This window comes from Diprion similis, chromosome 11, assembly GCF_021155765.1.
Source record: "Diprion similis isolate iyDipSimi1 chromosome 11, iyDipSimi1.1, whole genome shotgun sequence".
Taxonomy (NCBI): Eukaryota; Metazoa; Arthropoda; class Insecta; order Hymenoptera; family Diprionidae; genus Diprion; species Diprion similis.
The window spans coordinates 12,017,184-12,161,362 of NC_060115.1; the positions used below are offsets into that span (position 1 = coordinate 12,017,184).

Sequence of the window (144,179 nt, forward strand, 5' to 3'; positions counted from 1 at the left end):
TATCTGTTGACTGGACCATCTTTTTCCTCGAAATAATAAGTACTTTGTACAACTTGACATACTACGAAATTAATTGAGAAAACTGAAAATTGTTGTGTGAAGAAATCGCAAATGCAAATACAGTTTAAATTGTATTTAAAGAAATAATTCACAAAAAAAAATTTTTTTCCCGCAACATAATGGTAATACGCCTATGATTTTTAGCCTGTTATATGTTGAATCAGACGAAATCAAAATTGTATTTTCAAAATGGTTAAGCTTAGGTAGCTAAACAAAATTACACTGGGTTTTCTCAATTAGTACTACAATCCAGGATATTATCGAAATCATCCAAAAGGATGATAAAACGGGTATCGCAGTAAAAATGTGACCTGTTTTCACAATTTATTTGTATATATTTACGAACAGGACAGTTGGAAAGATATACGTATTATCAATCCGTAGAAAGTCATTTTTATTCTCATGTAAAAAAACTTGAAATCCCAAAACGAAATTTCTTGGTGTCATATTAATTTTTAATCTCCATAGCACGCATTCTTTACTAATTCATTGCGCATAGTCGTGAGCAGATTTATTGGCGGAGAGAAATAATTCTCGACAACATGTTTGATAATTCCGAAATATTCTTCACCAAATGAAATCTTGTCCAAACATGCCCAATAATCTCTTGGAAATGTATCTGATTTGATTAAAAATATGTACCTTAATTAATTGATCATTCAAAAGTTTTGCTGTTTATATAAATATTTTTACAAATGCTGTGTTTATCGTCTACAAAAGGATAATTTGGGTCAGTAGGTAAATCTGCCACAGTTGAAAGGTTTTTAAAAAATTTCCCGACGATATCGATATAATAAATCTTTGTACACTGTTGCTATAAATAAGTATATACGCTATGACAATTATCCGAAAATAACGGTCTGTTCTTTCGATATCAAGTGCACGTAAAGTGAAGTAAAATGGGCTCTGCAAATCCTTAAAAAAAGGAAACAAAAGAAAACTCAAAACGGCCAGCTGCTTCACCTAGTACAGAACTGTGATTAAGTAGTCATAAAACTATGCTAATGGTGTCTAGTTTGAATTTTCTTTCGGGAACGAAAGAGCTGCAATTTTAGATTTCTGTGTTCTCTGTGATGTATAACATTTTTTGAGCTGACACTTAGTGGTCTCATGGTGGTTTAGATGCGTCTTTTGACGTATTTTCACGAAATGAAAAACTTTTTCATGGGATAAAACAAACGTCATAATTTTCTACGATTGGATTTTATTTTATGAAAAATAAAAACTAACAAATACTATGATAGATTGTATTCGTATACATTCTGAATAAAATACTACATAAAATGTCTCGCCTTTTACTGTTAAACGTCATCTTTAAGAATGTATATACTTTGGAGCCTTTTTTCAATTGATTCATCCTTACACACTGTGGAGGCTCTGTTTCTTCATGAAATTTCGAACTGACGATATTTAAAGAATTCCAATTGGCTTGCGAAATGTAACATTGAAAGTTTTGTACATGTAGACTTTCTAAACCGACATTCGAAATTTTTGGTAATTTTATGTAATGAATTTATCACGAAATAAAAATTGAAGCACATAATGCTTAATTAAAAAATTGACGATCTGTATATTTTCTTAATTCTCCATCGATTGATCGAAACTAAAATATGGAATATTGTCGTAATGTTAGTAACGCGTGAAGTTTACGTACAACGTATTCTCTAGATGAATTGTTAAAAACTGTAAGTGTAAAGAATATTTACAAAAATCATGCACTAATACTTCACTGCACCAGTATAGAACTTTGGTATTTTTCCAATCGATCTCGAAAGATGCTATAGTGCCCACCTTCTTGATTATAAATCTATTATAATATCAGCAAGACAAAAAAAATCACTATAATAATAAACGATCCAAAATATGTGTAGAAAAGCACCAAAGTGCTGCTAGATACATAATTTATATAAATTCTTCTTGCAAAGCGTAGCTGCACCACAAATTGTAGTACTTCGTCGTAACGAAAGGTGATCAGAAAACGCATTAGTCGATCCTCACATATTTGTCTGTCCAAACAAGAAAGAATGTCCGTTCAATCGCGACCATTTTTACTCACCCGCAGGGCAGGAAGAGCAAGAAATCATACAGACGTTGGCGGCTCGAGTTTTAAACTGACAAAAAAATTGTCTCTGTCCTCCTTGTATCGGGCCTTGAGCAAAAACTCCCAGGCTATAGAATGCCCAAGATATGAATAATTTTGCGCCGATCTCTGGCACTCGGTCAGCCAGGTGGTGACCTCGATCACACGCTTCTGGCGCTCGTCCATGTTTCTCAGCTTCAACTCGTTCTGCGCGATAAATCCGAGTTCAACAACATGGCTGCGCCATCGATCATAGGCCATTCTAGCCAGAATTCGTTGCCTGGTGTTCCAAACCCCGCCATCGCTGGACAAATTGCAATGGAGCGAACCTGCCTTGCCATTCTTCAGTTTCACAATAGCTGCAGAAATAATTCGTCGGGCGAACCCGACGCAAGGCTTGCGCTGCTCAAGATTGACGTCGTGGTGGTCATCTGGAGAAGACGAGGCACATGGTTCTTTCCCAACCAAGGACTTCACGGACGTGGTATTGGCAGGCCGACGATCAGAACTAATGCCCAGCAGCCGCGCCAAGAGATCGCCAACGTATGGCAAAGCTGGCGGATCGAGCTCAGCCCTTCCCCAAGCCCTACGGTACTTTCGGGTTCGAGGGCTCTTATAAATCTTCGATAGTTGTTCCATCGCTTGATACCTCGTGGCATGGTGAGCCCTGAGGTGATCCCAAGTGGCCTTGAGCCGATAAATAGGAGGGCTCTGAAGACCGGCCAGGATGGACCTGGATGACTGGAAGTTTCCGGTGGCGTGAGATTTTCCAGCAGCGTTTATGAGCCGGGCCACAAGACGGGCACGAAACTCAACCTTCTTTACAGCCAATATCTCGCTTGCAACAAGGCAAGAGATCCGATGGCTGAAAGCGATCCAGGCGCCGAGGTTCGGTGCGTTTCTAGACGACCTCTGGAATACGATTATCTCCATCTCCAGCGGTGGAATTCGTAGAAAAAGATCCCGGTCGACAAGGGTCAGCTGATGAGCGATCGTGGTACTGTCCAGGTCCCAAGCACTCACCCTGAAGTCCATTTTCAGTAGGCGTCGCAGTTGGCCAGTCGTAGCACCTCCCCGCGATGGGCCCTCTTGATTTTTCTTCCGCTTCCACGGCTGCGTCACAACGTGCGATGAGAATATCCGGCCGAGGATGTGACCGGCTCGCTCATCGCTTGTCGCCAAAACACTAGCGTCACTTTGAAGCGAGCTGCGCTTTCGTCGGCCAAAGAACGTTCTGCGATTACCAGAGTACTCTCTCTCGGACTGGGACCTAAACTCTCGGAGGAGCTCAAGGTGTTGTCGAAGCTCCCGATACGCCGCCGTCGCTGCCCGAGGCCTGTACCAGTACTCAGGAGTCCAAAAGAGCACGACGCGTCCTCGCGTCGTCGCCCCCATCGCTCCACACCGGCCGCGGTCAAGGGCCGTTGCAGATACGCTTGCAGCAAGCTGCCTTCTGGATACGGGCAGCCGGAGCTCAGGATCCATCGGCTGGCGCCGTACTCCGACGGCACTCATGGACCGTCGTCTTTGAACGGAATCGCGTTCTCCAGGCTGCACGGACCACGGGCCTAAAGCATGGAGGAAATGGGCTGCTGTCGCCAGTCCGTAGCGTCTTGGGTGTCGCCCGAACAACTTCCGGCGCTGCTCGTTCTCCTTCCGCCGATCGCCGCCCTCCCACACGACGACACTGCTTTCGACCAGTTTGTAGGGATCCAAAGGCATGTGCGGAGGCTGAACGGCGTCTCCTGCTTTACGCGAGTCGTAAGACTCCAAGTAAAGACCAGAGCGGCAGTTTTCGCGAATGCCGAACCCGAACCTTGAAATCTTAGGTGCGAGATTGATGATCTTCTGGGCGGTTGAATGGCGGCTCAGCTTTTTTGGCGCGGAACTTTCTAGGTCCGCAGAGTCTTCGGTGAACTCGGTCGTCCATAGGTCGTCCACTCGGATCCCTTGAGTGAAGTTGAAATTCTTGTCCCGAGTAAAAAGGACGTCGCATAAGCCCCCCGACTGGTGATTCGACTTCTCTGCCCGACAATTTTGACCAACGGGCCAGCTGTAGCAGCCTCGTTTCACCGGACGCCTATCAGGTGATCCGTCGGTTAACTCGTGCCTGAGGTCGTCTAGACTAGCACCCGCAAATCGCACCGGAACTGGGGCGTAGTAACCGTAACCCAACTCGCCATGGGATGGGCCTAGAAAAAGGTCCTTTTGGGGCCAGGAAGGAGCGAGCCCGTCGCCTGCGCCGCCATAATGAGCCCAGACCCTGCAGATCGAGTGATCACCGCGTTGCTGCAACCTCCCGGCGAGCTCAACTTCCGAAGAGACAAGGAAGAGGGTACTAGCGCTGGATGAACTCGCAGCAGTGGTCTCGGACAATGAACTTCCGTCTCCTTTCTGGGCTATTATATTCTGAATTCGCTCGCACCATATGTTCCAAAACATTTCACGTCGTTCCATTCCTCCGAGTTCGTAGTAATTCGCTCTCCCGTCGATCAGTCTGGTAAAGAATCAACGGAAATGAAATTCAATACCAATGCACTGGCAAGAATAATTCGCACGTATACCTTGCCTTCAAAGTTCGTCGATGTCGTCTTCGAAAAATACTTAGAGCTACGCACTCCAACGGATAAACCGAAACCAGCTCGAAGCTCTCAATACTTGGATCCAAGTCTGGTGGACACATGAAGTCCGAGTTCTCATTCAAGATGTCGGCGGCGACTACTAGCCTTGACGGTGTCAAGCCTAAAGCAACTTCTCGCAAACCCCGCCCGTCACGAGTCGTCTGAGCAAACGGAGACTCAACTAGAACTGTGTCAGAGAAGTCGCAGTACTCGGAAAGCAGGAGCTTCTGAATCCGATTATGCTCCATTGTGGAATTTACTTCATCTAAGATTCTAGGCTATTTGAGATGAAATCATTAACGGTGGAGAACGTGTAACACTTGGCACATTATTCACGAGAAAACGTCACATGAAACTTGACCTCGCGATACTTGTTTTGAAACTTAACTTTTCAATCATTGTCATTGAACAAAAAATTGTACCGATTGGGTGGAATTTTACATAAAAGAATATTGTGACACGTTGGTTTGGTTGGAAAATGCAAACGAAGACGAACCGTTGACATGATCGCAGCCAACACGACTGCTTAAACTCGATCCTCGAACTGTGCTATCACTTTTTTTTTTATCAAATATATCGCGGTGTCACAAAGTGCTATGTAACTTGTTACTAAACCACGATCCACTAAGGATAGCTATTCATGTGAAGCAACGGTAGAGTTCATAATACATAATACATATGACGTGACTTTTACGATTAATGTAGTTATGTCAAGTGAAAAATTAATTAATTGTCCTTTCTCGTATATAGTTTTCTCGATATAATATCTAAACCTCAGACATACTTCTGAGAATCGTCACTGTCACCTCAAATATTCCGAATCTTGAAGTTTTCGGAACCTGTATGATGTTATTTCATTCTCGAGAAATCTGATTGTAATAACTTGACCCTGTTGAATTCAGTGACAATTAGCTAAAAAAAGCGGAGGATATAATAAACAATACACGAAACAAAGAACCCCCAGAAGTCAAAATTGCCGCTGGACTGCGGACTGGATAAAAGAGTTCCTAAACCCTTCCGTCTTTCAACGTCCAAAGTTTTTTGAGTGTTTTACTAGCTGCATCTCTCTTTCTCTATTTTCAACATCCCAAATTCATCTCAAAAGAAAAGATCTCTCTCTAAAATAGGAAAGGATAGTTAAAACGCTGAGAGCAAAAATGCAAAAATAAAAAGTTAACTTCCCTATCTTCCCGTGTATAAGCAACCCATTACCTCCATTACCATTATCTCAGATAATACGTATAAATGCAGTGATACGTCGTCATCGCTTATTTGTTTCATTCAACTACATACGCAATGTCACCCTGGTTGTCTTTTATTTCATATGTTTTACAGTCACATGGACCATCCCTATTCGATTATCAATGCGTTGGAACAAACACACATGACACTTCACATGACAACGTGCGGACACAAAAGACGGTTAACACTCCACAGCTGCTCTAAAGTTGACGCTCTATGTATGTGTCTAATTGTCATGAACCAACTTCCACTGGCCTACCTACTAACCAGTAACTACATCTAATTATCCATCAGCACGACTATGGCTTACTACACAATGTCTTGTTGTAAACTGGTATGCACTAAGCGAAATACTATAACTAGATCATTCGTAATCATATGAAAGAGACTACAAACTTACAGGCAATGTGTTAGCGAGACAGTAACATTTTCAAACCGTTTGAAAAGAGAAAGAGAAAGGGAGATGTAGAAAGAAAACACAGCTGTCGACCATAAGTCTATGTGTCAACCGTTCGTTCTGCTAACATTAGTCTTGAACACTACAACGCATTGCCATGCACGACTCTAATATTCTCACGAAAATTTTGCTCGTCACTGAGGTAGCGAATAGACGAATCCACATCCATGCACTACTTTTATACGTGTTTGGATTTACTCTTCTCTTCTTATCAAGTCAATAATGTGGCCACAGTTGAGTGGGAAATGAAGTTCGTTGACAGAAAGTTCTATGTCTAAGAAAGGAATAAACGTCGATTATTCCCTTGTTACATAATGTAATTTACAGTGTTCCGCCAACTCCATGTAATAACCTGTACAAGTATAATTGTTATTATTTATCATTGCATGTATCAGTAGACCTTTATCATGTATACATCCTTTATTATAGCAATGCCTGTATTAATTGGTACGACATTACGACGCACCACATACATACATATATGCGATATATAGTGATAATATAATATAATTAAAAAGAACAATAAGCATAATCATAAATCGTAGTAGTAATAATAATAATAATAATAATCATAATAATGATAGTTGCCTATAAATAGGTTCCATTGGTCAATACATACAGTATATATGTGTGTATATATATATATATATGTATACATACCTAGCAATAAATAATACAAAAAAGTATATACCTATATAAAAAATTGTAAATGCGTATATAATTATGTATGTAATATTGATAACATTACCTATGTATGTATAGACTAATATGATGTATATTTATATATGTATAGCAAAATTTACAATTGAATACATCTAGAAATTTAATCTTGTCGTGAGACACTGTCAATTGTGTTAATCTTTATGGTAACCTTGTTACTCAGAACAGCAGCCAACCTTTCAACATTGCTTTGCGTCATAATCGTCGGATTTTCAGCACCGGATCTAATGGGGGATGTCGCGTTGTTCGATACCGGTCTTGCAGCAACGTTCTCCTGGAGATCAAATATAATAAGTCAGGTTTTACATTTTAGAATTTTTAGCTGTTGCATAACAATAAATACAATAATAATAAATATCAAATTTATTTTAAAATAGAGTCCAGCTTCAGGATATAGTATTATTAATTCTAACCCTCCGTGTGTACATGGGTATGCTGGGTCTTTTAGGAAACAGTCGGTTTTTCATAGTTTTTTAGGGTTTCAAAAAGTCTGAATAAAATGTTGATTACTTCTCGAAGTGTCTACTATATGGAGCAGAAGTTGCCAAAGTCAAAAGATTAAAACCTATGTTAATAAAAAATTAATTTTGAGAGGGTTAAAATTACAAAGTACTTTGAACTTATGACGCATACAATAAAATTCACCTAATCGTCAAGATTTTGAGTATCAAGTCAAATCATACCGAAGGTAAGGAAAAATTAAACTTTTTGAAAGGAGAATGTTGAAATAAAAAAATATTTCATAGTACAATTTCGTTTCTGGTACACATGGGAAGTTCTTAATATTGGTTTCTCAAAAGTAAATTTAAAACACCCAGAGATTCGAGACAAGTTGACTTTTCTCATTCTATTTTTACTAAAAACTTCCATAAGCATAAATTTCGAACAAAACTTATATCACAACTTGTAAACCTTGATTCATGCAACTAACCAATGAAGATAAAAAGAAGTGCGGATTGCTTCCTGGTTTCGAAAAATTTGACAAGTTTAATACATATACGTGTCCTTATACCGGTAAGTATGAATTTACGCGTGTACGACTTTCACGACATATTCCCATCTCATTGTTGAGATAAACATCAAAATTTCGTTAGCTTCGCGCCTGCAGCGGTAGAGGAGTATAATTTAAAAACGTGTACGTACTTTCTCGCTCACTATAATAAGTTGAAAATCTCTAACGAGTTTCGTACTAATGAATCAAAATGCTGTTATTCCCAAGGCTTGGGGCATAATTTCTATTTACTCCGCAAATTACTACATAGTTGTTTCATCGGCACGCAATTGAAAAACAAACTGTACCAAATTCTTCTTACAAACGTGCACAGACGTACTAGTGATTTCGCGGGTTAAATTCTCGGTTATTCGAACTTGGTTGAAGATGAACATTCGATATCCAACGAGCTCTGAAAAGCAATACAAAGCCAAACTAATATTACAAATATGTCTAATAACAGCCATTTCGAATTTGCGCCAGGGTTCGAATCCACCTGACGAATATTTAAAAAAAACATTTTTCTCGATAATGCGAACCTGTAACCGACGGACGTTATCTTACGCCAAACATTTTGACATAAGAAATAATTGTCAAAATTGTCAAAATTGTTTAATCTAAATGTGTCACAAATACTTTTATACTTCCATGAGTTTGGTTTCGGAAAATCACTTGACTAATATCCCGCATAGCACAAAACTTAAAGTCGTCAAAAAGTTTTATGCACCATTTTCTGATGTCAGTGAGGCACCAACGACATCTTTTAGGCATGAAGAGATCTTTTGGACATAAAGTTATCTTTTAGGCATCAGAAAATGGCGCATGAGACATCCTTTACACGTCTTTTCGACGTCTAGGATGGTCGTTATAATCACTATATAAACAACATGTCTCGCCAATTACCCCGTCAGTCTTTTTTCTTAAATTCGACCTCTGCAGTGTGGCCGCCAATTCGTTTTGAAGACGCGATGCTACCGGCGCCGAATCCTTCGTTTCAACCCCCTTGGCTACCGGCGTCGGCGTCGGAGACCCCGTCGTCGGCGGCTGGCTCCCCAAAAAGTCCAATTTCGAAGGTGCCTTCGCCTCGCCCGAATAGGCGCCTATCCTGATGGCGACTTTCCCCTTGCCGACGACGGTGTTGACGGGTGCAGCTGCCCCGTTCGGCATGCTTGGCGCCGTCGGTATTGTTGGCACCATCGGCTGCTGCTGCTTTTTCGCATCCATGCTGCCCGTCGGACTTCCGGTTCGTCGGGTGCCGTTGTCTGATTCATCTCGGGAGCCCGGGAAGTACGTCGACGGTGGTTTTGGCGTCGCGACGCTCTGCGGTTCCTTCAATTTGAACGACTCTATGCTCTGCATTTCCACAGCGTCGTCACTCGCGTTTGTTTTTGGTTTTTGAGCTGTTACTCCGCGAGGTGGTGGCGGCGGCGGGGTTGGAGCGCCGGGGTTTTGGCGTCGCACCACGCCGTTGACACGACGTTCCTGCATTATCGACAGAGAAATCAGACTCGGTTAATCAGCTGATAGCCTCGTTATAAATACCGGCATGCTTCGTTGAGGAATTTTTTTTTTTATCGTTTCAGGCGATTTCAGAGACGCTGTTTATCGGTATTACGATTACGCATATTATGGAATATCGATATGTGACTCTCTATATAGAATTCAATCATTCATCAACTATCGGTCAGCGTTAAGCCTGTTATTGACTTTGTATCAGAATTAGAAATATTTGATTTTGGAAACGATTAATAATCATGAAATTCCTCGCTCTTGTTATCATTTGAAAAATATCACGTATATTATAAAGAAAACAGTATGAATATTCTATGACTGAAAATCACAGAATTACATCGAATAAATTTACTTCATTTTCCTTTAAGCCATTAGACAAATTTTTATTGCAATTCGTAAACAAAGATCTATTATACATACTCCGACATAACGAAGTGGTATTTTGCACCGAACACTAATAGTTTAGTTCCAAAACATCGTTATTTTGAAGTGTTGTTAATCAAATTGTAGCTGTCACTAATCAACGATGTGATCAGTAGAATCGCTTTTACTTTACACCGCCGTTGGCTATGAGAAGTGACATCACTTATCAAAGGTCCGAACTTAAAGTTTGCTTTGTTTCAAAATACTAATAGCCGTAAGAAGACGGTAAGGTTTCGAAAAAGTTTTCCGTACAGATACGGTAAAATACTGAATAAGAATTCGAGTTGAAGTCAAGAATTCCCAGAAAAAATATCTATATAGAAAGAAATATATTATAATCATAGCCTATAAAAATTATTGCTTTGTCGTAAAATTTCGACAATACGTTGGAGATTGAGGATTGAGGTGCCTTAGTATCGATAAATAATCGATAAGATCGATAAATTGAACATATGACTCACATTATAAGGCGTAACTGTGACTAAAATCGACGATTTTCTCAAAGGTTCTCCGGTTTTGTTCATCCTCGTACCAACTAATGTTCCCAACTTTGCAGGCTTATCACTTAGGTAAGACCAGTCGTTTGTTCTCAGCACGGTATTCATTTGTTTTAACGTCTATTTGCACTACTTATCTGTATGTACACATTCACCTGTACGTTCTACGCTTCGCTCTACAAACCAGCAGTCGCTTATACATACATACACATACACACACACACAAATACGTTTATCACCCCAGGCTTATTATTCCTCTCAATAAATTAACAACGATCTCTATATAGCTTATTTCACGCTGCGAAACTTCGTTCGTTTCATAATCACATTATAGACCCAAAGTTTCGAATGACGCACGAGAATTGATATAATTTGATTAAAATATGTGGCTATAATTTTGTTTCACCCGAGTACCGGTATCGCATTATTTGTAGCTTGTTAAGTTTTCAGGAAATCATCAATTCCGTGGTTATTAAAGCGTGCGTATGCTTTCCAGTAATACATGAATGTACACACATACCTATATCTACTGTATATACGTTATATTGTGCACCGACAGTTAAGGTACAGATGTAATATCTAGGCTAGATACGGTCAATGCTTATTCCGGTCGATGAATGAAATTCTTTCCCTGGCTTGCGATGTTATAAGAAAAGAATCGGTATACTGTTATCCTAACTTGTCATATTTTCTTTATAAAATACCTAAGCCGGCTAGACGAGCTATTATTGTACGCGTATGTGTAAGTTAATCTTCGTATTTTAAACATAGACCACATAACACCGCACACTACGAAATATCATTATGCAATTTCACTTTACGTCATGTAATAATTGTTCATTATCTAACAAACTACAGACAATATAACGAAGTTTCACCGCGCATGACAAATGCAAGATGCGTGTTGAAGTTCGAATATATCACGAAGTTCTTCAGACTTATTACGTAGGTACGTGTATCCAAGTTCGATTAATTGATCGAAAAAATTTTCTCAAACATTAAAATAAATTCATAAACGTATCATTCAAGTTGTCTAATCACGATATGTATAATGCAATGCACATAAGTCTTAACACAGGTAATAAAAGTTCTTTATTCATACTAAAAATAAGACCGTTTGAATTTTATGCACCGTTGTAAATCACTTTCAATCCAATCCCGGAAACAAATTTTATCGTTAGTACTTGTAAGATCACTTGAAACTGTTTTTTTCTTTCAATCACAAAAATATAACCATCGTGTCGTTATATCGCTATTGCAATTTCTCTGCGTTACCAATTCACTTGAACCTTCATCTACGTCTAGGTATAATATCGTGTCTATATGACCAACTGTTGCCCGAATGAGTGAACACAGGCAACTGAGGTTACTCGCGTAACTGCGTGTCTTTAGCCGCGGAAATGATGCTACATTTCCTCAGAGCTCCTTGGCTCGGTTGGTTCCGCAATACAACTGACAATGTACTAGGAACACGAACACGAACACGAACGCAATCGATTGCACTCTTCAGTGTTCGCGGGTAAGAACCGCCATACCGTACCCTGCACCTTACCGAATGAAGCGGCTGAACATGAAACGCTTTGCCGGCCGCATTCGATGCGAATTCTGAACACATAATTCCTTCGGATGTTTATCGCAGGTGTAAATTTCTCAACGTGTGTGTGTGTGTCGTCTGAGCATACGAGGGAGCGATATTACACGCGCGTGCTTATCGCAAATCCGTGAACACGAGGTAAGCATACGTACGTACAAGTGTGTGCGCAATCTATATACAATTTCAAGATCGGTGTTACGCCTTGAAATTTACGGATTATATACGTGTGCACGTCCCGCTTTTATCTCAAAATGTCCATAATCTCGCTCGTCACGCTTGCCGCAAAAACGTTGGACTGATATATATATATATATATATATATATATATTAGGGTGGCGCAAAAAACCGACTTTTTTTTTTTTGAGCCTCGTGTGACAAGATGTTAGTTTTTGATGTTTTAAGAGCCCATTCCAAAGGACAGCTCAAAAAAAAAATTTAAGAGGTCGCTCCAAATTTTTTAAAATGTCCAATATCGTCAAAAAATTAAACTAAAAAAAATTATATTCTCACTATTTTGTTTGATTTTTAATTCATGTCGTGGTGTATTGTTATCGATTCTTTCTTACTAAATAGAGGGAAAAAAATTTATGAAATTTTAATATGAATATTAAAAGGTCGCTCGCAAAAATCTAAAGAAATGCACCAAAAAATTGAAAAAAAATTATGAGCGACCTTTCAAAATTCAAATTTTGAACTGAAACTTTCGGAAACCTATTTTTTTTTGTCTATTAAATTATACCGTAACGAGAAATAAAAATAAAAAAAAAACGGTTTTTGACGATTTCTGAGGTTTTTAAAAATGTGGAGCGACCTCTTGAAATTTTTTTTTCGAACTGTTCTTTGGAGTGGGCTCTTAAAACATCAAAAACTAACATTTTGTCACACGAGACTCAAAAAAAGAAAATGGTCGGTTTTTTTGCGCCACCCTAATATATATATTATATATATATAGGGCCCTGAGATATGCTATCGGAAATATTTACTATGACATTCGATCGCAGGTATAAAAAGAATATAGTAACAAGTTGAAAAATATAATAATTCCTGCACTTGAGATTTGGGATTCCCCGCGATGTTGTGTTAACACGTGTTTTCCGTGAAATCGCTCGTGCGTCGTAGATAAAATTTGTTGGCTTCATGTTTTCATATTCTCCAGTCCCAATATTATTCCTGCCATTTTTTACTGACTGGGGAAAATCTTTTAACGAATTATACAGTCGAAAAAGTGCATTGTTTTGTCGAACAGATTTCTTTCATTGAAAGAACAAGAGAAGAAATAAATTGTACAAAAATCGTTTTTTTATACCTGACAAAATACACAGATTTAAAGATGTAGCGCGTCTTTTTCGAAATTTGTACAACACTCAGACTGATTTATTACCGAAACTGTTTTGATGAACGAAGATAAAAATTCATATCACACTTTTGCTAAACCTTGTGAGTGGTTTCAGAAAATTTCAAAAGATTCAAAATTTTGTATTTGAATTAATGGTATCTTTTAGATTCCATAGCTTAAGAATTACTGTTAATTTAAAAAATATTAGGAAAAAATCGTGTTACAATTAACGAGTCCATTGATTAGAAAATGCAGGCTTATAAAGCTTCAACGTAAGAATGAGTGAAAGATTAATCTTCCCTCACAAAATCGTAAATTGATCAACTCCGAAAATAAAATACCTCAAAACTTAATAACAATAGTTGTAGCTACGCGTGAGTAACCTAATTTTAGGCGTTCGAGTGCGTATGTATACTACGCTTATCTTTTATCTATAATCACACTTAAGTAATATCACATGTCATACACTTGTGAATTCGGAAGAAGAAATTCTCCCAGATATCACAAGACACGACCAGAGAAACAGCGGCATCGCTCAGGCAATAACATTTATTGCTGAATTCATGTAAAGTGATAATAACGATCGCTAGATAGCAGACACAATTGGGCGGCTGAACACACGATCATGCATGCTAATCGAATGACGCATTTACTTGAAGCATCATACAAACAGTGACGAATAATCACGTCGATAACGACCGTAAGTTGGTACACTCAATTTCACGAAATACCTACATTTGTAAAGACATTGAACAGGTGCAACATCCGGAAATGCAGACGATCCTCTCTAGATAATTTAGAATGACATGTAACTTGCCTAATCAAAAAAGATGTTTCAATTTCTTGTATTTTACTACATTATTGATAACGATATTTGCAATTTAAAAATTACCTGTTCCGAAGTTTCGGCAGCCGGAGTCGAAACGTTGTTTGGCGCAGCTGCTTGTTCGTCAGCGCCGTTGGCTTCTCCGTTTCGTTTGCAGTTGAACATTCTTTGGTGAGCGCGTTTGAACTCCTCCATCAACTACGAAGTGTCGAATAAAGTGTAACTGAATTGATGTTTCATTGGGTTAGGCAAGCTTCGGAGTTACATGCTCCGTTACAGGTGTTTCGGAACTCGGAAAGGCATGCTTCGTTATCGCTTATTATTTACGGCTAACACACTACGACAAATCACCATTATTCATTCACAGTTGACTAACTTCAAGCATTGTGCTTATATCTGAACCACGTGAAACGCGACGAAGATCCGACTCGATGTCCGGGAAGTCATTTTTACCGGTTCAGAATTATACGTATTCACTATTTACACGTTGGGACGGTTCAAGCCAAAAATTAAACTTCCTTCGACAAGTTAACGAGATCTTCAAATTATATGAATTCACCTCTTTTTAAGATGTTCTTTCAATTTTAAATTAATACAGAATTATGTTTGGGGAAAAGTCAGGGTGTTTATCCGACTTGAGAGAACGATATGTTGTTAGTTTTGGTTGAAAAAAGAACTATTCCAGACGAAGATTTGGTTTCAGTCAACTTGGAAAACGACTTTGCTCTCCAACTTTTTCCCGTCAAAAGTGTATTTGATTCGGAGAATTTAACAGCTTCTCATATTATTGAGGTGTTATATCAACCCTTTCAGTCACAGAAGCCACTATAGTGACACTTTTTTTTCGGTCATTTTCTTTATATTCCATGCAAGATCCTGAATTTTTCTCCATTTTCATGTAAAAAAATACTTAAAATTTGGAATGGTTAGGATTTTTTGTGAATCCATAATTGCTTGCAATTGTTATAAATAAACATACGAAAAAAAACACTAAACGCGCTTGGAATTCAGTGGTTGACAAACGAAGATCTCAATGGCCTTTAGATTTCCGAAATTTAATGCATAGGGGTAGTTTTTACCCTCCTAAGGGGCACATATAGATAGTATCAGGGATTTCACATATTCTCGGCCTAAAATCGTACTGTCTCAAAATAAATATTCATATAAATCTTATTCAAGAACGCTACGTAAAACAATATTGATAATTCACCCAGTTTCCGCCCCATTTTCGGGGTTGTTTTTAGTTTTAATAATTTTTTTACATCGGATTCGCATTCAGTGACGAAAAACACATAGGAAACGTACAATTGAACTTTAGTGCCAAAAAAAAAAAAACTATTATTGCGTGACTGAAAGGGTAAAATTAAAATTTGGAGGTCAAGTCTTGGTGGATTCGTGACAATTTTTAACAGTGTGGTGTAAGTTCGAATACAAATTTTATACCGAGTTTTTTAGATTTCGTTATCATTCTTTTGCCATTATCTGATTCCAGTGAACGAAAAAGATTTCGAAGAAGAGCCGAAGATTGAAAGAAAGACGAAGAATAATTGAAATGTCATTATAAAAACTTGCGCGTGCATTTTTCTCAGGTAAATCGGAATAATCTCGTTTAGTTTTCTTAGGATGCTACAAATTATACCCAAAATTCCGGGATACCTAGAATATTGGCAAGATTTGGTATTTTCTCCCAAAATGATTGTGCGATTTCAAAAGTATGCATTACACGACGTTGAATCACGACGTTACTTTCATTTTAGGCGTCTCAAGAAAGCATCTTGCAAGACGTTTATATAATTTAGTTTAAAAAGTCTTCCATCGTTCTGTAAACTGGCCAAAGTAATTGACGAAGTATAAATCAACGGATTCGCGGGCAATAAAAAGAAGAAAAAAATTGACATCAGTTTTCATTAGCAAAATTCGGATGAAATCGTAGCTTAATTAGCTGGGAAAATTTATCAACCTGTACTGATCTGAATGTTCTTCGTTGCGAAAATGAAAAAAATAACGAAGTACTTACCTTATCATGAGTGATTTTCTGTTCGTGAGCCGGTGAAATTTTAGACGGTTCCACCAGCCGTGGATTTCGCACCTCTTGTGCTTTCGACTTATCTTGTGTGGCCCTCGCTTTCTGTAATACATAACAATATATTTTTTCTTACATCATTATAGCTAAGCACACGAAGTTGTCTAATTGTTTATAAGAGTTCTCTGGCGCAGCTGCTACGATTAAGAAAGCATCGTAAAATTTGCAAGGTGAATAAAAAAATATTATCTTAAAATAAGGCAGAATACAAAAACCTTAAATTGAAAGTAAAGACATACAGTTTTCGACAGCCCTAGAGGAACAAGCTGTCAAAATAGCACATCGTTCGTGTTATTTAAATAATTCGTAGACAATTTTGTTTGTGAACAACAATTTTCTACAAATTATCTGTGCCAGATGATTACTCATTAAGCTTCTCTGCATCAACAAAAAAAAAATATACATTCTGAGTGTGTACATTAGGGTGGCGCAAAAAAACCGATTATTTTTTTTTTAGAGTTACGTGTGACAAAATGTTAGTTTTTGATATTTTAAGAGCCCGCTCCAAAAGACAGCTCAAAAAAAAAAAATTCTTAAGAGGTTGCTTCAAATTTTTTAAAATGTCAAAAATCGTCAAAAAATTAATTTAAAAAAATTATATTTTCAGTATTTTGTTCGATTTTTAATTCATGTCGTGGTGTATTGTTATCGATTCCTTCTTACTAAATCAAAGAAAAAAAATTTACGAAATTTTAATATGAATATTAAAAGGTCGCTCGAAAAGATCTAAAGAAATGCACCAAAAAATTGAAACAAGATTATGAGCGACCTTTCAAAATTCAAATTTTGTATTGAAACTTTCGGAAACTTATTTTTTTGTCTATAAAATTATACCGTAACGAGAAAGAAAATCGATTTTTGACGATGTCTGACGTTTTAAAAAATGTGGAGTGACTTCTTAAAATTTTTTTTTTTTGAACTGTCCTTTCGAGTGGGCTCTTAAAACATCAAAAACTAACGTTTTGTCACACGAGACTCGAAAAAAAAAAAAAATAGTCGGTTCTTTTGCGCTACCCTAGTGTACATAAACCCACGATAGGTTGCAGAGACGGTAAGTGTTTTCGTCCATCAAAAAACGTTAACTTTGTCTAAAATCTATGTTTAATAATTTATAGAAAAGTGAAAGAGATTGACTTGAGTCGTAACCGTTTGAACCGTTACTTCGGATTTGTATTCTTTAGACGTACTTTACCAGATGATGGATATATATCACTATCTTGTGTGTAGAATAATTTTTTGACAATATGATGAGCTTAAAATTCGACAATACCGTCAGTGCGCAGTTACATAAGTAATTTCTATACCGTTATGGCTTTATCTCGTATACTTCGATTGCGTCACACATTGTGTACACACAATAGAGAATAATAAGTGATCTCATTGCCAGAGTTTTTCACTGGATAAATACTCGAATGAATGCATCCGTATGCAAAGATTGTCCAGGTCTCATCATTGCTATTATATACTAAACTTAACAAAAACTAGTCAGACTCGTTCCTATGTATAAATGTATGTATATATATATACATATAGACGAGACGTATGGGTATTTGGCCATTTTTATCATATGCTTTACCTAGAAGTACGATGTGGTTATATATTTACTCTTGTAAGTTTAGAGTAGGTACAGCATATATATTATGCCAATAAGCATCTACTAATATTTATTAACAGCATATGCATTGCGAAGGTCAGTCTCAGTCTGAGAATGTGTTATATATAGCAATTGCATTACGGTCAAAGAAGCTCATTGCCAACCAAAGGCTTGTATAAAACTGTACAAATGAGTAATACTGGTACCTATATTATTCGGACTCTGTGAATCAGATAAGTGAATTTAGAATTAGAAGCTCAATACTTTATTTTAATATGGTAAAGAAAATACTGATTATCAATGAACTGTTACTTCTTTGAAAGAAATGAAATTTTCTGGAAATATCGGGGATACTAAATATTTTATACCACGGTACATTCTTCAAACTTGATTGGAAAAAAAAAATTTCCAAAAAATGTCTAATTCCCTGTTCATAAATTTTTTTTTCTTTTTTTTACTAGAATTGGACTTTCTAAACTGTCGAGATTTTAGCAAATCATTGTTTGGATTACTAGCTGTGTGCTATTTCCGGTAACAAATCGTGACTATTGAAACATAGATGGCCTGTGAAACTATTTAACTATTTAGGGAACAATAAAGAGGTTCAGACCTATAATCAGTAGCATCGTTCAAACACATCTACATATACGAAGATTTTCATTCTAAAAGACAGCAACTTTTTATAGCTAGTTGACGGAATGTTCCTAATGAACAAACAGTTGTTAAAAAAAGAACAGAATAGTATGGACTGCCTATAGATCATGAAACTTGACGACTATTCATGATTTATAAGTGTACCTGTGCTCGCCTCTGGAGTTCTTGGGCAATGGCGGAGCTCAGATCGATGTTGGTGGCTGCGGCAGGGAAGGGAGGTGCAACAGGTGCTGCGGGGATGTTGTTCGACGGTTCTGGATCGTCAAGCATTTTTCTGGCCGACACGGATACGTAGGAGGACGACGAGGCCGGCTCACACGTCGACGAAGACGATGACGTCGAGGCGGAATCCTTGCCACAGGATGACTCTAAACTAGATTCAGTCTCGGTTGAGCCGGTGCTTCCCATGGACATGGTGCTACCCATCTGAACACCAACGGCACTCATCGGTGGTTTCGAATCTGTAGAGAGAAACGTTAAATAAAAGTCTTCCCTGATGGTTCTCTAACTTAAGAACGTAACTACGTACTCATTTTTTGTTATTGATATCATATCAATTGTCTCTCTTATTATATCTATTTGTAACTATTGTTCCTTGCTACATTAACCTTTAGAGGACAAATGTTATTCTGGACTTTAGATCACTTTTCTATAGAATAATTTTTTTTTTCCAAATTCCTCAGACTTCGATCCTCTAATTGTAAGGGTTAAAAACTAATACAATACTGATCAATATTCGTAGTCAGGTAACTTTCGATTGATTCCATTCGATTTCATCCCATATTGCATCACTTGGAATGGGTGTTATTATTTTAAACGTACCGGCGTACTGTCCAGCTGGCCATTTGCAGGAGCCAGATGGTGGCATACAAGGTGGTGGTGGGGGGCAAATGGCGTGGTGCACCTCGACAGTTGTTATGGTTTTGGTTTCCGTTTCTTTCTGCTTTTGAATGAACTGCAACTCAGCCAAGCGACTGCCTTCTCGAAGATCATCCTGCGGTTGAAAAACCAATGGTTAATGAAAATTGTCCAATGCACTCAAGTTTCCAATACTTGTGCGAAAACTTAGAGTTTTTGTAATAATACGTTTTTGTCAATTTATAAATAATGACTATATGAACCGTTTTGGGTAAAAATTTAGATTTGACCAAAATTTGAATATGTTAGTGTGCGCACTGAGATGTAAAATGCTCAAACTTGTTGGTCTCTAGGCTTTACAGTTCACGAGAAATGCGTTGAAAAAATATTACTTAATAGATTTATGTGTAAAAAAGTCTCAGATTTTGGAATACGGAACCTATTTTAAAGTAAATGCTCAGGAAATGCAAAGACAATATGTTTTTGATATTGTAAGTCCTGTATATGCAAACACCCAAAAAAAAAAAAAAATTCTGTCGTGCAGCAGACACGTTGTCAATTTCATAATGGTATCATGATTATGATAGTGTAAATATTACAAGAATGTCATCGTCAAAACGTCCTAATTTTGTTGAAAAACAAACAATTGGTTCATAGCAAAGAGGATAAATCATCAAAGAATACCGTCTCCAAATTTGAAGCAAATCAAATTACGACGTCTGTAAGGTAACATGGGTGCCGCAAAATATGTCGCCGAGCAAAATGGTCAACGTTATTGTCGGTAACAATACGTCCTATCAATCGACAGTAACGAAAAAAAAGTTCGATATCAAGCTGGGTCTACATACTTTTGAACTAAACAAACTTCAATCGAACTGGACAAAATCGTTGTTGAGACATGAATTCCCAAAATTTATAAGCCATCCACTAGAAGTTACCCACTTTTTCAACCTTCTATACTCATTCATACCTCCAAAATACATGACATCGCTTTCTACCACCCTCGTTAACAGTAAAACAGTTCAAACGACTTGCCTTTGGGTCATGGTAGCCGCCAGCTACCGGGTCATATAAGGGACTGCAGACCCCATTGGCATCCATGCCATCCGGTCTCCGCCCTTCGACCTCGCCATCTGCCTCGAAGTAATGCGACTCGTATCCACCTCGGGATACCGCGACTGGATCATAGAGTGGTTCCTCGTCCTCGTAGTCACCTGCTCGATACCCCGAATGAGGTCCTTTTCCTAAGTAAGGACTGGGGTCACCCTGGCGCTGATTGACGCGAATGACGGTCGTGTTGTTTGGCTTCCGAGTCCACTCCGCCATCTGTGTGTTATAAGACATTCTTAAAAGACATGTTCTCATTGTCAAATGCTTTGAAATGACGACTTTGAAGTCGTGATCTATGAGCTTGCAGACATAGTGGTAATTGGAAAAACTGCGGCTCTAGTTTTCAATGTGGCACAATAAAGAGTACGCAGACTGTCGACACAAGGAAGACTGGAAACCTTTGTGGCACATTTAGCGTTTTGTTATAATAATTTTTGGAGCAAAACACCAGCTTTTCGATGGATGGAGAGATTTACACGTATTAATTTTTTGAAAGAGGAAGGAGTCAGATCTCTTTTGTATGCCAAGATGTGCAATCCGTACGTTAAACTTAAACAAAAAAAACATGTCATCTAGGTATGGAACCGTGAACATTACCATTGCTCCCCCCGCCCCCCCCCCCCCCCCCCCCCCCCAAGCTGCGTAAATAACAAGTTGTGATCGAAGGTAGTGAGTTGCAGGTGAGGAGAGAGAAGGTACATCAAAACAGTAATTAAAAGCTGGTAAACAAATAATCTAGTGGCATGTATGAAATTACTTTCGAAGATAGTGACCGTCCAACTTGTGTTGGAAATGTTCAACTACTTCATTGCAACAATTACAAATAGACGAGTCACTGAAGAGTTCACTGCACTGAACACTGAAATTCCGGTTCTGTCAATGATGAAATCAAGGTTGGTTCTCTTACCTGATCTATATGTCTCCACGATCCCGAGGAGCTGCAGCTTTCGGTTGATGAAGCCAGAGGACAACATGCTCTGTCGCTATATTAAAATAACGCAAGAAGTTAAGTGCTACACTTGCAATTGGATACGTTAGACGATAATTGAATGATCGTCAAAAGGAAAAGGTGAAAAATATGCGTGTAGTGAAGAGTGGATTATCGTATAAAAATCATTGAAATTCTTAAGCCTTTTATTATTAGACTCGAACTTGACTGTACTCGATACGTTAAGGATAATTTCGACCACGAATGGCCTAAGGGCGCTTTCACATCGGCCAGTCCCACGTCTCCGGATAGGAGAGGCTAAGGAGGAGGACGTGGTTCTTGAACTCTGGGGATCGTAAGACTCGAGAAGGTAATTCCTATCGAAAAGTTCGCTGGCCTCGAGCCTCTCGTCTCGAAAATATAAATAAACGAATTTCCTGATCTCTCGATCTAAACGATGCGATATTCTTTGAGGCTAGACACTAGATCATCGTGTTATAACTAATACCGAATAATTATCGTTCAACATTCTGTAGGAAATTTGTTATTTTGCTTATGCTTATGCGTCTCAAAACTAAAATCGATTGCCTGCGAAGGTTTTTCTAAACGTTCTTGCATGTATTCGTCTACTATGCGCTGCAGTTATTCCGAGAAAAACAAAAAAAAACATGCGTCATAAGAAGAAGAGTCTTAAACTGAGATAAGTGCAGGAAACTGCACCGCGTGGCATTTTTCTACACGTTAATATTGTGAAAATTGGCGTCATTGAGTTGATTGCTACATGTGTTTGCGTGCCGCTTAACCGTAGAGAATTTCCAACGGTTTGATGCCTGTATTAATAAATTTGCCTAAGGTACCGTTCGAGAAATTTCATTCCATGGTCTTCACGTGTTTCTACACCAATTCCACACTTAAGAACGCTGTGGCTAACTTGGCGAGCATTATGATTAAAAAAAAAAAAAAAAAAAAAAAAAACATTTTCGTTTCAAACATTTTCGAATTCATCAAAATACCCAAAAATGTGGTAGTTTGAAAAAACGAATTCGGAACGACTTCTTCTTAATTTTTTAAATCTGTATGCCTACAATACGAAAATTTTTATCTGATCACGACTCAATGTCCGGCATTAATCTAAACCCGTGAAGCTGTGTTTCCCAATAAATACATTTTAGTTTTGGTTTCAATCAAGTTTATCGTTTTCGCTCGGTAAATTCACATGGACAGAGTATGTATCAATACTCTCTCCATGATTTATCAAACCAACTCATGAATTTGCGGTATTAGTAAGAAAAATCTACGCCATAACGAGCAGGAGGGAAGGTGTTCGCCAAAATCTCAAGGCCAATGACGAAGGGGGGGCTTGAAAATGGGCTAAAAATGGATCACGTGATTAATGAACGCCTCCTAAGTGGATGAAAGTGAGGTGAAAGTTGCATTGAAAAATAAAAACGATACGTGAGAACCGCATTAGAAAAAAAAATGATTTTGCAAGTGATGAAATATGCTTCTCAAATGAAGAGTTAAACTCGTTTTGAACCAAGGTTTTTCGAAACGACTGATCTCCGAGGCAGCGCTGCGTGCCTGAAAACGCCTCTGTATACCCGAGGGCACGACTAATCAAGGTACAGTTAATTCTTCCATAAATCCATACCCCTTGCCGTCGATATCCGCCCACTGAACTTCCCTGGAGCCGGTCCTGGGCCGCGTTGGATTCCTTGTGCAGGGTCCTTGGTTCTGTGGATAGACGTGGCGACCCGGGATAGGTGCCTGCAGCGGCGGCGGCGGCCCCTGTAAAGCCGGTGGCAAAGGACTGGATTCGAGGAGGCTGGAGTTGCCGGAATCGTATCCGTTGGATCCCCGGAAAATCGCTTCTCCGGGGTCCGGAGTAAAGTAGGTGGGACGATTGACGACGAGGTCCAGGACTCCGGAGCCCCGCATCACTTCGACGGCCTTCTCGAAGGGCACGTCGGTGAGACGGTGTCCGTTGCATTTTACTATCACATCGCCGGGCCTCAGGCCCGCTGCTCTTGCGGCGCCCCCTTCTCTCGTGCCCTGTGCAAAGGGGGAGGATATGAAAGATTTGCAATGGAAACGATGATATGAAATGTTGGTGGATAGTGGATAATCATCGAGTGAAACAAGCATAGCATCGATCAGCCTGGAAGGACCAGTCCTGGAAGTTATTTACGCCCCTTTTTGGAAAAGGTCTTGATAATTACTTGACGGAACTTTAAAATAAAAATCACCGTGTTGCAGCTTTAGAAGAACTTCGAAGGAATTGAATTTTTGAACTATGAACTTGTTGATGCTCTTTTACTGTTTAGGAATTTCTGACAATCTTAAAGTGGGAAAGTAACAATTATTTATAAAAATTCTTTTATACTTTGAGATTATTGCTTTCGCAAAGGAAAAAAGTGAGAATGATCTCTCAACTTTGCTTACTATCCGAACAATTCTACAAATCAAATATCACCGAAATCGGTCTATTTTTTTCAAAGTTGTTGCCAGATCTAGCTTCGTTCTTGATTGATCGCAGATAAAGTGCAAAAGATGTAGTTTTCAAAAAACAGCTTTAAGAAAAATATACGATTCATTTTACTAGGAACTGCATCACGTTTGCAATGAGGCTATATTTCTAAATTTATGCATTTTTATTGCGCAAAAAAGCAGGATGTAAATTCATTGAATAAAGTTGTATCAATTTATGATTTTTTTAAAGAAATTATTATCGCTATCAGGGATAAATCTATTTGAGGATGCACTAAACGAACGATTTTTTTTTTACAATCTGCTCATGTCTAAAATTTTCCGATAAATCTAACACGTCTCGCAAAGCTGTCGATTTTTATATGCAAAAATGTTAGCGTTTAAAATTTTCATAAATCTAATATGTGAAAATTGTAATTCTCCCGAAAACAATGAATAATTACATAGTAATTACTTTGTAATTATTAATTGTTTTGAACGTAACTACCATTTTTCTTTTGTAATTATTAATCATTTTTAGGATAATTACGATTTTCTTTATATAATTAGTAATTGAAAATGGATAATTAACCATTTTTGCAACCCTAACAGTATTAAATTTCCGACAAAATGGCCCAAGGAAATTTTTTTACAATACACAGTTTTAAATTAATTAACGGTTTTCTTTAAAAAATTTCAAATGAATGCGTTTTTCTCTATAAAATTCGACTACTTGTCGTGGCGTTTAGAGTAATCGGAAAATATTTTGGATTTAGCCTGTTTTTTTTTGTATACAATACGATTACTTTTTGGGGGTGAGTGCGAAGGAACTACCTTATCATACATGCAATAATTAATAAACTTTTATTCCGCTTAGCTGTGAACCGCGTCACGATGACTTTAATGCTTGTATAATCGGTACTTCTTATACTCACGATTAGCAATTTTACTACTTTGCACTTGACATTACCTGGACCGTTAGGCCGGGGTTGGGTCCTCTGCAAACACCACAGCCGAGGCGGCCCTTGGATCCCACTAGGACTCGTACTCGAATCTCTGTGCTCAGTGGAAGGATAGTTGAACCGTTTTCGCATTGCTGCTGTACCATGTGCCACGTGACTGGATCATTCGGATTGCTGCGTTCAAGAGTTTTTAAACTTGTTTTATGATCAAGAAGAAATATAATGGTGCGAAAATGGAATTTTATGACACGTGTGAAGTAATGTGAAAGATACCTAGCGTAACAAAATTTGTCAGAAGAGTTTGGCAAATTAATCGTTCTTTAAGAATATTTTTTTTTCAACAAGAAATTTTTAGAATCTGCAATATCTCGGATAATTTTTGGCTGTAATTCAGTTTCGAATTTCGAAAGACTTCTGTTTAACTTCCTGTAGAGTGATTGTAATTCTAATCTATAATCGTGTCGAGTAACAGACATCGAAAAAATTTACCTCGAATAAAAATTAGTCAACTAACGTTTTTTAAATTTTATCAAAGAATTGTGTTTCCTTAATTTGAGAGCAAACGAAATACAATTAATCACGATTAAAAGGAAAGGCAATATGCGAGACGAATTTTGAAAAAAATGTGTGTGTTTGAAGAAAAATTAACACAGATTAAGATTGTGAAAACTTTGGGAATGAATTTTGACTACGTAATCGCTTTCCTCTTCCGTTTGAATAAAAATATTGCATCTCCGGTATGACAAGACAATTTAAAAATTCATTGTCACAAAGTCATTGGTAGCTACATCGATGAAAAAATTCTCAACCGTTCTTCAGTCTTTCAAGATCTTTTTTTTCCTGAACTTTGCGTTTCACAGAAATTACACAAAACCATTTCACTCACTTGACATCAGTGAAAATGTTGAAATAATGATGTTTAAAAAATAAAAAATCCTTTATCAATTTCGATGAAACATTCTGTGGTCAAATTATCTCATTGTTACTCAAAAACAATCCAAAATGTTCGAATAACATCTGATAATCTCGTTATCTGAGAAAGTATTCACATCTTACAAATTTGAGAAAAGTATTTTATAAAGTTTGATGAAATAGTAAGTAAGTCTCAAATTTTTCGTAGTACGGTTCTAACGTTGAAAATTACTCACTCTTTAACTGGTATCATCCCAACGCCTGTAAAATATAGAAATAACAAAAATGAGGGTTAGAAAATGGAATAGAATTACGTACGATGTAATATCCATTGTCAAGATATAAGTATAGTAACTCTTTATTATATACGTATATACGTACACGACGCGAATGATTACATCTTTGATAACGATGATTTTCTGCCGCGAATAATAATAAACTTTCAGACGTGATAGATTATATACTCACTTCTAATTTTCAGTACGAGAACCTGCTGTGTTCGGGCCAGAAGCGCGACCTCCTGATGGACAGCATCTTCCACCGGGTATCCGTTCACTCTTATTATCTGGTCACCAACCTGAGAACAAACCCGGTTCCACTAAGCAATTATAAGTAGATAGATGCGCGTCATCCTTTAAAAGCAAACTCGTATACGTAACGCCGAAAGGCGACTTCCGGCTGGCTGAACTCTAGCCACTTATAGAGAACAGTAATCTTCCTCCGGAGCGCAACATTCTCACTAAAATCATAGCTCCTGTGCTCGTTTATTGCATTGGAGGGAAAAGGATAGAAGAAAAAGTCGTCATTAAGCTTACCTCAAGGCCAAGATTTAAAAATTGGTCATAACGTCGATTATGAAAATTCAAGCTTTCCGAAACTTTAAAAAAGTGATTACAACATGGCTGCTTCGGTATTTTAAACATTGTTCAAACTTTACTGCGCAGTACACATTACCTCTATGGGTAATCAGTGGAAAATTGCGACCTTCTTAGAAGTTTGACGTACCGAAGGTCTCTAGTTCCAAGCAATCTAAATTAGACCCAATATTTCGACAAGCGGTAAACCAAGAAGGCTTAAACTTACAGGGTATTTGGTTACCACCATCATTTTTACCGTGGATTGAAGATTTCAAGATTCGACATCCCGTTTTCGATGTGTACGTAAAAACTTGAAAATTTGGAACTCTTGTACGAAAATTTTTTCCCCGTTACGTCGATCTGACTTAAAGATTCGTATCTTCGCAAGTATAATTAGGGATGGACAGAAGTTTCCTTGGAGCACAGCTCAGACCACCAAGATTTATATAAATTACGATAAAAAATACAAAAAAGTTGAGTGTCAATTATACAAAAATTTCACTTCAATAGCCTAAGGAAAATTTTGTGATAATTCGTGATCAGCAATGTGCAAATCGATTTGTACTTCCAGTAATTAATATTTTACAATTTCAAACAGTATATATGTATCTTACTTGAATAATGAGTTTGAAAAATTGATTGTTTAAAAGAATTGAAATATTTTTATTAAATTATCAAGCAAAGAAAAATAAAAGCAACCTTGAAGAGGCTGGTTCACCAGGAATCAATCATTTTAAAAATAGCTGACCAACAGGAAGTACTGGAATTAGGTTCTACCGAAAGCTTGGTATCAAAGCGATTAAAATCGTTTCAAAATAACGAAAAATGTAGTGTATTCGTTCGATTTTCCTCAACAATGTGAAATCTGAGTGCTTTTATCACGTTTATCGTATTTAAAATCATAAATTGTTGACCATGATCAACAATTGGCAACATTGAATTGACTACGAAAAGAAATAAAATCTGTTTGAGTAGATTTGTAGAAAATTGTCTTTATCTGAATAAAATGGGCCATACTTGAAGTAAAATCTAACGAATCTGTCACATCGTCGAACATCTTGAAGCAATTCGAAATAAAGTATTATCAACTGAGGTCTTCTTCATAATTCCATTATTTTCTGTTTTTCAGTATTTTCAAAGACATTCTTCGTAGCTTACGAATATAATAGTTCAACAAGACTTGATGCAAAATTAATCCAAATTATTGATCTTCGGCCATCCAACCTCCTTAAAGAAATCTCTGAAGTCTAATCACGAGCTTCGCTTTAAGGGATTCGAATCATTTTCTTACCCTGAGGCCATTCCTGTGCGCTTCGCCGCCAGGCTGGACTTCGCTGACGTAAAATCCTGCGGCATGTTCCCGGCCACCACGTAGGGAAAATCCAAAACCTGAAGAACCGCGTTTTCTGAGACGAACGCTCCTCGTAACGCCAACCACTGCGACTCGCCCTCCGGAACCTGTTCCAGTTCCGGTTCCGCTGCTGGAAGTGCTAGCCGAGCCGCCGCTGCTGCCCCTGTGGTATGAATGATGGAAATTGATATTATCAGGTCAGATTTACATACACGTGCATGAGTTGTCTATACACGAAAAGGCGGCCGACGATATTTTCAATCTGCATTTTTTTTTTTTTTTTTTTCTCGGACACAAAGTAGTTTCGGATATACGCGGAGCCTCGTTATTTACACATTTATTATACCCTAAGACCGATGTATTGTCTGTTTCATACGTGAATCTATAGTCGTATTCCATTCATTACACGAAAACTAAGATCTCTCGTAAATCGGGCTCGCCTAATACGTAAATTTTGGCCTTAATTAGGTTTAGAAAATGATCAACGATCTCTCCGTCAAATTTAATAACGGATGTTTTTTGGCCAGGCATATTCTGTCAGCAGAGAAGCATAAAACACATACCATAAAGTGCGTCTGCATATATTATAATCTACATATGTGTGTGTGTGTGTGTGTGTGTGTGTGTAATACAGACTTGTAAAATGCAAATGCTGGAAATAAAGTTGAATTATTGATTCCGGAAACGTTCTATTCGCACAGGAGAAGCTTATCACATACAATCTCGATCTCGTGGGATCGAAGTTGAGTTATCAAGCACTTGAGAGAGAGATCATATATTTCGTTCAATCTATTGTTTACTGTTCTGTTTAACGTTCGAATAATACACAAAGAAAAATCAGCTTTATCGAATGATACGTGGTTAATAAAATTTGACCGCAATGGACATTTCCTAAAAAATGTTAATCCAGTTGACATTGGCTGCATGTTTTTCAAACGTGCATAATGTTTCATCACTTATCAACGTTTCAAAATTTCTTCGTGACAAACTCTACAATGACCAAAGACTTGATTGAATAGAACGAAACTACCAATTTGAATTTCAGTTGAATATATTCCATGTAAAAATTTCAATTTTATATTAAAACAGCACCGAGTTAATAATCACGACGAATACGTAGTCAATTGTACCGTTTATAACGTTATTTTTTCTGAAAGTGTGACGTAATGATCGTAACCATTAAAGAGACTGCTTCAGCGAAAATCGATACTTAATTATAATCTTATTACGAGATAGTCGAACATTGTACATCGTAAATATTTACGAATCTAGTAAATTGGTTTGATTCCCTCTAAGATTGCTTCGTTTATTCGTCAAGTTGACTTGAGGAAAAGTCTTCTGAATAAAATGTCCTATAACAGAATGAAATCGAACGAATATACTCGGTTTTTAACAATTTTCAAACGTTTTACATTTTCGTATCTTCCGAAAAAAGACAGTTTCCGTATGCCTTAAAAATATAATAATTTGATAAAAACTCAATGTACGGCTATATCGTAATGAACTGAACAAAAAGTGTCAGTGTTTTTGGCCTACCAGCCTTCCCAAGCCTTGCGAAGCCGCGATAAACGGACTGCTCAGCTGCACACGCAGCTTTAAGGCTACAGTTCGGTACGATGATAAAGCAGATTCTTGAATTACCGACGCCGGACGCTCGGGCAGTCGGCGGATCGTATCGTCGTACCGCGAACTCGAAACGAGAGAGTATCAAACCTACGCACACTTTCGCTTAATGTTAGCTTTTAAACACGCAGAAAGAGAGATAGGTATGTACATACATGCATTATACACGTCAGTCGGATACGCGCCCAACTTCACCCGGTTTCTGCCTGGCGGAAATTATGTGCCCTCCTCCTGCTGCACAGCTCGTGGCGACAAGGAATTTCCAACCGGTCAAATTGAAAGAGAATCTACATGAAGCCAATATATATATACACACGCGCGTACATAACTATTTACGAGATTCTCTCACGATGAAATTTACGACCGAATCGCTATCATCGTAATCGCGAAAAATCGGGGTGCTAATTAAAATAGTTTCTGCATCTCACCCGCGTCGCCTGCAATTTGGCCGAGTTTGTAATGGCGGGAAAACTGTCGAAGGCGAATGAAAAACCTTTGAAATGAATCAACCGCCTTGCGCAATAAACTATTTACGTTTAACGACGACGCGATTATTGTGCACTATGTTGTTCTTTGTAATATTTTTATTGTTGTACGCACTCAACACCGCGTTGTCTGATAGTTTCTCAGGAAATATATCCACCATTTCTTATCATCTGATTTATGTCAATGAGCTAATGAGTTGTTACAATAATTTTTGCTCCATCTTGTATTTTTAATCCTTCGGAAATTCAGGACTCAATGAGATTTATATTTCGTCCATCCTGCGACACAACTATTTGGTTATTCAGGTTTAACAAAAATTGGTAATTGAAATTGATTAATCTCCAACACTACATGTTTATAATTTGCCAATAAAAATTTTCTTTACCATTAACCGAACCGAAAAGAAAAAAAAACACCTCAGATACTGTTCCGCGTCAAGAATCGTGAGTATTTGAATTGAATTAGTTCCTCGATTAATTTGGGAAGGCAATTTGAATATATTCATATATCTAGATTTCTAAGGAAAAAATATATTCATTCAATAAATATACATCGAAATTAGTTAGATTTAAATAATTGAGATTACTGTATAAGTGCAAATATTCAAATATTGAAAAATGTCACAAATGCTTTTAAATTGTGTCTCTAAAATTCAGACTAATGGTCCAAAATCTGTTTTCCACTGATCTTCCAAACGAGTCAGTGCAGTCAACTCAGAATTTTTTAATATTAATCTTTCGATTATACACAAATGGTGATATGCAGCAAAGGTTTCTCATTCTGTCTGCAGCGTCTCTAGAAATGGTCACAGGCTCTCCTCAATAGAAATAAAACGTGAAATAGTCGACTAACAGATGGCGCATGACTCGTATTCAGTTTCACTTTGCACGTCGCAGTGTCAGGACGAAGAATCGATTTCTGTGCAAATTGTCACCAGTACGTAACTTCCAGCTATCTTTGCATCGTTTCCTTCACAAAAAATCACTGCAGAAAAAAATCAAGCTCCCATGTAATGGCTGTTAGAAAAAGTAAAAAAAAAAAAGGCATCATAGAAAATTGATGGGATTGAAGTTAGTAGTGTTACTTTAACGAATCCCATCGTATTTCCTTTTGAAAGGGGAGGTAGGTTCATAGAAATTTGGATCTCATGGCAATTAGACTTTAGTTTCTTACATGCCTGAAGGAAGTGAACTTATTGTGTTGTTCGATCTACTAGCTACCTTTTCAAAACAATAAATCCGCCAACCAATAAGACCAAAATCGTCATGAAATACAAAAAAATTGTACAGACAGTATTGAGACAGGTCAACCTAATTTTTGACCCACAAAAATCGTTGAACAGATATAACTTTTTATTTTTGAATGAAAAGTGTTCAAAAAATTTTCGAAATGTCCGTTTTTCCCATTATCACAGTACAGAATAGTCCGTTTATAAAGAAAATTTAAGTTTTATGATGTGATTTGCTGAGTCCTATTTCATTCGACACTTCAAACTATTATAAACATATATGTGAAATTATTTTAACCAAGTACTGCTTGACAGATGGACGGTAATTGGGAAGTAACATATATGGGCACGCATGAAACGTGTACACACCACGAGTGAATTTTGTATGCCTAAAATTCGGTTCTTACAGCTTTTAGTCTGAGGTGTAATGATGATTAAACAATTCTTGCTATCATTTAGATGGACGTGAAATAGTGCTTGATAATTAATATGTACTGAAAATGATCTTGCAGCTAAAACAGAATTTGAAGTGTATCAACGGCAGCCATATTTGTTTTCTAACTTTTGAAGTTGACAGTCAAGTGTCTCAGTGTCAGAAAAAAATAGTTCGTTCTATCGACTGGGTTTACGGATGATTTCATTCACGAGATTACGGATCAATTTCTAGATTATAATTAACAAAAAATGTACCTGTCAAATGATGAAAATTCTGCATACAAATTTTTTCTGCAAATACGAATAGTAAATTAATGGTAGAGGCTATTCGATGCGATCATAATTTATTTACACGCGTAAGCCATTAGCTTCAGATTCTCAGTTGATTATTGATCAATGCACTTTCCTTTGTTGTTATACCTATACTGTACATAAGATATAGAAGGTAGTATTTTACAGGTAGTTGAACTTAACAAAAAATAATCAGAGACGATGAGTCATACTTTGTGAAATTTATGAAGAATTCCATAAGGAATAATCACTCTTATTAAAAATATTCGATTTTATATGTATAAGCAGTATAAGTATCTTACTTATACACTGTACATGTATTTTGTTTATATAGTTTATAAGATCATCTGCAAGCCTATCAGTTCCGATTTGTAAGTATTCTCTCCCATTGCCATCTGCAACTAAAGGGTGCCAATGGAACCGAGGACTCGATTTTTCAAATCTATCTATACTGGTTGACTGATCGCACGTTCAGGAATTGATATAATATAATTTATATAATAACACGTGTGTGTACATAACGAAAGGCAGAATGACAAGGCGCTTAGTAATATAGCTTTCACCTGTTGTACAGTAGTTTAAAAATACCTATGTGGAACGTAATTTGACCGGAAGTTGAGGCAGATGAATCGAATGATACCCTTTTTATTTTCAATCCTGTAATAAACTTGCTCTTTCAACACGTCCGCACCGATTTAGCTGATGGACATATTTTCATTTTTAAAGGCAAAAAATAATTAATAAAGGATTTACGAGGGTTTTAAAACAGTCTGTGTCCTGCTGCATAATTAAAATTTACTGATTGAAGAGTTTACGGCATGTTTTCCAAGTTTGCGTAGAAGATAGAAGAGTTTTATCATTTCATTTAACCTTGCTGTGACGTCATAACGATGCAGCAAACCGAAGGCCGTTGGAAAGCATGACGGCGACGTATGGATAATTATAAATTTCACAGTAGAAAATGACAGAATTATACATGTATCAGTGTATTGTGAAACTTTTTATACACTACAAAATATTTTATGCTTTACAAATTATTCGAGACATTCAGTCCGACATTCACGATCAGATTTGTGCAACAACACAGTTTCAGAAATTTATTTTCTGTATCTACCCGAGAAATTTCAACGGCAACCACGTGCGAAAGATTGCGCACAGAGACAATTATTCCTTCAAAATCGTCACAATGCAACTTTCTCCTGCTACTAATCGATGATGACAGTGAACTCGCTTGGTAAAGCGGAAATCATTAGGTACATACATCGACAGATTTAATCATGCATAGATGAGTAGAGGCAATACGAGACGACGTACAAAACGTCGATGGGAAAAAGCGTTTGTTCAGTTTCAACGAATTGTTATACCTCGCGCGGTACAAGCGAATAACAAAGTAAAACATAAGTGCAGGTACTTTGCGAAATCATGTGCCGGCATAACATGCTTGTTATTTTGAATGATGACTTAGCATACAAGTACTCTGTAGTATTTGTGTTGAGTGTACGTTCGAGTGTGCACACGTAGAGTTTACAATAAATTTAAGCACTCGAGGTTCGGGCGCACAAATTGTCAGCGTGAAATGCGAGGTGATCGTTTTTGCTGTTTACAGTTTATTGCTACGAGTGAAATCTCATCGCACTTGCACGGACGCTAAGCATCTTGGGTTATGGTCGCGGAGCCTGCAGAATCATTCTCCAGTAGATCTTGATGCAGAGATGGAAAGTCGGAGGGAGTTGGCATTCCGCACTGTAGACTATGCACGAATTATTGCACCGGCCGCGATACTTCGCGCCTCGGTTTTATCTATTTCTACTTTTCCATGACTGCTGCCATGACTCGCGGGAATATGAAACGGTGTAGGAAATGAAAGCGAAGCTGCATCACACCATTCCACGTAGAATTAAACAAACACAAATATACTCTGGCTGTACGTATACAATTGACCGAATTTACGACGACGTTGGCTTCCTTGGTGCTTATTTTATACAACGCGAGCATGATTTACGCGTTTTTCCATGCGGGTTTTCCGTGCACAAAGTGAGTCTGCGAACGCGCATGCGCGGAGTATTGAAAAGACTACTTTTAAGTCTACTAGGAGTTAGTGGTGTTTTCTGTACTGCGCGCATGCGCTGACGCGAACAAATCTGACATTACGTGACCATAACCTCAATTTCGTGCGTCGTGAAAAAGCGCGTAATATATAATTTTCGTTATATAAAGAATCGTGCGCAGCAAGGAGGCGACGGTCTTTTCGTCTGGCGTAGTTGCAATATTCGTTTTCGGACTGACGCTCAGCCCGAAAAGACCGAATTTGCCTCCTCGTTACACAATATACTATTTTACGGCATGGGCATTGAAAAGTCCACTTTTTGTGGCAGTTTTCGTTCCATAAAGTGACGCTTTATACGGCAGCGAACAAACTTGCGGAATAAAGTCTTTATTCCGCAGTTTTGATGCGCAGTTCCAAGTGCGCATCCCAAACTGCCGAATAAAGTAGCTTCGTCGAACAGATCGCAACATAACCTCACTCTTCGTTTTACTTTTCAATGCCCATACCGTAAAAAAATTTGTATGTGGCATGCCCGTAAACCGTTTTTTGGCTCGGATAATTTCAGAACTCGCTTCCGGCTCGCTTCCGGCTCGCCTTCAGCTCGTCCTGAAATCTTTATCCTTGCCAAAAAAACAGGCGGTTTACGGGCCTGCCACATAAATAGCTATTCCTGCGGCCCGCACTACCGGTGAAAGAGAGATTCACTTTAATTTTCGCCAATTACAATGACTGCTGCGGAACTCATGCCGAGTCATTGACTTTGGATTTTTTTGGTCACCCGATTCGATACAGTCGAATCTCAGCCACTTTTTATACCTGTGTTACAAAAACTGAGCGGTGCATTAATCACTTTCCGAAAAATGATCGGGTCGTTGTCCCCGGACTATCATCGCTCTTTCCGACATGCCTAATTTGCAATGGGATACCGCATTGACGATTCAATTCACTCACTCTAAGATCCCAAATGCCTTCAATTAGTATACGTACTCGTTTCTTTCGCGTGAGAGAGAAAACAAATACCAACTTTGCCGACATGGTAAATTTCCCTTTTTTCTTAAAGGAACATCGACGATGTCACACTGACTCATATTACCCGTTTCCGAGTCCAATTAACGTTCGCGAGCTTGTTACATCTCCTTGCTTTTCCAGATTCTCGACTTTCAAAATCGTCAACGCGTGAACTTTTCACTCTTACAATATCGTTTCGAAGCACTGTCCATTGAAATTATGATTTGTCTTTATAAGACAAAACCAAGTGTGTATTTAATTTCAATTCGTGAGCATCTGAGCACTTTCGGATTATCAGGTCACAGATAATTTTCAAAAATTTAAATCACTTTCAAAATATTTGGCCCCTGTAATGAAAAGGCTCGAATTACACGTACGGTTGAAACGAAACTGAGAAAGGGTGAAACAAATAAGCATTAACAACCCAAGGAATAAAAGAACGAAAACTTTGCCCAACTCAAAACTTTTGCAAATAAATTCTATAAATTGGATGGAAACTCGCGGCCTCTAGAGCAAGATTTGATTCCGATACGCCTGGCTGACACCGGCTTTGAGATCAGACTCTTCAGATCTGTAGCCTTGCTCTATAGATCTTTTCGTCACGCGTGGTCGGTTCGATTCATGCTCGTGCGACGTTCTTCGCTTCAGTCTTTCCAGTAACCTGAAGCAACGATGCCGCGTGCGAATTGTCAAATAATAGATTCTATATTCTGGAATATTATAGAATGTGTTCTCGAGTTGAAATGTACTCGTCACTCTGCATTCGCGTTTACGATTTAGAGATGTAAAATGACTCAAAGTGCTGCAAGGCGAATGACTTGAAAGAAGTTGAACTTGATTTTTTTATTCATACTTTATGCGTTACACAGGTTTTATCATTTGTACGCAAATAATGCAACTTCGAACCTTTGCCTACTTCTTATCCAACGTATAATCGTTATTTCTCCACTAGTGATTTATTGCCTCATTTTCAACCAAAAAACCTGCAGCATAAATCGATTTTCAGCTCATCAGAAAACGTGGAATCGAGGGAGCAAATTACTTCGGAGAATTGCATTGTCACTGTCGTTGCAAATTAAACTCCGACTTTTTCTACATACATATAGCTATAATAACTAAACTTGTAATTATTTGCCGCGGAACGAACTTATGGCATGACGTGGGCGCTAGGAATTATAATACCGATGTAACGCTTTCCCACGAAAGCATTTCCGAGTGGATCGGGAATTACGTAAAACTCATTGACATTCATTCCTGCAAAATTGCTGTAGCATCTTTCAAAGAGCAAATCTTCATTGCGATCTTGACGATTTTTCTATGCTAATTCTCACCGTGAACTTCGGTTTAATGTGTCTTTGAACTTGAAATTCAACTCACAATTATAACAAGAAACGTATAATTGGCCTTATTTTCATCCTCGTGCAATGAGTTTTTTTTTTTTTTTTCATTGCAACTGATATAAAACTCACACGAGCCGACTTAAAGAGCTTTTTTTTCTACCAATTGAAACCAAATTCTCCATTTTTAGAAAGACTTTTTTTATCATATTTCGGGATAAATTTGAACCTGAAGGCTATGCGGCTCAAATCCTCAATTCAAAGACGTTAAATCCTGGACGTTAATCTTGTAACTTCCTTTTCCGGCGAAACTTGTTTGTGTTAAATACATTGCGCAGGTCTGTGGGATAACTGTGGCAAATGAAAAGGTCTTCAAACATTCTGATCATTGTTACAGCTTATATTGACTTGGATATTTAGCACAAGCCTTTGGCTCCCGCAATCCGATTAAATATTGTTGGTATGCCTCGATTTATAGAACTTTTCATCGGACTGAATTGCTTAGATTCATTTCTGTGCCTTTCTCGCCATTCCCTCAGCAACATAGGTATATTTTTATTCTTCGATTGAACGTGAAACTGAAAGAAGCTCGAACATATATTTCACGAAGTCGATTTTTTGGCAATATTCACATGAAAAATTGGATCAAATTACTTATTTTTGGGCCAGTCCACCAAATATCAATAAATTAACGAGAAAGTCAAAGAATCGATTAGTTTGTCTGAAATTTTTACCTCTTGTAGTTTGTACCTACTAAGAATGAAAAGTTCACCAAATTTGAATCTTCTCGGACTTAGCATTCGCGAGAAATGCCACATCAAATTTATCATTTCGACCTAATTCTGGCGTGAATTGTTTTTGTATCGTTATCGGCATAAAAAAATCATGAAAAAATACGTGTCTCATGTTGAAAATTCTCACCTTTCCAAATATGTTACTCATTTCTGGATAACTTTTTGAAATCAATCTAAAAAAAAACGTTTTTCGACAAAAAAAAAACCGCCTTTTCTTCTTACTTTTGAGTTTTTCATGTGAAAGTTGAGATTTTTCCAGCAAGAAACTCAAATTTTCAAAGTGGGATGGCCGTAGGACCTCACGTGAGTCACGTTCAATTGACAAAGGTCTGTTAATAATACTCTTTTTCAAATTAAACGGAATATTTTCGGTTCTTCGAATTGTGCACTATTGGAGTTAGTCTTAAAAACCAGAAATAAAAATACTCCGTTGAATTCCAAAAAGCAAGTACATATTATTAAAAGACCTTTATCAATTAAACGTAGCTCACGTGAGATCTTACATCCATCTCACTCTGAAAATATGCGTTTCATACTGCCCAAAAATCTCAGCTTTTCCCTGAAAAACTCAAAAGTAAGATAAATTGTGGTAGCGCGTAAAAAAGAGTGTTTTTTTTTTTACCGAAAAATAACATTTTTGTAAAAAGGTGAGAATTTTTCACATGAGATGTCTATTTTTCATAATTTTGTTATGCCGACAACAATACAAAAACAATCCGCGCTTAAACCTGAATTAGGTCAAAATAATGACTCTATGAATAAAGATAAACTTCGATATGGCATTTCTCGGGAAAGGTAATTCCGAGAAGGTTCAAACTTGGTGAACTTTTCAATCTTAATACACACTGCAAGAGGTAAAGATTTCAAACAAATCAATTTTTTAACGTCCCGTTCATTTGCATAAAATGTAAATTCAGATATTTAGCAATTTCGATTGCTTGTTATTGCACTTTTGACATTCAAAGAAAGAACACTGCCATGATCACAGCAAAAATGCCTCGTCAAGCCGCAGTGTACACCTGTAAGACAGCATCTGTAAACTGCGACTTGAGTATTCTTTATTGACTCCTCCATGGTGGCTTTCCTTCCAGTAAAAACTTCACGACCTGCTTCCCGTAGTGCCCGCGGCAAGATCGGCGTAAAACTCACGGCCCCAACTTTTCGCTCGTTCCATTTCATTTCAAATATTCTGCACTATATACTTATGAATACTAAAAAAAAATTGAAATTCCCTTCGCGAACTGACCTACGACTTAGTCACACGAGCAGAAGGAATTCCCGAAAAAATATTTATTCCACATTGTGTTTTTGTCTTATAGTTTTTTTTTTTCTATATTGAATCGGTTGATAGCCAATTTTCAAACACGATTACCTGTTGCAAAACCAAGACCACAGAAATATGAGTTCACTTTTTTCCTCGCGAATCTAGAAAGTTGAGTTAAATTTAGAAAATATATCTCAACTGATAATAATCATGAATTTCTCGTGTTCTAATTAATTACAAAGTTGTATGAGTAATCTAACTAATTATGTATTACAATACCAGTTTCATACTATAATATTTGAATTGCTGTTAGAGATTCGGTAAAAATCATTACCGAAGGATATACTTTTTGCTGTAATTAACGTAAATTATGCTGAGTTATTTAACGTTGTACTTAATATTTTTGACGACATTGTCACCAACTCTAATAAATATAAGACACAAACAAATATCTTTTGTCAATACTGTCGGATATTCAAAGTATGGCAAGATTAACACGAAACCATAGTCGAAATAGGTTATATATTCGATTCGATGCAAATGGTCCGGGAGTTAAAGATACATAATACAGTAAAAATGACCAATAAGTCTAGGATAATTTACATTTGACGCAGTTATGTTTGTTACTATAACAATAAATGTGGATTGTGGTGAAACTCGGCTCATGTTATGTAACTCTCCGAAATGTATTTGTTTTTAACTATTATTTAGTGCGCAATTACTTAAATTAATCATACCGGATTTAATTTAATTGATTAATTTATTACGGTGATTGCATTTAAAATATGTGTATGGATTGTAACTGTCGGTTTGGTGACCGAAAATACGTTAATTTTCCTCAATGAAAAGGACTATTTAGTAACGAGCATATAGACTATCATGATCGGAACTATTAAAAAACCATTTCAATCCCAATGGCTTAGAATAGTTGATAAAGATATTTTTACAACTGAAAAAAATGAATAACTATTCCATAAGCTCGGAAGTAAAAAATCTGCAGACGTCTCGCTTACACGAATCATGTAGTAATACTACTGCTTATCGTTACCGATCACATGACTCGCGACCTAAGAGGAATACTCGAACGCAACTCCATGAGTATTTCGACGAAGTGAAAACAATCGGAATCCCATGTAGCAGTATATAAAGAGGTCGTCAGAGCCATAACAACCGGAGGCACGTTTGCGTTAGTTTGCTGGACATGCAGTGATAGCTACCCACCAATAGTATAGTTCGAACTATGCCGACCACGTGATCGGTTCGAAACGGTCAACGGTTTGTATCGCTCATGCGATTAATCGTAAGTAATTCATTGGCAATTGCCTTCGCAACTCCCATCCATCTGCCTTGCCTTGGACTTGACACATGGTTGACAGTCTTCGATATACTCGTCGCAGTATCATCGACGCTTGAAATTGCACACGCAGTGTGATATACTTCGGCTGCTTCTGCCTCTGGGATGCGTGCAGGTACATACATACGTTTATAGAAAGAATGAAACACGCTAATGCGTGCCATGTGCCCGGTTGCTGGTAGTACCTTCAGGGGGCCAAGTGTGTCAGCAGGTCGGTGACTTCCTTAACGACTGACTGACAGGACGGACACACACCGAGTTAATCGTAAGCCGAAGACCGACTTACATGAGAGTTCTCTCCCGGTCCAGAACCACGGATATAGATTCCTTTCCTTTCCTCTCCTCTCGACGCACCGGTCTAGCCTCAGGAACCAAGCTTGGTGCTGATTATTGGAATTCTACAAACGCCGGCGATACAAAGTTTCGAAATGGGCTTATACTGATACGTGGAATCATGGTAATGGGTGAAGATTTTCAATTACTAATTGGGTCTCTTGACCTATTTTATTAACGAATCATTTTGTGATTCAAATTACGAATCGAGAACGGTAAAACTTCCTCATATTTAAATTAAATGGTAAACAACTCAGCAAACGATGTACTTGCAGAGAGTTTCAAGTATTGCGTTTCCTTAACATTCACTAAACTGCCAAAAGTTGACTTGGAAATGGACCTTACAGTTCGAAGTAAAATTAATCCCACCTAATTCCTGACGAAATAGAAACTGTTGTGAGATTAGGATAGTAGACCATCATGGAACAGCGGGTTCCATTCCATTCATATCCAAAACTATTTCTCAAAGCTTTCAAGGTTTCCGATTATGAACCTGCACTATTGTATGAATAGTTTTTTCTACCAACGAGATTATAATAATATAACTTTTTTGCAGCGAATTATGCCCGGGCGTTACGGTGCCTCAGTTTAATATGAACCGCGCGGTTTAATATGTTTGAATATTTCGCTACACTCTATTGCGTTTTTTGCGCTCAACAAATCCGAGGCATTTGCACACTACAGACTATCTCCGATAGATTAAAGGCACTTTTTATATTTTGCACAGGATCATCGGTTCAGATACCCTTATCATTTCTGCTTGACTGATTCCACTGACCTTGAAGATGATCCAGCCGGTAGATTCTTCACACTGATACTAACCGAATGTGATAGATTTCGAATTGGGTTTCGATTTAGTTCTGAATTACATGCCATATCAACTTTATTTTCAAGGTATCATTCCTTAACTCGAATTTCTTTTTCATTACAGTTTTAAGTGCACCGTGAAAACATGTTCCTATGTTTACACAGTAATTAAAATTGATCGTAAAGTAAGCATAAAGTCGTTATAAAGAACTTCACACTTGTGTATAGATATAATACGAAACGAAATCACAGGCCTACTTATTGTTTTGGGCCCACTTCCTACAGCGTGAAAAGAAATCTCTCTACATTGCTACGCACACAGCAGTAAGACGAGTGGAACGTTAGTTCCGAGTAGAAGCTAATATCTTGCGGCTGATTTGACTCCGTTTACAAGTTGCAGCTGAATCGTTGTAGAACCCGACTCGATTGTTCCAACGAGTCGGAAACTCTTCTCCCATCTTTTTGCTCTTTGCGCTCTCTTGCGAATCTTTTTGCAGCACGAAAATATTTCTATATTCACTGTATTACGTGCAGATTTTTTACTGACGATGCAGTGTTTGATACTTATAATGGGATGTATACCGCATTACATGGCCCCAAAATTAACATGGGAAAGAACGAACGGTTTTTTGCCCTCCAAAATCCCCCTGCGTAATAACATTCGAAACAGGTTTATTACACGGAGCGATCTTGGCCCGATGATACCTCGATTATCCGAAAAGCTCTAAAATCGTTGGCGTTTCACTTTCGCGACCCAATTTACATCTCTGTATTGAGACGCGGAATTCACATGTGGCTGAGCAATATTACGCTAGAAATCCCGTTCAGTTCAGCGTTATCAGACTTATTATTTCCTCACATGAATTTATACAGATTACCAAGAATAGCTATTTATGTGGCATGCACGTAAACCGCCTGTTTTTTTTGGCAAAGATAAAGATTTCAGGACGAGCTGAAGGCCAGCCGGAAGCGAGCCGGAAGCGAGTACTGAAATTATCCGAGCCAAAAAACGGTTTACGGGCATGCCACATACAATATTTTTTACGGTATGGGCATTGAAAAGTAAAACGAAGAGTGAGGTTATGTCGCGATCTGTTCGACGAAGCTACTTTATTCGGCAGTTTGTGATGCGCACTTGGAACTGCGCATCAAAACTGTGGAATAAAGACTTTATTCCGCAAGTTTGTTCGCTGCCGTATAAAGCGTCACTTTACAGAACGAAAACTGCCACAAAAACTGAACTTTTCAATGCCCATGCCGTAAAAATAATATGTTGGAAGCAACTTTTACGATTAAATACGACCCATCCGTAGTAGTATTTTTTCTCTTTCAACCATTAAATGAGATCTTTTTATACGCTGGATCGTTGGGATATGTTTAATCCAAATTGGACGACATAAATTTCAGATAGTAATTACACCGACGATGACTTTCGTATCAGGCCCCGCCTCAACCGTTTAATATTCTTTCGGTCTTTCACTAAATTTCTACAGTATATTTGAACGTTACAGAACATGTGCGTCTTGTGCGTGAAACGAGATACAGATCGACGTATGCATTACGTGTATTTCATGTATATGCACTGAGTAAAATGTAGAGACGCCGTCGTGACTGGGCCATTATAAGTCGGAGCACAAGTCGTACAAGTTGTCTGTAATATCTGCATGACACGTGTATAACTTGGGCGTTATTATAAGAGTTACCTGTTGAATATCAACTACGTTTCGTACGTGCGTGTGTGCACACATAACGTACGGACGTACGTACGTTAGGTCTTTTCCAAGGCGACACCGTTATTATACCCTACTTTAATTACACACATTGAATAATTTTCATGCCAAGTCCATGATTGCAGTCGCCATAAGGTGATGTTTGAAATTCCCGCTGAACAATGTTCCCGCTTGGATTACCGCGAAGGATCGACTCCGGGCGACCTTCACCCTGACCAGGACGGTCAAGCTTCGCCACGAAGGATGCTGCTCGGGATCTTTACCACGTGCAGCTTCCACTTTCGCGTTCCCAAGTTTGTGATGTGACGATGAGCTGAAAAGTTGAGCAAATATCCCGCGTAGCTGCTCGCTCGTCAAGGTCTTGGGCATTGTATCGATTGTTTAACTACGGAGTATTGTCAACAGAGGATATTTCAACCCGGATTTACCAAGAACTTAAGAAAGAAGCAAACTTGCACCGAACAATTCGGCGATGACGGAAAATGAGCTCAAAGTCAACGTCGTGTCAACTGGAATAATGCCTGCGTATGTCCTCTGAACTTCCAAATTCAAGCAGAGGTGACGGACGACAAATACACTTTGAAAGAACCAATGAAATGCTAATTTCAGGCAACGCATAGGCGACACAAAGACGTTTCATATTTGCACTCCACTGTTTTTTGATGAATGTAAATCAACGCAAATTTCGCTGTTATGCTGCTCCGATTATCACACGATGTTCTAAACATCATTAGCACACTTGTGGTTGGCGTACCTATATTTGACGGTTGGCTTGACACATATATCTTCTATTCGCTGAAAATAGTTGACTCAATTCGATGCTAGACATAATTATTCGAAAACTGATAAAATTCACAACTGCTGAATACGAATGGCATAAAACTTTGTTACTTTCTGCTGTTTTATCTACATATTTGCAAGTCAAGCTACTGCTTTCGTATCGCGTTTATCGTGAACTTGAACATTCAACACGTCGAAGTTCGTGACCACGTTTCATAGTCTTGAACGATTTGTAAAACCTTGTGAAATTTGATTTTTTTATTCTTTTTCTCGTGACTCACTTGTCGAATATCTAAACTATGAATAGATATTACATTCTGATATTTTCTAATTATCAAATTTCATTTTAGGCCACTGCGTTATAATCTTAAACTCTTGTTATATTCTTCATACCGACTAGAGTCTACACTTCATTGAAGTTCAGCAAGCATCAGTATTTTCTGCGAATGAATTTGACACTCTAAACGAATTCTTGTTCTCCGTTCAAATTCCATCTAGAGAATGAGGTAATACTTTTGATGCATACGAAACTGCAAGAATTCTGTTCAAGTTATCTCACGATAAATATTGCTAATTACTCACGCGATCAAGTCATTGCCATATAGCATTACTAGTGTGAAATGTTTCATTGCTAAATCTTCCATTTTTTATCAATCGTTAAAAAACAATAAGTCATCAAAGAGTTCGTTAGTTTCTATTTATACAAACGAATTGTGTTTCTGGCACAAGTGTGAACCTTATTACAAGTTTAATGAAATGAGTGACTCCGACCGATTCTATTTGCATATCTTCACCCGTTGGAAGAATATCCCATTCGTTTACAGCGTGACAAATGAAACTGGTGACAGCGGTTGGTTACGAAAATCGAAAACCCGGTACATATCGAGACTCTTCGTTATCCAGCAGGTGAAAGCGTTCCGAGGTAGAAATGCATCCGGAATTCTTTTCTCATGTATAAAATCTTAACTGAAAATACATCGAGAGAAGCTTTTGTGTAATGGTGCATTTAGGTAACTGTTGGAATTTCAACTCCTGGACCAACATTGAATATTTTTTGGGAGTATCGATGTTGAATCGCTGAATAAAATGAGCGCAGTGTTACGTAAAAGTAAACATTTCGTACGATACTCAAATAGTTAATACGATTGCGGTTAGCTAATCGGAAATCTCTGTGTTGGTGAATTGGCTTCACGACTGTAAACCATGGAAACAGGTGACGTTTACGTAATTTGATATCAACCTGTTGTTTCAATGAAAGTATTAGCCCGCCGGGGCGTGATGTCAATGAGAGAAAAAAAGTCGCAAAAATATCGAGTAGACATGCGTGACCCGATTCATTGCAGGTAACAAGTGTTCTCAGCTGGTCACTACCTTAAATACGTTTGGTTGACAGAGTTGTTTTGAAACTCAGGATTTTTCATTTTATTTATAACAGAATCCCCGGTTGGACCTTATTTGCATATGTGCCTATATACCGATACGTCTTATGTTCCACTTTCTTTTCACGTAATTTGATATCAGAAATACCTCGTATACTATGTGTCACGTCTATCTGCGGGTAGATAAGTTTTGTCGATACCTATGTGTCTTGCTTTCGACTACGTTTTTAATCGACATGCAGATACGCGCTTGTAGATGTCAGGAAGAAACATAAAGCAAGTAAAATCGTACGTCAACGATTGATCAATGAGAAGCGATATTAGTAATTGTAATACAATATTGCGTGTGTTTATTAAATCGGGAGTTTTAATCTCTACGATCATGTTAATTACTTATCGAAGGTATTATACTTCAAAATACGCACTTCCCTTACTGTAATTGTTAATTGGTTAATGGCAGGCCATCGACGTGAAGTGGCATCTTATACAAATCACGAACCGCATACCAAAAGTATGTCAAGTTTTTATTATTCACGTTATAGACTTTTACCAGATTCTGTATGAAAATCAATTAAACTCATTGACATAATAATAATTTCACGGATATTGATTAACTAATTTGGGTTCTCCAGTTTTCTAATTCCTCAGTATAACTTATATAATCAAATTATACCACTTTGAGCTCCAGGCTGCTAGTCAACGTCAATAAATAATTGAATCCCACCAGTGTTTGAACCACGATATTAAAATTTTTCCAAAATTATAACATTTTGCATGCAGACACACGGATCAAAATATTTTCTAATGTGTCCAAGGACGGGTCATTTTTGATATGCGACTCACAGTTATATCTAAATCAGTGCAAACGCGTCACCTTGAACCAATTGTAATTAACTTTGCTTTTTTATTACCCAAGATTATAAGAAGTCCGCACGTTTCTTATCTAAAGGTATAATGGCATGCATGATGCTAGCTGCTATGGCTAAGTTGTAAATATGTAACGTTGCGTTACTTAAAGAAATTGATTTCGAATTACTTCTCAACTATCATTTATAAGAATTTTTCAAAAATATACTGTATATTGATACCGATTTGAATTTACAAGATTTTTATTTACTCATCGCAACTGCATAATTCAACATAAATCCAAAATTGAAGATACAATAAAATGCTTAGTTCGATGACCGAATCTTATACAGTCGGAGTTATAAACTAAATATTTGAACAATTTTGAAAAATCATATCACTAGTCTGCGTGAACCTCGCAATTGTGTCCGTATGAAAAGAATGCAGGTACAATTCAACGATTCACAGCTTGAAAAGTGCCCCTTCTTTTTACGTACATACTAAACGATGAATGAAAAGTCACGGACCGTCTCGACTCGATAGCTTCGAAGTGGAAGCTGAACGCGAGCCTCGGAAGCGCCTGGAAAGTTGTGGAAAGAAACCAGCTACGAGCTAGGTCAACGTACAAGAAACTGTCACGAGCGTTCATTGACGTTTAAAAATAAAAATAAAACAGTCTACGTTATCCATAGGAGAGACGTAGTGATCGTGTGTTTTGGATATCGTTCCAGAGTACCTTTTCGACCTTTAATTATCTGCTGTTCAAACTTCGCGGTAGACGATTAAGCACCTGTACCTAGTTCTATTGGCCAAGTACCACAAAGCTGGCTTTCAGTGTCACCTGCAGATTTGAAATTTGTTAACCCTGGTTTCGAAGGATGGATTTTACGGCCGTCGTCCGGCGGAGGTGTCAATTAGTAACTGTTTGCGCAAGCAGACCATTTCTAAAGTCGACTCAGGTTGGTTCACTAACCTCCTGGGAGAGACAGGCTGCCCAAAACATACCGTAACCATCGCTAGCAGTCAGCGTATTTGTTGCTGCTGCTGATACTGCTACTACATACGAAACGTGGGCGAGTTTCTATCGACGTTCAGTGAAATACTAACACCGAACGTAATTCGGAATTATGTTCATTGGCAATAATTAATTAACATTTCTCCAATTTTTTAACTCAATATGTTTTGTACAATCCTGGTGTTTTCAGTATAAAATGAGACGTTAAAAATTTTCAAGTAAAATGTATTCACGTCTGTGATAAATCGAAGTTTATATAAAGAATTTGAATCACTTGTGGTCTGATCTACTGGTTGTTTCATTGTTCCCATTAAATTAGAATTCGAGTCACGAACGTTTCGCAACAAGTGTACTGGATTCGTTATTCAAAGAAATTCTTCTTTCTCGATCAGCAAATTGCATCCGCCATAATGTTCAGCTCTACTGCTGATAGATTGACTCCTTAGAAAGTATTATACAAATTACAAATGTGCCCAAGCCTCTAGATTTTGAGTATTTGTAAATTACGTTCGGTTCCTGAAGAACCACGCCCAAACGAGATCAAGGGTTCAATAATCTAATTAGAGAATCTCTTCTTTGAGAATCTAATTAGTTATTATATTTACAGGAAATGATGAAGCGATGATTTTTCATACAAATGATCTGGTCGTTGCGACTCTGATCATAAGTTGAATCGATCGTTAATTGTATAAAATTTTTATGCAGGTTTTTTACAGGGTAATTGATTTGGAAAAGTGATTATTTCGGCACTTTCAAATTATTCAACTCAGAATGGAAATTCAAATCAAAAAATATTCTAGTACCTAAAAGAATTAGGTGGAACAAATTATTGCAACACGCTTCGAACCGCATTTATACCGAATATGTATGCATATAATCGATAATCACATCTTGTGATTGAACTTTAATTTATACGACTTGACGTTATCAAATACTAACAATTTAATAGTCTACTAGGTAATGGAATACCACACAGCCATGGAGATTTTCTGAGTAGCTTCCGAGTGATTCAAATGATCCTATACATTGACAGAACCTGTTCGTCCATCTGAATTTTTTACTCTTACAGATATATCCGTTGGAAATGGAATTGCATCGATTTCTTGAATTCTCCATGCCTGTCCGACTACAGACTACCACGACATAAGTATTCGCCAGCAAGCTGAACTAACAATAAGCCGGATGTTTTGCGATCAGAAATTTCCGGTCCAATGAAGACAGCCCCGGTGCTGAAAGGAATTTGGGCTAGTTCAAAAATCACGGAATGTTCTTCTCGCGAACTATATTCGCGAGCTTCATAATTGGGCGTAGATTAATGCACTGCCAAGTTCGCTAATAGAACTTCCTCAGTGATTTCCTCCCCCAGCAATACTAACCAAATCGGATATTGATTTAATCCAGCTCGCGCCCGGCTCAATCGATACGGAACTGCGATTAAATCCCTCTGATTACGTAATCGTCTTTAGCTATCGCGCTGGGTCCATTACGAGCTTCTACTGCACCAGGAAATGAGTTAATACCGAATCCATAGCTTAGGAAAATCGAACTGTTAGCCTGGGGCGATGAAGAAGTGAAAATGCGAACGTATAAAGAGTGGAAATTTTGCTCTCAAAAAATCTAACCCTTGTGGGCGAGTTAAAATTTCAAGCCCATGAAACGTCCCCAAATGTCGAATATTAATCACAAACGAGGTACGTGAAATAGGAAGGATTGATGTAACTCTGGTCTGATACTGCAATCTTTAATTATGCAACCATCTTCTTCGCACGGTTAAACTACCCGAGGTTTCTCACGCACTCGAATCCCAGCACTCTCTAGCGTGTACTTGGCATTTCAAATTCTCCTTATTACATGCATACATATATTCACATATACTATTCACTTGTATAACTTGCGTACATTTGTGGTGTACGGACGATGTACCTACAATATACCCTGCTTTTACACTTTTCGCAAAAGCGATTACAGACATAATGTATCTAACTACGCACCTGATGAGAAAGTCACATCTTTCAAATGGCATCAAGGTGCACATGAGTCGTTTTATAAAAATCATATTTCTTGTCGGAGTAATAAAAATCTTCTTTTTCCTATAAACATTCCTTAAGATTATTCGAAAATCCAAATTTTACCGGACTGTCACTTGTGTAACACTAGCAATTGTCAAAACTTTTGAATATGATGAAAATCATGAAGATTTCATCAACGATTTCACCGCACAGTCACTGTTCAACACATCACAGACTCAATCAGGGCTCATTAAAATAAGGTGAACCATCGTACAACAGATTATCGACGAATGTAAGTGAATATATTTTCATGCAAATTTGATAAGTCTGACTTTGTTATACGACGGAATAAAATGACGAGAAACATCGCAAAATGAATTAACATCCATAACGTAAAATTTGATCCGCAAATTTGGACTGTCCCCCAAAGCCAAAGTCAGCTTTCTGTATAGATGATTATCGATATACTTGAGTTTTAACCGTGCAAACCGCAAAGCCAGTTTCTGCTGGCAAGGGTGACTAACGGCCTGCGCGACAATAAATTATCTGGGAATTGCGTGCACGTCTAACTGGGAAATGCTGCTACAAGTACCATCTACCATGTAATTTACGACGTCGCCTTTGGAACCGCGTGCGAAGAAGGCATGGACTACCAAAACTATCCGCGGCGCAAAGTTGGCGCGTAGCAAAATATCCGTACGTCATACATGCACGTTATACGTACGCCACGTACGTTTGCACGCCCGGTATTCTAAAGGAAAACTTTCTTTCACCTGCGAGTTGAGTTCACATCACGAGCCCAGTCTCAACGCCCAAGAAAGGAACGCCCGGGTCCTTATACAACAGCTATACGGCACTAGTCGTCTTAACATAAGTAATCCTCATCACACCTTATGCCTTTAGGAATGTGCTCGATTCTTGCATACGTCCTTTGTTAACCCCAATCGGTCTCTCCAGGCGAATTTCACCCCAAAAGTTTTTCAAACTCCTCATGGAATGCCTTAGTCGTGGATATGGATCTCGGAGCGCCATTTTTTATTCGAAACGAAGGCGTTTTTTTACATTTTGGGCACTTTCTTTAACTTTGCAGATGTTTTATAGTACGCAAACAATCAATTTGATATTTTTTTTTTAGATTTTTACAACTTAATTTTTTTTTTTTTAAGAAGAAGAAGAAGAAGAAGAAGAAGAAGAAAACATCAAAGCTGTACCTTGAATATTTATAAAATTGTTGTATTCGTAACCTTCGAAGACTCTTGAAGAATATAAAAATATAGAAATTATTGAAATCATGAACAAGAGCTTAGATATCGATGCTTCTTTTCAAATTGCTTCAAAATGGATCAAAATCTAGTGGGTTCGTTCGATTTTTCTCTACAATGGCGCATTTTATTCAGAACACTATTTTACAGCAACTCAGTGAGTTACATTTTTTCAATATTTCAGTTGTCAACTGAATAATGCCGTTTCCTGATCATAATCAATCTCGCTACAATATTGTAAAATTGATTATTTACCGATGTCTACATAAAACAAACAGTGTTTTATTGGATTTGTGAACTTGCGTAAGACTTTTTAATGAAATGAGCCATCGTAGATTGAAATATCAAACGAATTTACTACATTTTAATTTCAACTATTTCGAATGAATTTGAACTGAAGTATCAGTGAATCTAAACTTTGACTTGATAATTCCAGTATTTTCTATTTTTCGACTTTTAAACAAATCTTCATAGCTCGATAATACAACGATTCAATAAATACTCAAAGCAGGATCATCTCGTACTAAGATAAATAAAAAATTCTCAACCTGCAAGCAAAATCGATTTACACTTTACTGGTGCAGAATTGATGTTCAATTGACCGTCTATCCACCTGGAATTCTCTTCAGACAATTTTCAAATACAAGACATTAAACGGTTGTCTTAGAAAATACTCGACTCCGTTTATAACCAGCATCGCGGATGCTGGTATTATTTCCTTGAAGGAACACCTGGGTATACATGATACACGCGCGTGAATAGGACGTAAGTATACCCTCGTACCGATGCACACTTTCACGGTGTATCTATTAGGCCTTTGTTACTATCACACGGGGTCCGCACTTTGGCATGGCATCGGCATATTATCGGAAGACATGGATGAGCCGTAAGCGAGATGAATAATTGCTAGTACGCGAAAGTGTAATTTCATCTCTACATTTATATTAGGGTGGCGCAAAAAAACCAACTATTTTTTTTTTAAGTTTCGTGTGAAAAAAATGTTAGTTTTTGATGTTTTAAGAGCCCACTCCAAAGGACAGCTCAAAAAAAAAATTTTAAGAGGTCACTCCAATTTTTTTTAAATGTCAAGAATCGTTACCAAATTAAATTGAAAAAATTATATTGAAGAAAAAATATTTATGAAATTTTAATATGAATATTAAAAGGTCGCTTGAAACAATCTAAAGTAATGCACTAACAAATTAAAAAAAATTATGAGCGACCTTTCAAAATTCAAATTTTGAACTGAAACTTTCGGAAACTTATTTTCTTTTGGTCTATAAAATTATACCGTAAAGAGAAAAAAAATTTAAAAAAAAAAATTCGATTTTCGACGATTTCTGACGTTTCAAAAAATGTGGAGCGACCTCTTAAATATATTTAAAAAAAAATTGTCGGTTTTTTTGCGACACCCTAATATATATTGTATATATGTATAATTGTATATATATACCCGCACTTATGCCGCGTTTTACGCCGTAAGTACCACCTACGCGCAAAAACCTTTATCGCCCGGGGAATTTACGTGAGCATATACGGGCAGGTATATGAAACTCCGACGCAGTAGTGATAACGAATGTATTTTAGATGGACTGTGTTATGAAAAGGCAGAGGAGGAGGATGAGGGGGGGGGGGGAGCAGGCACGCAAAAGCGATAAACGAGTCGCTTACATTACGTACATGCCTGCAAAAGCACAAGGACCACTCATAGCAGTTTATGATTTGAAAAATTATTCAGTGGTTTGTGCGGTGCGAATAAAAAGTTTTGATGTTTTTGGATAAATTTCAAAACATCGAACCAAGGAACGTCGGTTACAAATCCCGAAATTACAAATTGAGCTATATGGGATTTGTGTCGTTTTTGAAGAAGGATTGAAAAATTTCGTGGCGCATCTCATCTACTTCTGTTCAATATTTTTTGCCAATTTCTATTTGAATCTAAGATCTGAATCGTCAATCCGAAATCTAGGATACAAAGTTGTTTTCACGAATGGCAAAACGTGATTCAAGTTGAACTTCACCCTCACAGTGACGTATTTTCCAATGACAAACCCACGAGGCATTCCAGTTTGAAGTTATGTGTGTCTTACCTCATTTCATTGTGATCCGAAATACGTGCGGGAAGTAGTTAATTCGCAGTTTGACTAAGCTACGGTATTTTGGATCAAATCAAGCATAAAATAGAATCGAGCTGCACAACCCATGTTAATTTTTTTTTTTCATTAACTTACACGCATTTTTTGTTTTGTAGAGAAAATGTAAATATGTGTGTACAGACATTTGTTGCACGTCTACAAACGAGGGAAAAGAATGACACACGACGGTCACAATGAGATGTGCGTCACACTGCTCGATGAACAGTTCAAAAAACATTCCAAGTCACCGGATGTCGTATTCTTGAAATTGGACGAATGGAAACAGTATAATACCAAGGCACCTTTGAATTGACTTATTCTTTTGTTTCACCGATGATATAAGACGATAAGAACGTCTCAGTAACGATTGCTGAAAAGCTTTAAGTCGTCGTTTTGCAATAAGGAAAGAATAACGAAATTAAAAACTGTAAATTGGCGATACGTGCGAGTATTTCAATAGGCTATCGTCTCATTTTCAAGGATAGAATGTCATGGCGTCTATCAGCGACGGTTCAATACGATCCTCGATCACGTGATTGAATTTTTAGTGATGTTAACTTTACTAAACGCTGGACGAAAAATCACTATTTTGGGGCAATATCGAAATAACTTTGATGGAATTCAATTCACAAAACCTCAGTTTCTAAATGCTGTATAATGATTCACTTCATTTCAGTTAACTCCAAAGTTACGAACTTAAGAGATTTCCTGAAAATATGTACATTGTTACGTTAACTTCATGAACTTTACCCGCATCCTCAGCCTGCTTAGGAATATTGTCAGCATATTTATCAACGCACCTAACTGAGAAAATGTTAGCAAAGTCTCCACCCTAAAAGTATGAAACCTAATGATCTCGAGAACATTGTATGATTTTGCATAATATTTGCATACTTTGCATTAACATACTGATATACTTAAACCTTTGAGGAGTTTTTTACTACTTTTATATACAGTAATATTTGAGATTTGATTAAGTTTTTTTTTTGTTAGTCTGAAGTGTGGTCGTGTCATTTCCGTTGGCAAAAATTAGTGGTAAGTTGCACAGAGTTTAGACTGACAATAAGAAGAGTCAGTGAACCGTTTATAGAAGGCTAATCTAGCCATTGTTGCACGAAGTATAGAAAAGCCACGCAACGTGCCCCAAGGATGCGTTGTCGGTTTAGAACTCTTCGCTCGGTTTGAAGAACACGACGACAAGAATCAGAGACGGTGAAAAAATGGGGGAAAAAATAGGGAATTTACTCCTGGCGTTGAGATGCCGTCGAGGGAAAGCGTTCTTGTTCGCTTCAACTCGGGAACTATCTGAACCCTGAAAAAACCGCAAGCCAACATTTCTAGTTTGTTGATTCGAGCGTAGTCAGCCGTGTCGTCATTTGGCGACTAATACCCGCAAGGAAAGTTTCTCGGATGAAATATTGTTGCTGATTAATATAACCAGTGCATATTCCTATTTTTTTGCAGAGGCACGTAGAGGTATTCAACCCTTTAAAAAATGCCATTCTTCTTTTTAATCAGTTTTGAAGTCCTACTTTCATTCCTGGATGGAAAGAGACTGCAATCGTAATTTCTCACAATTACCTTAACGCGCATCAAAAATATTCCCAGCATAGATAAACGCTTTGAATTATAAGGAAGTTTAAAACTTGATTAGCAAAATGAAGAACTGAACAAGTAGAAAGATTCAAGCTGCATGATCGGCAATATTCGCAACTATTGTTACGGTTCAACGGTAATACTGCGGCCGAATAGGTTCTAGAATACGTTGGTCGGACAGAGTATGATTACCGTGCATAAATAATATCCCACCTTGAAGATCGGCATGTAAGATATTTAGCCATACTCTACGTTATCTTTTTTGACTAGAAAGAGTGATTTGCGTTGGTAGTTTAAACTCTCTGAGTTACATTCCTACTCGAAACTAGTGGCAGTGTAAAGCAGCTTTAATGTGGGGAGGTTTATCTTTTCCGAAGCGTCTCAAAAATATGTAAAGTTTCGTACCAACAGTGCAATTATCCGTACCTCTCAGAGATCGCAACTCTTCAAATAATTGTTGGAACTCTCCATGTACTACAGCTACTTTGTTCTACCACTGGGAAATTATGTACTGATTGCATTATTATATGCTCTGCAGGAGAGAGGAAATTGTTTATAACCAATTCATTCGCCCAAACTTTACCTGAACAAGAAATCTTCTATTGCAAGATACGCGCAGTACAAACGTAAATTGTTGGGTGTAAAATGTACGAGTGTTGTGTTGGGAGAGTGGCGACCACATTTGTCCAAGACTCGCTATGTGAGGATAAATAATGGTTTTCTATTGTTTTGTAACGAGGAGTAGGTTATAGTGATACTTGAAGAGCTTGTAGGCCGATTGTGAGAAGTCAGCTCGAATTGTCCTAAGATCTGTTGCAACGTGAGGATTGCGGTGAACTTTTGATTATTTTCAATTAAGCAACCGCCCTTTTTCCACTCCTGTATCATCCTCGACACGTTGCCAATCCTCACGTTTCTCACCCCGTGGAAAAGATATCCTTTCCCTTGTTTAATAAAACTACATCGACATCCGCGTAGATAACTTGTAACGAGGCGTAGGACTGGATAAGGAAGAAAAAAAGCACACGTGACTCATGCGATCTGCCCCTTTATTGATTCGGAAACGCCACCAAAACGGCGAGCAGATGGCGCCACTGTCGACACCCGTAATGGTCAACCACCCCACTTTTAGACACTGGGTATGAATGTTTCGAATATAACACGCAGCAAGACCCCGCGCGAGGAAATAATTTCTCTTGCTATTCCTCGCTAAAGCTCATGTCGTAAAAATTAATTAATCCATAACGCGGTTCACGCGCATTACAGTTATGGTTACTAGGTTATGTATGTGCGTAGTAGGTAAGACAGCGGAATCCCTTTCTCCGGAGCACGTATCACAACATCAAGCTATATACATACTTGTGTATAGATGTACTTGAACAATTTTCATCGTCATAAAGTTGTAAAGTTTCTTTTCTCCCTGTCGTTGGCTGCTTAGTTGTTTTGATGTTTTTTTCTACCATGTATTATCTTACATTCCATTCCACAGTTATTACACAGAACTAAAAGTGCGAGTAATCAGAGCTGAAAGTAAGTACGGAAAACTGATGTGCGGAACTATCTCACCGGCATTTTACAGCAGCAAACATTCAGAGAGGTCTTATCGCGCTGCGACAATAAATCGATTGGAACCGGTCTCGGACCGCTAGGATACAGCCATTCGGAACTTGCCTATTAAGAGCGTATAATTCGTGTTCTGCTGATAAATAATCTCCGATCGTCTTTAGCCTCTCTGATTAACTATTACGTCTACCATCGCGGCATCTACGCCAGGAAAAGAAAACGATAACGATCATCCATCTCCACCCACCAAAGATACGCAACAGAGTTAAACGGTATCATCCTTTTCCAATTTTAGATCTATCTATTTACGCGCATTACATGGCGAGCGTGCAATTGAAAGTTCAGATGATAATCGCCGATATGCGTATGGTGATCAACGATAAGAAGGGAAGAAATTAGTCAGATTGTTCGTGATTTATCTTTTGCACTCAAGTTTCATAAGTGATATTGCCCTGGCTACATCTGACAGATAGCGGTAAATTAGTCAATCCTTTGATTAGAATTCGCGAGCCGGATTTTATTCTACTATATGGAACTATATACGTATAATATATCACAGTGTGGGTTTCCACATGGTGTATTGACCCTGCAAGAAAAATCTCGAGTTGAGATCGGTCGGAAGTATTCCACTTGTCAGAAATTACGTAGAATTAAAGCGGCATTTTATACAAACACACTTTCTTTTTGTGAACGCAGGATACGTTTCTCGGTTAATTTTACAAGAGGAACTTCAACGTGCATTTTGTATAATCAAAAGTAAATGACACGCGATTTGAAAAAAAATTATATACATGTTATCTGGTCATTCTTTGAAATTTATCTGCAATCATATTGGAAGCGAATTGTACGGAATACTTAATCATAATCCCAAGAAAAAGTTACAGCTGACTTTACACCGTATATTTTTTTTTTTTTTTTTTACAAGAATACGAAATTTCACAACCTCGAAAAATTTCCAAAAAAGAGTGTTTGTTCGTAACGTAATTGTTCAAACGCAATTATTACGGAAACGTGAAAATTCACTTATGTAATTGAACTCGAATACTCGTCTTCTAAATTCCCGGCAATGTCTTTCATATAGTTACTCGGAAATTTCTCAGCTCTTCCTAGTTGAACAATGTTCCAAAGAAAAAAGCACTTGGATTAAATGAATGAGCAACTAGACGACATATCTGAATAATTATGAGAAACTTTTGCGCAATAGCATGATATGACGATGCCCAGTGATTTCGTTGCCACACTTCATAATTTCTTTATAACTCTATAGGTATGCAATATTTTCTACGGAAGTCGCGAACTGTATATATGCCACATATAAAAGTATTATATAATATGTGAAACAACTCATACACCTATACAAGTGGATATAAGTTTTTCACAAATTTTCAGCCAAGTTATTACACCCGCGATGCCAAACAGGAAATGAGCTGGGTTTGTAAGGTCGAATTCTGCGGCAGATATCGACCATCGACACCCTGTGCATGCAATGATGATAATGCTCCCACCCATCGTGATGCAGAGCCATGGGAGGCACCCTCGCATTTTCATGCCAGCGAAATGCGTCATGCGGAAAATTCGGGTTCGCAAGCCTGTTACATGCACGTCCGTACACACTGTGTCATTATCATGTGTATCGACTGCTCCAAACACCATACGCTTCCATGACATCCTCCTTCCAACGAGTAAGTCCGTCTTCCACCGTCATGTGTACAACACGTAAAAAATTTTTGTACATAACGTGTCTATGTGTACCACTAATAAACGGGGCATTGTCGATACGGGCCGTTGCTCCAACCATATTGTGAACGAACGAATAAGAAATTACACAATGTTGGTCGTCACCTGCGCCTTTCGACCGGACCACCTGTTTCGCCCAAAACTATAATTCTGGCAATGGCAATGAGGGAGTCTGAAACGAAGCCGTATTTACTCTTTCGATTAAAACCATTTGATTGTTGGTGAGAGTTGTTAATTCGATAAATTGGCCCCAACTGGTGCCATTCCAATCCTTTTGCAGTAAAGATCGTTATGCATATATTCTCTCAAATTCAGTTTTTCAGACAATAAATAACAGAGTAACAACAATCAGCAAAGTTTCTCAGTTTTTGGAAGACATATCGTCCGCAGATTCAACGTGTTTGAATCATTTAGCTGCGATATGATTGCGTATAATTGGTACAAGGTTGATGTGAATCCGAATGTTATGGTATAATGTGTGTTTACAAAAATTTTGTAACAGGCTTTTAAAAAGGCAAAAATTTCATTTTTGATAGTATGCAATTACTGTAACTAAAATTGCAAAATCCTAATTGCCAGCGAATTGTTTTTCAAAATCTACGTTTCTTTTCTGCAGTAACAGGCTCTAGAAACAAGGATAGACCAAGAATGGATTCGTAAACTTACGATAGTTTGTACCGATTTATTTTCTTCGAAAACGCTGATTCTTATAATTTTCTGTAGAACTATCGTTCGTTAGCCGCTGGTGTATAAGATAAGCTAAAACAAATTTCCTCTTTGTGAATAATTCACTCGTTCTGTTTATATTCTAATAAATCTATTTCTTCGTAAAATTACTGCAACGCAAATGCGTATGTAATTTCCTCATTCCACAAAGTGAATTCATGTACTAGTTACCTCAACGATGGTAATTGCTGACCGATTATATCGTTCGGCACGTGTATTTAGACACCGTTGTGCATGCGGTATATTATAGGTTCACAAGCCAAAGTACGGAAACTAAACATGCTTTTATTAACCATCGAGACAAGCTTCAACACCAGCGGTAAAGCTCAGTCTATGAAACAAAAACGAAAGAAGCTAGCAAAGGTCGACTTGTAGAAAATTTTAACGATCAAATTTTTGCCGCATGGTTATAATATGAGACTAGCAAGACGTGCATAGTACTTCAGAGTAAAGAAATAAACGAGCGATTGTTTCAGGTGCGGATGATAAGCTAGCCGAGTACATCGTCTGATATTTTATCCATCTTTGCTGCAGTGCACGGGTCTGCAAATTTCATATTCAACATTTGTTTTTTCTTACTCGCTATACGTTTACACAATAAGAGTTATAATTGCTGGAACGAGAGCAACAGCAACAACAGCAGCAGCAGCAGCAGCTGCAGCCACGAAATAACTTGCTTTTGCAGTCTCGAAGCTGAATTATAATCTTGGGATTATAATGACTAATTGGGTGTAAGTATTATTAGCAATATTACAACTTTGCCGACATTGCCTGCGGTAGTGGTGCACATCGACATCCAGACAAATGCACTTCTGCTTTGTGTTTGGTATGCATATACGATTTATACGTATGCAGGTAAATGTTCGCCAACCTCTATAGATTAAATTAGCACGCGTAATATATCCACCCAAGGTAAGACAGTGCGCAGGATCGTTGGCACCGGCACATTGCCTCTGGAAGATCAACGCACCTCAGATATATGTATACATGTCATAGACACACCGGGTATCCCGAACGGCTGCGAAAAATTTTGCCCAAGTTTCACTGATTCGACCCTAAATCCATGCATACATTCACCGATACGTACGATTTTTGTACGGAGCGAATAGATCTATAAAATTAAGAAAAAAAAAATATATATATATATATATATGTTTGCGCGTGTGTGTGTATATATATATAATTTTTTTTTTACCCTTACTTCAATAATATGAAATTTTTATACCGTGAAGAGAAAATTTCTAAGCGCTTCAAGTAGCGATGAACTCAGTATAATTACCAAACGGAGTTCAAATTTCAAATGAAAAATTCGAAAATGATGATTTTCTAGAGTAGAATTAAAAGCGTTGTAAACAATTCGGACGAATGAAAATGCTATCGACGTATAATCATACCGATGTGCGAAGGCTGTAGACATGTTACTATCCATGGGGTGGTTCCATATATCGTGATCTTCCTGCTTCACGGGGTGCACACTTTTTCCCTCTCTCCTTATGTTCCAGTTTTGTTAAAAACACCGGTCTTAAGTTAAAAATTAAGAAAAAACTGTATTCCCAACTTGGATATAATACAATTGTAATCACTCGACAAAGTCCGATACGAAATAAAATTCGCGCGCTGCACCGCGCCTCGTTTGAAAAGTAGTTTTTGATTTGGAAGGCGTGGAACCGCCGGGTCAAGAGTCGAGTATTTGCAGAGGCGGCGGACCGTCGGCGGCTATCGTCCACCTGAAATCGTCAACCTGAACAGACTGAAGTCCCGAAACAACCCGTCGCTCGTCAGTGTGGCTGCGGCGCCGCGGCGCAGTGGTGGACGACGATGATCCGGAGGGGAGTCGAAGCGACTTGCTTGACTGCCGAGCCAACCAAGCCCAGCCGCCTCCTGACTACCTGGACTCCGCCGCCTCTTCCTTACCGACGGAGCGACCGGAACCCGAGGTCTACACTCGACGAGATATCCTCCCCCCCCCCCCGCTGCCGCCCGGGCATTTCGCGATCATATTCCTCTCCGTTTCTAACTAATACGAAGTACCGATTGCCCATTAATCAACCCAAGTTCAGGTGCTGTCTGCGTTTCTGTAGAATGATGTTCGTCGAGTTGTAATATAGCTGAGATAGAAGACTTGAAGATATGCGCATGTAGGACGATTGTTTGGCATAATACATTCCAGATTCGCTTTTTTATCGCATTTTTTTTATTTTTTTTATTTTGCAATTACTAGACAATCTCTTTAAATGCATCGTATAAGCAAACGAGAACCAGTTAGATGTCGTTTTTCATATTGAAACAACGGGTTATATATCGATGTTGTGTACAGTTCACCCGTCGAAACGTGTCGTTATATAAAAGAAATTTGAAAGAGAAATAGAAATGTGATCCAAAATTTTACCAAACTCTACTTTTTTCTGTATTCGTTTATCCAAGTACATATAACTATGGTATATGTACGTAGTGTAACAGATATTCTATCCAGTTTCTGATTTTCAATGTTCACTAAACTGGTGACCTCTGCAGACGAACAATTATGTTCAAATTTAATACCATTGAAATGGTTATACTGATCGTTCTATAGCAGTTTCATCAAATTTCAAGCGACTAGAGTATCGGGAATCGTCGGTTCTTCGGCGAGACTTCCGGTTCGTTGACCTCGTTAAAATTTCTGTCTGGGAGGCCTGGAGCTCCATGAAACATGAATGAACTGGAATTTGGATTTGATGTTGCCAAAATTATTCTTAATTGTAACTCGAACAAAACGAACGTACAGCACAAATGTACACTCGGTCTTCTTAAATTATCCGTCCTTGCAATATTGCTTGTATCGCGAAACACAAAGCTTAACGACGAGTGCAACGTATGGGCTACGAACCTATACCTATATGCACATTATGCACCTTGGCAACTATGCGCGGACAAACTTATTTTTTAGGCTGTACAGTGAACGCCCGCCTGCAATATCGACCCCGACCACAGCACCTACCTGCATCGACTCCCACTGTCTGTACTGTAGAGTGCACTCACACATGCATACGTACACTTGGCTATAGGCGATGGAGTGCAGGGCTCGAGGTATGTGCGATGGCACGATGGCCTCGCCGCTGCAGCCCGCGGAGGTCTGAACAGCTCTAAATAGGGTAAATGAAAATTATATAGTGGATTTACGCTGTGCATGCATAGTGCATAGGTATACGTTTGCCGGTGTGTATGCAGCCAGATTATACCTACGTCTGTCACGATCATTCAAACCATTTCACAGCGCATGCATGGGCGTCTCACACTTTGCGATATATGCAATTCCATCCGCAATTGCCACATACTTGTACGGTGGCGAAGTAAGTGGTTCAGGGGGTGCCCTGGTCGATTGTGACGCTGATGCATGTATCTCCAAATATCGAAGTCCGCATATCTCAAACGCAAAAATGGTTTTGACAGCCCCATACTGCACACGCAATTCTGAAAGAAAACATTCCAATGCATTTTCGTTTGACACAGAAATAAAGAAGTGGCATTAATTCTACGAATTTACTATTACGATTTTGTAGAATCCATTTCTTTATACCTGGACTTCGGTATTTGGAGATACTTACGTCAATATCGATACGTCATCCACCAGAGCACCCCCTTAATAGCTACACTTGAGTGCAGTTTCGCTTGTATAATGTAATCTTGGGACGGCAGTGCGTGGGCTTGTTTGACCCTGAAGTGAAAAGCAAATTCACGATTTCACAACGCAGATTTCGGGTCAAAACGCATTTGGATTTTTTCGAGAATTATCATATGTATAAAGCTGAAATAGTTGAAAATTTAAGGCGTGGATGAAGAAGAGAAGAAAATTGAATCTTGCCCTTTTTCCAGATTATGTTGATATTTAACAAATTTTTTGATTTTTCCGATCTCTTAAGAGAGAAACCAAGTCGACAAGTTAACTGGGTACAAAAACGCATTGCAACATTCTGATCCCTACCGCAATGAATTCGCCGTTGAAATTCCCCTGCCTTTGATCATTTCGATTATTGAAAACATTTGCATAAAAAAATTGTTCAACAGTTCTCGTCCTTCTGCAAGTGAAATTTCAATTTTACTACCAGAGCACTCGCCTGCAACGTAATTATCGATTAACTGCAAACCATTATTCTCGAGAAATACGGTACGCTGCATATACTTTTGGGCTAGCGTTGCACCGCGGGGTGATTTACACCCCCTTGCGACAGGGTGGTACCTGGTACAGTCATCGACGAATGGGGCGTGCACTCGTATATATCCGTATGCGGGAGTCACCCGAGACAAGGGTAAAATATCATATTGTGCTTGTAACATAGCATCGTCGAAACAAGAAGTATCTTCTGCGCAATACGTTCTTGCTGCCCAGCCCTTGCGCAATACTGCAGTTTCCGTGTGCGCGATAGCTTCAGATGAACTTTGACCCAACAACAGCCTCGAAAATTTTCTTATTTGAAAAGAACCGGGTCAACTGGGAGATGGGCAAGATTAAATTGCCATGAAAATATCTTACCAGCCAGATCTTAGGGGCTTTTACTGTTGAAAATCGATGCTTTTTGGTATACTATTACGACATGGTTGGAGCGCGTTGAGTGTTTATCAATTTACTTCATTCGGAAGCTACGGTGATTTGCCTAAGTAATAAGAATGCAAAGAATGTACTGATATTGCGAAGGAGAACCTTGATATCGTTTTTTCAATCCAAACCGCTTCAATACGATGAAAAATTAAGAAAACCAGATAGAAAGGATTTCGGAAAAATTAGCTCAAGCGATGCAAAAGCAATTATTTTCAATATTCGCTACAATTTGAAGTGTCTGAATGATAGAATTGATAAATTTATTTTTGTTTACCGGGTATAAAGATAACTCTAACCCATTTCTGATCACTTGCATAACTTGAATGAAAACACATTTATGATTCATTCTATATAATACAAGTATACCTATAGATTTGTATAGCTTATTCTTTGAAATGCAAAGAATATATCTACTTGTCTTATCAATTCTGGTATATACAAGAAGAAGAATTCTTTTTTGAATTTATATCTTCTAGGATACACGTGTATGCGAAATAACGTTTAATAAACAGAGAATAATTCTTATTCAAATTGATGTACATACTTATTATTCCTCATTAAAAGTTATAAATGGTGGTGAAATAACCAATGCAATACTCAGTATATGTTCCATAATAATATTCTTGACAATATGATGTGCGAGAATGATATTCGACGAGATATTAAAGTGTAGGAACATTTGGTACGCCAACAGGAACTGTCCAACTGTTATCTTGCGAATTTTTGAAAACTTACCTACATTTCTGCACATATTCTTCTGATATTCTGCACTTCATTCCATGTTGCAATAATAATACATTAGTGGAGAAAAATATTTTTATTTTGGTACACAAGGATCAAGAAATTGAATATTTGTTTGCTCGGAGAAAAGAACATAGTTTAAACTGATTTGCAGCATAAACAAAAAAAAAACTGAAAAAGGAGAAAAAATTTAATTTTGCTCGATGAATTAATTTCTTTTAATACAGAATTTAGAAACTGGTGATTTTATTGGTGCGTTAGTTTTCATTTATTTCAAATCTCTGTACGATCGTACACTCGAAAATGTTCATCTTGAAATACAATAAACAATAGTTACACACAGTTCTTTCTAGTACAAAGCATTTTTTTCATAGGATACACGACAAAATTATCCCTACCGGATCGTTGCCATAATTTTGTTTCGTGTGCATTAGCGTTCGATAATTGGTTAGTACTGCAATTGATCGTAGAGTCAAAATGGAATTGAAAATGCAGCATTCACGGCCATTTTAATTGGGTACCATAGTTTCAAGTTGCCTGGCAACCACGGGGGTCGAAAAAATTTCTTTTGTATATTTTTCCCAGCAAGTATTTCCATGTAATAAATAATTGATTTAATAAATCTACGAAAGGTTTTGAAAATACACTTTGCTTTTAATTCACTTCTCATGAAATAGGTGTGACAAACAAATTACTTAAAATAGAAAAAAAAGAGAATGTACGTCTTGATGATATAATGTCAGAGGATCTAGGAATACTTTTTTAATTTTTTTATAAAATCTTTATATAAAAGGTCGTGTTCCATCGTTTCTCAAGATCTCGTGACAGAGTGTATCGTAAATCGCGATAGGGGAACAGCTCTTGAATACCATATATCCACTCCTACTTGAAAGAAGTGTAGGTATTTTAATCTCCTTGAGAACTTGTTAAGATGCAGGTTTAAGTGCCTATTCCCGACAACGACTAGGCTCGAATCTGTAAGATCGTCATCGACGTGGAAGCTAAACCCTTTCACCTGTAGTATGACTTCCTCTTGGTTTTCTCAGACTCGATCTTCAAAAAGAAGCTTTCGTGATAAGACTTGACTATCTCACATGCAAATTGCAGTGAATGTGGTAAAATAATGAATCCATCTGAGGAAATGAATTTTCTTATAAGCTTTTCGCTAAGTTTTGAAGTGAGAATTAATACTTTTCACTTTTATTTATACGAAAATACATGTATTTTATGTAAAATTTCATACGGTATGAAAGGCGATCATCCATTGGTTATTTTTCCAAAATTCCAATCATGAATGGATCTCTATGTGTTTACACAATGGTTATACCAGAAACATAATATATTTAATTTGAACCCATTTATTATTAGTACAAATGAAGAAACTTTATTGTGACGTTCTTCTCGACGTTGATATCTTTCGAGAAATGTATGAATTGAAACTCTTCAGATGCGATAAAAGCGTCTATACTTGTGACAGGGATATACCGGGTGTCCCATTTCAATCTTACACCTGATTTATCTCGGAAAATGTGAATCCGATTGAGTATTGAGTATAATGAAACTTTTAGGGTTCGAAGGGGACGCCCGAAAAAAAAAATTATTTTGGTTCAAAATAACAAAAGCTCGCTTTGAGATGTCCAACACGTTTTTTTTTAAATGGAAATATGACTTTTTTCACCAAAAAATTTGTCGAATTGTAACAAACAACTTTTGAAAAAAATTTCCATTCAAGTTCACAATTTTTAAGTGAGAACAATTTTTGGTGCGTGTGTGCATGCGGATACTCGCAAGGATTGCGACCTTGCGGCTCGTCAAGAAAATCCACAGCACAGCGGCTTGCGATGCTTCTCTGACGAGCTTTGTTATTCGAGCCGCAACGTGATGTGGGAAATGGTGCAATTTGGAAATGTTAAAAAATAGAGAAAATACGTTTTCAAGGCTTGAAAAAAATTCATCAACTGTCTTCTTCAAACTTCTCGGACTTTGAAAAATTTCCGAAAAGATTTTGCAAGTGGCGTAATTCATAAGGAATGCTCGGATAGAATTTTCGACGAAATGCTCACCTAGGTTTTTGGTTCTTTATAATAGGAGATGTTATTGTAGACATACGTAGCAATCCATGCTATTCCAACTTTAAACAGATTTTTTTATTGTGCTTACTATCGCGAGCGCTTTAATCGACTTAGAATCATAGACTTTATATCGTTGTGCTGTTTAATTTATTCATTTATAAATGAAACAATGTACTGTTAATCAAACTCGGCATTGATGATCAAAAGATTGGAATTTAACCGTCACTGTTTTATTTAATTTTTATTCGTCATTCGTATAAAATATGTGGTGTATATACTTAAACATATATATCACTTATAAAAAATCTCGGAGCAATGATTACCTCGCAATACACTCATCAATGTTTCGACATATGTTTATAATACTTATTCGCCTAATACGTTAAAGTTTAATATTGATGTGTAACATTTTGGAATGTCATTTACATATAACTAATTGGTCGAACACATATATTAGCACTGGTACAGTACTTGGTACTGCGCACAATACTCGATATTGATATTAGGATTAAATAAGTTTGCCTTGACATCTTGCTCTTAGTCAATATGTCTGACTACGGATAGATACATAATACAAAAATAGTAATAACAATCTTATGTTATCATTATAAACAATGGTGACTGATCTTTACCGTGTATACATACGCAAATACGTTAATATAGTATAATGAATATTTGATTAGACAAGACAAAACGTAATGAGATTTGTGTTTAACCACCAATGGTTAGTGCAATGTGCAGCATGCAATGCTACACCGCTTGAACAACCCATCGTCAGTCCTTTATAATAACCACATAAACTATAAGATACACCAATAATTAATCTGCTAAGATATGTTTTAAACCCTAAAAACTGCCGCAAGATTTAGCAACCCGCATTGTGAGTTTTCTCCACTTTTATAACATAGAAAACTAATAATATTAGATTACATTATATTTTCTTTACAAGAAATAATGGACGGCATAGTACCATTTTCCCGCGAGATCTGTGACCAGTGAATCGATGGGAGTGTCAGTGAGCAAGAACTGTTAATATTAATCGTAAACCTAAGCACAGGAAACAATGTTGAAGGCGCTCGGACGGACATGTTGAAGAAATGATGAAAGTTGTGAATTCGCACTTTAGACGCGAAGCTTATAACGGATGACTGGCATAGATCCCGCGGGCCGTATCCTAGTATCTATTTTTTGCATGAGCTGACCCAAGGGGTGGCTGCGGTGAATCTATGTCCGGATCTTGCAGGTATTGGAGCTCCTGCAATTCTTGGAATTTTTCGTGATCTCGGATGTGTGCGTAGTTCGCCGAAAGGCACATCAAATAATGAATCAAACTGAGAACAACGAGGAGAGAAGCGACTGTTGCCAGAATAAACATTACTTCCGCCTTTTCCACGTAATCCTTGCAAAATAGTTTTACTTCTTGTGAACCGCACACCTTCATATCTTCCACTCGTGTATTATTCGGGAATAGAAAATCTGCGGGAATAGAGTTGGTTATTATTTGAATTTAAATATCCGACGTAATTCGGAGTTTTGTTTAATGAAGAAAATATTTTTGAGCTGGTTATCTGATGAGCTACTCTAAGAACGAAATTGAAGACTTACCGAACTGTGTGAAATCTATACATTGATCAAGCGATTGAACTCTGGGGTGGCTGCACATCCCCCAAAATATACTGAAGATCAAAGTTGTTATCACGAGAAAGGCGAATATAAGCAGCCAGCCAAGTTGTAGAATGTAAGTGATCGTCATAAACTGAAAAGTAATCAACACGTGTTTTAGCCAAATGTACAGATATAATTTTAAAAGTAATGTACAGACGAGGCTTTCGGTTGTGCTGATAATGTGAAGAGGGAAATTGAGAAAATAGAAAAAAATTAATCATTCAACGTCGTATTCAAAGTTCTTCCACATTTTCAAACAGGCAGCTGGTAATTTGAGAATTTTTCGTATTATCGTGAGAAAGACACCCAAACAAGTTTATCTTTTGTTTAATTTTGCACTTAAATTGAACAACTGTTCATGAAAATTAGAGAAAAAACAGAATACTAAAAATTCGATCGAAGATCAGTCTTTCACATTCCAGTTTCCAGCTGGTAAATATTAGCTTTTGCAGGAAATAACTGGAATTATTTACAGAAATGATGTCATCAAACCGAAAATGAATTTAGTAACTCAAACTTACAACTGCACAAGAAATCCTTCCACCGACTCTAGATCTCCAAGCTCGATATACTCTGTGCCTTGTTGCACCGGTTGCTAGGCATCCGACGCATAGTATCATGAATCCAAGAGCTGCCATGCTCGCTCCTACTATGGCAAAAATGAGCTGCACTGCTTCAAGCCAAGTAAGTCGCTGGTGAAACACCTGCATAATTGAATGATGAGAATATTAGTTACACATGATTTATTCAAACTGTAAGTTGATAGTGAGGGAAAAAAAAAATTTACCTGGTCTAACATCAAGGAGGCAAGTGTGGCGCCGCGGTACATAGTACCACAAAATATTCCCACTCCAAGACAACACATGATCGTTGCTATCAGAGTGGCGTACGGCACTCTGGCCATTATGTCGTTGCACATGTTTCCTGTGAAAGAATACAAAGAAATTTACGTGCATTTTTAGTTTTTACTGAACCAATTTTTAAACAAATAGCCTCATGAGAATTTGGATTAGCTGCAAAGCAGTTAGATTTGAAAATTAGCTGCGTGATGAATGTATTGCTAATGGTCACGCAGAATTTAAAACGTCGAAAGGGTTGAGTCCTTATGCACTCAAGTGCAAACCCATGAATACATTGAACAACATATTTTGCTAATAGATTACTTTTACTCCGCCTTGAAATCCCCTAAATGTCATTATTTAGGCTGCCTTTTATTTTTGTATTTTGGTATTGGATAGATTTGGATCATCTATTATTTTGATTGAGCAATAATCAGAGACATTTTGTTGTACACATAATTCAAAATAATACCATCTTGACTCTAGGAATCGACACTATATGTACAAAACAAATAACTTACACAGGGCTTACGCGCACCCTAGCACTTCAAATCAACGTTGCTAACGGACTGTTTATCGTAGAAAGGTTTTTTTGTCATTCGAGTGGTGAAAGACTGAAGAATGGAATAGTATGTGCAAAAAAACCTAATATGAATTTTTCGCTGTGAAAAATTTGACTGAACAAAATAAGAAAAATGATTTTAGCATTTCTCTTAAATTATGTGGGATTAGGCGTACCCGTGTGTAGGGTTCTAGAATTGAAGAAAAAAGATACGACACGCAGAAGCATTTTGAATAGCGAAAAAACAATGACTACTTTATTGACAAGATACATACTCCCGTCACTATATCTGTTATATTTAATCTTGAACGCCGAACAAATTAGTTCTAGCAAAATGCATTTCGGACGAGTGAATCTTGCCATGGAAAGAATGAAATCTTCTTATCTATCCTAAACGTTGTTTGAAAATTTGACTACGAAAAATTATTTTCATCTGTCAAATGACTAAATAAAACGTGAACAGTATGATTTTATTGATTTTGGAAGGGTAGGTTGTAACTTACTCGTTTCATCGTTGATCTCATAGCGATCATGAATGTTATGGTCAGAATACCTGTCCAGACTAATTGCACTATTAAATCTTTTTTTATTCAGGGGCACCGCAACAGAGGCTTCTTCGGTTCCTCTATTGCGTCTCCACTGCTGAGCCATAGCTCAATATTCTTCAACACTTACGAACCAAATTTCACAAAGAGAGCAGACCAGCATTTACTTTAATCGACACAAGCGATTATCTGATGACTAATCAAACTACATAGCAACGTAGATTCTAGATTAGATTGTAGAGAAGAATTTATACGTCGATATAATATGGTAGGGGAATTGAACTAAGCGGCAAATGATGAATTAAATGGATCCTTTGCTGTGAAGAGTACTTCATACTCGAAATAATGGTTTTATGGTCATCCTTTGAAGCGTGAAGTGAGAACAAAATATGGCAGTAGCCACACCCCCCTTTCAAGACGCAACGTTATCAGAGCCAAGAGGATTGAGATTCGATTAGAAAATAAAACTTACCCATATTCGTGTCGAGAGATTCAAACTCTTTGTGCGAGAGGTTTCGCTTGGAAGGAGTAGACTGCCAATTAACCAAATTGAATGAACGAATAATGAACGTGGGTCGACATTCGATGTACAGGTATAATGACACGTCACAAGCTCCTCCTCTTAATCACGCTTTTCTTGGAACGTAAACGGCACGATTTGCTCTCAGTCGTTGATGAAGAAGTGATCCTACTCTAAGTACATTGAATTGAACCGTTGCGAACCATGAAATTTGAGGAAATATGGCAGAGAGGGTTAGCTACGAGCGTCGTTCGACGCCATTTTTAAATAACGCTTTGCTCAGAATTTGTTGAATTCCTCGACGATTCGCAAAGGAATGTTTATGTATTCCTTCTTGACCGACTGAAATTACGCCTGTCACACCTTTTTTAATTACTCATCAAGGATAGTGTGAAATGGGTTTTCCCACTAGAACCACGTCGTTTATTCAAATGAGAAATACAGAATGGAGAAATTTTCATTGTAATCCGTGGCCAAAGATTATGAAAGATTACCAACGACAGTCAGCTCGGGCGACCCACGCAGAGCTTCTTAACAGACGGGAACGTCGGTAAAAAAATTTCCTATCTGTACCGATACTTACGTCTCAGCCGATAACTAAAGTGGCGCACTCCCTGCATTGTAAGTTATCGATGTGCAGCTTACCATCAGAGTATTTTACACGCTCTTACCATAGTTCTTGGAGTCGTATAGATGCATACAGTTCCCATCACAGTGTGTATAACTTTTGCATCGTACATTATACTTAGTACCGATTTGATACCATTCGTTGACCGAAGATTGTTTATTTTTTTAATTCTTTGATCGATAATGAAGGTTGAGCGATATGAAAATGAGCCTCTAATAGCTCTTTAACACTTACTAATTGCCCAATGAAGTTTACGAGATAAGTGATAAAAACGAAATTGCCCTCTTTCAGAGTCCAATGACAGAAAATCAAAAATTTCATTTTGACTGAACGAAAAAGATATGAAAGGCTCCAAATTGCTTGACTCTTTTCATCGCTCATTGCTTTATATTTTTCAAAAAAATCTGCAGAATCAAAATTGACATTTGTCCTTAGGCTAAATGGCACGAAATTGAATTTTTGGTTCGTCTAAACAAAGTAAATCTCAATTACTCCACATTTCTCCTAATTTCTCCTAATTGCTGCATTATTTTTATCCACTACTTCCTAATTGTTTTCGAGAAAATTAGGAGAAACCAGACAGACCCGTTTCCAGAGTCAAGTGGTGCGAAATAGATGTGTCATTTTGACTATACGAATGGTAGTTTTAAAAATCGAATACTTGCTTCCAATTGCTCTCCAATCTCTCGTAATTGCTCTGATAATATTTTCATCCCCCCCCCCCCCCCCCCTGTCCGCCACCTTAGTTTTCTGGAAAACTCAAAAAAACATGAGAGGGATTTTTGAAGTTAGTTCGAGTGGTATCAGAAACGGGAGATGGTTGCAACAAACGGATAATTGCTCCTTTGTTGCCATTTAGTGCTCTCTCGTGTTTTTTTTAACAAACACAAGAGAAAACTCTTATCCGTGAAAATAGGAAATGAGTATTGATTCTTATACCGTTGTCTGGGTAAATTTAAATGCGTGGTTGCTTGTACCAGACGAATAGGTAAGAATGAGTTATGAATTTTCTACGTTTCACACAGTCTGTTTGTTTTCAAAATCAACAAAGCAGAAAGGCCTTTCACGATTTTTACAGGTTTTCTCAACACCCCACAACTGACATCGTATTCCTTTGGCAAACGCAACCATGGATTTCAATTGAGTAGGACAGACTAATAAGAAACAATACTTGTTTTCTACTTTTACAGATTAGAGTTGTTCTCAGAGATCCCATGTATGTATTGCATATTTCCTTTCACTTTTTTGTCTTCAAGAATTTCTCCCACATCTCGTCCCACATCTTGCATCTTTTTTTATTTTTCTAAAACTAACATTCGGGTCTACTTTTGAATTGTGAAATTTTATCTCCGAACTTCAAGTCGTAACTAATTTTATGTAGAATAATAACGTTCCAAAGTTGGTTGGGGTCCGAGTGACCCCGTATAAGTAATGTAAAAGTTTCCATAGTTGTAACTGACAGGGTCAGCGGAAGCTAAAGCGTAAGAGGGGGTCCATGGCTGCAGGCCCTGGGGGGGGGGGCGAATAATATTCTTAGGGATATTGTTTTTTCATCATCATTATCATTATGGTGATCGTCATCGTCATTGTTATCATCATCAAATGCCACATACCGAGAGTTAAGACGTTAAACATCAATTTGTAACATATTCTATCATATATTCCCATTATGCGGGAAAAATGAGATCTGCGGGAAAAAAGTTAAGCGGGAAAAATATATGCCACTTTTGTCCCGCTTTTCAGGTCAAAAAATTTAACTTTATGGTTGAGTCGGGAATAAAAGCAGTTTGCATGAGAAAAGATGCAGTTCAAAATCTGCAGAAGTCATGAACGACCAGTCCTACCTATTGATCAACGTTGGTGTTGTGGCCCGTGTGGCCGCACAGCTTGACTGGGCCGGCGTGCAGCAGCTGACTTGCGAAGCTCTTCGGCAGCATTTCTGCCAGCAATGGAGCGGTGTACGATGCGGTAAGGCGAGCGAAATTTCGGAGATCGGTAAGCCCGGATGCATTTGTCCGAGCTGCTTTGTTTTACAGTAATTTAAAACCAACATTGACTCCCAAAAACCAATACTTCGACATCGCAACCTTCTATCCTCTCACACCGTTATCATTATTTACATTTCTACTACCCAAGATTACCGTCATCAGGTTTCATCCTATGCTTCCCATGTGGATACGGATTCTTTTAAATGTCGGAGATGTGGGACGGTCCTCTTTATTTTCACTAAGTTTACAGAGGGCTCCGCCAGGTGCCATGAGGTGATGCAGTCCCTCAAACGCGTAGTGGAGAATATAAATTTTGTATTTTAATTATCAACAACAAAATATACATCATATTAACCTGCATGCCGCATAGTTTTATTTTACTCCCAAATATATAACAATTCCGTTATATTGTTTTAAGCCTTTGCAATACTTTTGCATTGCAATATTTTCATCCGTATACCAACCATCACATTTTATGCTCCAGCTGAGTCTAATCAAAATTCACGCATTCAACTTATTATACATTCCATCAAAGAGCTGTATTATCATAAGTCGGCGAAACCACGTCGAGGTCATTACACTCCATACTCAACATAATAGCTGCAGTTGCATTTCTCGGCACCTGGAAGGGGGGAGTACAACCGACCAAAGATCAGCCTGTACAGCATTTTCTCATTACTGTCACAGTATCCGCTTCGGAATAGGCTATTACAAAGTTGCTGCCGCGGTCTCTCATTGGTATTCTCAATTTGAGGCAAGTACAGGTTTATAATCGGTCGTCTACGTGCATTCAACCGTCACTAAGATATTCGCATGACCCCGTTGACCGCTTTACATGCAAAAGTACTATATTCTTTCCCAAACAATGTTCTGATAACCGCCTGTGCACCCCGCCACCATTTCCGAGGCGTATAATAACCTCGCCAGAAAACCATCCAATATCACAATCATTCCGCAAGCTGAACACCGAAGACCTACGCCACCTTTGGGAAAAAAATGGCTGAACTGCAAGATTTGGTAAATATATCACAACGAGGCATTGCTTACGAAAATCTATACATCTTTACCGATGCATTGGAGTTTTATCATTTACAGACGAACACACTCATCGATCAACCTTCCACGTCGATCACGCCCACCAACTCATTTTTCGGAGACTTCAGTCAGAGCCAACTGCTGCCTCAATGGGATGTCTTACAAGAAAGTGATCAGAAGACCGGCGTATACATCCCTGAATCAAACTACTGACCGACACGCACTCCTGCTCTCTCAACAATGATACCGGCAACGCAGAGGTAAGGGTCCAAATCAAAATTTACAACACCAAACATATTTTGCGGACTGATAAAACTGACTGGTGGCGAACTGCTCTATCCAACATGGAGTTCACAATGAACAGAACCTCGCCCGAATATCAGCTCTCAGGCGACCTGACCGCACAAGTCATATGGCGAATTCGGAGACTTCCCGGCACCAAACCTGAACGTAAACGTGTACGCATCAGCACACCCCGAACAAGTTGTCCATCGGCCTCGTAGCCGGCAGTTACCAAGCAAACTCTCTTCATCCGTTACGTCAGCACGCCAATCTCTACTGTACACGCAACCACATTTCGACCGAGTTGCTCGTTTTCAGGATTGTAATCGCTTGTGGGAATAGGACTGCATCAGAGGTAAAAATTTGTTGGACTGTCGGGGTGGCGGAGTCCGTTGCCGAGCGACATGCCATTCATCTAAATAGCGATGATAGGGAGAGATTAGTGTATAAATTACGATGGAATTAGACTGTACCGGGTAAGGGGGAGGTTGGTACGCGCCAGCGACGCTAGCAACATCGCACTGAATAAATAAATTGCTTTACTTACCACGAAATTGCCATTTTTACTATTGCGATGCCATTAAACTCTACTTTATACCATTGTGGGATGATAATTCGCGAATTTACCTTCACTTTTCGGGTTAGGTTGATAACGCGGTGATCCAGAAACCTCGGTCAAAAAAATTTACCCCCACCACGAAAAAATTATCGGGTTAGATTAGGTTAGGTTAGCACACACATACACACTTCACACTCACTTTGGTGGTCCAGAAGCAACATTGTATTCCTACTAACATTTTTGACTTCTTTTGACGGTTTTCGAATTTTCTACGCCCCATTTTACGAATAATTCAATCGGATTGTATATTATGTGTAGGAATCACTAGTTATGGATGAAAATATGAGTATAATCAATATGAAATTACACAGATGGCCAAGCTAGATTCTTATACCTTAAAGATTTCGTAATATGACGAGGATTTTCAAAACTTTTTGCAATCCTTCAATTCTATTTCCGATTTCACAATTGTACTCGTTTTTTTTAGGTATCCACTATTGTAGAGCACTGAAAGTAGTTTTTGCTTTAACCCTTCGCACGCACTACAATGGGAATTTGTGTCACCCGGATATGCAATTTAAATGAATTGAAAAACCGATGTAGATGCGAGGGGTTGAACATCGTGTCTCGTCGAACAAACCGCAAGATAAATTAAACATTCGACAAGTCTTGCATCGTCTGTGAAATCAGTTTCCAATTAGGATGTATTCAGTCTTGGAGACTTTTCTGGAAATAGGGAAAAAAATAATGAATTAAAAAAATTTCTCAATATGGTCATATGATTAACGAATTCTTGTAGCAATCAAACCTGCAGTTCGGTAAACAAATTTTTCCAAATTTCAGATGCGAACGAGTTAGATAAAATTGATTTAAACAGAAAATTAACTATTTTAAAAAATTGAAAACTCAGATTCTTTTGAAATGGGATCAGCCACTCTTTTTTTTATCGATTCCTACAATCCGGTTTTATTTTTTATTTGATGATCCTCAATAATTTAAATGTCAAAAGAAATATGTAATAATAATACCTTTTATATAATTATCCAGCAATTCTTGATCTCGCTGCAAATAATCTTTGACGTCTTGTACCATAACTGGTGTGATTTTATCAGCTTGCACAAGATATTCCATAAGACTAGTGAGGGTAAATAGGCTCCTCATTTGTATACCGTTTTCTTCAAGATTCTTCCGCCCTCCTTGTTCTCTGTCCAAAATTACAAACGCTTCCTGTACCTTCAATCCCTCGTTTATCAAATCCTTAGCAGTCCTCAAAACACTACTTCCGGTCGCCACCACATCTTCAATGATAGTGCAAGTATCACCTGTGTTGAACTGGCCTTCGATTAACTTCTTCGTTCCGTAGGTCTTGGCCTCTTTTCGTTTCATCAACATTGGGACGTCTGCTTCGACGGATATCAGTGTCGCGATTGGTAATGCTGTATACGGGACGCCACAGATTTTGGAAATACCCTTACTGTTTATTGCAGCAAATTTCCACAAAATACTAGACACAGACTTCTGTAAGGTTTACATATGGGTTAACAAAAATGTTTTTATACCTGCATTTGAATTTTATCCTAATTTCAAACGCTCAGGAAATGTTAATACCACTCACGTAATGATTGCTATAATTCATTTCATAATATTTTATGCGAAACCTGTTTGATATCATGCAACTTTGCCTAGCACAACACTTGAACTAAAAATATCACATTGCCTTTTTTCCACCAGAAACTTTATATATTTCACGTTAAAAAAGATTGATGACTTTTTTCAGACCTTTCTTTCAAACTGATTTTCAACTACGGTTTTCGTGTATAAAAAGTGATTAAAATCAGTAAAAAAAAATTTTTTTATGCAATTCGAGAGTATATTTCTTAAGCCTAACAAAGCCTATATCAATATTAACAGTTAAAACTTATTAAAAAAATTCTTGAAAACACCTTTTTTTACTCGTAGACTAGACCCCTTAAGTGTACACGTATACGTACCGTGTAAGTTAATTCTAACATAAGCCCGTGTACAAATTTCATGAGTGAACGGTAAAATTGAAGATAGTACAAGCAGAATCATATCGCAAACCTCGCATTACATCAAATTTTGGAGCTAATTGCCAAACAGGGGAGTCATGTACCTCACTTTTCACTCAAATAATACAAATATGAATTATAAATTTGGTATAAATAATATTTCACTAATTAACAATGAAATCAGAAAGAAATGATATGTTTGTTTGATACGTTACTGATATAATAATTGAATGAGAACTGCAGCAGCAATGTCGCTACTTTTTCGGTCTGACTAACATCGGATCATTTTTTCTCTACGCAGATACTTTTGTGTGTTCTCCGGACTGCTTCTCTTCCCGAAAGTGTATATTTAAATAGTTTTTCTTGTATTCTGTTTTTACATTGATATATACATATCTGCAATATGATAAAACATGAAATGTGAAGAACAAAGTAAATTTCAAATCTGGCGCGACGTTAAGCACAGGCCTTATATTAGACAAAGCGACGTTGCCAATGCCTACGCGTTTACGACTAGCCTGGCATTCTGTCTAAGTATTACTTTTGCCTCGATTTATCATTAAATAGTTCTCCAGAAGTTTCGGTTATTTTTTTGTAGCCTGCACATAGAAACCCAATACTTCAAAGTGCAGACTATAACCCGTTTATTGCGCAACTGCTAAGTCGTTGACGTCACAATCACTGGATTAAAATTTTGCGAGTGACTAATGTGTTATGAAGTCTGGTTTCCTTATTTTTCTAGAGCGATTATTTCTCTTACGTGTCCGATTAATGACTCTGAAATTTTGTATACATAACCTAGAATACTTTTTCATCGAGTTATCAAAGAATCAGACATTCTCTCAGTTAGTTGGCCAGCGGAAAAACCACCTTAAGTGTAGGGACGTTTCTAAAAGTTGAATAACGCGAAAACCTTTGCAATACTTACCAACAAATGCGGATGTGATATAATCACGCGCAGATCGAACCATATCGGTGTCAGAATACCAGCTGCGTGTGTTTCGAAGCTGCCAAATCTTAACGCGTCAATTTCAAATAATTGTACCGCGATTTTTCTGAGCTCTTCATCCATCCTGAATTATAAAATGAATAATTTGTATAGAAAGTACAATATTTAAGATGAGAAAAATATATGAAATATTTCTCTTTCGCGGACACTTCACAGATTCTTCACACGATATTATGGGGCCCTTTACAGTAACTGACACAGTTATTCACGTCAATCATGGGGTACAGTCATTCACAAAGCTACGTTCTCGTCCCACTGTTCGTATAATGCGTGAGAATTTACTATACTTTCTCTTTTATCTCAGGCGCGTGTGTATAGTTCCAATGTTTACACTTGGTGCGTTCAGATAAGATTTTCTAAAACTCAGATACAAAGTATTCGGATGGTAACAGTTATTTCTTTGTTACCATCAGTACATGCAAAACAATTGACGAAATGCAAGAAGCAGTTATACTCTTGTAGCCTGCATCCATGATTACCAAATTGTATTACGCCGATGATACTTTTGCACGTGATAAACTCACGTTACGCTTGTAATGCCGGAGTAAATGGGTCCAGTAACAAATTGTGGAGCCACATTAATAGTCGCGGCGTATCAAAAATGTACAAAGTCCAATATGGTTTGAACGCTTCACTGGCCATGCGGGCTTATAGATTATGCGGAAACGCCCGGATTTAATGTGTTAAGATTTTTGTATATTCAATCAAATCAATGCCGATTAAATAGTGATATGTTAGGCCTGAAATGATAATGATTTAAGACTGCATGATAGAATATGCATAACATTCAGGACGCCTTGAAAAATAAGGATGAAAGTTTGTGGGATGGTAACTCAGCACGTTTGTCAGAACAAAAATTAGATACATCGAAAAACTGCCATTTTTTTACTCCGCTGAGACTATAAAAAAGGTCGGTTTTCGCGAAACTTCCGAAAAACCAGATTCGACTGTTAAACTCATTTTGAGCACGTCGATGTTGAATACGGTGGTCCTTATTTTAGGTGGTTACAAATTTTTTCCAGACCCTCTCCCAAATACAATAAAATATATTGTTGCGATAAAAATCTGAAGAAATTAGGGATTTGTTTTCAAGTTTTTTAAAGTTGATTTAGGGAGTGGCCCCGAAAAAAAATCGTCAACATCCTGAGTAAAGACCACCATAATGTTGAATGAAGGAAATCGCAAAAATTTTTGTGCAATAGAACTAGAAAAATAGAATTTTTTTTCTTTCTCTTAGCTCTTAGTGTTTAGAAGTTTTCACTAATTGATTCCACGTCATTTTTTCACAACCATTTTTCTAGGTGTGTCACTCAAAAAATTACATTTCCATAAGAATTTTGTTTGAAATAAAATTTCACTATCGATATAATTTTTTTACATCCTCCATTTACAAGAAAATTTAATAGCTGAAATTCAAGTATTATAGAAAATTAAAATATCGTCGCATTAATACTTCGTTGAAAGTGAATTTGGACTCAAGATAACTCACAGCTGCAGAAAAGTTTATCCGTGATAATTCGATCAGCACCGAGTTCTAGTAATTAAAGAATGTGTGAAATTCTTCATATTCATATTCTGAAAAAATTTGATTATTTCAGTACCAGAATGTTATTGCTCTTGAAATTTAGCTGTGATATAAATTAGTTTCGGCAATGTAAAGTCCGTGTAGATGTACCGGTTGTAGTCCCCTTAGTACCAATTGTGACCAAAAATGGTACACGGGTACTTCGCCTTATGTAAAGACGGATTTTCAAAGAATAAAATGTATCAAGTATTAAAAATTTCGATCTGAAACTTGCTTAGTGTCTCATTGTATTCACAAATCGAGTAGTTAAAGTGATTACGAGTCAAATTAGACATAGAATTTGATCAAGATGGCCACAAATGGCACAGTTGCTACACAACGTTCATCTGTTCTAGTGGATTGAAACTGGACAAAACGGTCACTTAAATATTGATCCCCGCTTTTACATCATTGCCGAAACTGGACGTTTGTTTTTATGCGAATTTATAGTAAGTAAAATATTCAACGAGGGATGTGATGTATGCACAGCTGATTCACCTGAACTTACACTGAGTGTAGAAAGAATTTGTAATATTTATAGAATAATAACAGAACGATCAAATATGTGTATACGTACATGATGTATAGATATGTCGACCAGTATTATAGTCAAGCATGTCGAGGACAGGTTTGATGGCTCTCAGAACCAAACACAATTTGTTTGAACAAATGTGACCTGCTATTCTATCATTCTAAATCTTACGTTCAATTTCTAGAATCAGATCGCAGCTCGCGTTTCGCCTAGGCCTAAGGGTAACATTATTCTAATTTTATTGATACATAAATATTTCCTGTTTTTGTATTTTGACATTTGACACGATCGGTAAAAACTGATTAGGTATAGCAGCATTCTCTTAAGAAACGAGTAATTCCTATCCTTTGCTGCAACTGTCTTTTAATAAATTATGCGACAATTTGAATTTATAATGTTATGTCAATTTAGAAAGAAGATAATCGCAGTGCATCTAATTAACCTCAAGCTCACCTAGTGCTTCTGTGCTCTTAGTATTTAACGTTTTTCTAGTTTTGTAAATAGCCTAAAGAAGAACGGCTGCACGAAAAAATGCTTGTTTCTACAATGATTTCGATTTACTACATAGACTACTAGTAGAACACGAACCACCGAAATATCTAGTTGCGTTTGCAAGAAAATCTATTTACATTAGACTTGGTGAAAATTACCAGACGTCTAGTAAAACATACTAAACCAACAGTCAAAGTTCAGTTGCAAGGAGCATCGTTATGTGTTTCACTGGACACCCAGTAATATGAACGAAGACTTTTGCACTGCACCTTCAATTCAGTCTTTTTTTTTCACTTTTTGACGCCTATTTTCGATCCGTAAAGTCTTACTTTATATGGCGATTTTCGAAACTGCCTTGTAAAGTCTGTATACGGCAGTTTCGATACGCAGTTCGAAGTGCGCATTGAAACTGACGTATAATAGCTATTTATGTGGCATGCTCGTAAACCGCCTGCTTTTTTGGCAAGGATAAAGATTTCAGGACGAGCTGAAGGTGAGCCGGAAGCGAGCCGGAAGCGAGTACCGAAATTATCCGAGCCAAAAAACGGTTTACGGGCATGCCACATACAACATTTTTTACGGTATGGGCATTGAAAAGCAAAACGAAGAGTGAGGTTATGTCGCGATCTGTTCGACGAAGCTATTTTATTCGGCAGTTTGGGACGCGCACTTCGAACTGCGCATCGAAACTGCGGAATAAAGACTTTATTCCGCAAGTTTGTTCGCTGCCGTATAAAGCGTCACTTTACGGAACGAAAACTGCTACAAAAAGTGGACTTTTAAAAAAAAACGATACTTTATACGGCAGTTCTAACTTTTGCTAGGCGGGCCGACACTTGGATCTCAAGTGGCATCAAAGTGAATTTCCATCCTTTGCCGGAAAAATACATTATGGGGCTCGGCCGTAAACTGATCTTGGCTCGAATAATAATTTCTGTACTCGGTTCCATCAAGACCTTTGGTGATATTGTGCGACAACATCATGAGGTGCACTCAAGTTAGCGATTTTAGATGTTACAACGTAACCCATCATGGATTCCAATTCTTCGCCAAGTTCTCCACCGTCAACATCACTGTTTCCATCTTCCTTTTTTAGGAAATTTTCCAGAGACATTGATTTATTAAAAATTTGGGATCTGTATAATCCTATAAAGTTGTGTGAGTTTTGCATGATACTAAAAGGTTTGGCAAATGTCTGTGGTCATCGCGAAACGTTCTCGTAAAGTTTATACCGCTATGTCGGGTAATTTGTTGAAAAATTCAATTTCCAACCCTTCCATTGGATCGTTTGATCGTTCATCGCATTGAGATTCATAATCGAAAAGTCGTGTCTTGTCCGTGGGGTACGTGATTCGGGTAAAGTTTGCGGAATGTTCAACTGTTCGGTCTTTAGCAACGGCTAGGCATTTTTCAAAACCGGATTCTCGAAAGGCTTGTAATTGAAAGAGAGCAACATCGATCAAGTTCATCGCGATACGTAAATCAACTTTGCGATATTGTAGGGCCTTACTGATTTTGTTAATCACTTGAGGTATGTCATTCCATACTATCAATCAAATGAGAACGGACAGCTTTTTCATAAATGATTCTTCATTTTTGCTTTATGGCAATTTGCAACAAATATTGTGTATTCTGTAATTTTCAGACCCCCTCAGCCATATGGCCCTGTGCCATGGAGTGTCCGATATGTATGTTGCAGTGAGTGTACACGCATGCATATATCGGAGCATCAAGAACCGAAGACTGTCATACGTACAACAGCCAACGCTACGAATTGGCGATTTAAAAAATTAAAAAACGAGGACAAAACGCGTATTCGTTTTTCGTATAGAAATAAGTGCCAGTGTCATCCCCTGCCAATGTTTCGTACAGCGTTTCGTAGTATCAAGGGCCTCAGGAATTTCCTTCTAATCAGGTTATTGCCAAAATGGTCTGTACAGATTCGAATGTGATGATAATCATTGTTTTGTCCGACAAATCTCACCATTTATCACGATTGTAATCAAAAGTTGATATAGTGCGCACATATATATATGTATACCATAAGACGTAATTGGATGCGTGCGGCGAAAAATGAACCTTAACTTCGAGATTAAATATATAATTACGAACTAGGTACATGGTTGATTTTCATCCTTTTATAGTCTTCAACGGTGAATTAGAGGTTCAGATGGGTAAGGAATATTACTTTGTATTGTTTGTTAGTCTAATTTTTGGAAGTCTTAATTTCTAAATCAACTTCTATAAAATTCTTAAAAATTGCACGTGTATAATTCACCTCTTTTATCTGTCTTCGATGTCCAGCTACCATGTATACTCTTTTTCTATACACAATTGCTGTCATAGCGATTAACGCTATATTCACAGAATCAGTCACCCTGATAGAAGTCCTTCTGCAAATGCATCGTAACGTTAGCGACCACTTATAATTTCAAGATTTTTCAGTATACTTTGATCTATGAAGCATAGTTTCTCTACCAGATAAAATACTCAGCCAAAACTAGCTTGCATGGAAATTTTTGGACTCTTGGATTAATTACACTCAAGTCTAGGGAATAGGATATCGAATCTGTGAATGCAATTGAAACGCGTTATCAAGGTTAGTTTCAATACTAAAAAAATGCTTTTTTACTTAAGTGGAGGAATTCTACTACAAGTACTGTTACTTGTATCTCCCATAGAAATAAGTAAGTCTGCGTCGTGTTCGTTTCAGTCGTTCGTATGAGAACAATTGATTTATTAAGAGACAGGGAAGTGTTTCGAGCAAAGCAACATATAACTCCGAGCGAGCAAATTCAACAGTATTGATTCAAGTAGAAATTTATAAATTCCATAAAAAAACTTTTTTTATACAATATAAATCCATAGTCCAGTCACAGCGTCAACGAAAATTTTTGGACGTTGCTTCAATTCGTCTAATACAATGAGTGGAAATGATGTTCACGTGTAAATGTGTTTCATAGTCATGACTAAGTCAAAATACAAAAATTAGCCATAAATGATAAATTAGTTGAAATCAGTTTCATCAACTGCGGACCTTTCGATAAGGCTGGACGCATAGCCAGTAGTCTTGCGAAGCCCTAGTTTATACTTACGTGATCGATTACACTTGGTTTGACAATCTGTAACGCCTTCGAACAAACTGGGTGCCCATGAAATTATGTTAAATAACCATGATTTTGTTCGAGAATAATTCTCCGCATTTTGAAGTTATCAATGTCTACAAACAAGTAGTGAAATTCGCAAAAGAGCAGCGCTGGTGTAAAAATCTTGGGCCAAGTATATTGAAGTGGAAACTACAAATGAAAATTCACTTTAGAACTGAGAAGCCACCAAAATAACAATCTACGTTGAATTAGGTACCAGCAACAATACACTTCCTACGATAAAACAACGAAATTAAAATCCTTACTGCCAAGTTAGTGACTTCTTTGCAAAAATAAAAAATCAATACTCAAAATGTCGAATTGGGGACTAAGTAAAGAATTCCGGGTTAGTTGTACTTAGCGGCCGTTTTTGGAAGAAAAACTAAAAAATTTGAACATTATCATTTCTTGTACGCACAATGCCGTGACTATATTTAACGATACAGCATCTTTGTGCCACTATATGTAGACTACCTCTTAACAAGGCAATAAATTTACCGCATTACAGCTTATCAGTTCAACCGAGGCTACATCTGAGAAAGACATACGCAATTTTAGAGGTGATTTTTTAGCTGGATCTTAGTTATTATAATATAGCATTCTTAGAAATTGCGCTATAGAAAGGATTTGTGTGGATTGATTATGGTACATGAAAGAGATAATCCACGAACCAGGTGGAAAACTCGCAGAAATGGCAATATATAAGTCCCTGCATCAAATAGATTTTCTCATAGATCCGATGGTAGCAAACTTCTATATTTGCCAAAGGCGCTTTTATTCGTCTTGAGCATACCGATTGACTTGCACCGTGCTTCATTCTTTACTTTCTAAAAAGGTTCGCCAAGTACACATAAATGCGAATTCTTCGTTTCGTCCCTAATTCTGCATTTTTAGTGTTGATTTTTTATTTCTGCAAAGAAGTTATGTACTCGGCAGTGAGGAATTTGATTTCAATATTTTTTTTTTTGCAGGAAGTGTATTGTTGCTGGTACTTATTTGAATGTCCATTGTCATTTCGGCGGTTTTTAAGTTGCAAAGTAAAGTTTTGTCGGTAGTTTTCACTTTCGTATTTTTGACGCAAAATTTTTGCATTAGAGGTGCTGACGGCGGATTCAAAATACGCTGAGCATTCTCTCCATCCAATCCTCTTTTGAGGGAATGTTCACGTTTAGCTTTAACGCCAACTAGGCGTAAAGTTCAACTTTTCACCCGCGAAACATGAACGTTTTCTCGTACTTTACGCTTATTGTAACGAAAATAGCTATATCCAATGTACGGAATAGCCAATGTTGTCAAACCTTTAATGCGTGTTGTCACTTTGGAACGGCCATCAGCTGTTACCGTCGAGTATACTCTAGAATACCTTCTTATTGCCGTACAGAGTATTTCTCGTCCCACTCGTCCGGCAGGGCTTAGCTGAGCTAATTGCTTTTATCTCGTGCAAAATCACGTAGCACACACATTAATAGTGAATTCTTCGTCATCTTCCTTCGAGTCACGAGAAGCCTCAACACCTCTGAGTCCAGGTACATTTTGTTATAATTTATTATTTTATTTTTGTTGTTGGTTGTTCTGTTCATTACTTTTTTGTTTTTGTTTGTTTGTATTCTTTATTTATCAGGCGAGTGGGTTTTCAAGTTCACCTTCATTTGTACCGTCAATTAGCTGTTCAATCACTCAGCATAGAGTTTTGCAACAAACAACGAACTCTCATGTAGATTTCCTATCTTTTAATTGATTTTATTTATTTCCTCTCCTGCCTCGTCCATCTTTGGAAAATTGTAAACACTACACCAGAGTATGCTTGGGAACTTAGACTTTCGAAATGTGTGGAGCATGCGTAAAGTGCCCCGTTCCTGAACAGTGCCATAAGACGACGCTGGCGCGTGCGCTCAGTTGAAACCCTCAATTTTACACACTACGACTTTCTCTGGCGGATGATCACTATGGAAAAACTTGATTTCACGCACCGTGTCATTGAGCGTAAGTTGCCCAACCCCAATTTCATGCGGTGTCGGTGGCACCTTCGGTGATTCACAAACAAAACTTTCCTTCGAAGGTGTTGTAAAAAGTAGGGAGTTTCGTGCCTACGGATAGGCGATATATAATTCGAACAATTGCGGCACTCGCCCCCGACGGTTCGTATTAAAAACTGCACACTCAGTTCGTGTTAAGAACTTCACTCTCGTCGGAAATCGCCCCTTTTTCGTGCTTGTAACAACTGTATTACAAAAATTATCACATTTGACAAACGTATTTATTTATAAACACATTAAATAAAATTACATAATCGAATGCACTACAGCGTCGCATAATTAAATATAGTGCGAAAACAAATTTTCACAAAATTTGAACATGAGGTTGGATAAATATTATTTTCGGAGGAACATGTAAGTGATATCCATTCGTAAGAGCACCTAATCATTTTCATTCCAGTTCTGTGAATTCGTCGAGTTTACGCTTTGCGCCACATTAGCAGCGTTTGCACGTGATGCATCGGTATTTGATGCAGCGACGTTATTACCATGGGATTGGTTATCTTCAATCGCTATTCCAGATTCGAGAGTGTTGATATCGATTTCGACTGATTCATCCCGTACAGTAATCTTTATGGAATTCTTCCTCTGGACCCCGGCGGCCTCGGTTAAAGAATTATCCCCAGTTTCAGCTCTAGCTGCTCCTGTACTATAATCCGCCTGGTAACGACATTATTATTAGTTAATATCTAATTGTGCTTCAAGATCATTCACTTATAATACCTACGTAACCATCATCGACTGTGATGAAGGAGATATGAGATAATGAATCACCCCTTTGGGACGAGGGCTTGAAGTGTCGCGGTTATTAATAAGCCAATTGTTTTATTTCGGTTATCATGTTATTCTTCATGTATTGACACTACTCAACTACGTTGAAACATTTCAAAATTCATTACTTTCATACAAGAACATTGCCGGAGCATTAGTAAACGTTTCGTTGACGCCACGGTACAGAAGGCACCACTTCGAAATAAAAAAACGCGTTTGATAAGTTTCAAGTATCTTGAAATTAGACGAGCGATGATCAATCGGTCAGAAGTCGAATTGAGTGCAATGCTTACCGCTCCAACGGTTGATGCTGCTTGTTTCACATCCACAGAATTCTGTGCACGATAAGCCATAGAGACTTGCGCCAGGACGACGACCGCCACGGTCAAGAAGAGAAGTTGACTTGCCATGTCGACTGGATGTCTATGCTGTTTTTGAATACGCAGTCGACTTTTATGCTCATCGAAATTTGCCGCCGACATTGACATAGTTGTGAATTTTTAATAAAATTGGTACACGGGTGAGACGACCTCAATAGTTCACAGTTGTCCAAACGTTCGTACTAGCGTTGCAGAAATATCGTGCAGACGAAAACGGATCGGTATTCACCGAGACCTCGGTTTTTCCAATATTTCGCATAAGTGTTGACACACTTTGAAAAACAAGACCAATTATCCAAGGTCGAGATAATAGTACCTCAATAAAGTAGGCATCAAGTGTAAACCGAAGAAAAAGCCACCTTCGTTACAAGCGTTACACGCGGAAAAAAGTCCTGATTGAAAACACCATACAAATCTGGTACCGAGATTCTAGACGTGTCAACCTGAAAATACAGTTGTTCTGACTTGAATAGTTTAGTTACTTCAGCCAGTGCGTTTGGTTACTGCGTCTAGGACGAATTACTAGGCAACCGGTTACAACCGCCTCCTTTGCAAATTGCGCCCCCACCCACCCCTCCACCAATAGCCGGCGTCGTATCTTCCGGAAACCTTCTCCTTTTCTTTTCCGGTTCACTGTATCTCCGGGTATATTACGTTGATAAACTCGAAGTTTTTGGTTTTTTATTTTACCGGAATTGCATTTTGATATCGGTACATCCGACTCTATGTATATGCAGGTAATATCAGATTACATATACACGGCCGTATCAGGGAATGAAATCGAAACACTTATATATAGCCATAGACAGTTTGATCTGTCCATGTATTGTTTGATATATCCGTATATAATTGATCTACCTGGATAAGGTATCCAGTACATGGACAGATCACACCTGACAGGCCACATCAGACTCATTTTCATATCATGCCTAATATGGACGATTCATACATAGCCATATCGAGGCGTATCAGAAAGTTTTTTCAACAGATGTACGGTCATATTCACTCGTGTATGATTTGTTACGACCATATAACAGCATATAATGATAATCCTGAGATATAACTGTAAATGTTTCTAACTCTGAATTTCATTCCCTAATACGGCCGTGTATATGTAACCTGATATTACCTGCATATATAGTCCGATATACCGATATCAAAATGTAATTCCGGTAAAATAAGAAACCAAAAACTTCGAGTTTATCAACGTGATATACCCGGAGATACAGCGAACCGGAAAAGAAAAGGAGAACGTTTCCGGAAGATGCAACTACTGCTGGGGCGTAGGGGGAGGGGGGGGGGGGGGCGCAATTTGCAAAGGAGGCGGTTGTTAGCGGTTGCCTGGTAATTCGTCCTAGACGCAGTAACCAAACGCACTGGCTGAAGTAACTAAACTATTCAAGTCAGAACAACTGTATTTTCAGGTCAACACATCTAGAATCTCGGTACCAGATTTGTATGGTGTTTTCAATTAGGCCTTTTTTCCGCGTGTAACGCTTTTAACGAAGGTGGCTTTCTCTTCGGTTTACACTTGATGCCTACTTTATTGAGGTAATATTATCTCGACCTTGGATAATTGGTCTTGTTTTTCAAAGTGTGTCAACACTTATGCGAAATATTAGAGAAACCAAGGTCTCGGTGAATACCGATCCGTTTTCGTCTTCGGGATATTTCTGCAACGCTAGTACGAACGTTTGGACAACTGTGAACTATTGAGGTCGTCTCACCCGTGTAACAATTTTATTAAAAATTCACAACTATGTCAATATCGGCGGCAAATTTCGATGAGTATAAAAGTCGACTGCGTATTCAAAAACAGCATAGACATCCAGTCGACATGGCAAGTCAACTTCTCTTCTTGACCGTGGCGGTCGTCGTCCTGGCGCAAGTCTCTATGGCTTATCGTGCACAGAATTCTGTGGATGTGAAACAAGCAGCATCAACCGTTGGAGCGGTAAGCATTGCACTCAATTCGACTTCTGACCGATTGATCATCGCTCGTCTAATTTCAAGATACTTGAAACTATCAAACACGTTTTTTCATTTCGAAGTGGTGCCTTCTGTACCGTGGCGTCAACGAAACGTTTACTAATGCTCCGGCAATGTTCTTGTACGAAAGTAATGAATTTTGAAATGTTACAACGTAGTTGAGTAGTGTCAATACATGAAGAATAACATGATAACCGAAATAAAACAATTGGCTTATTAATAACCGCGACACTTCAAGCCCTCGTCCCAAAGGGGTGATTCATTATCTCATATCTCCTTCATCACAGTCGATGATGGTTACGTAGGTATTATAAGTGAATGATCTTGACAATTAGATATTAACTAATAATAATTTCGTTACCAGGTGGATTATAGTACAGAAGCAGTTAAAGCTGAAACCGGAAATAATTCTTTAACCGAGGCCGCCGGGGTCCAGAGGAAGAATTCCATAAAGATTACTGTACGGCATGAATCAGTCGAAATCGATATCAACACTCTCGAATCTGGAATAGCGATTGAAGATAACCAATCCCATGGTAATAACGTCGCTGCATCAGATGCCGGTGGATCAGGTATAAACGCCGCTCATGTGGCGCAAAGCGTAAACTCGACGAATTCACAGAACTGGAATGAAAATGATTAGGCGCTCTTATGAATGGATATCACTCATATATTCCTCCGAAAATAATATTTATGCAACCTCATGTTCAACTTTTGTGAAAATTCGTTTTTACACTATATTTAATTATGCGACGCTGTAGTGCATTCAAATATGTAATTTTATTTATTGTGTTTATAAATAAATACGTTTGTCAAATGTGGTAGTTTTTGTAATACAGTTGTTACAAGCACAAAAAATGGGTGATTTCTGACGAGTGTGAAGTTTTTAACACGAACCGTCGGGGGCGAGTGCCGCAATCGTTCGAATTATATATCGCCCATCCGTAGGCACGAAACTACCTACTTTTTACAACACCTTCGAAGGAAAGTTTTTTTTGAGAAGCACCGAAGGTGCCACCGACATCGCATGAAATTGGGGTTGGCCAACTTACGCTCAATGACACGGTGCTTGAAATTAAGTTTTTCCATAGTGATCATCCGCCAGAGAAAGTCGTAGTGTGTAAAATTGAGGATTTCAGCTGAGCGCACGCACCAGCGTCGTCTCATCGCACTGTTCAGGAATAAGGCACTTTACGCATGCTCCACATGTTTCAAAAATCTAAGTTCCCAAGCATATGTTGGATACAGCTATTCTCGTCACAATAAGCGTGAAGTACGAGAAAACGTTCATATTTTGCGGGTGGAAAGTTGAGTTTTCCGCCTAGTTGGCGTTAACGCTAAACATGAAGATTCTCTCAAAATAGGATTAGATAGAGAGAATGCTCGGCGTATTTTGAAACCACCGTCAACACCTCAAAATTTATATTTCATACATAAACTATTTTTTGAAATAAAGTTTTAATAGTTCATTTATAAAACTTTGATTTTCTAAATCAAAAAAAAAAATCATGTTTTCAAAACTATTTCGATAAATTTACTTCCATTAAATTTTTCTAAATTAATTATAATAAAATTTCTGAACCTTATTAATAATAATTAATACAATAATAATATATATACCAAACCACCATTTTTAATAGGACTAATTTTATTAATTCAAACACTGATAACTTCTATAACATCAGGAATAATAAGATTCAGATTTTGAAATTCTTATATACTTTTTTGAAATTTTCTTAGGGAGATTACTAATCATCTTTATTTATGCATCAAGATTAATTTTTAATGTAAAATTTTTATGTAATAAATGAATACTATAAAATATTTGAATTATTTTCTTAATTATCATTTTAATTAAATTCAATAAATTGAATTTTATTCTAGAAGATTCAATAAAAATATCAGAAATTGAAATAAATAAAAATTTTCCAATAAAATTATCTCTCAACAAATTATTTAACAAACCAACTTTTATTATTTCATTTATAATAATAAATTTACGTTTTGTCACATTAATTATCGTAGTCAAAATTTCTAATATCAACATAGGATCTTTCCGAAAAATATTTTAAGAAAACCTAATCGATTTAAATTCATATTATTAAAAATATTTAATAACATACTAATTGATTTACCTACTCCTTCAAATATTTCATCTATATGAAACTTTGGATCTTTATTAGGTTTACGCTCAATTACTCAACTGATTACAGGAATTTTTTTAGCTATACACTATACACCTAATATTAACCTAGCTTTTGATAGAATTATTCATATTTATCTTATTCTTAATAATGGATGAATAATTAAAAATTTGCATGCCAATGGGATATTAATATTCTTTATTTGTTTATACATCCATATCGGACGAGGGATTTGTTACGGATCATTCAATATAAAATAGACTTGAAGTGCAGGAGTTTTTGTTATTTTATTAACAATAGCTACTGCATTTTTGGGTTATTTTCTTCCTTGAGGACAAATATCATTTTGAGGGGCTACTGTAATCACAAAAAGGTCAAATTTTAACATTTATATTCTTTTGTAATTTTTTTTTGTTATATCCTTTATTTACTAAATTATGAAATAAAACTTTATATTAAATAAATAATTAAATCAATGAACTTGAATAAGTTCATGTCTTGAAAACATAATATAGAAGTTTAATCTTTTATTGATTTTAACTTAATAATCAATATTTCTTATAATAAAATACAACAAAAAATAAATTTCAAACTTACAAATAAAATTAAATAATTCAAACTAATAGGTAAAAATTTTTTTTCAAGCTGTTATTATTAACTTATCATACCGTAAACGAGGTAAAGTAAAGTACCTCGAATTAAAATAAATATAAAACAAATAAAAATTATTATTAAATAAAAAATAAAATCTCTTAAATCACACCCTAAAAATATTAAAACAAATAATATTCTTACAAACAAAATTCTTGAATGTTCAGATAAAAAAAATTATAGAAAAACCAACTCCTTTATATTCAATATTAAAACCAGATTCTAATTCAGATTCTCCCTCTAAAAAATCAAAAGGCTTACGATTAGTCTCTGCTAAACATAAAATAAACCAAATGAAATTTAAAGAAAAAGTCAAAAAAATAAATCTAATAAAATTTTAATATAAATAAAATAAAATTATTGAATAACCCTCAATTAAAAAGAAAAAGATATTAATAATAAAACTAATCTAACTTCGTAAGAAATAGTTTGAGCAGCTTTTCGTAGCATATCTCTCTTTAATCGAAGAATTTAATTTGTATTTAAAAACTTCTATTCTATGTTACCAAAAAACTAATGCTTTTTTCCTTTAAAATCGACGAACAAACTTTAAGAAGCCGCCATTTTGGTAATTTTCGAAAAAACAAAAAAAAGCTTCGATTCATGACTACATTAACCATTGAACTAATGATTTATTCTCATCTGATTGATTCCAGGTAAGCCAGGCGAGTGTAATCGCTGTCACCGCAAACGATATTTAAAAATTGATTTTTTTTTTTCAATATTTGTAGAAATATACTTGAAACATTAAAGGATAATTGTACATAATTGGTTTTATAATATTAATTCAATTACAATGAAAAAAAAAAGCATTGAAAACACTCAGTTTTTCGCGGCTCTGACTGCTCCTAATCCCTTATGGCAGCTTTCACTCTGTCTAATCTTCTTTGGGTTTCCCAAACATAAACCTACTATAACGAAACAGTATATTGTGTGTCAAGGGCGTAAAGCGGGCTTTTTTAAACCGAATGTGGAGATGGCAGTACGAGCCGAAGACGAGTACTGCAACCACACGAGATTAAAAAGCTTGCTTAGCCCTTAGTGCACATCATATTTTTTTGTAACGTATCTATGGATTTTTTTTTCTTTACAATTTCAAACACGTTGTAAGTACACAAATATATTTCATCTCTATTATTAACAATTTTCTTGAAAACAAAAAAATCCCAAATAAATTTAAAACGCTCGCCACTCGAGTAGCGGGTGGCACGTGGCTTAGCGGACGTTTTTGATTTTTTTTTCCCCCGTCGGTATGAAAACAGTTACTTTAGTCCCGCGGAATGGGTAAAAAAAAAACGCAAAAATCGTGCAGACTTGCAAAAAGAACGTTTCGTGATGACTACAGATATTTGCCAAACCTTTTAGTATCATGCAAAACTCTCACGACTTTGTAGGATTATATAGATCCCAAATTTTCAATAAATCAATGTCTCTGGATAATTTCCTAAAAAGACAAGATGGAAACGGTGATAACATCTAAAATGGCTAACTCGAGTGCACTCATGATGTTGTCGCACATTGTTGCCAAAGGTCTTGATGTAACATATCCAAACTTTATCGTGGCTTCACGGATTTATTCAACATTACCCGTAACTTCCACGTCAGGAGGAAGGACATCCTCAAAGCTGAAGTATATAAAATCTTATTTGTAATCCACTATGTCCCAAGATCAGCTGAATGGCTTGGCTGCAATGTCAATTGAACATGAAATTGGCAGCAAGTTAGATTTTTCAGGTATTATTTCAACTTTTGCAAACAAAAAATCTCGCAGAGTTGTAGTTTGAGATTTGAGTGGTCCGAAAATATCTGCTAGGGGCCCGATTTTCAGTTTCAGGGCCCATTGAATCAGTTTTTGGTTGCGAAACACAAAAACAGGGTAAAAAGGTTGAATGGTTTATGGTTCAAATTTGCATTCGATTTTACTTATACTATTTTGAAAATTCTCACTAACATCCGTTGTCTCGCAGGTTTAAAAAATTTACCGTCGATCGTAAGGTGTTTGGATACATAATTATGTTAATATACGTTTGTGCATGAATCACCGAACATTTGACTTTTATCAAAAGTACAGAAAAGTTGAAATATTTCAAAACAGTTTCAGACATGCGTTACGTAATAACAGAAAAAAATTTAAAGACATTTTTAAATATAATTGTTAAATTCATTTATTTGTCATTTGTATAATCATATATACATACGATTTCGACCTCATTTATCATATATTTCAAATAGACTATCTTACAATTATATATCGAATATCTCACGAAAATAAATAATAGTCGAAAAATAAAAATCACAGACGAAGTTACAGAATGTCGGAAATATCTATTCGTGTAAAAGAAGTTTGGCGCGAGAAGAAGTAAATTTGGACATATTGTTCTAGTTTTGTTTGCTTACTACTTTTGCTTTTCCCATCTTGACACCAGCTCTCTTTTTTTTTCCTTTTATCCTAAGTATGGACAGATTTTCGTATACCGATATTAATTAGAACTATATACGTAGCTTTCCTTGATAATTGAGACTCGACTTCGTTTTTATTTACCCATCCCCGCGCTTAACCTTTTTATTTACTCGATCATTCATTCTTTTCTCTTTCTCTTTTATTTCCTATTGTCAGATATTCGAATCTGACTCTTCTATTCCGACAGTTTCTAAACTCTTGACATATCGCAGTGTAGGCGAAGAGCTTAAATTATATTAAATTTCCCGTGTAATTTTTTCCACAGGTACATGTCCAGTATGAATGAAACACAGCCTGCATGTTCAAAATATCATGTTTTGATTTACTTTTCCTCAATTTTTGCCATGTTCTCTTTTTTTCTCTGACTTTCAAGTGGTTCTTTATACAACCCGGGAATAACACTATACATCAGTAATAATTGGGTCTTTGCATGATGAAAGATTCTAAATTTTTTGAATACGTATAAAGCAAAGAAACCTGAAATAAATAGAACATACATTTTCTCCATTGTTAAAAACGGCAATGACGAATATGCAATTGAATGGTACTGATCTTGTAGTTCATGTACACCTTAGCGCATGCATAACGTCGTACTGTCGCATTTTTTAATCTGCGGTGTGTTTGCTTCATTTTTGATTCAATTGAAAAACGAAAAAATCCGACCGACGTCATTTTTACTTTTCTGATTTATGTATGTTGTATATATATATATATATATATATAGTATATTATGCATCTAAATATTTCTCATGCAAAAACCAACTTGTCAATTTTCATTCTCATTCCAATAAAGGAAATCCTTTTCCGGACTACAATATTGAAATAACATAATTATACATATAGGTATATATAATGTATAATGTATACAATATATTACTTTGGCAATACGCATTTTGGTATAGCAGCGATTGTCGAACGTGACAAAATTCATTAAATATATATTTATACACACATAACAGTAATAATAATATTATTATCATCAACTGTGAACACTGTTGCTCATTTGTCGATTATTTATTTATTTATTTTTTTTTTCGTTTTTTTTTTCTTTCTTTCTTTTCTTCAAATATTTGTATACGATTTTTAACGATAATATTATTCCTTTCTATCTTTGTGCTCGGTAAATACTTTCTTATGGTCATCAATGGTCTGCTTCGAAGCGTCGATGGCACATACAACAGCTTCATAATTTTGAATATATGCATATATATAGGTATTCGAATATGTATAATAAACATATTCCATCCAATCAAAAATGATACTAGATTTGCAAGCATGAAACTATTAACCATATAGTGTATATAATGCGAAATCCACTATAAAACCTAAACTCAAAAATATGAAAATACGCTAATAATTATGTTTAAAAAAATAAAATAAAAACAATTATGTACATAGGTATTAGGTATATCAAAAGTCTCAAAAATTTGTAAAATGTTACTTATCATACGTAAAGCATTTCGGTTAGGCCGAGCAGAAAATGAGGTAAAATGAATCATAAAATAAATATTGTACAATAAACTGCGTTATTGCACGTATCGTGATACTGCACTCGTATGATGGCGGAATTATACGACATCAGAACAATATCGGCTTACATGCGAGATTATTATAAGACACCAGTTACCGGTTCCGTGGTGTTTAGAATGTCCGTCGAATTGTGACAGTAAGCAAGTGTTTTCCCGTGGAAACAGGAATCGGTCGAACCCGAGGTGAAGATGAGCAGCAGGAGTCCGGAAACGGCTGCGAATACTCCAGAAAGCATCAATCCCAAGGCGGGAAGCTTCTTCGCCGAAAACAGCGAGCCCTCTTCGAGTCTGAGGTAGCAAAGTGCGGGCAAAATGTAGGCCAGTGGTACTGCGGCCAGAATCCCATTGAGTTCGAGGACGACCCCGAGGCAGTCGGTTGACATTGAAATTAGGTATGTCACCCCTACGATGCTCAGAGTTATTATCAAGTACTTCCGGTCGGAGCCGGAAATGTAGGCATCGTGATTCTCCGTTTCGTCCGTACCCTTTATCGCGGTCATTAGAACCTGTTGAAACGAAATACACGTGACGAATTAGCGTCTGTCTCTGCTTAAAGTTTATGCATAGAAGAGTGAAATCATTTTCTATGTAATACAAATGTTGTTGAATGTTTTTAATGCAAACTCGATTAATTTTTATCGAATTTCTTCATATATTTGTTAACGAGAATTATACGCTCCAAGGAAAGTTTCATGTGATGAAGTTTCTGAAATGTTTGGAAAGTATAATATTTCAGCATTGTTATAACACCTGGTGGTTCTACTGAGAAAATCACATCATGGTGCCATGGTTTCGTTGAAAAAAATCAATATCAGGAAGGAAATTTGGACGTATAACAAATATCTTAACTCTGTCGCATGATTTAACGTGATCAGTTCATAATACAATTCAATTTTAACCTTATTTCGTTACGAATATTTTGTAAATAAGGCTATACTATGTACTTGAGTAAATTACCATGATCGCAGATTTCGGATTGTTCTTTAAACAGAACAATAAGATGGAATTTCCTTTTACCAATCAACAATTGAGATATTGTAGAATGGCACTTGTTATACGTGTTAATTAGAATCTGCAGGCAGTGACCTTTTTCACCACTTTACCGACCGTGCGAGCTAGTTTTAATTTTCTCTAGGAACTGTCATTCTATCAAGTGTAAATTACTGAATGCTGTATAGGACTCGTATTCAACCACCCGAATATGGCGTGATGGGAATTTTATATTTTCGTTCCAGCATTCCATGATTTACACCCGATAGAATGACAGTTGCTAGAGAAACCAATCGTAATTTGAAATGAAAACTAGCTACCACAGTCGGTAAAGTAGCGAAAAGGGTAGATTCTAATTAACACATATATTTGAGAATGACCAAAAATAATCGATTATTTTTTCTCCATAATCAAGTATAATCGATTAGTTTTCAAAGTCGATTAACCAACCGAATCGATTATTTTTCCTCGCAATAGGTTTTTGTTTTTTACTCCCATATACGAGTACAGTATTCGCAAGTGTATAGAAAATGCTGCTAATTTTCTATTCACCACAAAGAATTGTTCAGTAAACTGAAGTTTGATAGCAATCGCAACGGTTTGATATTTTCATACTTGAAATAAATGCACATTCGGTAGAACAGATTGTAAAATCGGTCCAACTACCTGAACAAATGTTAATGAAATAAATAATACTTATAATTTATTTTTTACGGCATGGGCATTGAAAAGTCCACTTTTTGTGGCGATTTTCGTTCCGTAAAGTGACGCTTTATACGGCCACGAACAAACTTGCGGAATAAAGTCTTTATTCCGCAGTTTTGATGCGCAGTTCGAAGTGCGCATCCCAAACTGCCGAATAAAGTAGCTTCGTTGAACAGATCGCGACACAACCTCACTCTTCGTTTTGCTTTTCAATGCCCATACCGTAAAAAATATTGTATGTGGCATGCCCGTAAACCGTTTTTGGCTCGGATAATTTCAGTACTCGGTTCCGGCTCGCTTCCGGCTCGCCTTCAGCTCGTCGTGAAATCTTTATCCTTGCCAAAAAAACAGGCGGTTTACGGGCATGCCACATAAATAGCTATATGCGCATATTCTACATTACATCGACATGCGTACCTCTCTAGTAACGAAACACTCGATAGGATAAGTGAGAAGTATCGTCCCACTGAACATGACCCTTGAGAGATTCATAAGATCGTCGTCCCAGCAGTAGTTCTCCATCAGATCGCCCTGGACATCGGCGGTGAAAGTGGCGTATCCAGCAATACCGAACGCAGCTGCAACGATGAACGACGTAAGAAGGGACCAGTGAGTGACAACGTCCCACTTTTCCTGTGTCACTCTTTCGATTGACCCGTAAATAAGGAAAGTGTTGTGATGGCACATGAATGCAAAAGCCATTATTCCCACCGCTGGAACGATTCCTGGAAGGTTGGCGAATCTCCAGCTGTCTTCGTGACTTGGCCTAATGATTGATAAATAGAATCTATAGATTGTACAATATGCATAATTTTTTTATTAAATACAGGAACAACAGTACAAATTCTTCGATGGCTAGCGTTCAGTATTATATGTATAATTATATCAGGTTCACAGTAAAAAATCCATGCAGGAAAAAATTTCTATCTATTCTCCGAAGTTTTGAGACCCAAACAGATATTCAAGAACAACTACTTTTAAGTTGCAAATTAACCGTTCATCTTATACGTTTTGTGTTCTTGCAAATAAATTCGGAGTAGGTGTTGATTTCTTAGGTCAAATGTAGAAAGATTTCGATTGAAATATTATCTTTTTGACGTTAAGAAAAAATCCAAAATGCTCGGCAACAACAAGAAATAAAAATGTATCGAAGTTTCGGAAATCTTTGGTACAGTCCGTTCGACAATGTTGTTGTGAAACCTCAACGTCTTTTCTCGAATAATCTGGATGAATATGGATGGTTACTTTTTATGTGTCGCGATGCACGGTCCGTCGAGATTTATCTTTAATCGCAGTGAACTCTCAGCTTCCACTCTGACGTAATGAAGTTTCAATCGCGGTGTTCCCCCTATTTTTCCATGCACATGAATCATTGAATGAAAAAAAAACTCGAACACCACTTTTTCTACCAGAATTTCAGCGCGCTTTTAAAACAAATATATTTTATGGATTAGACGAGGTGCTTTATTCAATTTTTTTCACATAAAGGGACCATATATAATAGATTAAGATGAAAGTTATCTTAAATAAAGGAGCGACAATCAAGACAATCGGTAATGAAAATGTGAAAAGTTTAATGATATCCAGACCAACATTCGAATGCCAAACCCGCTTACTACGAGGTAGATTATTACCCAACAATCATTTTAATCACATTGAATTTAATATATACAAACACTGGAAAGAGATAACCTTTCACCGATTGAACGTGCAAGCAGTTAATTTCGCGGCGATGAACATAATATGTCTTATTCCAATGACTACCCCTGTACCACTAAAATTATTTTGATGATGCTGTGCGCTCCATTCTCCTATAATCTGGTGATAAGTATACCTACTGCAGCAGACGAAAACAACAAAGTATTTTTCATTCCTTTGCTTGACCATGCAGTTCAGATATAACGTCAAATCATTGGTCAGCTCACGAACGTAACCCGATATCAAAAACCGTAAAGGTGAAGTTTCTTAAGGAAGAGTTTTAAGAAATTCGATCGTTTTCCACGTGACTTAGCTAGCGTAGGGTAAAGGGCCAGCTGTCGCCACGGATCAAGACAAAAGGAATTGTGAGCAGCCCAAGTTTCTTTGTGTATTTAATAAACCGTATTTAATAAACAATTTTCACATCCTTAGACGCATGGTTCACCCTAAGAAGTACGATGATTATGACTGTCAGACATTATTCAGCCTATAAGAGACAATACATGCTACACGTGTTGCAACATTTCTGATACGATGTTCGAGCAGCTGGAAATTCTTTTAACATAACTGTCTTAGTTCCAATAACTAAAGTTTAATTGAAATAAATCTACTATATACAGTAATTGATAATGGATCTGTAGCATGCATTCTATAATACGGAATTTAAGAATAAGTACTTACACTACTGACGCCAAGGTACCCATCCTAATGAAAATCGTAATCAGAATGAACCCCACGCAGACGAGAGATAGGAAAGAGATTTTCGCCAGTCTTGCTATGTTTCTGTAAAGACACAACGGTATCGTGATGCACAAGGTGGCTAGCAGGATGACGACCTGTCTTTTGGCGAAGATGTTCGTCTCATCGATGCCGGTTACCCTTATCAATACTTTGGTTACCGTATCTCCAACCACCACGTTGTAGGAGACCATTGCTGAAAAAGGAATGTGACAGTTTCGTTTAAATATCAAGATATTGTACAGCTGGATGAAAGATTGATTCCAAACTCAAGCGATTGAGATGAATTGAAGGCATTTTTACGAAAAACAATTAAAAGTAGTTCACAATTCAGATAAAGTTGCGCTCAAGTACGTTTCGGGACTTGTTCACTTGGTACGTTAACTCACCTATAAATGGGTACATGAACTGCAAGGCGGTGAGGATGTAAAAGCCAGGTCGTCCGAAACTGGCTCTCATTAGTCCTTGATAACTCATTTCCCCGCAGATATGACCGCTCCGAACCATAAGAATAAGGGAATAGTCGGTTAAAACTGCTACAAGGACTAGCAGCCCAAGTCCCATACCAAATCCAGCCTGATGTAAGGCGTAGGGTATACCTAAAATTAATTTTCACAATTAACAAGGTAACTCAAAACCCACAGTGGCTAACGGTAGTTCGAGGTCACTATACACTAGAACTCGTTTTCCATAGCATCAAAGTAGATTTAAAAATGTGCTCACGAGTTTGGAACATTCGTTTGTGAGTAGCTTTTCCATTTCGAATATATTGTACAACTAAATTGAAGGTAATACTGAAATTCGAAAATTGCTTGCCCTTTGCTTAATTACCCATCAAGACTGAACACGTTAAAGCTGTTAGTGCAGTGAGTGTTAGCTCCAAAATTGTACTCGTTGTTTGATGAAGGCTTATTTTTGATACAGCGAAATACTTTTAAGGTTTTAAATTTCAGCTATTCCTAAAGTGAGGAACATTTTTCTCTTTTCGATCGATGTGGTGGACAGCTGTTATGATCTCAGTTAGTCATTAAAGGAATTGCGATTATGAATATTCGTAACTTTTACGATACGGAAGTTATCTCACATTTCTACTATGATTATGTAGACATAATCTGTTTGTTGCACGTATACATAGCGGATAATCGTCAAAGATAACGATGTATTCACGCGTGATAATCTATATCAACCGTTCATATGTTTACACGCGAAAATGGTTGCAATTACAAGGAAAACTTTTTCAATGAAAATATCAGGTACACATTAAAATTTTTTACCTTAATTCAACTCTTAATTCAAATCTAATTTCTGTTTAAGATTTCTTTTTATAGTCCTTGAGTGTTTTAGGTTGCTTGATATTAGGTTATAGGTGCGTAAATTTTCAGCAGTATTTATTACAACGTATATTCTCAAACCTGAAAATTATTTAGTTAAAATTTTCTTCACAATTATGCAAAGAAAGTTTTTTAACCATAAACCCGTCATTTAATTTGTAATAATGTGGATTTGAGATGAACTAACCACTCATTTTCGAAAAGATATTGTAATCAAAGGACGCAAAATGTGTTCAGTACACATCTGTATTGCACACAAAATATCATACTCGTACAAGACTTGTAAAACCAGTTGCACTCGTATAACTGGATCATTCCAGACAGTGCAGATCATACATCTTACCCCGATCAGCGTTTGTGACATTATTTTTTGTTGAATAATAATCCCTTTGGCATCATGAATTCATAAAATATGACAAACGCTTTGTTTCTCGAGTACGAGAAAGTAATGAAATAATTATAATAATTATTATAGCATACCGATAACGCCGCTACCGATGATCGAATTGATGAAATTGAAACTAGCCAATGGAAGGCTGGTGAATTTTTCTGCATCTTCTTCGTCAGTCTGTAAAAGAACAAAGAATAATTGTAAGATATATACGTATATATCGGAAAATATCAGCGTGAGAAGAGTAGAAATATATGATTCAGATGTACCGTCGCCTAGAATGCGAGCGCGATAAGGAAAGAAGAGTGTGAGAAAATATGGATAAGAACCTATTACAATAGAGGCAAATTGTTAATTGGCAATCACCAGCGATTACACTCATGCAGATGCAAATTGATGCAGTCTCATCTCGTCTCCAGCTGATCTGTCTGCTTCGAGTTGAGAGTATGTAAAACCGATAGTATGTATAATCGAAATCACTGACCCAAGCCTATCTACATGGATATGGGTATAACATATGTATATAGATATATATATATATGTCCAAGATTATTCACCTGTGCACACTCGATAGTCTGGTCTATAGCTATGTAAATTACATATTTGTATGTACGGACCGAAGTTGTAGAGCAGATGGAAAATATCGAGGACAACTTGATCAGAGAAGTTCAATGAACATTATAATGACTCCAGTAAAGATATGAATCATGGAAATTTATACACACACAAGAGCGTGGTTGAACTGCTGCACGGAAAATTACTTATCTATTTCTTGAATATATAAAATCCCGGATGTTTCCATGCCTGAGAAGAAGAAGAAAAAACAGCTGATGACTTCTAATCGCGAAACTCGTTCGTATAAAATTGCTATGAATTTGCAGTGACTTCTTCTTGACTACTATTAGAAGAAACGGTGGTATAGCCGCGATCATAAGACCAGCGAACATAAAAGTGCGAATAAAAATTTCATATAAAGAAAAATAAAAAATGCTCTTTATTTGTCTGTATTGACTGTACTCGACTAAACTCACAACGATTATAACGACCGCTATAGTATACAGCTGATGTATCAAAGTAAACTTAGGATAGCGGTAATAGTTTGAAGACGTGTGTCATTTGTTATAAGAATAAAAAATAAGTAGAATATAAGAATTACTCTCTAATGTCAGATAAGGCTTAATACGAGCCTTTCAATAATTAGAGGGTACATTCAAGGGTGAAAAAACCGTTATTACACAAGAAATCCATTCATAAAAATAAAAAACTGTTAGTCACTGACAATGAGTCATACGGAATACTCTATGTAATCTATATATATTATGGACCAGTGTTTTTCAATCTTCTTGAATTCACGACCCCTTTGCGAGCAAAAGAACTGGCGCCCTTCCAGGTGCATAATAAAATTGTCAGTGATTTCAAAATCGACTTCTTTAATTAAATTTTTCTGTTGAGACTATACCTAAGAACTGCAACCCTTGCTTTTTACTTTTATCTGGCTTACACCCCCCCCCCCCCCCCCCCCCCCCCCCCCCCTCCACCCGATTTGGCGCCTCCTCTGGGGGTCACGACCCAGAGTTTGGAAAACACTGTCTTAAACATACGGTACTTCGGCATTACAAAACGCGTAGACTTATTGTAAGCATGATTTTTGCATACACTGATATTGATCAAATAGCAACGAAGCGAGTATCGTGGAGAATATACAGCATAACTATATTTTATACATTGATAAAAGTAATGTTAAGCGAGCAAATCATATAATAAACTTATATGCGGCATAACGACAGAGGTAAATCCTTAGCCTGAGTCTTGGCCTTACCCTGACCAGCTGCTTCATGTCGTCGTAGGTATCGTCCGATCCAAGACTGCCACCCTGTCGAATCGAATGATCAATGTATGATCCATCGCGCAATGAGACTATTTTCCCAAAATTACATGCATCATTAATCGTACATCACAATTATTCACCATAGTTTCGAATATAGTACGAAAATTTGCCGTCAACGCCCAGATGATGTAAGTATCTTTCATTTTAGTCGCTTGAGATGAATTGCCAATCAATCAGTAAAATTGGACGTGTAAAATTGTAATTAAAATTAAATGGTACTCGATTGACCCTTTGCAACGCCTATATTCGTCAACCAAATTAAGTTTTTATGTCAAATATAGCCTCCAATTATTACATTTTATCATTAAAATAGTAGTTTATAGCTATATAGTAGACCTACTAATTATATTATTTTGAATCTAGGTTCCTATTAGAGCTAATTTATTATGACTATTGCCTTGACTTTGACGGTATCCAACTGTGAGATATGAGATTCTGCAAAATGTGAGATAAACATAATTATATCGTCAAAGACTATTCAACTGCCCTTATCAAACTGTGCCATCAAGAAATACTGTCAAGTCAATCCAGTCTCTACTTCGAAGATATTCTCTCTTCCAGCAGTGCATACGCCCTCTTGAATCATCATAAAACGTGCTTGGTAAAAGCAAACTTTTTCGTTTAGTGGATAAGTATTACATAGAATATAATGTCTGAAATGATCGCATGTAGTACGTTTTTCCAATTCTGGAATGTTGACAGTTGTAAGCATTTTTTTTTCTAGAAATGAGGTCAGATGAAATATTGCACCCAGTATGTACGTGCAGCGCGTTGCGATAACTTGGTGGTAATAGTGACGGAAATGTAGGAGATGAAATTACTTTTGCAAGCCAAGGTTAAACATCACGACTGAAACTGCGACTCTTGTAACCCTTATGAAGTTAAACAGCGTTTTTATAAAATCTCAAATAATACCAAAGAACCCCACTGTGCTTTAAAGTGCATTCGTATGACGAATGATTGACTTCGGAAAGCAAGATTACGTTCAATCTTGTCACTACGTATGCATATGCATATTGGTGCTTATATGAAAGTTTGAATTGCTTGCACCAATCTGAGGAAATTTCCACTGACTAATATGTGTATACACTGCATGCTCTGAATTCACTGCCCAATAACAAAGACAGGTCCGACATTTCATTTATCAACTGTTACTGGAATTGTATATTATTCACTCACTAGAACTGCGAAGATGGTGCAGCTTCGTCAAAACCAAGTGATTTGATCATCGCGTCGGCACGACCGATTAACTTCGATAAAGTCATATTCGACATTTAACTGTAATTTTGCATGGAGAGATCATTTACAGAATAGTAACATTCGATATTTAGATGATCATTTTTTCAATGTTACACGCGCCAATAATTCATCTATGCTTATTAGGGTGCTTCAAAAAAAAATGTTTATTTTTCTTCAACTCTTACCCTCTCAAATGTTTCTATTTGATGTAAAAATATATACAATATACATTATGCATATAGAGATAACCGCGGCGTTTTAAAAAAATTTACAGAGACAATTTTCGCGTGTCTCGAGTATAATCAAAACTCATCAGCATGGCATATCAGCTTGCACCATAAAATATTTATTCGTCTACGTATGACGATGAGTTTGCGTTCGCTATGCATGGTGTCACATGTGGAAGTGAAACACGATGCTGGGTTGTATAAGGTTTACAGACTCGTAAACCACTTAGTACGATAATAATTAATGGTATATTCTGCGCTAGTTTAATCGGAATAGCAATTATACTTCGCTTGCAACCTACATTTAAGTGTGAAATTAGCTTGTGGTCGGAAGTGGTAACACAACCAAAGAGAATCCAATATAAGTCTAATGCTTGATGTTACATATATTACATTACATAACATGTGCTAAACTGCTTGTGGTCTTAATTCATGGAAAATAGAATTGAAACTAGAAGAAGGAAAAAGTTGAGAACATTTTCACGGAGTAAACGGAATAGAAGTAGGTCAAGATAAGCGAGCATCAGGCAATTCAAATCAAAATCTTTTTTTAAATATTATGTAGGTGTAAGTACCTACGCCGCGTATTCCTTTCCAGGCTCGAAAATTATGTGCATAAGTGCGAGGTTAAGATTCGTTCCGCATAAATAAAAAAACATATTGATTTCCAAATTGAACCCAGGCATCTCGAAATGAAGCGGAAATGAATCTCGCAGGCGCTATTTCAATTTCTGTGCTCAAGCATTCCTGGAATTTAATAAAGAGCCCTCCTCTGAGCAGGAACGGGGAATCAAAATTTCTTATCCACAGAATAATGTGGCGTTGAAATATGAATGGAAGCACACTGCATTGTAATTGTTTCATCATTAAAACAATTTCCTAAATACAGTATTTATATAAAAAAATTATCAAAGATTGTTTTCATCGAAGAGATATTAAGTGGAATCGCCGTTTCTAAGGCAATGAATTTTAAACTCTGTCAACTGGCAAGTTTAGCAGCTTTTCCGATTTTAACACAATTACAATTCATGGTCGGGGTTTTATACGTTGAAGTATCACCGTGACATTCGCTTACATAAAGAGCTGCATTAAACACATGTCGGTGTAACGTAGTTTAGACACATCATACCAAGGCGGCGTAAAATCCGCATTTAGAAGATGGTTAAAACTGTGACTGAACGTTGACGAGACGTATTGACGACCCTATAGAAGCGCGAAAAACTTCACCACTAATAGAATTGCTTATATTACACAGACTACGTCTCCATCGCACCCTAAATCTAGTGTCCAGACATCCTGAGGCAACAACAGTACTGGTGCATTATTGTGTGAGACTGTTTTCTTTTGTAGATTGTGTAATCCTATTTTAGATCAAGATTTAAGCGTACGATGATGACGTAGTGATAGATGCTGATATATATGATAATCGTATAAATATAAGATTGTCAGTAAATATGTTTTTACTTACATCTTCGAAATTCTTTCTTGCGTCTAAGATATAGCTCTTTTCGTTAACGCGATCCGGACTAACGAGCGCCATAGTTGTAACAAAATTATATGTTTAAGGAAAATATTTAACAAATGAGAACTATTATCGGTGAGTTTCGATGTGGGTAAATTTTGACAGGTCTAGGCGCCGCGCGGGCCTAAAAGGAAGTGTGCGTTTGACTCGAATAATAGAAGTTTATTGATTGTGCGGCGCAACTCTGTAACACGTTATATGTCTACGTTGGAACAAGCAAGCTAGTGCGCAATGTCGTTCACCGCGCCTCGCAAACGACACGACCGACGTCGAGCTTCGCGGCTCTGACGAGGCTAGGCTCGAGAACCCGCGATCCTCTGTCCGTCGATCGGAGCGATCGATCTCCGTCGGTTCGTTGCTCGACGAGATCTAAATCTTATATCCAACTATCCAACCACCGGCGTCGGCCGTGGTTGGAGAGATTCAAATTCAAATTGATCTGCGGAGGGGATAAAGCCTTTTATTATTATTATTTCAAGCCTCACAACCAATCGGAAATATCAATATTCAGCGGGTATAACATTCGTAATACATTTTTGAGTGACGGCAATTGGGAAGTGCGGGAAATTAATCGTTTCTTGAAAACTGTACATCATCACATTCCACCCTGAGATAATATTTTCTTCGACTAAGTGAATCCGGGGGTAATTCTCTGGCTCTGCACTTATCGAACCGTTTGAAAGGATCTCAATGGAAATTGAGTCGGCATAACAGGAAACTGCAATTTCCCCGTGGCACTTTGATTTACCGCGCCCTTACCCGCAGATCAAAGTCCATAAGGTTAGCAGTCAACGCTTAAGATATTGAATTGTTAGGGACAGATTCATCTTTATTCCTCAACAGAACAAGCTACTGTTGGAAGTATCATTGGTGTACTTCCTGAGTGGGTCACATCACAAAACCTCGAAATTGAAGTTCGCCTATTGGCGGGTGATCGACGCTCATTTCTTACGCACATTCGAAACGACTGATTCTATGTATATCAGTACTCGAAGCAGCTTGATTGCAAGAAACCAGAGACGGAACAAAATACAGTAAGGGACGGTAAGACGATAAGCTGCGATTTTGCCGTTTTATAATCGCAAGAAATCACAGTGCATAAGCACTGCAAGCCCCATAAGTGAGTCAACAATAAGTTGAGTGAAAATTCTCAGTCAACGCTGCCATTTCCTCTGCGCCCTTCATTCCCTTTAATTACTTTTAATCGAATACACATGGCTCATTCTTTTTAGCAATTTTCAGTCAACACTTAAGATTACATTTCACGCCCCAGTGACGGAAGTTCACATTTCAACCAGCATTTTATTTAAGAAAATATAGCCGTGGTCAATATATTCTGCCGTTTCAGCGGGCCAAGTGGATTGAGTGTTTGCCGGTAATTTATGTAATTTATAGATTTTGTCGATAAGCAGAGACTTTGCTGTGGTATCCGGTCGATAATAGTAGATTCAATGTTTCCTTCTAACGCACAAAATAGGAAAGGACAGAACATTCGGTCGGTATGTCAATCAGTCGTGCTGGAACTACAGACCGCCAACTGATCTAATGTAATTTTTGTCGCACATTAATCTCGTAAGTGTTGACTCTCTTTAAAAAAATATATTCGCTCAGTGGACGGTGCATTTGAGTCAACGTTGAATGAAATACTTTTATCATCTGAACATCCGCGGTGAACCGTCATGTTCTGACGAACTTCGAAGAATCCAACAAACTGTGCAGGGAACTGAAGTATCGACTGACCAGTAAAATGTGTAGAGGCACCTCTCTGTGGTAATCGTTTACCCAATGGCTGTTCGTCGCATGACGATGTTTAAACATGGCGACGCGGAATGACAGAAAACGAAAAAGTAATGAAAAAACTACAAAACATTTGTCTAGCTTTTACGGAAAGACGTGGATAATAATCTTAGGTAAGACCATTGCATATGCAAAGTGATAGATCACTTTGGGGCCGTGAAGATCGGTAGTTAACCTTTTCGGATTGATTACTACAGCCAACTACAGTCAGATTGATGCACTACTTTCAATTGTTTAACAGCTATTTTCCTCGCGCCTCTCCACCACATTCATGTATCAACACTATTTGAAAATGATCGACACTTCTCTCACTTGTCTGAGGTGGAAAGAGAGATGTCCTTCAGAACGGAAATGGTAATCAATTATCAACACTCATGTACACAGGCAAACAAAAGTTTGATAACTTGCCACTATTTTCTAGAATTTCTAGATGACTATGTATGGCATTGGCAGACTTACCAAAAATAGCACTAAATTATAGACATTCATTTTTTTTCCTTTTCAAAGAATTCTCATGTAACTCTCAAAGAAATGCTGTCAAGTAATCAAGCTTCAAATTTACGCATGTGAGAATAATAGGGCCGCAATATTTTTACTCTCTTATTTGTTTCAGGGGATGTACTATTCTTACTACAAAACTATTGTCGAGTCTGAAACATTCTCTGAAGGATTACACAAGATTAGGCACGACAATTTGACCGAGTATCCAAACACTATCAATGCTATTAAAAAGTATAATTTGTTTCCAGAGGTATTCTTTTAGCTCTTAGCTCTTTTGTATTAATTGATTCAACTCGGCTAATTTTTTTTATTACTTACACTGATTTCTGTTCTTTCAATTTCTAGGTTGCTATTGGTCTACTGTACCACAATTTCAAATGGCTAGGTTTGATCCCAGCACGATTATGCTGGCAGGTATGTAAATCATACTTTTATCCTGTAACAATTCCGCTCCAAAAATGTGTTCAAATATCTCTGAAATTTTATACCCAAGTAAAACTTCCTTACAATGTTCTGATTTATTTCGACGATTGCCAATTCGCAGACTTTCAGGATAGGTTTTTAGAAAATGAGCAGGTTGAAAACGTATTCAGAAAAAAAAACAAGAAAACAAAAAAACTACAGGGGTTATCAAAGAAATATTAATTTTCAACTTTCTCCATTCGTTTCAATATTTCTGAATTGAAGTTCCATAGAAGTTCTTAATTCACAAGCTTTTTCAGACTCTAATCTCAAATATATCACAATATCTTTAACTCTTGTTTATTTCAGATTGAACGTGGAGAAGGTTTGTCTCCTGTGACAAGTTGTGAAGGCTTAGGGGAGCCAATCTATTTTTACTTGGAAGTTGTTTGGTATTGTGCCTCTGCCACAGTGGCAGTACTCTTTCTGTATGCCGTCAACCTAAGTGATTCCATCTATGGTGGTCTGATAGCAGTCGCTTTGTTCTTCTACAATCATAACGACTGTACCAGAGTTCAATGGACGCCACCATTACGTGAGAATTTTGCCTACCCTATATTACTGTGTCAGATGTTTAACGTAACAGCTATACTAAGAAAGTATGCGAAGAACCGAAAAATCGTCTGGAACGATATTCATCAAGATACACCAAGCAGGGTAAATTGATTTTCACGTTACCTACTCTTACTGAGTCCATTACAGCCGATATATTTCATACTTTCTTATACCAATTCTAATACCAAATTACATGCTCTGCTATTCCAAAGTATATCTATTTTTCAGGACATGGTTATGTGTACCCTACTGAGTTTGCTGTGCTGGCAATTTTCGCAATTCGTATTTGCCACTCAGCTATTTGCGCTGTTGATATTAAAGTGGTTGAAAATAATTCCCAACGAACTGTACCTGAAACTATGTCTTATACACGCTGTGCCAGTAACAATGTTTATTTTCTGGACACAGAGCAATTTGCTTCTTTGTTCTTTGTACACTTGCATGTTGATTGCAAGCACTATTTGCTCTGTTTTGAGCACCAAGCTACCACGTACTATAGCGCTGCCTATCGACGTCGCGAGCACTATATTTGGGATGCAATTTCTGAAATTTTTTTTGCTAAACTCAGATGACGATGGACATATTTTTGATATTTTACTATCAAAGTTTACTAATTATAAAACGTTTCACACAATGTTGTATACTTGTTCTAGTGAATTTGACTTTTTAGGATATGACACCTATGAAGCCATAGTAAAAACATTTCTTTTACCAACAGTCATAATGTCGGGTATTTTAGTTTTGTACTATTGGTACAGATGTTTCAATACAGACGGTTTTCCCAATTGTATCGAAATGGACGTCGCCTATAATGTTCTGCAAACAGGAGCATTTATAATTATGGCAATTCTTATAATGCGGTTGAAACTTTTCATGACACCACATCTCTGTATCATGGCCAGTATAGTAACAAGCAAACGATACTTGGAAAAAGTTGAAATTCGGAACCCAAATATTCGTGCCTCTTTATTGGTTCTACTATTTGCCTGTATGTCGTATACTGGAGTCCAGCGTCTTTACGAAGAACATGGATTCGTTGGTATGAAGATTTTTAAATTCCATTATTTACCTGAAAGAACAGTCATTTTCTTTACGGGATTCTTCATTCCTTTGTGAAGATCCAGTCTGGTTACTTCAGTGTATTTCGGATCCATCATAATAATTTCTGGCAATGACTTGGCTACTTTATCTTTAAAATGGATACATTTTGAATTCTATGTTACAGGGGAATACAGTAATATTGAACAAGAACAACTACTAGACTGGATACAGAAGAATACACCAAGCAACGCTGTATTTGCTGGTAAAATGTCGTTAATGGCAAATATTATGCTGTCTACCAGAAGGCCTATTGTTAATAATCCCTATTACGAAGATAAAGAGATGAGGTCCGTAGAGCCATCAGAATAACACAATGAATAACTGAATAATAGCAATACTATAACTCATTTGTTACTGGTTCACTTGTGTCCTCTGCTTTCAGAGATCGTACCTTGAAGGTATATGAGATATTCAGTAGAAAAGATGTGTCGACGGTTTATGAAACCTTGATGGAAATGAAGGTTGACTACGTTGTTATGGAAGAAACTTACTGTTACGATGCTGGTAATCCGTGAGTATAATTTTATTTCAATTACTGAGCTTTCAATATGCTTATAGTATTTATCATTATTACCAATCATAGTCATTCCTTACTTTCTTGAGCTAAATATTACTTTATAGTTTATTCATAACTCAGCCTGTTAAAGACATTGTAACATTTTTACTCAAAATCATCATTCTATAGAAAGCTGGGATGCAAAATCACGGATCTATGGGACATGGTGGACAAACGTAATCAAAGGAGACCGTCGGTGTGCCCGATTTTGTGTCGAGGAAACTCATACCCATTTCGAAGAGTATTTGTAAATGGTCGTTACGTTGTATTGCGTTTAGAACGATCCATGTCTGTGGAATTGAAACCAAAAATCACGGAGTATTATCAATTTTGAATTTGTAGATTGAGATAGAAAGATATTCTGTATGGCTATGAAAGCAGAGAATTTAAAAACTCTGATGTGATCGGCAAATCTTATGAATTGAAAAAAATAGGGAAATGTTGAAATTTGTTCTGTGGTAAAGTTATTTATAGCAAAATGTACGTGAAAGTACCGTAATAGCTCAGCCACATGGGATTCTCAGTTCCCACCAAAGTTAGTGCTTAGTTGACGATGTTGCTTTTTGTAATAGTTAATAATATCTTCAACGCGTTTGAAAAATTCAAACTTGACAATTTTCAACACCTTTTGCGATGAACATTTATTATGAGTTTATGTAGAGAAACCATTGAGTTTTGACTGGGAATTCTAAAGAAGTCAGGAAACTTCTAATCTCATTCTTTATCGCCACTCTCTTTTTGAAAAACCGTGCAGCTGAGTCATTTTTGAATAACGTGACCCTAGGGTGTGGACCATGTTTGGTAAAATTATATTAGAAACGTTTGATTGTAATTAAAGAAAATGTGTCAATGAATGAGAAATACAGAGTGATTGTCATTTGAATCAAGAATTATAATAAATTTATGAAAGTATTCAATCATGAGAGTCAAATATCATTAGGAATGATTGTTGAATTTTATTTATGTGATAAAACATATTAATTATAGAGTTAATATATGCAACTCTAGAGCTCGAGTGGAAGGGGCTACGACCTGGGGTTTTCAAAATAAATTCTCTCGTCGGTTACTTTTTGTCTGGCCTTTTCAATAATCTTTTTAACAAAAAATTCAGGAGATATGAGACGCAGCTCTTCATACTTATTTTCTATATTATAATGAAAATTTCATCTAGTTTGGCGTTCATAATGTGTATTTCAGAGATAAAAAATTTCTGAAGACGAAGCAATTACTCAGATTCCTTGTGACAACGAGTTTAACTTCGACAGTATCTAATGAAAAATAGTTTCAGGCCACCCAGTTCCTCATAAATGACTGTGAAAGTTAAGGTATAAGTATTTCGTCAATTCGTGGAGGTATAATAGTATTATATAGCATGGTTGTTCTTCCTACCGAAGAGTTCTTCGGATACAAATACATCTTCCATAGGCTAGAAACAAGATATGCCAAATGTTAGATAAAGTAATCCTGCCGAGAGCGTATTACAAGTCTTAATATAAGGTAACTGGCAACAAATTGCGTGGAGAATATTTATTAGCATACGATCAATTTTATGAGATATTTGGTCAATAACTCACAACGAAAGTATTTTTATTTTTTTTTTAATTAAATGTACTATAGGTCGAACTGTATAAAATGGAAATCGGTAGAGGAGAAACAAAACGAAAAATTTAATCATTCAAGGATTGTAATAATCGTGTTATAATTATACTGGACTACTGAACTATCGGTGAACGCTTAATAATTAGTGTTAATATTAATAAATATTTTTATTCAAACGAGTTACGTCCTTTGCAAGATGCACCTACTTCTGGTAATTTAATTTTAGTTTTATCTATGTTCACCTACCAAGCCATGCAACTGCTGTGTTAAAAGGCTGCCGCCCTATATTACCTACTCGTATGAGGGTCAACAACCTATATCATGTACATCAAAGAAGAAAGAAGAAAGCTAATACATTTTGGTAGTGTCTGGTCGATTAACTCTTCCAACAAAAACTTTTCCGCTCTCTCTCTCTCTCCTTGTCTTTCTGTGTGTGTGTGTGTTTGTCATCAAAAATCATGTCTTAATTTTTCCCATCATTCTTTAAGAAAATTTTGCACAATTTGATATGGCTTTACCAGTGTACCCAATATGTTGAGTCGAGAAGTTTAAATGGAAATTTGATCTTTCAGTTGCTTCATAATTCGAGAAATGTCAGCACAGTTAAAAGTTTAAAGTAATAACCAGACGGTCATAGCAATGCGTTTGAAGACCGGCATGAATAAATCTATTTGTACTTTTAGGGACTTCCGATTAACCCTTTAACTCCACACCTGAGAAATCATAGTGGTGAGATTTCGCACCAGCAACAAGTAAAATTTTCATGAATTTGGCGAGATTTGCGTTACATAACCGAGGTGTGGGATTTGCAGAAGAATCGTTTATTTTCAATCGAGTTCAATTCGTTTAAATTATGTTTAATTCTGCCTAATTTAAAGTCTAAGAATCCGAATTCAGTAAATAGTTTTAGTTTGTTACTGGAAAGTCGAAATTTCTAGGACCACTTTCTCTACTAATATTTATGAGTTTAGAAGAGTAATAACAAATTTCAAGCTTTTCAATGGTCATACCCACGATGAATATATCTAATTGTATTCATAATTAAAAAGTTCACATTTCTTTAGAGCGATGAAAAAAGTCGTGAATTTTTAAAAATTATTCTGAAGTTGTTTTTTAGGAAGCTGCTCAGAGAATTTTATCCATCTATATTTGTATTAAGAATACGATTAACGTTTCTAATTCCCATACAATCTCCATTGAGATCAATGTTCCGTTCTTTTATATCACAATACCGCATCACAGTTAATTACGGAGTCAAGCTGATACCTAGATGATATTTCACCGTCTAAACCTATAACATTGCCCATATTAATTTCGCATTATTTACGCAATCCGACAAGCTGTAAAATAATTTCATCCAATAACGACGTCTCATTGTTGAACGACTGAAATGTCGGATGGAAAAAGAAAAAAAGAAAAAAAATAGAAGAGATAAAATCATCACGAATGAATGTCAAGAGGATAATAACGAGAAGCTCGGCCGAAGCCGTACCTGCCCATGCATTTGCTGCTGCTCTGGGGCATCAAGAACCGGTCGGGAACCCGAAGAGCTGCGACTCGCAGAGGGGGAATTAGGCAGCGAATTGGAAGGAGTTGAGAGAGGCCAAGAAGTTGAGAATCACGTTCGCTTTGTTACACGGCACGCTGTGCTGCTGACCCAAATGATTGTTGCGAGTCCCAGTCCCAGCAGTAGTGCTGCTAGGTGTAGTGCTGCTAGGTATATAGGTATACCAAGAGTAAGCCCCAGGGCTTCTAAGGGGGGCGGCTTGCGGGCAGCAGCGACAGCGACACGCCAGTAAGAGGAACCGAGTGGCCACTGCTTCTCTGCCCCCGAGAGTTGCGGAGGTGTCTGCATGCAGCTGCAGCGCGCGGTGTTTGTCACGTGTATAAACCCACGACAGGCTGCAGATTGTTTAAATTTTGTATTTACTCTCCCCTCAGAGGGGTGGAAAATGTGATGGGCGTGCTGTTATACTGTATTCGTTGAACTTAATCATCCTTCTGTCCTTTGGCTTCCTGATCATCTCCCCCGTCACTGTATCATATCGACAAATTTCTTTTCGTTGATTTTTTTTATTTTTTTTTTATTATTCGTGACAAGTCGCTCCTGTATTCCCATATTACTATTCCTGATGAGTGAGAACATAATTTACGCGCGTAAAAAAGAGGACCAGTATTGTGGAACTTGTAAATACCTGACAGTGTTGAGGTCTGAATCTGGATCACAGTGCGAGCTTCAGTTTGAGCTAAAAGCGTTTGAGCGACTTGGGCTCTTGCGCTGTATCGAAGACGTCCCGAAATAATCCGGTGCAGCAAGCAGCGGCTTTGTACATCCGGCATACAATTTCAGCCTCACGTTATCTATTGTCTATTAATAATCCTTTCTGAAGTATCGGACAACTGTTGGATAGAATAAGCAAACGCCGACAAAAAAATGAGGCTGCACGTGGCGCAGGATCCAGCTGCAGGTGCCCCGGAAGATGGTCAAAACTGATTAAAGGATTACACACACGGTGAACCACGCGATGAATTTTATACATATATGCAGTGAAAAAGTATAGTGAGATAAGTGGAAACGTGGTATATCTTACCAACAATATCCGTCGACAAAATATCTGAGTAAAGAAACGGATAGAGAGAAAGAGAGAGAGAGAGATATACACACACACGTGTAAGAAGAGAATTCTGCAAGGGAAACTTGGAGACATTTTTATCCAGGCGATGCGGTTGGCGGTGCGGACGACTTTCGAAGCCAGCAAGAAAGCCGGTCGTCTTCGTTAAACGCTACCATTTCCAGTAAGTGATGCGGTACCTACATATTCATATACAAGAACTTACATGCAGTTTCAGAATCGTGAAAGGCGTGCCAGGCTGACGTTACGCCTTCAAAACGTATGATAATCTTTATCGTTATGTTATTTTGGACGCGCTAGATAGGAAAAAAAATCGTGACACGAAAATCTGCTTAATAGTCGCGATCCTGGATGCGGTTTCACCGATAAACTTAACCGTTACGAAACGTAAATGAGTTCCTCGGTTTCGTTGCGTACAGATCGTTGCGTTACCCATTTTCAATTTTTTCGATTCAGCTTAACATCTCGGTTCCCACGCCATGTTCTTACTAGTATATAAATGTCCTACTAAAAACAAACCCGCAATGTCTGCGCACTTTCTTGTTCCCTTGTTTCTCTCAGTTTCCGGTGTGAACAGTAAACTTGCAACAACACTCCAACGAGCTTGTCCATCGTTCCGTCCACCATGTTTTAGCAAATCAACATTCTTCTTCTTTTTCAGTGTCCTGAATTTAGGTGTGATGAAACTGTCGCATGTTCGCTAATTCGCCCTCCTCCCCAGTGATCGCAGGAATGACCTTATGTCGCAATTAATGCAATTAGCACGGCTTAATGCCTCGAGCTTGGGCTGTCAACTGGTAACCCACGTTCCCTGTGGTACTTGATATACACATTAAATGACCGCCAACCGCATGCGTGGGTCACTGCATTTATTGCTCACTATTATACATGTGAAATTTTTGCGGACACGGTTGACAAGGTCGTGAGAATTTTACCAAACGGTTCTAAGAGTTCCGCTTTTTTTTCAGCACGTTCATTCCAAACTTCCACTTTTAGCTTCTGACATGCTTCTCTTATAACAATTTCTTCAAAGCTTCGTGTAAACGGCGATTTTCAGTAGCTTGTAAATAAATTCAGATGAAAAAATTTCTAATCGTTCTCCAAATTATTTTTCAATTGCCAGTGAAGCATCACGCCTTCTATGGCTTTATATTATTATCAATGTCGTTCCGATTTTCAACTGTTCCCAGCTTTTAAGAGAGAAAGTGAATTATTAGATCCTCGTTCCAATTTCGTACGCACATATCGAGAATGAGTACATACGTGCATGCGCTCTAGTCGCCTGCGACCTTTGCCGCCATTTATTAAGCACATAGCATGATTCTGTTAGAGCTACAGAAAGCATAGTACACACACCTTACAAATTTTCTGCCTTACATACCCATGCTGGGTTGAAAAAGAGAAATTCCGCAGTTGCGCATGTTTTCACCGAGCAATCTCTTCTCCAGCATCTGAAATGAGCGTCAAAATACTAAAAATATAAATAAATGAGCAGTAAAATTGATCTATTGCATGCTTCTTCGTCCTGCTTTGCTTAAATCCCAGCATACCTCGCTTCGAGGTCTCGGATAAAGATTATAATAACTGTATACGTACATAACATCTGCTGGTCATTTCAAATTTATCGTTGGACACGCGAAACCTGAAAAAATATTCTCGACGTGTCATGGATCCAAGTTGATATAAAGAAGTTCTAGAAATACGCTTACCAAAGTTATTTTGATTGAAATAATTATACCTATAAGGCTGCACACCTTCGAATTTCTAGCCAATTACCGTCCTCTTTCCCTATCGTGACCTGTACGATCCGAAGGTATCTTCGTGCTCATAACAATGCAGATACTGGATGAATAAGAAAAATAATACGGTTTTTTGCAGTCTGTGGATAACATAAAGCGAATATTATGTAGGTATTGTTAGATCCTATTATGCTGAACCCAGAGCAACCGTGAAATATAACGCTACGCTATACTATAATTCTCGTCTTGAACGCTTGCCTGCGTCCTGTTTTCACGACCTTGGACCCACGGTATAAAGCCTCCACATTCCAACCGAGACAAACGACACACCCGCACTACGATCTCACGATCCTTAGATCCTCTCGATGCGTGCAATGCTGTATGCTCGGTGTTGCATGACCACCAATCGAACTGGGTACTAAGTATGACTTCGGTTATCATGAATATGCATGGATACGAAGCCGCGTAGTATAAAAGCCTAGAGTTTCGACGTCATTGAGAAGGGGTAGCATTTGACATACCTGCAGGAGGATGTAGGAATTCGTGGACCATGACTTACAGCTTTTCAGAAATCATGCAGAACCCGCAGCTAAGGAACACGAGCACCGAGTTAGGGTTCCTGAGAACCACTGATGGTACCATTCCGAAAAAAAATCTTCTATTTGGACAAATCTCGTTTCATCTTCCTTCTGTAGTGCTGCTCGAAATCGGGCTTAATTTTGGGCTAGAGGAATTTTATCGTCGAAGAATTCTCTTTTCTCAATGCTAAATAAGTTAAGTCGGTAGAATATAACATATAACCATATGTAGTATAGTGTATGTGCAGTTAAACCTTCAGTCTTAAGTCGCTTGGTCTGCAGCTCTTCGTTTTAACGTCTAAAAGACGTCGCGGCGTAGTTGTGCGTCACTCCACCGTCTCTTGATACGTATGTCGAGTGTGCACCAATATGCATGCACACTTATACCCATACTCAAACGCATAAGATGCACTTATTTGTTATCTTAGTAGTGGAATGCGAGGCGTGCGATCGTTTCGAGGCCCAAGCCTCGATGCTTCTCTATCAGTTTGGTAGCTTTGTATCGCTTATGCAGATCTCCTGCATCCTCGAATGTTCACGCTGTTTACTGAGCTCATTTTTCATGTTTAGCTGAAACACGGAGGAGTGAGTGTACCTGAGGGTATTCACTGCACGACTTTCGAATTAATTGGTATTCCTTCAAAAGTTCGTGCTTTATTATGACTTTCTGCCGTGTGTAGTATAACGAGAAGAAAGTTGTTGGATACGATAATCGTTATCCTGAATTATGACTACGTAAGAAAAGTTCCTTTTAGCTCGTATTTGCGTGATTTTTTTACCTTCATTTCTTTGCGCTGGTGGTTACTTATATTTATAACAAAACTGGTTGAACGTCCAGTTTAACTCGAGCACTGTAAACACATCTCGATTACCTCTGAAGGTACAAGCAGATACGTGTTTCCATGCGGTTACAAGTCTTCAACGGACTGAACTAACGAAAAAAGAATGGCATAGCTGAACTAATGATATTGTTGTGATCCAGTTTAGTAAACAAATGTTTTTAGGTCCGGAGTCTTTCGAATCATTCCAGTATTGAGGTTTGTTAAATTTGAGCATCAATTTTTGACGATTGAGAGTTTAATACCTTAGCCTTATAGTGGAACATCTTTCAAGAGTTGTCATGTCTTAAAGAAATCTGTTAGCATCATAGTTTTGTTTTATAAGTACTGCAGCTGTTGACTATACTTATTTTCTAGTTTATAAATTAATATTATGTAAAAGTCAGATTTTATAGTAAGTCACTTTGCGCTGTTAGGTACGGTCAAAGTAAAAGCAGTTATACCAAACCAGATAAACCGCTGCTCACAATTAGATTGAAGATATTTTTATCTCGGATCGTTTGCGAGCGACATGTGGATTTATTTTTCAAGACACTACTTGTCAACATCACACGATTCCATAAATTATTTACATTCTTATTCCAATCTATTTATATATTGAAAACTAACAAAGCATAGAATTTTTTGTTCATCCGTGGTCTAAAAGCACATTCTCTAAACAATCAGAGTTGAAACAGTCCAGAATCTGGAGAGTAGCATACTGCAGTGAATCAATTTTCTACGGTAACTGTTCTCGTTATATTGTGACACGATTACACTTGCGAGGGCCAAGCCATTGCTGTACAAAATATATAAATTAAAGTAAAGTCGGTAAAAAAGTGTTTTTATTCATCGTGTACTGTACAAATTCCATACTATGACGTATACCTATACACTTGCGAATAATATATATTAATACGGCAATTAAACATAGGTCAGTACGCGAGTTACGATTATCTATGCAATAGTAATAATTAAAATATGTTTTCTAATTTTCTATCGACTTATGTATGTAATCTTTGACGCAGGCGCTGCAGTTACTCGCTCTATCCGTACTTGCTCGCCGACTGTCATTAGCTAACGAAACGTTAATTAATTGTAGAAACTAGGAAGTTACCGTAAGTGCAGCGTATAGCGCATACACACCCATGCAAGCGCGGATTCCGCAAATAGGTAATTCCTTATATACCCACATACATTTGCCTGTTCGGAAGAGCGCGCGTCAAAGAAGTTGTTCTAGACGTATTAATGCACTGGTCTCCTGAGCTCGACATCTTTCAACTTCTCTGCACATACCACCACCTCGACTTTCTATTCGCTTCGGTGTTAGCCGACTACCACGTTTACCTCAACCTCTTTGACAACTAAATTATACCTACCTGCTAGCTACGCCTTGCTTTCCACCACAGTCCAAACTCGTGCTGCCTACTGTCACTGCCTCCAAATCCAGCCATACTTCAGATCAAAGTGCTTCCTTGGTACTCGGACTTCTTGACCTTAGAAGCTTTTTTGAAAGGTCGACTCTTGACATGCAAGTTATATCGAGTCAACGGCTGGATCGCTGCAGCGGAACCAGTCTCATATTTCAGACCATGGAATTTGAGGAGTATTACTTGATTACATATACTTATTACAGAGAAAAGACCGTTACTGTAGCTACGTATGTATATAGGTATATTCGCTGAGGGCTTGAGCCGCGGATCACGTGAATGGTACGGATGGACCAAAACGCGCATTTGCATTTTTTGATTACTTATTTGAATAATCATCATCTCGCGGTCGGCGAGCTTAGCATGCATGCACGAAGCCTGCTCAATCTATATTCACGTCTCACGTACCGTCCGAGCAAAAAGCTCGCTACCGCAAAAATACCAACTTTCAGATTACGTGCGCTGTTCTGTACAGAACAGTATCTAAGGTGTAAGATTTTGCCGTAACGTCTGTTTTTCCCTCGATCCTATTCCTCGACTTCATAACGCGCGATACTGTCTACTGGATCTCGTTTTTGCCTGAATACCCTACACCATCGGCAAGAAAAGATTCAATTACATTTCAATCTTGAGACTCTGTTACTGCAGGTAGCTTGTTCAACTATATCCACAAGTTTTGTTCAACATATTTTTTTTTTTCAACTATTGTAGGTTTAACGCAGTTTATATACACAGTATATCTATATTTACATCAGTTTGAGATGAAGTTGCGAATGATTATCCTGGCACAAGAAATTACCACAGCTCCTTTGTGATTAATTTTTTTCTCACCGTATACTGGCACCATTTTTTACCAACTTCACCATTAAAGAATAACCATCAAATATAAGGAAATCGAAGGTGGTTCTTCAAAATCTCTATTCAATATTTATACCACCTTCCATTGCGATGGTTGCTGCCACTATATTACAGCCATTGATCAAAGAAATTACTTTCCGACTACTGCCGTGCCGATCACAATTATTATAGCTATAAACTATCGAGGATCGTGTCGGTTCGATTGTGAATTCGAGCCTAGACTCGGGGCACTTTCACGTGTAGTTGCCTATATTGGTGCGTTTGTATTTAATGTTTATGCATATCCATATAAACCGGGTATGAAACTTCTTACGTGTTCAGGAGACAAATGAGGGTAAAAGAATCCTATAAATGGCATAGCAATCGTCGAACGATTTCTTCCCTGTTACCAGTTGACACTTGCTTGTCAGTTTTCCGGCTTACATAATCACAGCACAGTCGTATTAACATTTGCATCAACAAATTGCTAAACTTGGAGAAAACCTGCTGCACGAACGATTGTCCAGCTATAGTATTAGACGCGTGAGTTGACAAGAAACCGCATTCCTCGTCTCCTTTCTTGTATCAATCCCTAAGCGTTTCCTGATGCCCTCGGTACGTCGAAGGTCGAAATACCGATTATTAATCTGGCACGAAAAGGTCGCATAATAGGTTTACGATGCTAAGCTTGATGTAAGCCGTTCGATCTTTCATTACAACGATGCTCACGTATTCCCACCATTGTCATGTCTACCTACCTACTACGTCGAATTCCATGTTTTTACTTGAGAACGTCCTTCCTAATTGTAAGTTCTTTCTCGAAAAGGTAAAAAGAGCCTCTGTATGGCTGAGGAACCCTGTAAACTAATGGAATTTTCAAACCTGCAGAGTTACCGGTGTAAAAATTGATGGAAATGATATCGCGTTTGAATGCTCGAATGACCTCGGTTCATGGTATGAACTTTAAACCAATCGGAAAGCGCGACAGTAAGAAGCATAGTTGATCGTTGCTTGAAGACCTATACAACATCGTGACTCTCCACCTTAGTAACAGACACTTTTCGCAATGTTCAGCCATTGCTCTTAAAAATATTTAATCGAAAGCTTATATTTGTAAAAAAAAAAAATTTTGTCAGTTTTTACTGTTTTCGCAGATCTAGAGACAAAAATTCTCTCGTGAAAGTGATGAGGGACACTATTTACATAATTCCTGTACACTCTCTAGCCTCTATTAAACAAACTATGCGTCGAATGATCTTTGAGAGAGTGGATCAATAAAGAAAAATTTATGACCCCTGAATATATGTATCTTGGTATTGGACAATTTCTCTAACAGATATCGCTTTCGGACCAAATTGATTCAAGAATTTTGTGAGGAGAAAGGAAATATGTATACGCAGTTAAAGTTGGTAACTTTGACTCACTAGTTTGTCAATCCAAAAATTGCAAATGTTGGATTGAACAATAAATTAAAACATATTTTGAAGTTGTTTAATACAATAATCGTTTTGCAGTTTCGATTGTTTAATACGATCTTTATTACATGAGAGAAAAAAGTTGATAAATCAGAAAAAAAAATAAATAAAAAATTGTTTCGATCTACCAAATGCGGAGTTCACGGGCGGGAAAACGAGTATTTAGTTATTATAATAATTTATAAACTGCACAAACTAGATTAAAAATACTTCTGTAGACTAAATTATTATTTAACACAAATACGATGACGTACAGTCAAAGTAATATTAAGTTGAACGACCTACGTCACATAGTTAATGTGAAAATCATTTTGTTAATCTAAATATCCTACTTTTTAATCGAACAAGTCTTTGGTTAATGCAAGACCATGTTCTGTTGGTTTAAAATAATCCCAGTTAACGGAACTGAATATTTAGTTGGATAAATCACAGTTAGGTACAAGCAACTGAACATTCAGTTCAGTGTAATGTTTCAATCATTAACTAAATCATCAACAAGATGAAAAGATACATTTATCTCAGTGAGACGAAGGTATTTCCAGATGACATGAAGAGATTTTGGAGAAAAATGCATGCATCTCATCAACATTTCAACAATTTGAAAGCAATGAAAAAGCCGATAAAATACTTCAGTTGAGGAATGAAGTGCTTCAAATCAACAAAATATTTATTCGACATAAACATTTCGTTAATCTCATGGGCCAAACACACTGAACACTTAAATTTAATTACCTTCATGTTTTCCCAGCTGCTTACATGTTGAACTTTTGTGGTTTTCTTTCCACCAATAAAATATTCAAAAGTAGCTTAATTTATTGAGCTATTCATGATTGTAGATAGACTCACTGAACTATTTGTATGGAAACAATTTCATCGTTGTTTAGACTGATGCGTGTATTCGAATCAACAAAAGTATTTGCAGTTAGTCGAATTGGATTCACTGAATTGGATCAACGAAACAAATGGTACCTTAAAGAATAATCGCATGTAGAGGTTGATTTAAGGAGATCAAATCTGATTCGGCGGAATACTAAATTTTTTGATGACAGAAAAATATTTAGTTGAAGCGATTACGCGCGTTCAATCCCCTTCTTCAACCGGATGAACATGGAGTTCACACACCTGAGTATTGTTTGAAACTATCAAATTTTCAATGAAATTAACCGCATTGTTCAAATAACTCGTTTCGTTGATTTGAACTGACTGAATTTATTATGTCTACTACGGCATACTCATTTTCGCAAAATAATGATCGAAGCAACAATTTTTTATCCAACTAAATCGATTCAGTTGACTTAACGACTTCTTTTTCTCTGTGTACATTTGACTTTATCGAAGCACACGTGATGACGTCATCTCATGAATCAGCTTCTTTGAACTTCGAACACTCGACTAATTTTACTTTTCCGTTTTGGTTTCAGAAATGCGAAGCGAAGTTAGCGAATGGCTGGCCACGTGTGTCGGGTCACCTATATGCGTTCTTTTGCTTTCCTGGACTCTTTTGATCTACCAGAACCAGCCGTCATCGAGTAAGCGGAGAATCGATCTCTTAGTGGTCGCCGTACTCGCCCAGAGCCTCATTCACCAACTGGCCCTGCTTTTCTACGCCATTCTTAAGCTTATAAGACCAGTCAATCATTTTGGAGGTACGTAAAATCAGTGGAAGTATTCACCTCCACAGTGATGTGGTGAATTAAAGTGTGAGAAGTTTTTCGCAAATATTTTCCAAAAACTCTTCACTGATCTTTGAAATTTTTTTTATTGACTTTAAATACATCTGTAAGAACGGACGTAAAGAAGAAAGTCGCTTAAATTATATTTATTATACTTCGAGCCATATTATACAAAAAAGTGTTTTGTCCGGAGGACTAGAGCACCATATCCTTACGTTTTGGATATGCTGAATTCGAATGATCTGTTGTTAGAATTGTTCAATCGCTCCCAAATTTTGAGTACTCTTGCATAAAACGGTCGTTCGTCGACCTCAAACTCGACCTCGAAGTGAAATACACTACATATAACTCGAAATCGGGAGGTGATGGAGCAATTCTGACACTAAGTTCGGATTCAGCATATTGAAAAACACATTCGTATGGTGGTCAAGTCCGCCGGACAAGACACTTTGTTTTGTGTGCCCGTGTTATTGTTTCTGAAATTAAATTAAAGGGCTCAGATTTCAAGAAAAGCCGCAGATTTCTTATAAGAACAGGTATCAGAAAATTTTTGGGCATAGTGAAATTTCAAGAGAATTTAGACATTTTCAGGAGATATCAATACTCGAATGTTTGAACAATTCAAAAATCATGACATAAATTTTTCGCAAGGACTTCCAAGGTGAAAAAAAATTTGAAGTGATCGATTTTTTATCAGATAGTGAAACGGCACCGTTCCAAATAAATCCGAAATTTTATTTGAGAACGATTCATCAGAGTTTTAACGATTCCGTATGTATGACACCTTATTCAAAAGCTGCAAGATTGACACGTTAAAGTGAGAGTATCCACTCACTTGGAAAACCGGAAAACCTCAGGGATTTAGGTTTTTCATACATTCTCCAATTTCAGGAAGTATGGTAGAGTTAACTGTTTAAAAAATGTCCAATCCACCTGAAAGTTTGCATTCGAAGATTATTGATAACGGTTCTTATATTCGCTGTGTTTTTCTGTGATCGCGTCTTGTCTGTAAAGTGGCACAGAACCAGTACAACAATCAAAACATAACCTTGCCAACGAGTGTAAATCAAACTGAATCAACAGAGCCAGTCTAAGTGTTACATACATATTTAATTCGAAAAGACTAAGCTCCAGAATCATTTCGCACACGAGGAATTTTTAGGAAATGTATAAACCAAGCTGCTTTGTTCTAAAACAGTAAAATGTCCTCATCAAGACTCGAGTGACCTTCTCCTGGTAGTTGAGGGTCAACTAACCGTGTCTTATGTTGCAGAATTATGCTCAACTTTGGTATGGATGCTGAACTCGTCGAGCATATTACAAGAGTTGTCGCTAACGACCATTGCAATTTTCGCCGCAATAAGCTGCGAGGAAGTGACGAAGAATCACTTGAAGTATCACTTGTTGAGCATGAGCATTCTGTCGGCCTGCATTGGCGTGACAGGTGTCCTGAACTTCCAGCCAGACACCTGCGTCTTCGTTGCTCACGAACTCTCGCCTAAGTATGGGATCTTCTTCAACTCCTTGCGAGGTCTGCTCATGTTGACGTCGATCCTGAGCCTCTTCGTGACCTTCTACAAAGACATATGCGCGAAACCGAAGAACGAGCTCCTGAAAAGTGTCTCCGACTTGTCTGACCTCAGCTCGAAAAACTCATCAGGCTTCGAGTGTCCTCAGGATCGGACTTGGGACCCCTCGAGTGTGTCCTGCACGAGCAGTTCGACGAACAGCAGAGCCTGCCTTAGGAAGAAAAAAGTGGTGGATGAGAACAACAGCCATTCAACGGTCTACAGCGTTCTGTTTGTCTGCTATATCTGCAACCACATTCCAGTGCTGGTAATTGAAATTTTTGAGTTATATCTTGCGTCGAGTATCATGGTTACTCAACACAGTCGACGCGCGTCGTTCGAATTCTGCCCGCACTGTGAGAAGGTATCTTTTTGCCAATTATTGCTCGCCAGGGCCAATCCAATATTTCGTAACTCGGCTTAGCTCGGCTACTATGCCATGTAACGTTATAGGACTCGGAACGGTCGAATCGCGAATGAAGCCAACCGTGAAACTTTCGACTCGCGTGCGGCGTGCAAGTGGCTAAACCAAAATTATTGCGCGTTAAAAAATTGTATTCCTGATTACCGATCAGGGCGAACATGGCATTCGGCGAAGACCTCGAGATCCTTGAGTACCTCGCAGTCTTGAGATCGCATCGCGATTCGATCACGTTGGATGTGGATTGGTTTGACGGTTGTGGAGCGAAAGGTCTCTCGAGGATGAAGCCATGCGTGCTTTCAGCTACACGTATCTATAATATCTCGCTTACGAATGTCAGCGTTAAGTTTCAGATACAAATAAACTTACCCGTACAAACCTCGCAACGTAATCAAGAAAGCGACACGACCTGCACTAGCGCAAAAGAAGTAATTATAAAATAAGGATTTCCAATGACTGAATCCACCGGCGACGGAAGTCGTTGGAACCTTCGTCCAACCACGTATAGTATCCTGTACTGGGTACGCTCGTTGATTTTTTGTCGCCAAATCAAATGTGAGCATGTATGTGGTTTCATTCTGTACTCAAGTTTGCTAGGCTATTGCCTTGACACCATCAAGCGTAGAGAGAACACGGATTATAAAATGGTATGATTTAAAAAAAAAGTCGATATAACGATCGGTTTAACCCACCCGTAAGTCAACAGAATATTAATATTTCTATGATATGAATTCAAATCTACAGACGTGCCGGTAAAGATTGGCAGTAAATTAAACTCTGTTCTACACGTAGGAAAGAAGCATTTTTTTGTATACTTCAATTGGACGACCATACAATTTATTTACATATTTTGACCGGTTAGTTCGAGTCCCATAAGTGTTGCTGTTAATTTGAATCATAATATATAAGAAGTTCGTTTCGCTTAATGTAGCGGAAACTCCCAATACCAGTGTTAATGCGAGATATATATAAACGATGATGATGACGAAGCTTTTTTAGTTTTTTTGTAAGTCGGATTACTATTATAATTCGCAAAACAGACAGCGGTACAAACTGTTATTTTGATCTCTGTGGTATTTTGAGTTCGTTGATCGAAGCAAATTCTTGTCTGTATAATTTAATATTCATACATTCTATCGTAAAACTCATGCATGAATCAGATAAACAATCCTATTTGCACAAAAAATATTATATATTATTCAATCATTTTTTGTGAAATGTATAAATTTTTATCAGGTATCTATATATAACATAGATACTTTGTGATTTGAGTAAATTCCCACGACAAGTAGCATTGACAGTTTGATTTTATGTTTCTTAGTGTAAATTGATTGCAAAAGAATGTCAACAGTTAGTTATAATATCTATTTTCCGTTTTCTTCCAATGTAAAGGTATTTTACGTTTTTATAAATCGTTACACGATGAAACGTCTCTATAAAATCAAACCCACGGACCAAAAACGTATTGCGTGTGCGTCCGGAACCAGATTCATCCCGCAGTTCGAAAGTCTATTATACGTTTTCACTTGTGCACAATTAAATCTACGGATGGTTAAAAACCGAAAGTTTTTCCTAGCAATAGCATCATGCACTCGCGATGCTTCAGCGATACCTGCAACAGACTCCTTTCTCGCTCTAATTTATCGTCAGCAATTTCAGTCGGCTATGTTCAAATCATATCTCCACTGCAGTATAATTGATGCTACCGTTACATCCAGCGCCCTGAATCACTAAAAATACCGCGTTTGGTTGAGCATTATTTGTAAATTGTATTATGCTCCGTGCTGCACGCGTGTCTGCACATAACGCAAGGGCTGACACGTGTTTATTACTATTGAGCTTGTGCGTGCATGCGAGCTCGTTCGGGTTCGGTGCGCAAGCACTGTGAAGTAGAATTAAATATGTTATATGCTTTCCCCGGTTTGTACACAGGGGGGGGGGGGGGGGGGGGGGTTGGCATGTAATGCACTGTGTATAGCCCGACTACCTGGGCATGATTTAGAGGAGATGATTAAAAGAATTATAGATTAAATCGACTTTTGGAAATTCTCGATCTAATTGAGTTGAATTTTATTTCACATACCGTATAAGTTTCATGTTATTTAACCATTTTCAAATGGTTTTCCACTGCACCGCTGTTTTCCTCTATTTATTAAATCATTTGTTATGATTGTGTGTTTTTTTTTCTTCTGTTTTGTTTTAAGCTGAAAGCGAAAACTGTGAATAACAATTTTGTAAGCGCGGTGAACCCGCGTGTATTCGCGGTGTTGCTAACTTGCTACGCGTACATGCTATACGTGCTGTATACCTGCAACTATCTCGACTCACGTTACGATTTCTCTCATTCGAAACTTGTAATTCTACGCGTATTACACGCCTGCATATTGCTCCTAAGTATGGCATACCTCCATGTATGGATAAACATAGAACGGATGATTCTGAATTATAATGCATTTTATTTTACCAACTCGGGTTCGTTGCAGCTCTAAGTACATAAGTTATGACATAGCTTTTAAATTATTGATTGAAATAGTTGAATAAAAAGTATTTTTGATTTGTTTACTTTTCTAATGCAATCGATTTGAATTTATCACGAGTTTTGAGAATGCAGAGGAAAAATATATGGAATTATTTTACAGGTCATCTCCATAAGACCGGAACTACTGCGGGGCTTTTGTACACCACAAAATATAGCCACGTGGCTACCGCTACTTCAGGATGTTTTACTTCCAATCTGTTTGGCTATTTTCGACAAGATGTTCTGCCACTACGTTGCCAAAGTTTACACGAAGCAGGATCACGCAGGGAAATTATCACACGGTAAATACCAAACTCGAATATTTCAACAGTAGGAATAATAATTATATGCCAATTGACATATTTCTCTACATTATTAAATTTTTTCAAACATCCTTAAAATTAGTCATCGTTTCTTCGTTATATTCTCCATTTACTTTTGCATCGTATTTTTGTTGTATTCACCGAATATTACTCGATTATATATACCACACCTAATGATACATACCGTAATATCGTTTAATTGTATATACATACCGACAACCATTCTCTTTACGATAGACAAAATTGCAATCCGATTGTTTATTATTCTACTCACGCAAAATATAACTATAATTGAGTGCCAGGCGAAGTTATCTGTACGCTTATTAACAAATCGAAATCGCATTGAAACGTTCTACTTGCTGCGACGTTACGAAAGAATGTTGCCAACCAACAACAGTTATACCGTTCCTGCGGATAGAGGTCTAATGAAAAATAAAAAGAAAGACAAAAATTGATTGAAGAAAATAAACGAAAATAAAAGCTAAAAAATTGAAAGACAAGTTCTGTTTTGTACATATTTTTTAACATAAGGTTACTTGGCCTAATATAATAATAAACAGTTGTAAATATAGCTATATTATATACATATACTTACAATTCTACAGTAACGTTCATAATTTTTATCGCCCCGTAAAATTCAACCATCAGCCAATTAAACTTGCCACGTGAACTTTAACCGCGTAAGGTTCACGGTCATTGAAATAACAGTTCGCGGTGTAACTGTTATGTTAGAATCGATTTAAATCCCAGAAGAATTTCTTTATATAATTTAATATGGGAAACGTTAATCACCGCATAAGTTGAACGCTAAATGATTAATAAAAAAAAATAAATAAATAAAAAACGAAAAGAAACAAATCACCAGAAAGTTAAATAAATAATATGTAATTAAGTAGACGATATTTTTTTATTACCTCAGTAAGTAGGAATAAACGCGAAAAGAACAGTTATAATGATAATAAGTTGATCGATTCACCTCTGGTACCTATTTTCCTCCGGGCTGTACAACTTTGTTTATTTGAAGCTTTTTTTCGTACGTATAACCTATATTGTAATGGCAAGCACGATACGTGTACATAACCCATTAAACACGCTTGATATTAATGAGCATGACGACTGTGAACTGCTTTATTATACACGCATAGTTGTCTACAACGTGTATATAATAATATATAGGAAGGTATATGTAATGTGTTACGAAGACACTGTGTATCCAATAACGACCATCGTGATCACGCGTAACGGAATATGAAGAATATTTTTAGGCCAAAACAGGCTTGCATAGATATTTAACTCTTGACCACAAAATACTACGCACATTCCACTCATGCGTAGGTTTAATATTAATTCCCATAAGGACACGTGATACGGCAATTCACCATTAGTTGTGAAAAAAAGGCAAAAGTTGGAAAGGTTAGTTTCATGCTTCCTCATGGATTACGGTAAATTTGACTTATGATACCTACTTTAGGTCCATAGATACCCAAGTAAGGTAGGCGTTGGTGTCTTCAGATGTACAAATTGTGACTAACTGTGATTTTCATTGACGCTTTACTGCTCTTACTACATATATGATATTAAAATATCTTCTATGGCAAAGTTGCATGACTTTTCTAATTCTTATGGTGCTTTTTTCGTCAACTGGGTTACTCTTTCAATCAAACTATCAAACGGTTAAGCCTAACAGACTTCCGAGTTCAACAGTAATTTTCATTTCATTTTCAAAATCTGGTTTAGAATAAAACAAAAAATTTGGAAAATGTCACAGCTAGTTTTCTCAACTAGTGTTACAGTATTGTGGATTGTATAACGAAGGTTTAAGAGGTTGACAGCAAAGTGGCCTATATAGTTGACAAAGAAACCGTACATGTGGCTGCACTGTCTGATTGTTTCTATTACATGCCTATTAAGTTCAGCGTAAAACCTACTTTCGTCTGCGGAATTCTATTTTTGCTTCAGGTGGTATCGATGGAAAATTCAGACATTTCGAACAGGACGCCGAGTATAAGTTGCAGTTAAATTTGAATCATGGCTTAAAATTTCCACTAACTAATGGGAGTCTCTATGGAAGGTTGCATAACCACCAAAATAGAGGTATACACTTTATTTCTTATACTATATCTAATGTTTTTTACACTGTATGCATGCGTCAAACTATTTGTTTATTATATATATAATAAACATGTTTCTATTTGGTTTGTTTCGATCTCTCGTCTCCAAATTCCTATTGTTTTCAATCTACCGATCGCAAGATTGCAAAATACCAGAAACCGGTTCTCTACAGCAAATTTAAATCAACTCTTGTCTCATTATTGCGACAGCACGGGCCAAAGGATGTGCAGTTTTTTGGTTCTCAATCCCCGATTACTTTCCAATAAACATTTATCAACATGTAATGCGGAAGCAGGTTTTTGTGAATCCAGTTTGAGATTTCTACTTCGAAAGACATCTTTCAGTTTTTTGCATAAATTTATTGAAGAATTTCCTAACTCTGAATAGTTTCAACTTAAATTCATCGAGAGATCATTCAGAGTGATACATATTTAAAAAAACTTCTTCCGAAATTTGAATCCATAAAAATATCGAGAGGTTTTACGACATGGCCATGAATATTTTAAAACTTGATTTTCGATACCGAAGACTATCAGCAAAAAAACATTCAGAAACGGCCATCATGAAATTGAGAGCATTTTTTAACGAATTTCGACCACCCCAAATGCCAAAGTTGTGAAACTATTTTCTACGATTATTTTTGTTTCAATCAATACCAATCCAATTTTCTTTTTAACATTCCCGAAAAATGCTTAGTTTTTTATTGTCTATTTTTAGTCAAAGTTTCGAACCAGAAAACGAATAATTTGTATATCCTAATAATTCATAATGCCAAGTGTGTAGAGTATTGTCTAATGCAGAAATTCAGTTGGATACCCAAAATCAAAAACGGTGGACACAGCAAAAATAATTGTTTATCTTCATTTCTATGCGCAATATGCTTTTTCCATTAATCCCGATGACATGACGCGGTTTTTGGTTTTCTGAGCTGACAAAAAACACGCAGACCTACATATTGACGACAGGATTATTCTAATTTCAAGTTGCGTTACCGCTAAATTGTTTACATATTTTGAATTTTAACCGGTGCTCATCCAACTGAGCGAGAGAGAGAGAGAGAGAGAGAGAGAGAGGGAGAGAAAACGAACTAAAGAGAGAAAAAGAGAGTCCCACATACGCGTTCGTAAATGCAGCAAATCTTCCAATCAAAGTTCATTCGATAAATCACGAATCTCCTCCCATTTATAGGAAGAAACGGTACAATAACGATGGGAATACAGCACTACCCAAGGTCACAGTCTCACGATGAAAATGCCTACTCGTCTCTCCCGGCGGAGTTGACCTCGTTCACAAGTTCGACGTTTGAGCCCCGTAAAGACTCGAGGATAGGCTCGCAGAAGGGAAAGGTTTCCAGCGACCAGCAACAGCAGCAGAAGCCGGACAGAATCCGGATAAACGAGAACTTCGAGTTCGGCAGCAAGCGCAAGATTAGCAGCACGGACGTCTTTGGTCAGAACATGGAGAACCTGGTGCAGCTCGACGACGGCGTCGCTGCGATCGCCAGACCGGGATTCGGGCCCGGAAACGGTCCTCGAAATCACTACATAAAGGGAAGTCTGGGTCAGATATGCGAAGAGGGTCCTCGTCTTCACGCCCCGAAGGTCACAGTCGGCCTCGAGAATTGTTCAAGGCTGGAGAAAAGCCTGGACGCAAAGTTCAAGTACAACTCGTGCACGGAGATCCATGAGATACCGAATCGCGCCAGGAAGCCGATGCGCAGGAACCAGAGCTTCGACGAGTCCAGCGGAAACGCGGTCTGCGGTCCCGAGGGCGATTCACGGACCTACGTCAAGGGCAAGGGATGCTACCCGTCCGTCTTCGAGCTCCATTACAGCGGCGTCGAGGCCTCCGGAGGCTACGATACTTCCGACGACGAGAGCTGCGACCTCAACGAAGAATTCCGGGACTTCGGAGACACGATTAGCTCGTGCAGAAGCTGCTGCTCAGTGACAACCGTCGCCAACGACGACTTCGAGTTCTACCAACGTCAGGAACCCGCGAGGGCGGATATCGACGGCTCGAAGAGAACCGGAAACTCCGATGCCTGCAGCAGCATGCGGTCATTTACGCCGAAGATTATAGACAAAAAATCTTCCAAGTCCTCAAAAACTGCCGCTTCCGTTTCTGCTGATAATTCACCCGGCTCAAGGGACGCCCGGAATTTTACCAAGCCAACGATACATTCGTATCATTTGAAGAACAAAATAGCCGCTGGATACTCGATGAATGATCTCGACAAATTAACTGTCAGTGACAAAGCGCTTGCTTTATCCGCTGAAAGTCTTCGCAATATACTGAGAGATTCTGGTGTCAGCTATCTGGATAACGGAGAACTTTGCAGACACGACATAGGCGGCTCAGCCCCTGACTTTAAAAGAATATTCGTCTCCGAGTTTATCTGAATTATGACTAAATTTGGAAATTATTTGGAGACTTGATATCTGCTGTTTTGCCTTTTTCACGCAGTATCGTATTATGATAGAGTTGTGTTTGCGTATGCAGGAATATGTATTATGTATGTACATAACTATTTTCACATTACAATATAATATCATCGATTGTTTGTATTCGTTGAGCGTTCTTTTTTTAAACGTGTAAATATTCCGTGTATATTTGTACTTTATTATTACTATTATTATTAGTATTATTACATATTATTTAAATAAAGCATATATCGCTTTTTCTTTTGTTTTGAAATGTCTTATACCATTAATAATAAAAGCTCCGTATAAATACATCTACGTTGTGAAAATTTTGTCGGTAAGTGCAGGCGTTTATACCGTTATATGATAGTGTATCGTCTTGTGAGTGTGTTATATACATCCAGAAGATTACTAGAAGTATTTAATATCCAACGCGTAGAAACTATATCGACGTACTTTCTAATCGGTGAAATATATATCTTTCCCATACCACACGCTACATTGAATTGTTCTATACGTCTCAACGACTGCGCAATATGTCATGTAAAACTCGATTACCATTATTAACTGATTTTTCAAAAACTGAAGTTAAAACTGTGGACCCAATTTATAGTGATGAAATTATTCTTATTCTGAATGTAGAATAACGGAGTTTTTAATGCTTTTCTTGTCTGGGTTTTCTGGGCAGGGTTCTCTATAGTATAAATTTATCGGCATATGGTATCTTACTCGATAAAACTTGTTCCTCGAACAAAGATTTGCACGTTACATCGATCACGTCATCACACATTGAACATAAATGCGTCACGTATTATAGTTACTCAGAAATTCTTTACGGTTTATTTATGTCTTGGAACTGCAGTGTTCTGATAATTTTTTGATGTGAGTAATATTATAAAACATCTCTGAGCTTATGATGAAATCTGAAATATGCAATCGCATAGCAAGAAATCATGATGTAGGTATATCAATACATTTTTCTAGCAAGTTTTTGTTTTTAATCTGAAGAAATTAGGAAACTTTGTAACTGGCGAACGCATATTATTCGTATACTTTCCAAGAGCGTGAATTATTTCCTATTAGAAATAAATTAATAATAGAGATGATCGCGAGAATTTGATTCTAAGAGGGTTGCTAGTGTCAAGCTTATCTTAATCTCAATTTTTCCCCGAATTGCTGCAGAACTTGGTGAAAAAATTTATTCCAATTTTGGATATCAATTAGGGACTTAAGAATATCCAACACACAGCATTTCCTTACAGTTTTTACATTAACGCTGTAGTACCAAACGTGAAATTCCATCTACAACTTTAATCGCCGCATTGATATGACACGATTGGCGGTAACGAGATTAGTCCTAATTGCACACGAATCTTTACTTGGTCTGCAGCCTGTAGCGAAACACGTTATCGCGAATAATTAGCATACATACATGCGCGATATTAAGCGACTAGACGCGCATACATGCAGAATACGTTGAGTGAGGAACGAGCTGACGTTTGAATGTCGAATGCGGTAGCGCGCAGCCGCGGCTCGGCATTCAAGGTTCGTTGGCAATAGCCTATCGTACTCAAAATGGCAGAGGGGTCAGAGCCTGTTCTCTTCGATTTGCGGACCGTCCACGACAATTTCGACCAGGCATTAATACAGGACGATGACGTCGACATTAAAATGTATCTTGCGGCCTACAACGAACTGTACAAGTGAGTTTAAGACCGTTGAATATCCATATTCTGAATATTTTCCCGGGCCAAGGTTGCTTCTCAGTCTGCTAGCGCTGACAGCTTGCAGCTACCTTCACGCCTATGCGATCCGTGTCAACTGTTGAGACCACGTGACACGTGTTACACGCTGCCGATAGGTCGAAATGCTTAACATTCGAATTTCAACTTTCAGGTTCTTCCAGCTTATGGGCTCGGTTTTCAGCTTCGTTTCTTCGGATTTGAAACAGAAAATGGATATTTTAGCCGAGCTGATTTCTAAGGATGAGCAAAATTTTGTTACAATTAAATCGATGATACAACATGAGACGGAGAATAATTTATTACAGAAGGCAGACTACACGAACGGCAGTCGTACGTTACTGAGACTCCATAGAGGCCTGGGTAAATAAATCGAGCTTACTCCAAGTTTTGGTATTTTCAAACTTTGAAGTCGGTAATTAACGCATGTAAAACTAGCGCGTTATTCATATTTTTTACATTTCAATTTCAGACTTCATCAAGGAATTTTTACGACAATTAGGCGAGTTGTCGGACGGTGATAAAACCTCGGCATGCTGTCAAGATGCGTATAACAAAACACTTGCCAAACACCATCCATGGATTATACGAAAGGGAGCGGTAGTTGCCATGTACGCTATGCCGACTAGAGAACTTTTATTTAAAAAGGTATGCACCCGAGAATTCGACTTTAGTGAATCTGATCAAATCCTGACGTGATCCCTTATCGAATTTATAATCCATCCAATCTTTTTATTGATCATATTTTAATTCGAAAGAGTGATAATTCGGTTATTTATTGGTATGTAGATTATGTGAATTGATGACACAACCGATTTCGCATACCTACTTTAATGCAAGTATATAAAAAATCGAACTCTTCGTTCCTTGACTTGAGTTTATTTAATCCGGTCAGTTTAGAAATTCTTAAAAAAAATGAAAAAGTTTTAAAAAATGCAAGATTGTTGGTATATTTTAGCAACGAGCTTGTAAATAAAGATATCAAATTAAAATTTGAATACGCCCGGGAAGTAAAAAATCCAGTTACTTAAGAAAAACAGTTGACCGAACTGTAAATTTAAATCATTACATATACGCTTCGATATTTTGTGGCTTGATTGGAAACTCGTTTTTTTTAAAAAGCTTGAATTTATTATCTTGTGAGATACTGCAGTTTTGAAAATACTTAGCGTTTATTTTCTTTTAATGTAGCACCATATTGCGTTGCATTAAAAGTTATTTCTTAAAACTCTGACCAGCGACTTTGGAAATATTGAATTTATTAGTACAATTCCTTTATCGATAAAAACGTTCTCAGCAGGATAAATTTGTTTAAAAATACACAAATAACAAACGTAGTTTTATTCCGTTGGACTAGGGTATCAAATTACACTTATTTGAAGTGTACAAAAAGAATTGAGTGCGATTTTTCAACAGCTTTGTTTCTATACCCTCACGGAAAAAACTCTCAACTTAGCTCTAAATTCGCACCGTCAACTTTTTCTTATGGTAATTCAGCATTATCCATGATTTGGGAGTTTCTTCCACGAAGTTCATATTGTTATCAATGGTTGTATCGGAAACCGTTGATCTTATGGTTGTTATGTTCAAATATAATGTACTGATTCGAAGTATTAAAAATTAAACATTTTACAATAGATTAGCGTTTCTTCGCGTTTTTACCAGGTCATTTTAATTTGTGCGGAAAATGAATTTGTATTGAAAAATTGACACTGTGAAAAAGAATTATTATTACACATCAAAATATTTCGGATAGCAATAGTAGTCAGGGGCCGAAATTTCATTCAATTAAACTGAAAATTTGTCATGTTTGCATCACTTTTTATAACGTTGTTGATAATGTTAAGAGTACGCTTTTACAAGTATCAACATATTTGTAAATTTTCACAGGTTTGCGGAGACAACGTTCAACGCAACATCGATATATTACCAAAAATGTTGGAAGTAACTGCCGACGTGTTCAAGAGGACGGATAAGCTTTATGAAATTAATAACCTACATGCTTTACCTTAAGAATACAGAATATGTATTATACATACATGTTGATTACATACGCATTTACGTATGAGCTTTAAATTGCCCGAACTTCCTGTGAAAATGCATGCCTAAGGGGAAAAAGTGTCAAAACGAGGTATTTGATAAAATTGGCAAATACAAACTGAGATGGTTTACTGCAAAGAAACCTTAAGCTTATCTTTATAGACATTCACGTGACTTCGGAATCGATTAAATTCCATTGTCGAGATCCTGGAAACCCAACTTTTTACAATTACAATATTCAAATGCGCCACTTTGCCTTCCTTGCCAATGATTTATTGCAGTTGATTTTCAATACAAAGTGGAAACATTCCTTTTGTGATATTATTCTGTATGAAATTTGGAAAGGAAATAAAAAAAAAAAAATGATGACACATACACATATACCTACATTAACGTAAGTTCATCTGCATCAAATATCTAGCTCAAGACTTTCACTAACTGAAAAATAGTACAAAGCCAAATGCGCATATAATTGGTTCTGCGGCGATAAAAAAAATTTGCTGTTTGTATCGCACAATGACGTGTATAATTAAATGTAAATCACATTAACCCTTGTTTTACCGCTGCTGTCATATGGTTATCGCACTGATATAAGCATTTTTATCATGATATTAAGGATACCGTTATCTTATCTTGAAACAAAGTACTCTGTCTTGTTGTAAAACAGAATTAGAAGTAATGCTCTGAATGACAGAAGTCAAAATGCCATTCCATTTGCGTGGATACTTCAACAAAACATCAAAGACAGTTTTATTAGTTTTCTGAGGATTTCGGAATTGTTCAAATAACTTGATCCGAAGTTTGGTACAGTTTTTATTTTTTGTTTTGCGAAAATCTTAATTCCGGTAGTGTGTATTCAAAAGTGCTAGTTTCATAAATTCTCAGCAGAATTTAAATTTACAGATGATAATGCAATATTTTTTTTTTTTTTGAGAACAGTAGATTCGAACAACATTCATTACCGATCAAAATATTTAACTAAGCATCACAGGGTGACAACATAATTACTAGATGCTAAAGTATGTCATGCTACCAACATCCACCAAACAAAAGTGTGTGGTCGTCGCAAGAGGAAAAACTCATATCCTCACAAGTTCAAAAATACACATACGCGCACACTAGCATCGCATTTATACGAGTAATTCGCTATATAATGCATGATTATAAGTACCAAAAATTGTTTTGCCAAGTAACGATAAAATGATAAATGTCGTACTTAATAAACTGTGATGTTGCTTATAAAATTAAAATAATAATTTCTTCCTGTCCATGTATTTCTTGATGACAATTGTTATTAGCTGGTAGAATTGGTACTGGATGAAATTGTTGTATAAAAATCGTCCGTCATTAGCATACCTATTTAAGAAACAAATCAACGCAAAATTTATTATGCTATGAAAATTTTCACCACGAGTGGGGGAGAGTGGGGCAAAGTGGGCACCTTAAAATTTTTGATATCTCAAAAAATGTGGGGGCAAAGTGAGCCCCTGAAATTTTTTGAATAACAAGGGATAAAATGAATCACCTGCACTTTTTATTAAATATGAATTATGAGTACTTTTTCTCGAGAAAGCTGGATAATAATTTAACGTAATTGTTCATATGAAAACTAAACATTTTATTCTGATTTTACGCATTATTTTTTTAAGGGGCTCACCTTGTCCCACCCTCCCTTACACAGAAATATAGTCGATGAAAAATTTTCTTACATCCAAAGCCTAATTTGACAAGGTAATCTAAATAGTTTCGAATCAAAAATAAATGACACACAGGTCAAAACTTTCTCTGATTGTAATTAAAAACAAAATTATCAAAAATTCAGATATTTTTCCTAAAATTGTAAAAATTGCTCTGGCTTCTACAAAAGCAAACTTTGATAAAAAAAAAAAAAAAAATTATCTTTGCCTTCGTTAGTAACGGTAGAAGAAACCAAAATTTGACACTCATAAGTCAGATCAAAAAATCGTGTCGACAGGTGTAATTTATAAAAAATGATCGAAAAATTTGACAAACAAAAAATGCATTCATCTTATTCTTACCAGCGATGCAAGCGGTCATGAAGCACACCGCGCTTCCAGTGATAAAAGCACGTATAGCCACGCTAGAAATCTGCGCCCTTTTCTCCGGCGCCATGGAAGCAAGAGCTCCGATCATGATGCCGACTGATCCGGGATTTGAAAAACCGCAAATTGCGTATGTTGCGATAGCTTCGGTTCTTGGCGAGAGCATATTCTGAGCTTTGTACTCTCCCATTCTTTCGTAGGCGACAAACTCGTTGACGACAGTTTTCAATCCAATCAATGTTGCAACGGCTTCACACTCGTCCCATGGCACTCCCATGACCCAACTTAATGGTATGAAAATTTTCGAGAGGAACCACTGAAGCAAACATCGATGACTTTGAATTGATTTATCGCTTCATGAAGACTCCTAGAGATTCAAGCACCTACCTCGAAGTTTATCTCTTCATAGCCGACCAATTCTCCCAGCCAGGAAACTATGCCGTTTAGAAAAGCGACTGCCGAAACAAACGCCACAATGTTTGCTATAACGCCTAGGTATATTGCTATTCCTACATTTGCACCCTTCGAAGCGGCGTCCAAGATACTGGTATCCTCGCTGGATGGTCACGGAATATTAGGTAATTATAACCCTAATTAGATTACAGTTAAACATTTCGATTGATAGAGGTGATTGTTTGCAAACTGAAGTTATATCTCACGATGACTCTCGATAATAAACAAACAATATAGGTAGGTCAGTGTGATATTTAGTTTTAAGTGCACCATTTCGCATGACACTGTCGATACCTTATCAAAGTTCATTTGTGAAAATTGGGACAGCTCGAAGGTCTCAAGTGCTTGGCTTTATATGTCAAAATTAATCTAATCCCCAATCAATGACTTACGATGCCTTCAACTCGATGTTCTGTCGAGTTGTTTTACTCCTCTCTGTCTCCGGGTAGAACAATTTGGAGTAGCACAGTGCTGCAGGAGCTGACATCACTGAGGCAGTAATTAGATGAGCAGGTTGAGCTCCAAATCTGATATAGGCAGCCAGGACAGTTCCTGTTGTATCAATCACAAAATTCTAATCAAACTCCAACCGATTTCTGAAAGATTGTTCCTGGATAGAATGTGCTGTGAGTGCGTAGATACCCACCGGAGACAGTAGCAAAACCCGACGCCATGACGGTGTGTATTTCCGAAGAGGTCAAACTACTAATGTATGGCTTGATCAGAAGTGGCGACTCTGACTGCAGGAAAAATAGTAAACATTAACTGCCAGGAGGAATGGTTGACGGCGGAAATCCCTTGATAGGAAATTAAACGGTTGTGAAAAAAAATCAAGAGATTTTAGTCACCATGCTCAGAAATATATTAGCAACAGCAGTGGTCGATTCGCAGACCGTCGTTCCCATGACAGACTGCAGAAGTCCTCCTAGTTTCATGACCACCCATTGCATTGTGCCAAGGTAGTACAGAATCTGGATGAAAAAGCTGAAGAAGAAGATGACGGGAAGACTCTGAAACATAGATCAGATTGTCACTTACATTTGGGCATTCACGATTATTGTTCCGTTTGGAAAATGCAATCTAAACCTATAAACTTACGGCAAATGCAAACACTATATAGGTGCTAACTAAGGTTTCCGAAAATACAAAAGTTGCACCCTCCACTGTGTAGTTTAAAAAAGTTGCCATTTTGTCGGAAATGCATTGGAAAATCGCTCTGCCCACCGACCATCTTATTGTGAACAGTCCAAAGCAAAATTGAAGAATGATGCCCCAAATTACCGGCGTCCAGTTTATCTATGACAAAACTTTGATTGATCAGTAGGAAAATGTACGCCCACCATATGCTAATTGTTCTCATTAAGCTATTAATTACTAGACGCGATGTTGTGATCACCTGTAACAATTTAATCAGCTAAAAATGCAAAACCATATCACTTGGAACAGATTGATCAAGAACCGTTTTTTAGAAGTTTATTCCAGCATATTTTGAACACGTGACTATCCAAGTGGGAAAAACTTACAGAATATCCAGTAAACGTCACTAGTGACTTTGTCACAGTAACAAAACATTCTTCGCATGCTTTCTGTGCTAGTTACGGTAACGTGACAGGCCATAGAAAACAGGCGAAAAATTTTTTGCCTTTCGTTTGTGACAAAAGTTACCAGTGAGCGCCTAGCCTGGACACCTTAAAACAAACATCAAATTTTCGCAGTTTTCACTATCCACGTAAGTGGCGTGATTTGAAGTGACAATTAAATATGGCGCTTTTGCTTGTAAGTGGGAATTCCCGTGACCCCGTTAAAACGGTAATAAGTGCAATGAATAATAGTTTTGTAGTCTGTGGGAAATTTTCAAGGCTAATGATGATTTCCTGGCGCGGTATGGACACATGAATATAGAAAAAGATGTGTCTTGCTGGTGTTATAAAACTATAATATTAAAATTACATTGGATCAGAAATTCATCGAAATGCATCAAGAAACAATCAATATTACAGAACCGGGCTAAACGACAATGTAATTAAATGGTTGCCTGCATTTTTACTGTAGGATTATAGAATAATAAAAATTATAGGATATGTAAAATATTTTGGCTGCAGTCGGATGATCAGACACGGTCGAAGTGAAGGCACGTTATCATATCGAGAAATTAGATCGACTCCTACTTATTCCACCTTGTCCTTACTACATGAACATAGAACTTTTTGTCCTGCGTGATATACTTATCATTGACCAGAAACAGTTTGAAATCAACAATTGGAATTTACAATACGAAATATGTCGGAAAAGAATACTGATAGCTTGAATAATCTTTACAACACCTACAACATAATCTTAAGCTCATCTGATATCGAAGAATATTTTATAAAAAATATAAGATCTTAACGTATGAAATATATGTACATACAGTTGCTTTAACCTTGGCTGCATTCATACACATGGGAAGTAAAATTTCGTAGATCTCCAATTTTAAACAGTGACTCTTCAAAAGACTATTCAATTTCTCGAATGAAATTGTGTCGTGAGAAAAACGTCCTTCAAACATTGCGTAATACCGTGTTACGATGGCAAACTACTCTACCAATTACAATATAAGCAAACTTACATATGCTGGATGCTTGGAAAAGATGAAACCCAATCCAAGAAGTACGAAGACTCCCAGTAGACTGATCAACCGATCACGGGAATCGACGGTATCGATAACCATGAATACTAGTGCAGCTAATAATATGACCAAGTAGAACACTGTACTTCCAAATCTTTCGACGCATCTGGAATATGAGAATTTTTAGTTTTTACTGTCATCAAAGTGACACGATCAGCCGAGATCATCGTCATTCCTTTTCCATCAACTCACTTGATTGAAGTAAAACTTTTCCAGCATCGTCCAAGAGGTTTGAAACATTTTGCGATTCTTCTTCCAAAATATCTCCTTATGACATAGGCATATAAGAAACTTCCGTAAATAATCACTAACAAAATTATCAGCAAGCCGTAGCCCTCACACCATTGGCCAGATAGCGATCCATCTGTGAAGAAATAAAATTTATTGTAAATACGGTTTATTATAGCCGACAGTTTCTCAATGTGTCTCGTAAAACTTACATGTGACCCACCAGTATCTAGTAGCAAAACCGAAGTATACAAACACCGCCAAATTTAGCACTAAAACCCATACGAATTTGAAAATCTTGGGGTGCTTCGAAAATATGGCTCCTATGGCGTTGCGTCCTGTTGCAAAACAACCAGCGTTTAACTCTGCCATTTTATCATCCTAAAACACCAGAACATGAAAACAATTTCTACTCACTTTGGCACACAGTTGCGGTTCTTGTTGCTCTGTGAGCTATTTCAAATTTGTTAAGTATTGCAGAGGATGATTAGTATCCCAAGCAATCGTTAATAAAATGAATACCAATTGGATTACAATGGAATTACCTCGACATTGGTACGTTTGTCTGATCCATTTTCTGCACTGCATATTTCTGTCTCCTAGGAAAACATAATCGAATAAGCATTCCATCACACAATGGACAAAATGTATTTGCATATTAAACAAAAATTATACACGAAGTTGATGAAACAATAACATTTTCGTACCTTCTCTTCCAGTGGAATTTGTAAGCTATTTTCATCGAACTGCTTGCACGGTTCCTCCTAATGAGTATACGTTTTATTACATACACACGTATTACAGAAGTGCCAGTAATTTCACATAATTTGGAAGTATATAATATAACGTATTTTGGAAATATGTTTTTTCACCTCTGCAGTAAACGCCTTATTTGCCACCCCAGACATAACGCCACTTCACGCGATAACGTACGTCAATGAATAAAGTCTCTTTCCTGTATAAAGTCCATGCGATGTAACGAAGGCTCAAAGCTCCATGATTATATTATATTTTGTAACGCCACATGTGCGAACCTGAAACACAGTGGCAGTAGCTTTTAATGACGTAAAGCGAACTTGACTCAATCACTACGCTAGACCGAATGACTAACCGCACATACCGATATTTACGAGCACAACTTTATGATCCTGATTACTTTTGCGATAATTATTCGTTAGATAAATTTGATCTCATCAAAGACTAATTTTTAATTTATTGCGTTCAGTTTATGTTTCTCGCTTCTTCTTAGTTGCTTTATTTCACTTTCGAACACTGCTGCTACTAAAATTTCGGATGGACGACTGTTTGTCGCGATGTAGAGAAGAGACTTTGAAGAGTTTTAATCTTGCTAATGGGCACAAGTTAGTATTAGCACACTAGTATGCATTTTAGGTACACAGACTCTTTTTTTTACATTATATTGGATCTGACACGTGTTGATAAGGTACGGAGGAAGGTTGTTATCTTTCCAACACCAAAGATATAAACGTCAGTCATCATTTGACGCGTTGTGAGTATCGATGCTACCAAGATTTAACTTTACTGACAACAGAATGAAATTACCTGTACATTATATATCACCATACGGATTTATATAGTCAAATTAATCAAAATATTTTTAGGTCTATTATAATGATTCTTCAATATTTGGTTTATTATACATAGTTGAAGAAGCTTTGTAATATTTTGATAATAGATTATTGCCTGTCACAATAACTCGTTACCACTATCAAAAATCTCATGATACGTAAAAATACGCAACCGGCAGTACACGACTGATCGTACAGAAAGTTATTCTTCAGATAACTATCTTACATAAAATTTACGCTGCGATAAATCGTCCTAAGCAAAATTTTTATACGGTTTATTATCCTATGCAAAATATATATCCTGTGCATCCCACGCAAAGTGAGCCTGCATTCAAGTATGTTTTCAACAGGTAAACTTCGTATGTGTGAATTACTTTAGAAAAAATTTGTTTGTATGAACTTTCTTGTATTAAACCCGAAATGTAATCTCCCATCATATTCTCGTATCAGAATTGAGATCAATTGGGGTTAATTCTGATGATTTTTCCGTTTAAGAATAACAGTTATTAAGTATTCAAGTCACAAAAATATAAATATGTTCGAAACTTTTTTAGATTTCAATTTTAGATATAATTTTAAATTAACATAGGCAAAGTAAGGTATACATTGTTTGTCTTGATTCCGTAATCGCAGGTTAAAGTAAGCTCCATAAGCTTCACAAAGCTTTAAATTTGCTGGCAAAGAAAATTGTTTAATTCTTACTTCAATGAATTCACCGCAAATAAGACAGAATGAATCAACATCTTGTTCACCTGTCTTGACGCCATTTTATAACTCAGTAATACACAAGAACGGTTGTTACAGCTTTGATGGACAAGTAAACACTCACTACTGTGCCTTACGCGAGTAATATGCAGTTTGCTACCGATAGATCAGACGCCGT

At 37.3% G+C, this 144,179-nt stretch overlaps 9 protein-coding genes and 1 long non-coding RNA gene across 15 annotated transcripts; 4 read left to right on the forward strand and 6 right to left on the reverse strand.

The window, feature by feature from the left end:
• Window positions 1–2,140: 2,140 nt before the first annotated feature.
• Window positions 2,141–5,009, reverse strand: LOC124412768. Its single transcript, XM_046892886.1, has 2 exons — window positions 4,705–5,009; window positions 2,141–4,637 (listed from the first exon to the last, which is right to left on the reverse strand). Exons 1-2 carry the CDS (start codon window positions 5,007–5,009, stop codon window positions 2,141–2,143), a joined length of 2,802 nt encoding a protein of 933 aa, XP_046748842.1.
• Window positions 5,010–6,865: 1,856 nt separating this feature from the next.
• LOC124412553 lies at window positions 6,866–59,683 on the reverse strand. The gene is made up of 15 exons (XM_046892529.1): window positions 59,494–59,683; window positions 59,314–59,446; window positions 28,075–28,297; window positions 26,395–26,503; window positions 26,163–26,187; window positions 25,023–25,188; window positions 23,238–23,638; window positions 21,566–21,641; window positions 20,584–20,874; window positions 19,513–19,684; window positions 18,835–19,151; window positions 16,377–16,487; window positions 14,426–14,557; window positions 9,075–9,653; window positions 6,866–7,454 (listed from the first exon to the last, which is right to left on the reverse strand). The coding sequence occupies exons 2-15, from the start codon at window positions 59,346–59,348 to the stop codon at window positions 7,284–7,286; spliced, it is 2,808 nt and encodes a 935-aa protein (XP_046748485.1). The 5' UTR covers window positions 59,349–59,446; window positions 59,494–59,683; the 3' UTR covers window positions 6,866–7,283.
• On the forward strand, window positions 37,296–57,783 carry LOC124412556. Its single transcript, XR_006929805.1, has 3 exons — window positions 37,296–37,436; window positions 55,722–55,728; window positions 57,773–57,783. It is a non-coding gene; the product is annotated as an uncharacterized LOC124412556 (long non-coding RNA).
• Window positions 59,684–65,530: 5,847 nt separating the features above from the next.
• On the reverse strand, window positions 65,531–69,900 carry LOC124412555 (neuronal membrane glycoprotein M6-b). Of its 2 annotated transcripts, none has more exons than XM_046892531.1 (5): window positions 69,392–69,900; window positions 67,761–67,897; window positions 67,495–67,677; window positions 66,914–67,064; window positions 65,531–66,784 (listed from the first exon to the last, which is right to left on the reverse strand). In XM_046892531.1, the coding sequence occupies exons 1-5, from the start codon at window positions 69,393–69,395 to the stop codon at window positions 66,483–66,485; spliced, it is 777 nt and encodes a 258-aa protein (XP_046748487.1). In that variant the 5' UTR covers window positions 69,396–69,900; the 3' UTR covers window positions 65,531–66,482. The 2 variants fall into 2 exon arrangements, with proteins under 2 accessions (XP_046748487.1, XP_046748486.1); XM_046892530.1 differs by lacking the exon at window positions 69,392–69,900 and adding an exon at window positions 68,878–69,188.
• Window positions 69,901–74,365: 4,465 nt separating this feature from the next.
• LOC124412194 (uridine 5'-monophosphate synthase-like) lies at window positions 74,366–77,082 on the reverse strand. The gene is made up of 3 exons (XM_046891875.1): window positions 76,890–77,082; window positions 74,960–75,449; window positions 74,366–74,657 (listed from the first exon to the last, which is right to left on the reverse strand). The coding sequence occupies exons 1-3, from the start codon at window positions 77,031–77,033 to the stop codon at window positions 74,629–74,631; spliced, it is 663 nt and encodes a 220-aa protein (XP_046747831.1). The 5' UTR covers window positions 77,034–77,082; the 3' UTR covers window positions 74,366–74,628.
• Window positions 77,083–94,197: 17,115 nt separating this feature from the next.
• On the reverse strand, window positions 94,198–105,656 carry LOC124412311 (putative sodium-coupled neutral amino acid transporter 11). Of its 3 annotated transcripts, XM_046892070.1 has the most exons (7): window positions 105,341–105,656; window positions 102,338–102,391; window positions 100,608–100,695; window positions 99,186–99,395; window positions 98,740–98,992; window positions 96,778–97,126; window positions 94,198–95,171 (listed from the first exon to the last, which is right to left on the reverse strand). In XM_046892070.1, the coding sequence occupies exons 1-7, from the start codon at window positions 105,410–105,412 to the stop codon at window positions 94,746–94,748; spliced, it is 1,452 nt and encodes a 483-aa protein (XP_046748026.1). In that variant the 5' UTR covers window positions 105,413–105,656; the 3' UTR covers window positions 94,198–94,745. The 3 variants fall into 3 exon arrangements, with proteins under 3 accessions (XP_046748026.1, XP_046748027.1, XP_046748028.1); XM_046892071.1 differs by lacking the exon at window positions 102,338–102,391 and having other exon boundaries at window positions 105,341–105,655; XM_046892072.1 differs by lacking the exons at window positions 100,608–100,695; window positions 102,338–102,391 and having other exon boundaries at window positions 105,341–105,655.
• A 1,408-nt stretch (window positions 105,657–107,064) lies between these two features.
• On the forward strand, window positions 107,065–111,485 carry LOC124412357 (C-mannosyltransferase dpy-19). Of its 2 annotated transcripts, none has more exons than XM_046892160.1 (9): window positions 107,065–107,304; window positions 107,433–107,545; window positions 107,805–107,942; window positions 108,038–108,106; window positions 108,464–108,811; window positions 108,938–109,748; window positions 109,935–110,097; window positions 110,193–110,321; window positions 110,496–111,485. In XM_046892160.1, the coding sequence occupies exons 1-9, from the start codon at window positions 107,211–107,213 to the stop codon at window positions 110,698–110,700; spliced, it is 2,070 nt and encodes a 689-aa protein (XP_046748116.1). In that variant the 5' UTR covers window positions 107,065–107,210; the 3' UTR covers window positions 110,701–111,485. The 2 variants fall into 2 exon arrangements, with proteins under 2 accessions (XP_046748116.1, XP_046748118.1); XM_046892162.1 differs by having other exon boundaries at window positions 107,200–107,304; window positions 107,389–107,545.
• Window positions 111,486–114,065: 2,580 nt separating this feature from the next.
• LOC124412142 lies at window positions 114,066–132,776 on the forward strand. Of its 2 annotated transcripts, XM_046891789.1 has the most exons (6): window positions 114,066–114,761; window positions 122,897–123,121; window positions 124,422–124,984; window positions 127,777–127,957; window positions 129,938–130,072; window positions 131,279–132,776. In XM_046891789.1, exons 2-6 carry the CDS (start codon window positions 122,899–122,901, stop codon window positions 132,490–132,492), a joined length of 2,316 nt encoding a protein of 771 aa, XP_046747745.1. In that variant the 5' UTR covers window positions 114,066–114,761; window positions 122,897–122,898; the 3' UTR covers window positions 132,493–132,776. The 2 variants fall into 2 exon arrangements, with proteins under 2 accessions (XP_046747745.1, XP_046747746.1); XM_046891790.1 differs by lacking the exon at window positions 129,938–130,072.
• Window positions 132,777–133,980: 1,204 nt separating this feature from the next.
• Window positions 133,981–136,367, forward strand: LOC124412145 (ceramide-1-phosphate transfer protein). Its single transcript, XM_046891792.1, has 4 exons — window positions 133,981–134,216; window positions 134,410–134,618; window positions 134,728–134,903; window positions 136,146–136,367. Exons 1-4 carry the CDS (start codon window positions 134,089–134,091, stop codon window positions 136,266–136,268), a joined length of 636 nt encoding a protein of 211 aa, XP_046747748.1. The 5' UTR covers window positions 133,981–134,088; the 3' UTR covers window positions 136,269–136,367.
• Window positions 136,368–136,523: 156 nt separating this feature from the next.
• On the reverse strand, window positions 136,524–142,797 carry LOC124412144 (solute carrier family 28 member 3-like). Its single transcript, XM_046891791.1, has 13 exons — window positions 142,580–142,797; window positions 142,415–142,471; window positions 142,253–142,306; window positions 141,920–142,088; window positions 141,672–141,843; window positions 141,420–141,585; window positions 139,910–140,107; window positions 139,660–139,821; window positions 139,458–139,551; window positions 139,204–139,363; window positions 138,746–138,914; window positions 138,335–138,674; window positions 136,524–137,651 (listed from the first exon to the last, which is right to left on the reverse strand). The coding sequence occupies exons 1-13, from the start codon at window positions 142,613–142,615 to the stop codon at window positions 137,590–137,592; spliced, it is 1,839 nt and encodes a 612-aa protein (XP_046747747.1). The 5' UTR covers window positions 142,616–142,797; the 3' UTR covers window positions 136,524–137,589.
• Window positions 142,798–144,179: the final 1,382 nt, after the last annotated feature.

Coding starts and splice junctions, on each gene's coding strand:
- LOC124412555 (XM_046892530.1), bottom strand. CDS start 69,025: ATGGCTCAGCAGTGGAGACGCAATAGAGGAACCGAAGAAGCCTCTGTT. Junction 67,898..68,877: donor TGAGATCAACGATGAAACGA/GTAAGTTACAAC, acceptor ATTCTTTCACAG/GAAACATGTGCAACGACATA. Junction 67,065..67,494: donor GAAGGATTTCTTGTGCAGTT/GTAAGTTTGAGT, acceptor ATTACTTTTCAG/TTTATGACGATCACTTACAT.
- LOC124412142 (XM_046891789.1), top strand. CDS start 122,899: ATGCGAAGCGAAGTTAGCGAATGGCTGGCCACGTGTGTCGGGTCACCT. Junction 124,985..127,776: donor GCAACCACATTCCAGTGCTG/GTAATTGAAATT, acceptor ATTATTTTACAG/GTCATCTCCATAAGACCGGA. Junction 127,958..129,937: donor CGCAGGGAAATTATCACACG/GTAAATACCAAA, acceptor TTTTTGCTTCAG/GTGGTATCGATGGAAAATTC.
- LOC124412311 (XM_046892070.1), bottom strand. CDS start 105,412: ATGGCGCTCGTTAGTCCGGATCGCGTTAACGAAAAGAGCTATATCTTA. Junction 102,392..105,340: donor CAAGAAAGAATTTCGAAGAT/GTAAGTAAAAAC, acceptor TCGATTCGACAG/GGTGGCAGTCTTGGATCGGA. Junction 97,127..98,739: donor GGTACCTTGGCGTCAGTAGT/GTAAGTACTTAT, acceptor ATCAATCATTAG/GCCAAGTCACGAAGACAGCT.
- LOC124412144 (XM_046891791.1), bottom strand. CDS start 142,615: ATGTCTGGGGTGGCAAATAAGGCGTTTACTGCAGAG. Junction 141,586..141,671: donor AAAAGTTTTACTTCAATCAA/GTGAGTTGATGG, acceptor CTCATATTCCAG/ATGCGTCGAAAGATTTGGAA. Junction 139,822..139,909: donor ATATAGTGTTTGCATTTGCC/GTAAGTTTATAG, acceptor TCTATGTTTCAG/AGTCTTCCCGTCATCTTCTT.
- LOC124412357 (XM_046892160.1), top strand. CDS start 107,211: ATGGCGACGCGGAATGACAGAAAACGAAAAAGTAATGAAAAAACTACA. Junction 107,305..107,432: donor GACGTGGATAATAATCTTAG/GTAAGACCATTG, acceptor ATTGTTTAACAG/CTATTTTCCTCGCGCCTCTC. Junction 107,546..107,804: donor TGTCCTTCAGAACGGAAATG/GTAATCAATTAT, acceptor TATTTGTTTCAG/GGGATGTACTATTCTTACTA.
- LOC124412768 (XM_046892886.1), bottom strand. CDS start 5,009: ATGGAGCATAATCGGATTCAGAAGCTCCTGCTTTCCGAGTACTGCGAC. Junction 4,638..4,704: donor CGACGAACTTTGAAGGCAAG/GTATACGTGCGA, acceptor ATTCTTTACCAG/ACTGATCGACGGGAGAGCGA.
- LOC124412553 (XM_046892529.1), bottom strand. CDS start 59,348: ATGGATAGTAACATGTCTACAGCCTTCGCACATCG. Junction 28,298..59,313: donor TCTACAGCCTTCGCACATCG/GTATGATTATAC, acceptor TTCATACCACAG/GGGCAGCAGCGGCGGCTCGG. Junction 26,504..28,074: donor CGCACAGGAATGGCCTCAGG/GTAAGAAAATGA, acceptor GTTTGTTCTCAG/GTTGGTGACCAGATAATAAG.
- LOC124412194 (XM_046891875.1), bottom strand. CDS start 77,033: ATGGATGAAGAGCTCAGAAAAATCGCGGTACAATTATTTGAAATTGAC. Junction 75,450..76,889: donor TATCACATCCGCATTTGTTG/GTAAGTATTGCA, acceptor TAAACCTTACAG/AAGTCTGTGTCTAGTATTTT. Junction 74,658..74,959: donor GCTGGATAATTATATAAAAG/GTATTATTATTA, acceptor CCCTATTTCCAG/AAAAGTCTCCAAGACTGAAT.
- LOC124412145 (XM_046891792.1), top strand. CDS start 134,089: ATGGCAGAGGGGTCAGAGCCTGTTCTCTTCGATTTGCGGACCGTCCAC. Junction 134,619..134,727: donor GAGACTCCATAGAGGCCTGG/GTAAATAAATCG, acceptor TTTCAATTTCAG/ACTTCATCAAGGAATTTTTA. Junction 134,904..136,145: donor GAGAACTTTTATTTAAAAAG/GTATGCACCCGA, acceptor AAATTTTCACAG/GTTTGCGGAGACAACGTTCA.